The sequence below is a fragment of the Antechinus flavipes genome, chromosome 3, assembly GCF_016432865.1.
Source record: "Antechinus flavipes isolate AdamAnt ecotype Samford, QLD, Australia chromosome 3, AdamAnt_v2, whole genome shotgun sequence".
Taxonomy (NCBI): Eukaryota; Metazoa; Chordata; class Mammalia; order Dasyuromorphia; family Dasyuridae; genus Antechinus; species Antechinus flavipes.
In genome coordinates, this window is record NC_067400.1 from 620,008,812 (window position 1) to 620,151,774 (window position 142,963).

General features: G+C 40.6%; 6 protein-coding genes across 8 annotated transcripts; 1 reads left to right on the plus strand and 5 right to left on the minus strand.

Annotated features, from left to right (window-relative positions):
* Positions 1-7,961: 7,961 nt before the first annotated feature.
* On the minus strand, positions 7,962-20,830 carry LOC127558203 (myeloid cell surface antigen CD33-like). The gene is made up of 6 exons (XM_051991429.1): positions 20,577-20,830; positions 19,660-20,022; positions 13,857-14,141; positions 11,814-13,121; positions 11,017-11,110; positions 7,962-8,299 (listed from the first exon to the last, which is right to left on the minus strand). Exons 1-4 carry the CDS (start codon positions 20,620-20,622, stop codon positions 12,796-12,798), a joined length of 1,020 nt encoding a protein of 339 aa, XP_051847389.1. The 5' UTR covers positions 20,623-20,830; the 3' UTR covers positions 7,962-8,299; positions 11,017-11,110; positions 11,814-12,795.
* Positions 20,831-49,313: 28,483 nt separating this feature from the next.
* Positions 49,314-77,135, minus strand: LOC127556438 (sialic acid-binding Ig-like lectin 5). 2 transcript variants are annotated; one of them, XM_051989593.1, is made up of 10 exons: positions 77,042-77,135; positions 76,593-76,961; positions 63,501-63,785; positions 63,140-63,190; positions 62,617-62,667; positions 61,057-61,305; positions 60,692-60,976; positions 60,490-60,589; positions 52,945-53,008; positions 49,314-52,812 (listed from the first exon to the last, which is right to left on the minus strand). In XM_051989593.1, exons 1-10 carry the CDS (start codon positions 77,079-77,081, stop codon positions 52,612-52,614), a joined length of 1,695 nt encoding a protein of 564 aa, XP_051845553.1. In that variant the 5' UTR covers positions 77,082-77,135; the 3' UTR covers positions 49,314-52,611. The 2 variants fall into 2 exon arrangements, with proteins under 2 accessions (XP_051845553.1, XP_051845554.1); XM_051989594.1 differs by lacking the exons at positions 76,593-76,961; positions 77,042-77,135 and adding exons at positions 64,427-64,795; positions 64,876-64,988.
* On the minus strand, positions 71,626-91,027 carry LOC127556441 (sialic acid-binding Ig-like lectin 14). Of its 2 annotated transcripts, none has more exons than XM_051989597.1 (6): positions 89,179-91,027; positions 88,729-89,097; positions 87,807-88,091; positions 87,445-87,495; positions 72,657-72,771; positions 71,626-72,537 (listed from the first exon to the last, which is right to left on the minus strand). In XM_051989597.1, exons 1-6 carry the CDS (start codon positions 89,216-89,218, stop codon positions 72,528-72,530), a joined length of 870 nt encoding a protein of 289 aa, XP_051845557.1. In that variant the 5' UTR covers positions 89,219-91,027; the 3' UTR covers positions 71,626-72,527. The 2 variants fall into 2 exon arrangements, with proteins under 2 accessions (XP_051845557.1, XP_051845556.1); XM_051989596.1 differs by lacking the exons at positions 71,626-72,537; positions 72,657-72,771 and adding exons at positions 83,776-84,688; positions 84,808-84,922 and having other exon boundaries at positions 89,179-91,020.
* A 5,174-nt stretch (positions 91,028-96,201) lies between these two features.
* Positions 96,202-99,568, minus strand: LOC127556442 (sialic acid-binding Ig-like lectin 9). Its single transcript, XM_051989598.1, has 4 exons — positions 99,447-99,568; positions 98,998-99,366; positions 98,107-98,391; positions 96,202-97,794 (listed from the first exon to the last, which is right to left on the minus strand). Exons 1-4 carry the CDS (start codon positions 99,484-99,486, stop codon positions 97,733-97,735), a joined length of 756 nt encoding a protein of 251 aa, XP_051845558.1. The 5' UTR covers positions 99,487-99,568; the 3' UTR covers positions 96,202-97,732.
* A 4,793-nt stretch (positions 99,569-104,361) lies between these two features.
* Positions 104,362-110,027, minus strand: LOC127556439 (sialic acid-binding Ig-like lectin 14). The gene is made up of 6 exons (XM_051989595.1): positions 109,938-110,027; positions 109,474-109,857; positions 108,360-108,644; positions 108,002-108,052; positions 105,246-105,363; positions 104,362-104,806 (listed from the first exon to the last, which is right to left on the minus strand). Exons 1-6 carry the CDS (start codon positions 110,014-110,016, stop codon positions 104,803-104,805), a joined length of 921 nt encoding a protein of 306 aa, XP_051845555.1. The 5' UTR covers positions 110,017-110,027; the 3' UTR covers positions 104,362-104,802.
* A 12,699-nt stretch (positions 110,028-122,726) lies between these two features.
* LOC127557578 (sialic acid-binding Ig-like lectin 6) lies at positions 122,727-124,424 on the plus strand. Its single transcript, XM_051990888.1, has 3 exons — positions 122,727-122,769; positions 123,099-123,467; positions 124,090-124,424. The coding sequence occupies exons 1-3, from the start codon at positions 122,727-122,729 to the stop codon at positions 124,422-124,424; spliced, it is 747 nt and encodes a 248-aa protein (XP_051846848.1).
* The last annotated feature ends 18,539 nt before the right edge of the window (positions 124,425-142,963 follow it).

Genomic DNA, 142,963 nt, shown 5'->3' on the forward strand with positions numbered 1-142,963 from the left:
GAAAGAGAGGGGAAAAATTTGGAATAAAAAGCTTTGCAAGGTGAATGTTTAAAACTATCTTTGCATGTATTTTGAAAATAAAAAACTATTATTAAAAAAAAAGAAAAGAAACAAATTCCTTGAGGTAAGGATCTTTTTTTTTTTTTTTTTTTGCTTTTGTATTCTCAGCCTTAGCACAATGCCCCAGGTAATAAGGACTGAATAAATGATCTATTCAACCATCCATCTCTTCATTTATTTATTTGCACTTAAAATGTAACAATATTAGATATGTTATTTTTGCAGTTTCTTAGGTTATTCAGATTTCTTCTGTACTTTTCCCTACATAGCCATGTGTGTCACTCTACTCCCATCTTCTATGAAATTATCATCAGTCTGCCAGTCGAAGTTGAGCATCTACTTGGCATTTCAAACTCCTTCATAGGATGGCGGTGTAAGATCAGAAGACCTGTGGGACATGACTTTGGTCATAGTGGGATAGCTGCCTTTAGGGGCAAAGTCTGTTTCTGTATCAGGAGCCATTGATCCACACTGAACCAGTTGGGGAGCTTCTGCTTTTTCCAACTAGAAGAAGGGACTGGCTTTTACCACTTGCATTGTTTGCTCCAGCAGGGTGCCATGAAGTCTTTCATTGTAGGAAGGCATGGTTAAGGGCATTGCTAAAGCAATTGTCAATGAACTATATGAGGTAATTGAGCTACAAATACGGGACTGGGTGACAATTATTAAAACCCCTGCAAGTGTCAGATGGCAAGATCTTTGAGCTCTTCTCCCCTCCTCCAGCCCTTCTCTCCTTTCCCTGTAAAGGTAAGATATATTGACTATAATGATGGACATGAAATTGATGTGCTACTTTGTAATGCTTGTACTCTTTTATGTGACTCAGTGTTCTTAAAATCTGATAGTAATAATGCTAATTATTTTTGACATGTTATGCATGAACTACCATCGTATTAACTGTATTGAGTGTAATCCTTTTCATGTTTCTGTTTTGTTTGATGAAGTAGATATGGATAAAAAGCAATAAACTATTTAACAGAAAGAAATAGGTAGTCTGTTTGTTTCATAAAGTAGGTGAGTGAGATGGTGAAGACTTTGTAACTAAGTTCAAGGATTGGTCTGAGAAGGTAAGTCATTTCTTGACATCATTTCAAGACAGACCCATCTCCCTCTAAAGGACACCAGTTTGGTCCAACAACCAGAAATAGTTCGGCCCCAAATAATCTTGACTACACTAGAGGTTTTGAGCTGCCTAGGTATAAGTATCTTGGTCCTTTTAAAGGCTTGGAGAAAGGGGAGCTATCAATAAGATGGATTCTGAGGTAAGGGAGTATGATCTCAAATGCATTCATCCTTATTTGACCTTTAATGGTACAGATAAACACTGCTAGATAACTTGCAAAGAGACTCCAGTATTGGGGACAATTTGGCCAAAGCTGTCTTTCACACAAAAAAGAAGTTTTTAGCCATATATAATTATATGAAAAAGTGCTTTAAATCACTTTTGATTAAAGAAATGAAAATTAAAACAACTTTGAGGTACCACCTCACACCACTCAGTTGCCTAAAATTACAGGAGAAAATAATGATAAATGTTGGGGGGAAAGTGGGAAAAGTGGGACACAAATAAATTGTGGGTGGAGTTGTGAACTGATCCAACCGGTCTGAAGAGCAATTTGGAACTATGCCCAAAGGGTTTCAAACTGTGCAGCAATGCCACTATTAGGTTTGTATCCCAAGGAAATCATAAAAGAGGGAAAAAGACCCACATATGCAAAAATGTTTGCAGCAACTCTTTTTATGGTAACAAAGAATTGGAAAATGAGTGGTTGCCCATCAATTGGGAAATGGCTGAATAAGTTGTGGTATATGAAGGTAATAGAATGTTATTGTTCTATAAAAAAATATGAACAAGCTGATTTCAGAAAGGCCTGGAAAGATTTACGTGAAATGCTACTGAATGAAACAAATAGAACAAGAAATACATTATGTACAGTAACAGAAAGATTGTGTGAAGATCAACTATGAAAGGCTTGGTTGTTCTCAATGCTTCAGTGATTCAAGGCAATCTCAATAAACTTTGGATAGATAACGCCATCTGCATCCAGAAAGAGAACTATGGAGCATGAATGTAAATCAACACATTTTATGTTCACTTCTTTTTTTCTGTTTTTTTCCCCTTTCCTGTGTTTTTTTCTCTTTTGTTCTGATTTTTCTCTCTCAATATGATTCATAAAGAAATGTGTATTAAAAAAAGTTAATATACATGTATAACCATGAAAAATGTTTTTAAAAGAGGCTTTTAATACTCTTGGGATTTACCAATGACTTCCAGCCAAAACAAAATGGCACTGAAACATTCTTCAACCCTGAATACTCACTTCTGGTGAAGATTACAAAAACTACAGGAGGGAGACTTACTGGGGAAACTAGAATGTCTGGTGGGGCTTCAGGTTGAAGTCAGAGTTGGACCAGATCAAGGAGTCGGTGAGTCCTCAGGAAACTGTTATTGCAGTACGACTTGGAAAGAAGTGGAGTAACAATCAGAAATATACACACATGAGTCCTTCCATTCTATAACAACCATCTCTATAAAGAAATAATGGTTCTAGTGATGCAAACTCAGCCTTCTTTGGCTACAAAACACAATTCCTGTATCTGGAACCTTAGACTATCAGTGCCTCATCAACAACTACTGGAGGCTTCTCCAGAAAGTGATATGTGTCAAAGTCTATCCAGATTAAAGAAGTCATGAAGCAAAATGAGAACTATCATCTCAACAATCCAGGTCTTTCAATTCTCAGACGAAGAAATTGAAACTATTTATAGACATATGAAAATATGCTCCAAATCATTATTAATCAGAGAAATGCAAAGTAAGACAACTCTGAGATACCACTATACACCTGTCAGATTGGCTAGAATGACAGGGAAAGATAATGGGGAATGTTGGAGGGGATGTGGGAAAACAGGGACACTGATACATTGTTAGTGGAATTGTGAACACATCCAGCCATTCTGGAGAGCAATTTGGAACTATGCTCAAAAAGTTATCAAACTGTGCCTACCCTTTGATCCAGCAGTGTTTCTACTGGGCTTATACCCCAAAGAGATACTAAAGAAAGGAAAGGGACCTGTATGTGCCAAAATGTTTGTGGCAGCCCTGTTTGTAGTGGCTAGAAGCTGGAAAATGAAAGGATGTCCATCAATTGGAGAATGGTTGAGTAAATTGTGGTATATGAATGTTATGGAATATTATTGTTCTGTAAGGAATGACCAGCAGGATGAATACAGAGAGGCTTGGAGAGACTTACATGAACTGATGCTGAGTGAAATGAGCAGAACCAGGAGATCATTATATACCTCAACAATGATACTGTTTGAGGATGTATTCTGATGGAAGTGGATCTTTTCGATAAAGAGAGCCTTAATTGATCAAAGATGGACAGAAGCAGCTACACCCAGAGATAGAACACTGGGAAATGAATATAAACTGCTTGCATTTTTGTTTTTCTTCCCGGGTTATTTCTACCTTCTGAATTCAATTCTCCCTGTGCAACAAGAAAACTGTTCGGTTCTGCACACATATATTGTATCTAGGATATACTGCAACCCATTCAACATGTAAAGGACTGCTTGCCATCTGGGGGAAGGGGTGGAGGGAGGGAGGGGAAAAATCGGAACAGAAGTGAATGCAAGGGATAATGCTGTAAAAAATTACCCTGGCATGTGTTCTATCAATAAAAGTTATTTAAAAAAAACAAAAAAAAAAACCAATCCAGGTCTTTGTGGACAAGGACTATCAATTACCCTCTCTCCTAGGCAACCCAAATGGAGGATTGTCTTGCACTGTTCCCAATATCAGAGTTAATGTAGTCCCAAGTATGGGTAGTGCATTGCCCATATGAAGGTGAACAAGTTTGGTCTGCTTTCCATTGCTAGTAATGGTAATAGAATCATAATAGCTTCAAATATGGATTCCCCCCTTGTGCATTTACTTTGCTTCCTTCCAGTGGTTAACCCACCTATCCAATCCCTTAGTGGATTAACTAAGGGTGATGATGGGAAGGTTTGGCAGGAAGAAATGATGAGGAATTTGAATTTGAATAATGCCTGAAATAGAAGTGCCATCCTAAGAAGGGGGAGTGACTGCAGCACACATGACACTTTTGTCATAAGGCATTTGGTATTCTCCAAGTGGAACATACCTACAAGAACATCCTCGGAAACATGAGTCACAATGAAAAGGCCCACAAGCAATTCAAACAAAATACATAGTTAATTGACATCGCTATCACAATATACCGGTTTTCATGACATTACAAATGTTTTGTCAGAACTCTTGTGCCAATAGACCTCACAGTAGGAGTGTAATTGCCATTAGCATTCATACAGAAATCGATTCTCCTATTTAGATCTCATCCTTGCATGTATTACACTACTGGATTCCATCTCTTTGAATTTTCAGATTGAAGCTCCCAGTCTCCATGGTTATCTGTGCTGTCTGGTACTGACTAAGAAAGGAATTAAAAATAGGTGTCTCCAAAATTGATTAAGGGGGTTACTGGGAATTGCAGTGTTCTTCATGAGAATCATAGGTGGGGTCTTAGGCAACCAAAGTCCTCAATATTGGGTTTGGAGTGGAAATGTCCATCCATATCTGGAATCTTAGACCAGATGGGGCCCTGAAGGTAAATGGCTCAGTCCATTCATACATTCCCAGGTTGTGCCCAGGGTAATTGAGGATGACCTTGTCAGGTGCCATCACATTCAATGCCTGGTGAGTGATGATCTGCCCGAGACTGTAGCTCAATGTCGACTGGACCATAATCTCATAGAATTTGGGAGTAATGTGCATGGCTATATAATTGGTATAGCTCTGAGCATTTATGGTTTCTGAGGTTGCTCTTGCAGGCATCAAGGCATGCTAAGTCCTGCTCACTAGTGATTAAGGTGGAAAGGATTGGCAGGAAGAAATGGCAGGAAATTTGAATTGGAATGATGCCAGAAATGGAAATGACACCATAAGGAGGAGGAATGCCCACAGCATGCATGATAGAGATGCCCTTTCCCACTTCCTCACTGAAATCTCCAAGTATCAGAGTTATGATATTAGGGTGGTGGTTGTGATAGAGCCCTATATTTTTCCTATCTTGACATATCCCTCCTTTTAGAATAAATCTCCATTGCAGTGCTGAAGCACTCATGTCTAATCTTTTCTTTTGGCTTTCCTCCATCCCAGTTCTTTGTCAAGGTTAACCCAATACGAGTAGGATCCCCCCATTTTGGGACTCTTGAAGCCAATAAGAAAGCCCCAGACTGGGAAGGAATCTTTCTCCATCAGGGAGAACTTTGAAAACTACAGGTTGAGTTTGTCATAGAAAGGGTGTCCCCAAAGTCTAAGTGGCTAAAATTCACTTGGATCCAATCTTTAAATTAAATTAAATTAAATTAAAGATTTAATCTTTAACAAGGACAGATATGTGGTGCAGTGGATAGAGTGATGACTCTAGAGTCAGGAGCACCTGAGATCAAATTAACCCTCTAATACTTACCAGCTCAGTGACTCTGGGCAAGATGTTTAACTTTATTTGCTTCAGTTTCCTTATCTGCAAAATACGTGTTTCTGACTCCAGGCACTCTACCCACTGCATTAATTGAGTAGTAGAAGCTATAAACAAACTTTTTTTTTAAAACTGATGAAAGTTTATTGTCCAAGTAGTATGAAGAATACTGATCTAGGACACTGGATTTGCCCATGGTCACAGAGGTAGCACATGTCAGGAGTCAGCCAGCCAAGGTGTTTCTCAATATTAAATTGAAAAGATTTAATTGAAATCTGCCTCCTTGAAGATTATATCCACTCCTTCTAGTCCCCTGAAACTTATATTTGTAATGTGACACTTAAAAGAGAGTCATAAAAACTTTAAATCCTATTGGAAAGGCAGAGGAAGAAGTGGGAATGTGGACAGATCATCTGGATCTTGGAAGAGCCTTGTTGTTGTTGTTGTTGTTGTTGTTGTTGTTGTTGTTGTTGTTGTTGTTGCTGAGTTGTGTTTGACCCCATTTGGGGTTTTCTTGGCAAAGATACTGGAGTGGTTGGCCATTTCCTACTCCAGATCATTTTTTACATGAGAAACTGAGGTAGACAGGGTGAATGACTCTTACAGGGTCACATAATTAAAAAGTGTCTGAAAACAGAATTTGAATTCAGGAAGATGAGTTTTCCTGCCTCTAGGCTCTATGTGCTATCCATTGCCAATCAGGCTTTCCTCGAGGGGCCAGATTGCCCAGGTTTCCTAGAGGAAATACCTCCTTCACCCAAACATCACATCCCCTTTTTTCTTCCCTGTGGATTAATATTCTCATGAAACCCAGAACTGCAGCCCTGGCTTTGTCTACTGTAATCTTTGCCAAGGGTGGTTCTGAGACTGTGCTCCAGCTCTGGACCTTCCCATCTCTGCTTTCCTCAACTCAAGGTACAGAAATCTATTTCTGCTCTGGCATTTTATGGTCCTTTGAAGTCAGGCCATTTGCACAGAGGGCCCATCAAGTTACTCTGGTCTGCCAGCCACAGGAAAGCATTACACAACGACAAGTAGCAGAATAATTTTTGGTAAGAGGGGTGGGTTTGGGACACAGTCCAATAACTGTGTGACTTTGTAGAAGTGACTCGGCCTCTCTAGGTCTCAGTTTTCTCATCAATAAAATAGTTGTACTAGATGATCTCTGAGTTTTCTTCAACCAATAAATACGATTCCATTCAAATTAATTTATGAGCATTTATTAGGAACTTTCTTTGTGCCCTCAGGGGAGGGAGATACACAGTTGAAAATGGAACAATTCTTACCCTCAAAAAGTTTATAGTCTAATTGAGGGACAGAATGGATGCACATGTTAAGTAATATATACATACATACATACATATATGATAATGCAAAATAATTTCAAAAGGAACAGATTGCTACTTATTGAGAAGGGCTCAGGAAGTTTCTTATGAAGGAAATAGAAGAAGAAAGAAGGGAGGAATGCAAGGAAGGAAGGAAGAAAGGAAGGAAGGGAAGGAGGGAGGAAGGGAGGAAGAAAGGAAGGAAGGAAGGGAAGGAGAGAGAGAGAGAGAAAGAAAGGAAGGAAGGATGCATCAGAGCTGTGCTTTAAAAGAAGCCTAGAAGTCTATTCAATGAAGCAGGAAAGGATCCCAGACAGTTGAAACCACTCATGTAAAATTAAAATGGTAGGAGAATAGCTAGCAGACCAATCTGGTAAAATACATAAAAGTCATTAAGAACGAGAAAACCCAGTTGCAATAGTTAGCCTTGGAGGGTCTGATTAATATGGCAACAGAGTCAGACTCTCACTTTGGCAGTGATATACAGAAGGGTTGGAGAAGAGGCACAGGAAGGGGAGAGACATGGTAAGAGGCCAAGTAGGAGATAATGAGACAATGTGTGAGTGAAAAGAAGAGAATAAATATGAGTCATGTGGAATAGATGGAATAGAGCAGATTTAGCCCCTTTTAGATTATGTGGTTGTAGTATTGAGGGATGGGTTGTTGACATGTAGAAGGAGAGGGAAGAGTAAATGAAGATGCCAAGATTTGGAACCTAGTTGTTGAAGGTTGGAGCCCTTAAGAGAAATCAGTATGTTTAGGAGAAGGGTGACTATGGAGGGAGCATAATGAACTCTGAGTTGGACATGATGAACTTGAGGGGCCTGTGGAAGGTTCAAGTGGAGATGTTCAAAAAGAAGTTGATGGTGTCTGATTGAAATTCGTGTGTGTGTGTGTGTGTGTGTGTGTGTGTGTGTGTGTGTGTGAAAGAGAGAGAGAGAGAGAGAGAGAGAGAGAGAGAGAGAGAGAGAGATCTTAGAGAACACACAAAATACAAATCAAGGCTGGCTCTGAGTTATGGTTCATGTATATCCTGAATTCTTGTCTCTCTCTCTCTCTCTCTCTCTCTCTCTCTCTCTCTCTCTCTCTCTCATCTCCCCCAGAGTGACTAAGCTCAATATACTCCTTATGGATTCATGCTGACAGCATCTTTTTTTTCCTCAAAGCAGTGCTCCAACTTGACCCTAATCCCAAGTAGTCCCCACTCTTCTTGCTCCAGTCTCTTTATTGGAATTTGAGTTCTGAATACTCAGTGTGAGTGTCTTCTGGGTTGACCATATTTTGGGCCTTCTGGGCTTTGAAAGTAATAGAGGCGTATTGTACCAGGTTGTCTTTCTGTGAGGAGGAATCCAGCACAGGTGAGGGAGGCTTCTCCGAGGGACTGTACTTCTCAGAATTCTCATATTCAACCTATTAGACATTGAAAGAACAACAGGGTCTTTGAAGTGGAGAGTGTTTAAAGAAATTCAGAAGGGAAAATTGATCTGGAGGGGCCCTTCCAATTTTACCAGTCTCTGTTCTCTATAACCTTTCTCCACTGACATACTAGCTTTCAAGGACCTTTGCAGGTCTTTCATTCAACATGTGAACTTATAAGAGGATTTTAATTCCTGATCTTGGATGGTATGTGTTCTAGGATTTCATTCTGCTCTAGAATTAAGTGCTCAGCATTTTCCCTTCCACTTCCCTTTGTTAAGTTTTTATGGTATTCAGTCTGTATTCTATAATCCTTTTGAGTCAGACATTTTGTGTTCTCAGTTTAAGGTCCCCTTCAACTCCACCTTTTTATGCTTTTTCTTCCCTGGAGGTCTTCCAGAGGAGGCTGGATTATCTCTCAGGGAATTCTACTGGAGCCTGGTTGAAATTAGGATTCTTCTAAGGTTTAGAATAACAGAATTTCTGTGAGATTTGACTTTTATACTTTGGTTGAAGAGATGAAGAGGGTTGGGGGCATATAGTATCTATGGCAGACATTATGCTGATCCTCATAACAGTCCTGGGAGGAAGTATTATTATTTTTATTTTTCAGATGAAGAAACTGAGGCAGAAGTGGTTAATGGACCTTCTTAGTATGACACATCAAAGAAGTACCTGAGACTGGATTTTAACTCAAGGCTTCCTGACTTGAGGCCCACTGCACCACCTAACTAAATGTAAAAGTGAAGACTGAGATGAGATGAGAATGCACAATCTGATCCTGATACTGGAATAGAAGCAGAAAGAAGGGAATTTGGTATCAGAAGGCATAAAGTCCTTTTCCAGCTCCTCTTATTCTATGGGATTTTCTGGGCCTCAGTTTCCTCATCCATACATGAAGTTGGATCTTAGATGATCATGTCTTCAGTGTTGATCCTGGCTTTAAACCCCATGATTCTATGACCTTGTGATAAGTTCTTTAATCATGAAAAAAATATTGGATTTGGACTGAGGGACACCAGAATCAAATTCTGGTTCTACTACTTCCTAGCTTGGAGTTCTTAGACAAGTCTCTTTCTCTTTTATTGAAGTTGACTTCAAAAGAAGGGAATTGAGCAAGAGATTCCTAAGGTTCCTTGTAGTTCTCTATCCTTTGACCCTACAGTGTGTGGGATTCCTAGATAAACTTTTTTGTTGGCATTTTAGGGTCTCCAAATCTGTCTCTAAATTCACACTATTCCACTTTTGTTGTATCCCTGACTACTCAGAAGGAGTATGGTAGCTTATCAGATTTGAATCAGAAGAGCTGTGATTGCATGCTGACTTTGTCCCCTGGACAACTGTGTTAGCCAGCCATCATTTGGTAGTCCTGGCAACTCTTTGGGACAGTATCCTCAGTACTTAGTACAGAGCATCTGGTACATAGTATTTCATAAATGGTTTTTATTGTTTGGCCTTCATTCTTGAAGAAGAGAATGACTCAAGAGGGTAAAGTCTTGATTTGCAAGTAAATTGGATTTTTAAGCTGAGATCTTTCTCAGGTCTCATTTTGACTGAGGCAACACCTATTCAATGATTTAAGGCTAGGAAAGAAATCATGCAAAAATGGCCTAGTTTGCTTACTCAAAAAATTTTAAAAATCACGCTGAGAGGGGAAGACCCTCAGGGTTTCTGGTCAGTACAGAAACTCAAAAGTGGTTGTCAATTAACCAATTGATTGTGGGGGCAGAATAGATCAACCCTTTTGCCTTTGATGTCAGTGTATCTTACCAAAGACCAGGAGTTTTGGGTGGGCCATAAGCTCAATTTGAGTCCTTAGGGGTAGGAATAGCTCACAAAGCTGATGCATATTGAGCTGCATTAGGAGGGTCCCATTCATTACAAGTTGGCTTCCAGAAAGGTAGTGATCCTTCTTCCCATGGCCCTAATCAGACTAAATCTCTGCTATTTGACTTAGGACATTGCTAAGCTGGAGGTATGAAGGGAGGAGAATTGAGCTTTGGAAGATGTTCTATGAGGACTGGGTGAAGGAATGGGACATTTGTAGCCTAGAGAAGAGAAGGCTGCTGGTGAGACTGAGACACAATAGTGATATTCAAGGACTGTCACCTGGGGCAGGATTTACCTGGCTTTTTGAGGGACTCCAGAGTTCAGAATCAGGATCAATGACTGGTAATGACATAAGGATCAACGTAGGTTGGGTATTGAGGAGACCTCCCCAACAGAGCTGTTCAATGCTGTGGGGCAATGAGTTGATCCTCCCTACAGTCTTCAAGTAGAAGCTGAAGGACCACTTATCAGTTATGAAAGCTAGGAAAGGTTTAGTGAGTTGAATGGGGTGGGAAAAACTTGTTCTAGACAAGTGGGACCCCATTTCCTGTCTTGACCAGTTATTTTCCCCCATTAATCCTTCCCCATCTTTCACATGGACATCACAGACTATATGTGGCCATCAGCCCCTACCTAGAAAATCTGCAGAGCTGGTTCTTATGTGGCTCATCTCCAACATAATTACAGTATTTACATTTTTACACACCTGAGCAAGAGGTGAGGTATCCTGTCTCATTGACTGAAGGCTAGAGACTTTCTGAGTTCAGGATTTTATGTTCTAAATCATCCTGGACACTCTGTGGTGGGTGGGGGGAAGAAGAGAGTTCTCTTGTCCCAGTGTTTCATTGTGGGGGGGGCGTCCAGATGATTGGCTCACTCACCAGTGTGATATCACTAGATTCTGTCTTGGTGTTGGCGGTAGACCTGGGAGTCTTCAAGTCTTCATTAGACTGTTTCCCCCTAAATATCTTCACTCTAAGACAAGAATTGTGCTTAGTTGAAAATTCTGCTCCTTAATTTTGTATGACCCTTCCAGTCCTGCCATTTTGTGTTCGAAGTTTCTTCTTCCTACATGAAGCCTTTTCTTATCTCCCCGGTGCTGGTGATCACCTTTCCAATGTACTTGATGACTCTCTATCTATTTCTACAAGTTCTGTTTATAATGATTCCGTGTATACATGCAGATTTGTTATCTGACCTGGTAGAGTGTCACCTCAAAAGGAGGAGTCACTCCTAGCTTTTTAGTCCTTCCCAGCTCTGATATTCTTTGTTATAAAGTCCTTCCCAGATCTAACATTCTATGTTCTAAGGTACCTCCCAGCTCTGTCATTCCCTGATATAAGATCTCTTCCAACTATAACATTCTATGTTCTAAGGTACCCTCAGCTCTGACATTCCCTGATCTAAGGTCCCTCCCAGCTCTGACATTTTATGTAATAGAATGCCTCCCAACTGTGATACTTCCTTTTCTAAGGAATCTGACTATCTCTTTCCCAATATTTCTCTAATTTTTAATATTCTCTATTAATTTTTCTTTAAGAGCTGATATTCTGTGTCCTGAGGTTCCCCTTCAACACTGCTGATCCTCACAGACTTTATTCTAAATAGCCTCCCACATCAAACAGTCTATATTCCATATTTAAAGTTGGTTATTCCTGTCCCTAATCTGGAAACTCACAAGCAAACTGCCACGCATGTGAAGAATAGCGCACTTATGATGCTTCCACACAGGGCTCCCTTAATTATCCAATTCAAGTAGTTCCATGGACTGGAGGAGGTATTACCTGAAAAGAGATGCAGTCTCAGAGGAGCTATTTCCTTTGCCATCCTTCCTTCCCCTTCTCCAGCACTGAGGATCCCAGGAATAAGAGGGTTCCCCGAATAGGCAGGTGCTTCCATAAAACCAACCAGTGACCTGGCTAGTCTGACAGCTTCCCAGACATTGAGTAAAACATAAAATTTTAATGGTCTTCAATGCTAATCATTTTGAGCTGAGCCAGGCCTGTAAATAGCATCCTGGGAGAACTTTGTGTTTGTGGTATTGGTCTCTTGTTTGTGGCTTTTTCTTTGGAGATGAATGTCATCTCCAGACCCAGAAGTCATGGCAAATCTGGACACTTGCAGAGAAAGAAGGAAATCAATACTTATTAAATACCTGCTGTGTTCCAGGTATTTTGTTAGGCAACTTACAAATATTATCTCATTTGATTGGGTCAACAACTCTGGGAGGTAGATGCTATTATTATTCACATTTTACAGTTGGGGAAACTAAAACAGATAGAGGTTAAGTGACTTGCTCATTTGAATTCAGATGTTCCTGATTCCAGGCCCAGAATTCTCTCCACTGCATCATCTAGTTGTGTTTATTTTCCTCAATCCTCCCTCTTTTCTCCCTCCCTTCCTCCCTTCTTTTCTCCTCCCCTCCCCCATTCCTTCCTTTCTTCCTCTATTCCTCTCTTCCTCCTTCCATCCCTCTTTCCTCTTTTCCTTCTTTCTTTTCTTCCTTCCTTCCTTTTTTTCTCCTTTAAAGATGGATTTAGTGTTTTGCCTAGCAACTCACAAATACTGAGTGACTGGGTACCAGATCTTATGATTTAAAGATTTTGTTCCCCTCCTCACACCTCTCCTTTCTCCTGTACTTTTCCTGGAACCCAGTCCCCTCAGAATTCTCTTCCCTTCCACCCAGGAACCCCACTTCCTTTACCTGGTATCAGTAGCAGGACACTGACACTTTGGGTCCCATGTAGGTCCCTCCCTTCGCAGCGAATACTAAGACCAGGGTCTGGTTTCAGGGTTAGACTGCTGTTGATCTGATTCTCAGAGGTATTGTACACAACCCGAAGGGTGTCATTAGTGCTGTTTCTATCCACCATGCTCTCTCCCACCCACCAGTGCAAGGAGGAAGTCTGCTTTCCCAGGATGGAGCAAGTGCAGAGTAATCTTTCCTCTGTCCACAAGCAAGAGTGGTTAAGTATTCTTAGGGAGTCTGTGAGAAGGGAAGGAAAATGAATTAGTGGAGAGTGCTCTCTCCCACTTCTGGAGCCCCAAGTATTCTGTCCCTAGCCTATCCCTAGTAATAAATAGTACAGAAGGAGTTTCAGGGAGCTATTTGGAGTGACTAGTGGGCCCTATGTATAGCAGATGGATTCCATTGTGCACTCTCCCCATAGAGAGGGCAATTTTAGGCCCAGGATCTCAGTGCCCAATGGCTGAAAGGAAGTCAGGTCTTGCTCCTCTGTGGCCAAGGGACTATTATTTATACCATAGCCCAAGTAGCAGGACTTACTCTTTAGGAACAGGAGGGATAAAGTTTCCCTTTAATTCTGAGATTGGAGAAAGGACAGAAGACACAACTGATGATCCTGTCTCTTCTTTACTACAGACCACACTTCTATCTATACCTGCTTCCTTCCAACTTATCTGTCCTATCTTTTCTGAGAAAACTTGATGTTCCTATTCTGAAGAAGGTCTACAAAGGGAGGATGTAATTGATTCTAGATTGGAGTCTCAAATTCTGTCCTTAGGGATGGGATGACATTGGGAACTTCGATGCCAGAACTTTCAACAGAAATAGGGAGGAACCAAGAATTCACCTCCATAGATTCTACTTTTCCCTATTGTCTCAGGTCCCAAGGTCATCTCCATGGGCCTAACTTTTCTCCTATACCCCTCCTTCCTCTGCAGCATTGGGGAATCATGTTCACTCCCTCTCAGTACTCACAGGCAATCCTGAGCTGGACAGTTGTCTCGGTGATCACATTGGCCACTGGGAATGTCACCTGACAGGTGAGATTTGTGCCATTGTCCTGTACTTTGGGGGTAAAGAGGAGTTTGGGGGACTGAAAATCTTGGGAGACAAATCCACGTGATGAAAGAGCAGAGCCAGTCCAGAGGAATTTAGGTGATGTTCCCTCTTTACAGTTTCCAGGAGCTATACAGGTTAGGGTCACTTGGCACCCAGACTCTAGAATGTCTGGAATAAGGATCTCTGGCTTCTGTGTCAAATCTGGAGGAGAAAAGTTGAATGTGGGGAACAGAAAGAAAACACTGTTGAGGAGGGACTGAGTGAAGGGAGAGAAAAAATAAAAAGGGGGAGGGAAATAGGATAGATGGAAATACACAGTTACAAATCATAAGTGTGAATGTGAATGGGAAGAACTTTCACATAAAAGGGAAGTGAATAGGAGAGGATTAAAAAACAGAATCCTACAATATGTTTTTAGGAGCAGCACATTTGAGGTAAAATGAGAATAAAGGTAAAAGTTTAGAACAGAACATATTATGCTTCAGCTGAAGTAAAAAAAAAAAAAAAAAAAGCAAGAATAGGAATCCTGATTTCAGACCAAGCAAAGGCAAATATAGACCTAAGTCAAAGACATAAGAAAAGAAACTCCAGCTTATAAATGAGTTGCAGGAAGAAAAAGACAGTAAAACTATATTAGTGGGGGGTTTCAATCTCTCTCTCTCAGTATTAGATAAATCTAGCCAAAATTAGACAAGAAAGAGGCTAATAACATCAATAGGATATTAGAAAAGTTAGATATGATAGACCTCTGGAGAAAACTTGATGGGAATAGAAATGAATTTGCTTTTTTTTAGTGACAATGGCATCTATACAAAAATTGCTCATATATTAGGGCATGAAAGCCTCACATCAAATGCAGAAAGGCAGAAATATTAATTGCATCTTTATGCATGATGCATGATGCAATAAAAATTATCAGTAGTAATAGGCCAAGGAGAAATCAAGCTAAACTAAATTGGAAACTAAATAATACAATCCTAAAGAATGAGTGGATTAACAAAGAAATCATAGAAACAATCAATAATCTAATCCAAGAGAATGACAGTAACGAGACAATATATAGACATTTAGGAGATGCAAAGTAGTTCTTAGGGGGAATTTTATATCTCTAAATGCTCAGATGAATAAAACACAGAAAGAGGAAATCAATGTATTGGGCTAACTGATAAAGCTAGGAAAAGAAAAAATTAAAAACCCCCAATTAAGTTTTAAATTAGAAATTCTGAAATCAAGAAAGATTAATAAAGTTGAAAGTAAGAAAAGTATTAAACTAATAACTAAAACTGAGAGCTGGTTTTATAAAAAAAAAAGACCCAATAAAATAGATAAACCTGTGGTAAATTTGATTTTAAAAAAGAAGAAAACCAAATTACCAGCATCAAAAATGTCCAGAGTCACAAAACTAGGAAGAATTAAGTATCTGAGACTGAATGCCCAATGTCAGGAGGACCTGAGTTCAAATTCAGTCTCAGATACTTAATTCTTCCTAGTTTTGTGACTCTGGACAAGTCACTGAATCCCAATTGCTTCAGAAAAAAAAGAAGCCAATTTACCACCAATTAAAGGAAATTTACAGTAGTAATAATTAGGGACTATTTTGCCCAATGGTATACCAATAAATCTGATAAGCTAAGTGCAATGGATGAATATTTACAAATTTTTTTTTTAAAGAAGAGGAATAAAAATAATTAAATAATCTCATTTTATAAAAAGAAATTGAACAACCCATCAACAAACCTCTAAGTAAGAAAAGTCAATTAATTTCAATACTATGTTAACTATTTGGGAAAATAAGCAAAAAAGGGGTCCTTTTTATGATCTCTACAGACAGACTTAGTGGGGTATTAATGGATCAAATGATATGCATAGTTTTATAGCCCTTTGGGTACAGTTCCCAGTTGCCCTCTAGAATGGTTGCATCCATTCACTACTCCACCAGAAGCATATTAATGAACCATTTTACCCACATCCCCTCTAACATTTATCAAATTTGTATCATGACACTAATATGTTGCTGAATTTTTGTTTTTCTTCCCGGGTTATTTATACCTTCTGAATCCAATTCTCCCCGTGCAACAAGAGAACTGTTCAGTTCTGCACACATATATTGTATCTAGGATATACTGTAACCTATTTAACATGGATAGGACTGCTTGCCCTCTGGGGGTGGGGGTGGAGGGAGGGAGGGGAAAAATCAGAACAGAAGTGTGTGCAAGGGAAAATGTTGTAAAAAATTACCCTGGCATGGGTTCTGTCAATAAAAAGTTATTTAAAAAAAATAATATGTTGCTGATACCTAAACCAGAAAGAGCCAAAATAGAGAAAAAAAATTATTAGCAAAATGATTATAGCAATTTGTCACTAGGTAATACACAATAATTAGCTGGGATTTATATCAGGAATGCAAGGCTGATTTAATATTAGGAAAACTATCAGCATAATTAGCCATATGAATAACATAACTAACAGAAGCCATTTAATTATCTCATTAGATGCAGAAAAAGCTTTTGTCAAAATATAGTACCAATTCTTGTTAAAAAAAAGAATACTAGAGAGCCTAGGAATAAATGGATATTCCTTAAAATGATAAACAACTTCTATCTAAAATCATCAGGAAGCATCATCATATATAAAGGGCATAAGCTAGAAGTTTCTACTAAGTACAGAAGTGAAACAAGGATGTCTGTTATCACCACTATTATTCAATATTGTATTTAAAATGTTATCTTCAGCAGTAAAAGAAGAAAAAGAAATGGAAGGAATTGGAATAAGAAAAGAGAAAAAAATCATCATTCTTTGCAGATGATATGGTGGAAAACTTAGAGAATCCTAGGGAATCAACTAAAAAACTACTTGAAACAAACAAGTTTAGTAAAGTTGTAGAATATGAAATAAACCCACATAAATTATCAGCATTTCTATATGTTGCCAACATAACCCAGCAGCAAGATATAGACAGAGAAATTCCATTTATAATAACTATAGACACAATAAAATATTTGGGACTCTACCTGCCAAGGGAAACTCAAGAATTATATGAAGACAATTACAAAACAGTTTTTACACAAATAAAGTCAGATCTAAACAATTGGAAAGAAATCAATTGCTTTCGGATAGGCAGAGTTAAAATAACAAAAATGATAATTCTACCTAAATTAATCTACTTATTCAGTGCCATACCAATCAAACTACCAACAATTATTTTATAGAACTAGAAAAAAAAAAGCCAAATTCATCTGTTAGAAGAAAAAATCAAGAATATCAAGGGAATTAGTGAAAAAAAAAATCAAAGGAAGTTGGCCTGATCATATCAGATTTAAAACTATATTATAAAGTGGTAATCATCAAAACATTTGTATTGGATAAGAAATAAAGTGATGGATTAGTGGAATAGGTTAAGTATACAAAGCACAGTAGTCATTGACTTTAGTAATTTACTCTTTGATAAACCCAGAGATTCTAGCTTCTGGGATAAGAACTCACTATTTGACAAAAAGTACTGGGAGAACTGGAAACTAATATGGCAGAAACTAATTATTAGCCAGTTTCTCATACCCTGTACCAAAATCAGGTTAAAATGGATACATGATTTAGACAGAAAGGGTGATACTAAATGCAAATTATGAGAGCAAGAAATAGTTTATCTATCAAGATTTTTGGAGAAAAGAGTGATTTATGACCAAGCAAGAAATAGAAAACATTATAAAATGCAAATGGATAATTTTGATTACAGTAAATTAAAAAGGTATTATGAAAAGAAAACGTATGCAAGCAAGATTAGAAGGAAAGCCGAAAATTGGAAACAATTTTTATTGTCAATGTTTCTGATAAAGACCTCATTTCTAAAATATTTAGAGAATTGATTCAAATTTATAAGAATACACATCATTCTCCAATTGATAAATGGTGAAAGGATATGAACAAGTAATTTTCAGATTAAGAAATTAAAACTATGTATAGTCACTTTAAATCACTATTGATTAGAGAAATACAAATAAAGCAACTCTAAGATACTATCTCAAAGCTATCAGATTGGCTTATATGATGAAAAAAGAAAATGATAAATGTTAGAAGGGATGTGAGAAAATTGGGACATTAATGTGCTGCTGGTGGAGTTGTGAATGGATTCAACCATTCTGGAAAGCAATTTGGAACTATGTCCAAAGGAGTATAAAACTATGCATACCTTTTGATCCAGCAATACCACGAGTAGAACTGTCCATAGAGATCCTTTAAAAAGTGAAAAGGATCCACCATGTACAAAAATATTTATAGCAATTCTTTTTATGGTGGCAAAGAATTAGAAATTGAAGAGATGCCCATTATTTGGGAAATGGCTGAACAAATTGTAGTATATAATCATAATGGAATACTATAGTGCTGTAAGAAATGATGAGTAGTCTGATTTCACAAAAAACATGGGAAAACTTACATGAACTGATGCTGAGTAAAATAAGCAGAACCAGGTGAGCACTGTATACAATAACAGTAAGATTGTATGATGATCAACTATGATAGACAGCTCTTCTCAGCAATATAGTGATCAAAGAAACTTCCAAAAGACTTGTGATAGAAAATGCTGTCCACATTTAGAGAAAGAACTATGGGGTCTGAATGCAGATTAAAGCATATAATTTTCACTTTTTTTTTGTTTTTTTCTCTCTTGTAATTTTTCCTTTTTGTTGTGATCTTCTTTCACAATATGACTAACATGGAAATGTTTAACACAATTTTATAGGAATAGTTTGTTTCAGATTGCTTATTGTCTTGGGGAACAGGAAGGAAGAGGGGGAGAAAGAGAAAATTTTGGAACTCAAAATCTTACAAAAAATAAATGTTGAACTACTCTAAAGGACTTGTGATGAAAAAATCCTTCCAGAGAAGGCAATGATCAAGTTTGAATACAGAGTGAAGCATTCTCTATTTCTCTCTCTATCTCTCTTTGTTTTTACTTTATTTTTTTCTTGAGGGTTTTTATTTTCATTAGGGTGGGAGAACTGTTTTCTTTCACCACTTGACTTTTATGGAAATGTTTTACACGATTTCACATGTGGTTTCTTAATTGCGTGGGGGGGGGGGAAGAAAGAGAACCTAGAACTCAAACATCTTAAAAACAAATTAAAAAAATTTGTTTTGAATGTAGCTGGGGAAAAATTAAATAAAAAATGAATGCTGAAAATTATCTTTCATATAATTGGAAAAGAATAAAATATTATTAAGAGGAAAAAAAAGTTGAATGCACCAGGTGGCAAGGAGAATGGTCCCTATAACATGTACTCTCAGGTAATAGCCTTAGGATTTTGCTTTACATGTCCCAACAAGTCTCTTTCTTTGGTGTCCCCTCCCATGCTCTGACTCTCCATCCTTTGGAATCTCCACTATCTCAAAGCCTGATCCTCTCACCTCACCTAGACGTTCTCAAGCGGAGGTCCCCACAATGTGTTCACTCAGCTGAAGGCATCAGGGCCATTCTTCCTACCTAACTAATGTGGCTATTCCTTGATGCCTCCCATGAATACTTCCAGCTCTATGCCTGCTACCTAGCATCTGCTGTTATCACCAGGCCCTGGAGTGCTCCTTTGCCTGAGGACTTGCTTCTTTACAGAAAGGAGTACAGTGTGTCCTCTCTGCCAAGAGCCTTGTGACTCAGGTATCATCAGAATATCCTCTCTTGATTTTCATTCCCCTCCCAAACACTTCTCTGGGACACGCGCCTCACCTTCCACATGGACAAACAGCATTTTAGATGACAAAAGGTCTCCTTTTCTCACATGGAATGAGTAATTTCCATGATCCTTTTTTGTGACTCCAGTAATGCTCAAAGAGCAGTTCTTCCTATGAAGGTCCCCAATGAGCTGGAAGTGGCCCCCAGCCGAGGATTGAACATTTTTTCTGAGGTCATTGGTGGCCATGAGTTTTTCCTCATTTATCTTCTGGAACCAGTATACATAGGTTTGGTTGTTATCAATGTATTGGGTGGAATCATTGAAAGAGCAAGGGATGGAAACACACAGCCCCTCCTGAACAGTCACAAGCTCTTGGACATGAATGTCAAAACATGGATGATCTTGAGAAAAGGACTCTGTAGGGATAAAAAAAAAAAGAAGGGGAAGACAAGGAGAGGAGAGGAGAGAGACAGAAAGAAAGACAGACAGAGAGAACGAGAGAGACAGAAAGACAGAGAGATATACATATACACAGAGATAGAGACAGAGAGAGACAGAGAGAAACAGGGACAGAGACAGAGGCAGAGACAGACCCAGAAAGAGACAGAGACAGCGAGACAGAAAGAAAGAAAAAAAAGACAGAGACAAACAGAAAGAGACAGATAGAAAGACAGAGACACACAGAGAGAGACAAAAAAAAGACAGAGAGGGAGAGACAGCCAGATAGCAGAGACACACAGAGAGAGTCAGAGACAGAGATATACACAGAGAGACACAGAAACAGAAAGATAGAGGCAGAGAGACAGAGATGAAGAGACAGAGACAAAGAAACAGAAACTCAATCCAGGATCTTCCCATGTTTTTACATCCGACCCTCCATCCCTTTTAGAGCCAATTCTCATCCTCCTTTCCCCAACCAAGCCTCCCACCTCCTCCAGACACTCTCAGCTTTATCTCTGACCCCACTTACTGTCCAAGAAAGACAGGAATAAATGCAGCAGAAACAGAAGGTCCATGATGGGATCCAGGGCTGAAGAGAGACCACAGTCCTTTCCAAGATTAGCTCAGATTGGATAACTCAGTCCCCAGGAGGAAAGAGCTTATGAAGTGCAGAAAAGGGGAAGCAAAAAAGATGAGAGGTAAAGGACAGGAGAATTATCAGATCACTGAGGTTAACTCAACATTAGCTCTAACTCTTCCCTTCTCCTGAGCCCTACTGTAAATGCTGAGCCTGATGAAAGAGACATCAGGTATGTGGGGAAAAGGAACATGACCAAGGTAGAGGAGAGGGTGGGATGGGAGTGGGGGAAGAGAGTTGACAGCACTTCCTCCTTCTCTAGATCCTTCTTCTCAGTGACCTATTGACCTAGGTTTTCCTTCTCCAAGGGGAACTGGGGCCTGAGGAACCAAAAACTGTAAAAAGGCCCCTTTCTGACACCATGATCTCTCTGTTTCCTTTTAACTGCCTATTTAACTGCAATGTTTTTTTCCCTAACATTACCCTACTCATGACTCCCTCTTGAGAGCTGGGAATTTAGATGTTGAGGTTAGATGTTGGCGGGGTCAGGACCTCTTTTTCTTGTTGCAAGCTGCTTCCTTCTTGGAGTCTCTTGGATCATACCTCCACTTGCTTCTGTATGTTATGAAACGGGTGTTCTTGACTCCACACGACACTATACTATCAAATGCTATGAGGCTGGACCTCCCAAGAGGACCCTGAAGAGTCTAATCCTGCCTCCTTTAACACATCTTTCTTTAACCACTGACTCTACCTTGACTCAGTATTCAGGAATTAGTTTATTCTCATGCCCTTATTTTCTCCCCATGTCAATGATGCCAAACTCTCAGCTGCTGAAATACAAACTGTGTTGCTCATTCACAGCCATCTGTTCTCTCACTCCCATCACACTCAAGTCTGCTCTTTCCCTCATACAATATCCTGCTCCTTATCTACCTGCTAGTTTTACTGTGCTCTCTGGGATGCCTGCTCCATAACGAACAAATGTGCTTCCATCGTAAAACTTTTCCTTTCTCACTCCTTCTATCTTTTGATACTCACAAAAACATGGCTCCCTTCTGATGATTGTTTCCCTGGCTATCTCTTTTCTGTTGCTTGACTCTGGTTCTCCCATCCTCACTCACAAAGCTTTCCTCCTTTGAGTTTTAGGCTATTCACATTTATTATCCAAGCCACATTTGGATAGTTATTATCTATCAACCCAAGATATTCTCCTTCCTTTTTCAATGAATTCAGTCTTTCCTCCCCAACTTCTGTCCTCATATCTGGGAACATAACATATGTACTGATGCTCTCTCAAATGTCCCAGCATCCTCTTTACTCAGTCTAGCCAATTCCTGTGATTTATTCTTCCATTTCATTTAACATACCCAGAGATGTTCATATTTTTGCTCTCATTGTATCCACAATTGTTCCACTTCCATGTTCATCAATTGCATAATTCTTTTATCAGATCGTAATTTCCTCCCATTATTTATTTCCCTCTCCCTTATGGCCCCTCACTCTATTCCTTTTTTATCATGACTAATATCTCCACTCCTTAGTTCCTTCCAGGCCTAAATTACCCTTGCACTGACTGGATTCTCTTCTCTTCTTTCTTACAATGAATTAATTAGTTCAACTCTATATTCTCTTCTAAGCTTGAGTCCTTAGCACTTCTGCATCCTATTGCTGATCATTCTGTGCAAATCACACAATTGGATTATACTCACCATCTACCATCTTTTCAAGTACAAGTTCTTTTTTCCCCAAGGCCACTGGGGTTAAGTGACTTGCTCAGGGTCACAGAGCTAGGAAGTGTTAAGTACCTAAGGCTGAATTTGAACTAGAGACCTCCTGACTCCAAAACTGGTGCTTTAAACATGGTGCCATCTAGCTGTCCCCCAAGTACAAGTTCTGATCAGAAAAAAAGAAAGCTTCTGACTCGATCAGCAACAAATTTATATTAAAATGTAATCCCAACCAGGCCCTTCTATGGGAAGGGAACACTTTTACATCTCCCTTATGCAACTGATTCACTCTTTCACCCTCCACAAAGATTGTTCCAAAAGTTTTCATCTTTCCTGAAGACTCCTGTGGTATCTGTCCCAGTACTCTTTTAGCTGATAATCTTAATTGAAATCATTCATCAAAAGCTCCCTCTCCTTTTTTTCCTCTTCATCTCCCACCATGCCAGATGTCTTTTCCCACTCTATCCTCCTTCCCTCTGTTCTAGGATGAAAAAGTGGCCATTCTCATTATCAAGGTCAATGCTTTATATTCTCTTTTGTTCATATCCCTTCTTCTCCAGTGGATTTTCCTTATCAAAACCACTTTGACCGTAATTTTCAATAACTCTCTCTCTATTGGCTATTTTCCTATTCCCTAAAAAAATGTATGTGAGGGTGGATTTGAATTCAGGTCTTCCTAACTCCAAGTCCACTACACCACTTAGTTGAATAAAGGAGAAAGCTGAGATGTGATGTGTTTGGAGATAAGAATGCAGAATCTGACTCTACAGAATCAGGCAGTAGTATCATAATTACTCCAGGAAATGGCTTAGACTGAAGGAAACCCTCTAGGCTCTTGGTGGGCCAAATCTGAAACTGGCTAGACCATGGACTTCAGGGTTCATTTTCATGGCAGACTAAGCCTGTGCTTAATCTCTGACTCTTGGTGGTGATCTGGACCTTTGCTGTTTCTTGGGGTGGGGAGTTTTCTTCTCAAAAGTTTTATGGGTATATATTGGACACTTAATAAAAGATAATGTAATAAAGGAGTGAACAAGGGACTTGCTGTCTCAGGCAATGAGGCAGAGAGAAGTGAATTTGGTATCAGAGAGCATGGGGTTATTTTCTAGCTCCTCTGTTAATTTGTGAGTTTGTGGGCTTCAGTTTCCTCATCCATATTTAAGGTTGGGTCTTTGTTGATAATATCTTCAATGTTGCTTCTATGAGGGGCAGCTAGATGGCACAGTAGATAGACCAGCAGCCCTGAAGTCAGGAGGACCTGAGTTCAAATCTGGTTTAGACACTTAACACTTCCTAGCTGTGTGACCCTGGGCAAGTCACTTAACCCCAATTGCCTCAGGGGGAAAAATGTTGCTTCTATGATCTTGTGCTAAGTTCTTTAGCTCTATGAAAAAATATTGGATTTGGACTGAGAGATCCGAGTCAAATCCTGGTTCTGGTACTTCCTAGTTGGGAGATCTTAGACAAGTAACTTTCTTTGTCTTTTACTGAAGTTGCCTACAAAAGGAGAAGACTGAGCAAGAGATTTCCAAGATTCCTTTGTAGTTCTATATCTTCTGATCCTATAGGGTGTGAGATTCTTAAACAAATTTCTTATGCTGGGACTTGAGGGTCTCCAAATCTGTCTCTAAATTACCTTTCCAGCCACACTTCACACTATTCCACTTTCCTTGTGTTTCTGGCTATTCTTGAAGAATTATGGCAGCCTATCAGATGTGAATCAGTTGGACAACTGTGTTAAGCACCTACCATTCAGTAGACCAGGAAGCTCTTTGGGGCAGGAATTCTCTTCTGCCCTTTTTCTGTGCTCTCAGCACTTAATCCAGAGGGCCTGGTCCAGATTGCTACATAAATGGTTTTTTGTTGTTTGGCCTTCATTCTTGAAGAGGACCAATGACATCAAGAGGGTGATGTCTTACTTGCAAGTGAAATGGATCTAAGTGAGGTGGGGCTCCCTCTCTCCTCCATGATCATCCGAGTCCAATGGCAAAACACAAGTTAAGACAATTGAAGATGACCCCAGATACAATGGGAGACCTTGGTTTTTTATGGTAAGGTCTTTCTCAAGTCTCAGTTTGACTGAGGCTACACTCATTCAATGATTTAAGGTAAAAAATGAAACAAAAGATGGCCTAGTTTGCTTACTCAAAAAATAAACAACAAAAAAAAATCAAACTGAGAGGGGAAGACCCTCAGGATTTCTGGTCAGAACAGAAACTCATAAATGTTTATTGACTGGTTGATTGTGGGAACCAGAATAGATCATCTCACCTTCCTTTGATGGCAGTGTGTCTACCAAAGACCAAAAGTCTTGGCTGCGCTGTGAGCTGAACCTGAGTCCCCAAAGATGAGTAGTTGATGTATTTTGAGCTGCATTAAGAGGGTCTCATTTATTAAGAGCTGGTTTCCAGAAATAGGGAGGTACTGATCCTTCTTTACATGGCCCTGGTCAGACCATATCTCTGGTATTATGTCCAGTTCAATTTTACTTAGGCCTTGCTAAGTTGGATGTATGAAGAGAGGAGAGCTGAGCTTTAAAATGAAGTTCTATAGGGGCTGAGTGAAGGAATAAGGAAAGTTTAGCCTAGAAAAGAGAAAGCTGCTGGTGAGACTGAAACTCAATAATGATATTCAAGGATTGTCATGGGAAAGAGTTTAGACTGGCTTTTAGGGGGATTGCAGAGCTCAGGTTAAAAAACTGGACCTAAGGACCAATGTAGGTTGGAGACCTCCCCAATCATCAGAATTGTCCAATGTAGAAAGTACTACCCCAGGAAACAGTGAATTGACCCTCCCTAGGAGTCTTTAAGTAGGACCCAGAGAACCACTTATCAGGGATGTAATGATGCTCAGTAAATGTTTAGTGAATTAAATGGGGTGAAAGAGACTTACCCAAGACAAGAGAAGCCCACGTTCTCATCTTTGACCAGCGATTTCTTCCCCACTAATCCTTTCCCATCTTTCACTTGGATTCCAAAGGCCACAATTGGCCATCGGTCCCTACCTAGAAAATCTCCATTTGTCTTTTAAATTTGCCTTCTAAATAAATTCAAAAGCCCCCTGTAATCTTAGTTCCTATCTTTCCCTAGTGGTTTCTTTTTCACATAAACTGATCTACTTCCTTTTTTAAAAAAGTAACTTTAAAATAAGAATGTAAACATGAACATTTCAGCCTACAAAGAACAGAAAGGATAATTGTATGTGAAAGTGAATTTCTATTATGTAATTTTAAGTTACATATTAAATGTAACACAATAGTAGCAACTATTATGATTGTGTCTCCTTCTGAACTTTGATTCTCTTGAGTGTATTTTTAAAAAAAAATTTGATACTGTTTCTTCATTGCTTTTGTTACTTACCAGGAGAAACTCTTCTTTGTAACTTAAGACTGAAACAAATTAACTATCCTACATTTTATTTAGCTTGATCATCTCTAGTGAAGAACTCTTCTCTCATTGATAGTTATAAAAAGAATCTCTTGTTTACATTTAGATCATAGCCATTTGTAAAGTCTTTAATGGAATGAAAATATGTTTTAAAACTAATGCTACTTGCTTTCCTTTGTGCTTTTACTGTCATTTGTTAGCCATATTCCTTCTGCTGAAAATCTTTCATTAAAGCCAGATTCAAGTGCTTAAAAAAGGGAAAATCTCCAGGGCTGGTTTCTTAAACAGCTCATCTTCAACACAGTCACATTATACACATTCTCACACAGCTGAGCTAGGGTTGAGGTTCTGTTCCATTAACTCATCCTGGGATCTTGGAAGAAAGGAGCAGTGTGTCGTCCAAGCCAAGACCCTTGTGACTATTCTTTAGGTATCTTCAGTCTGCCCTCTCCTGGCTCTCATACTGGCCCTTACCCGGGGCTTTCCATCAATCCTAGATACTTCCTGGGACATTGTCCTACATGGACAAACAGCATTTTATATAGGAATTATATGGGAATTCTCCATCCTAAACCAATAATTCCCATGATTCTGTTTCTGAACCCAGTAATGTTCAAGGAGCTATTGTTCCTTGAGGTGTATTTGGCTCCAGGTCCAGGACTAGATATTCCTTTGGGGGTCATTGGTGGCCATTGCCTTATCCTGGTCTGTACCCTGGAACCAATAGTGATGGGCTATGTTGTTATTCTTTATTGTTGCAAGCATTGGAAAGAGCAGGGAATAGAAGCACACACTGGATCTCAAACACTGGATCATTTTTAAAAGGGGAATGTCAGAGATAGGAAGGGGAGGGTTATGGGCCGTGATTCCACACCCTCTTCATGTTCTTTCATCCTTCAAGTGCCTTTTCATTTTCATCCAGGTATCTCAGCTCTAACTCAGGCTCTGGCTCACTCACCCTCCCAGACCTGGGAGCAACAATAGCAGCAGTACCAACAGCAAGTCCTTGGCAAGATGAAAGGATCATCAGAGTCCAGAGCTTTGTTCTAGAGGCAACCTTGGAATTCATTTGGATGGAAGGAATGCTGGGAAAGTAGAAGAGATGATAAGAAACAAGAGAGATGGAGAGGAGAAGTATGGGGAGAAGATTCTCAAAAGAGCAGTAAATTTAATCCCAGCAGACCTTCCTTCCTAATGGACCAAAAAGCAGGTCTCAGGAGGGGCCCAGCTACATATAAGGAAAGCCAAATATGTGAGAATAGGAAACTATAAGAAGGAGCCTTCTAAGGGAACTTTGGGAGAAGGAGACATGCAATGGGTAAAATTCCTTCTTCCTTGGTCTGGTGATCTGTTGACCTCCTGAGTGAGGAACTCTTCACAGGTGGCATTTTGTACCTCACCTGAGGACAAAAACACCCTTTTCTGCTTCATTGTGGAGTCTCCATGATCCCATCGGTCTCTCTACAATGTCTTAACCAGGCTCTATTTCCTTTCTGATCATTCCCACTGCTTGATTTTTCTCCCTAAGGTTTCTGCAATGATTTCTCTCTGCCTCCCCAATATGTCTCCAATGTTCCATTCCTTTCCATATATGACAATGATAGTTATGATAACAAGGTCCCTTACTACCTATGTAGTAAGTCACTTACTTTTGACTCAGTTTTCTATTTGTAAAATGAAGGTTTTAAACTAGATAGATTTCAGATCTAAATCAGAATGAAGGGAAGAGAAGGAAGAAGAGGAAAAAGAAGGGAAAAAAGGAAAGATAAAAAAAGAGGAGAAGATGATAGTGACAAAAAAGAAGAAAAAGGAATGACAAGAAAAAAAGAAGGTAAGAGAAAAAGAAAGTGATGATAATGAAGAAGGAAGGAAATGAAGGAAGAAGAAGGAAGGAAGGAGAATATGAAGAAAATGATGAAGATGATGATAAAGAAGAAAAGAGAATAAGAAGATGATGATAAAGAAGATAGGAAGGTGAAGAAGAAGAAGAATGAGGAGGAGGAGAAAGAGGAGGAGGAGGAAAAAGAGGAAGAGGAGGAAGACAGTTGTGGCCTAATTAAAAAACCTAATACTTCTAAGGGTTGGCAAGCCAGAAAGGTGTGTTTTTGTTAGGGAAATCACAGGGATTGTAAGTGTTATTAATTATATAGGGACATTGAGTGATATGCGTTTTACAGTAATGGGAATGTAGTCACTCAGCCATTCAGCATCCAAAGAAACACCATGATGGCAACAAGAAATTTGCCCATTGGGAAATTAGCCCAAAATGAGGCTGAAATCACACTTTCCTAAGATAGAGTACAGGAACTAAAAAAAAATAAGACTACAGAAGTAGATGATGAAGATGAAGATGAGATGGTGAAGAAAGACAGCCAGTACTGGGGAGCAGAAGCAGAAAAGGCAGAGAATCTCATGCAGCACACAACCATGGATTAGAGTTTGTAGTATGAACCCAATGGAAATGGAAGAGGACTGAGCTGGGGGGGTAATAGAATCATTTTAATGAATGGGTTTTGGTGGGACAAATTAACTCTTATTTGTGCCATTCTAGGGTAGCATACACCAAACCATCTCAAAATGATCAGTAAAACTTTGAATTTAGCATGTCTATGTCATCTCAGAGTTCTCAGTAATATTTGGTGTTCTGCTGATTTTGCAGCAAATGTTGGGAACTTGTTTGAGGTTTACCAATCTTATCTACCAAAAGGTTCCTAGATGACTTCCTTTGGTTTAGCATTTATTTTCATCTTGTGATTTTTGGTTAACATAATTATAGTTTGTTCATTGTATCCTTTGATCTTTGGAACAGTATGCGACAAAGCTTCCCTTTTGCAATCTTCTTCTTGCCCTTGACCTTTATGCTGGTTACTTATAAATTTACTATATTAACCAGCAAGTGGGGATGCTCGGTCAAGGAGACCAGAACAATATCCAGTTTTTAGTACTCCAACATCTCCATCCCCATTTCTAGCCATCTCCCATTTTTCTTCTTAACACTCTTCAGTTGGAGAACCACTATCTTTCATGTAGCATAGACTAGCTATTTTTCCTAAATAGTATCCTAGAGACTTGATGGGCTCAAGGGGCTGACTAAACATAGTAGAAAGAAACTAGGGGCAGCTAGGTGGTGCAGTGGATAGAGCACCAGCTCTGAAGTCAGAAGGACCTGAGTTAAAATTTGGCCTCAGACACTTAACACTTCCTAGCTGTGTGACCCTGGGCAAGTCACTTAGCCTCAATGGCCTCAGGGATAAAAAGGAAAGGGGGAGGGGAGGAATGTGTGTAGGGGAGGGCGGAAAGAGAGAGACAGAGACAGAGACAGAGAGAGACAGATACTAGTTTCTCCAACACCCTACTTCCTGATGCTCAGATTTATTTCAGTCTTTCTGCAGTTCAGATTTTGTCCAGGAGATGGAACCCAGCTACCTTGAATTTGACTTTTTTTTTTTTTCTTTTTTTTTTTTTGATAGGCAGAAAACCCTTCTGATTGCTCCAGTGACTTTCTTCCTCAGGTGACCTTTTCACTCTTTCTGCATCCTAGAAGGAACCTTTCTTCCATAAACACTTCTCTACTGTTATGCACTCCATGATAGACCCTAAGGACCACTGGGTGCTGTCTCCCCCCCAATTAGAATGTGATCCTGAGAGTAGCATCAATCTTAGCACATGGGAATTGCTTAGTAAATGATTTTTCATCCATCCATCCATCCATCCAACCAGGGGAATCATGGACAAAAAGGTAGGATTAAGTTCAGAGATGGCCTTCCATGGACATAATTGCTTCTGTTTGTGGTCGCTTCATCCAAGTTTGCTGCTAATGGTGCCTTCTATGCTGGACATAGAGGATCCTTTCAGAGCTTGCCTGTCCAACTAGATATAGAAGATTGGCTCAGAACTCCTACCACTGGCCTTCTCTTCTCCCATTATGGGCTTGCTGCCCTGTGTTGGGCTTGCTCCCTTGGAGTCACATGCCACATCATGTCTTCTGTGACATGTGACATTTCTCCTCTGTGAGAAATAGCGCTGGGTTCCTGATGCACCAGGATGGCAGGATTGGGGTATCATTGGATTTTAGATCTAGAACAAGAAAGTGTCATATGCAAGATACTTACGTTATCTTGCCCAACCTCCTGCATTTGACAGAAGAAGAAACTGAAGCTCAGAAAGGGGGATTTATTCAAGATCACATACCTTACAAGTGGCTGAAATGAAATCAGAAACCAGGTCTCCTGACTTGAGGTTGAGAGCCATTTCCCTTAAATACCTCCCCGTGGCCGTACTTCCTCATATTTAGATTTGAGACTTTTCAGGGGATAATCCACTCACATTTAAGTTCCCAGGATCATGGATTTAGAGCTTGAAGGGTCTTAGCAGATCACTTTGTTCAGGCCTGCCTCAATTTACAGATGAAGAAATAAATTTTGAGGATGGAGTGATTTGGCTAAATACAGGCAGGGAATGACAGAGGTTGGATTTGGGGATCAGGTCCTTTGACTTTCCTCCCTGGCTCACACTATCCTGGAAATAAAAATAATTACTAACTTTTATATAGTGTTAGTCAGTCAACTAGCACCTATTAAGTACCTACTATGTACCAGACACAATATTAAGCACACAGTAGAAACCTAAGGAAAGACAAAAAACAGTCCCTTCTCTTGAAGAGCTCACAATCAAATGAGGGAGACAATGTACAAATGCCTATGTCCAAGCAAGATATATACAGGATAAAATTGGGGATGGATTCAGAAGAAAGGCTCTGGGACTAAGTGTATAAAGAGGTTTCCATATGTGATTTCATTTGATTCTCATGACAAATCCATCTAGTGAGATGGATGCTGTTATTACCCCAATTGTACAGATAAGGAAACTCAAAAGTTAAGCGGCTTGCCCTGAGGCACACAGCCATGGAGCATCTGAGGTAGGGTTCAAATGCAACTCTTTCTGACTCCAAATTCAACACCCCATATATACATTCATTATGCCTCACTGTGTCCTCTAGAGAAATGGCTTCCTCACACATGGAATTTTAGGTGACAACCTATTTCAAGGTCAAGAACTCTGACTCCGGAAGGAGATAGCTTCTGTCTGGGTCAGCAAACTCTTAAGTTGGTACCCACTGTAGAAATGTCTCCTGGCTATAGAGGCTAGTGGCCACTAGGGGCACAAATGGGCCTAGGTATAACTTTCTGTGGCCCCTTAAGATATTCAGTGAGTTAGGGGAGAAAGAAATGTGAACATATGCAGACATTCTTTGCCTGCTTCCAGAGGTATATGACTCTTCCAGAAGTGGTAGGGGTAGGGGGAGAAATTGAGTCCCCTATTTGGTCAGTAAGTGTGAAAAAGTCGATGGTAGAGAATGGCTCAGAGATTTAAAATAAAACAAAACAGGAGACTTCCAGTGGCTGGTCAGGTGGAGTGAGGACTCAGCCTACCTTGTTAGAAACAAGGTTCCTAAGGTTGTGTTGGACTGAGAGTCAGGGGAGTTTGGGATTTAAATCCAACATCAGACATGCTAGCTGTGTGACTTTGGGCAAGTCATTTTACCTCTATCTGCCTCAGTACTCTCAAGAGTAAAAGTAGTAGTATCAACTTCAAAGTGTTGTGGTGAAAATCAAATGAAATTTATATATGAATGTATGTATGTATATAAGTATATGTATGTATATCTACATAATATATAGATACATTATATCTATTTAACATATTTATTTATTCAATATATAATTATATATTATATATGTATGTATATAAATATATGTATGCATATCTATATAGTATATAGATATATTATATCTATTTAATATATTATTTACATAATATATAATATCATAATAAATAATACATTATATATCAATTAACAATTATTTATATATTTAATTTTTGATTAAATTGATTAAATTTATCTGTTTAATTTATTATTAATATTAATAGATAGTAGATAAATATTATATATAATATATATCTATATTTGATATATTATATCTATCTATCTTTATAACCCTAAGGTGTTTAGATGGTCTCATTATGCATAAAGCACTGGACTTTGAATTAGGAAGACTCATTTTCATGAGTTCAAGTTCAGTCACAGATACTAGCTGTATGACTTTGGGCAAGCCTCTTATCCCTGTTTGCCTCCATTTCTTCATCTGTAAAGTGATCTGGAGAAAGAAATGGTAAATCACCCAATGTCTTTGCCAAGAAAATCCCAACAAACAACATTAAAATTTTGCCTTAATGAGGCTGTTGCTAATGAAGTATTGAGTTCTGGAGAAGTGGCAGCAGCTAGTGAAGAAGTTGTGGGTGTGATAGCAGTGGGAGCAGTCTGGTGGCAGAGTCACCAGCAGGAAAAAAAAAAAAACTCATCTTGTTGAATGGCCATTGGCAGTGGCCTTTGGGAGACAGCTGATCAGGTCTTTGAGTGGTCAATCACATGAACCAGCCTTAAGCCCTGGTGGAGTTGTACCTCCTACTTGTTCCTTGTATCTAAGAGGCTGTTTCTTATCTTGATCCTTCCCGGTCTGTCTGTGGTTCCTCCCAGCAATGTCTCCATAGATGAGGTCACGAAGGGGCTTTACAATGTTGACCAAACTCTTCATAAATGTTACCAGATCACAGCAATAATTGTTTGGAGGTGAACAGGCTAATGAGCATACTTCTCTCTTCAAGCTTAATCTGTCTACCCTGCCAAGACATGAGGTGGTCCAATAATCTGAAATAAATTTAGCAAAGAGGATATTTGTTAATTAATCATTGTAGTTCACTGGGCTATATCTGCTTCAGTCAGTGATTTCTGAGGTAGTCTAGTGGAAAGATCATTGCTTATAGAATCAAAGATTCTGGGTTTGAATCTCAGCTCTGTCAATTACTCCATTGGACAAGTTTCTTCTCTATCTCAGTTTAATCCTTTGTTAAAAAAAAAAAAAAAAAAAAAAAGAACATAGGCCCCAGAGACCTCCACAGTCTCTTCCAACTTTGCCCTAAGGTTCTTATGTTTTCCATAGGTATTATCGTAAGGAACCAACTTCTCTAAACATCTTCTCTAAGAGTGGCTAAAGAAGTAAGGGTGGAAGTTGGTTAATTAGATCTTCCCATTCCATTTAAAGTAAGCTTCTATTCCAGATGCCTTAATGAGGACATATGTCAGTTGGATCAGTCCATTAAAATGTAGATAGACATATCTGTTCAATCAGTGCATTTCAATTGGTCGTTGTCCTCCATTCTCAAAAAGGGCCAAAATGACATCAGTCTGTTAGAGTTGAGTCAGAATATGGCTGATCAGACCAGCACAAGGTCAGAATGCTCTGTCCCAGGTCAGAAACAAATAGTCCCTGTGGTGAGTCAAACCAGTTCCAATGATCTTGTGATGAAGAAGACCGTCTGTACCCGGCGAGAGGACAGTGGGATCTGAGAGTGGACCACAACATAGTATTTTCACTCTTTTTGCTGTTCGTTGCTTGGTTTTTGTTTTCTTTCTATTTTTTTCATTTTGATCTGATTTTTCTTGTTCAGCATATTTGTGGAAATATGTATAGAGGAATTGCACATGTTTAACATATAGATGATTACTTGCCAACTGGGGTTGGGGGTGGGGAGAAGGAAAGGAAAAAAATAGAATATGGGGTTTTGTAGGGGTGAATGTCAAAAATTATCCATATATATATATAATAAAAAGCTTTAATTAAAAAAAAAAGAAAAAGACCCCTCCTTAGGATCAAAAAGATTCATAAGTGATTTCTACTAAAAAGAAAAATCAATTCCAATATTATATAAACTATTTGGAAAAAAACAAATAGTCCCTATGAACTTTGGGGGATAGCTTTTTTAACTTTGCCCATCTCCTGTTTCTTCTGAGCTAATTCAATCCTGCACAGTACCTTCACTGATGAGGGTATGGCACAATTGTGCCTAATGTGATAAGAAGTCTGCTTAGATGGTCACAGCTTTGGGGGTTTGTACAAAATCAAGGAAGGTAATTTAGAATAAAGAATCCAGCACAAAGATGCTTAGTGGTGAAAACCTATAGTCATGCCTCTGAGTAGAAATATTTTGGTGAGAAGGGGAAGAGAGTAATTCAGCCTGAAGAAAAACTTGTGCATATGAGATGAAGTGGGGAGCTGCCCTTTTCCATTGGTGTCCTAGCATTGATTTATTGGGGCAGTAGCAGCTGGCAGCAGGGTCTGTATAAAAAACCAAGAACAAGAGGGGCTTCTAGGTGGTGCAGTGGATAGAGCACTAGCCCTGAAGAGTTCAAATTTGACCTCAAACACTTAATACTGCCTAGTTGTGTGATCTTGGGCAAGTCACTTTCTCCCAATTGCCTCAGCAAAAAAAGAAAAAAAAAAGAAAAAAAAAAGAAAAATCAAGAACAAAATGGATATGCCAAGAAAAGGTAGATTCAGGAATTTCTTAAGGAGCCCTGAAGAAATGCTATGCTCTGCCAAAGGGGAAGAAGTCAAGGAATTTGGCCAAACAACTTCCAGGAATTTAGTGTTATGATCTTGATCGATATGTTCTCTAAGTTGGAACATAATTTCTCTTACCCTTCTATCGTAATTGTAGAAGATTATGCCTTGGACTTTTTGGGAGAGGAAAAGGGAAGAATTCTGTATCAATTATACAACCATGGTAAATATTCATAAAAAACTAATTAAGTCTAGCTAATTAATTGATAACAACTGATAATCAAAGAAAGAAGTATACTAACAAGTAATAGTATTAGAAAGATACCCCCCCCAATACCTCAGGGGTACTCTGAGGTGGAGATAAACAGCAGAGCTCTGGGGACTCGGCCTTCCAGTTCAAAGTGGAGTTAGAATAGTAAGCCCAGAATCTATGCTACATCTTTCTTGGTGAGGAGAATTCAGGTCAATTGGAGGAATATTCACTGAGTTTTCTTGAAAGAGCTCAAACTAATCTACATAACCTACCATAGCAAAAAAAATTTACCTAATTTTTGACACTAATGTCAATAAATTGTTAAAGCAACAAATTTTCTAAACTCTTCATATATGTATTGACTCCAATAGCTCCAGTGTAGAAAAAATTGATCTGATGGAGAGATGAGTAAATTCTTCCTAAGGACAATTCATCCTTGAAAAACTCCATAGAGAAACTATTTCTAGTCATATGAAAAGGTGCTCCAATCACTATTGATCAGAAAAATACAAATTAAGACAACTCTGAGATACCACTACACACCTGTCAGATTGGCTAAAATGATAGGAAAAGATAGGTACGAATGTTGGAGGGGATGTGGGAAAGCTGGGACACTGGTACATTGTTGGTGGAATTGTGAACAAATCCAACCATTCTGGAGAGCCATTTGGAACTATGCTCAAAAAATGATCAAACTGTGCATTCCCTTTGATCCAGCCATGTTTCTACTGGGCTTATATTCCAATGAGATCTTAAAGGAGGGAAAGGGACCTGTATGTGCCAAAATATTTGTGGCAGCCCTGTTTGTAGTGGCTAGAAGCTGGAAACTGAGTGGATGCTCATCAATTGGAGAATGACTGAATAAATTATGGTATATGAATGTTATGGAATATTACTGTTCTATAAGAAATGGCCAAGAAGATGATTTCAGAAAGGCCTGGAGAGACTTACATGAATTGATGCTAAGGGAAATGAGCAGATAATAATGATCATTATACATGGTAACAAAAAAATTATATGATGATTAATTCTGATGGACGTGGCTCTCTTCAACAATGAGATGATTCAAACTAGTTCCCATTGTTTAATAATGAAGAGAGTCAGCTACACCCAGAGAGAGAACTATGGGAAATGAGTGTGAACCACAACATAGCATTTCCACCCTTTCTGTTAGGGTTTGCTTGCATTTTTGTTTTCCTTCTTGGTTTTTTCTTCTTTCTTTCTAGCTTCGATTTTTCTTGTGCAGCAAGATAACTGTATAATACATATATTGGATTTAAATATATTTTAACATATTTAACATGTATGGGACTACCTGCAATCTAGGGGAGGGGGTGGAGGGAAGGAGGAGAAAATTTGGAACAGAAGGTTTTGCAAGGGTCAATATTGAAAAATTACCCATGCATATATCTTGTAAATAAAAAGATATAATGAAAAAATTTTTAAAAAGAAAAACTCTATAGAGATTCAAATTTTCAGTTGAGTTGTTTTGATTATGTCTGACTCTTTGGAATTTTTTTGACAAAGATAGTAGAGTGGTTGACCATTTCCTTCTCCAAATAATTTTACAGGTGAAGAAGATGAAGCAAACAAAGTGAAATAACTTGCCCAGAGTCACATAGCTAATAAGTGTCTGAGGTTGTGTTTGAATTTTGAAAGAGATTTAAATTAAATTCTCTTAATTCCAGTTAATTGGGTCCATGAGGTTCAGTGGAGAAAGGTCTGTTTCAGTGTCAGCTTGTCTTGGAAATTTATCTGACTTCAAGGCACTATCCTGTCCCAGTAAATAAAACAAGAACCTCATAGTGTTCAATCTATTCAAAATAATATGTGTATCAGGCATAGAAAACATAACAAAATATTGGGTCTTATGGATCTCTTCCTAGGTATAAAAGTGGGTGATATTGCTTGCTGTCTTGGGAAGGGGAGAGGGAGAAAAATTGGGAAACAAGATTTTGCAAAGGTGAATATGGAAAACTAACTTTTCATATATTGGGAAAATAAAATACTATAAAAATAAAATTGGATGATAGTTCACTTGTGACAAAAAATGAGAATAATAACAGTAGTCACTTAACTAAAGAGCTTTAAGGTTTACAAAGAACTTTACTTACATTAACTCATTAGAGAAGCAACCATAAAAGTATTATTAAGCTCATATTACTGCTGAGAAAACTTGTGTTTAGCTAGGCTATGTGTTTTCCTCCAAATCATACAGCTAGTAAGCATTGAAAACTTGTTTTGAGCTTGTGACTTTCTGATTTCAAGTCCAGTGTACTTTCCCCTAAACCATGTTCTTTGGGCAAAGGAGAGAGTTCCTGTTTTTAGCAAATATGTTTCCAGCAGCATCCTGTTTCAGCATCCATCCTTATATTTTCTTCACCTCAGTCACCACACTCAGCTTCTTCTCTCTCAGAAAGATTTAGCAACACACATGGCCCTGTATTTCAGTTAAAGGTCCAAAATTGCTTTTCCTTCATCCCTCATTAAGAACATCCATGTTCTCAACCCTACATCCTCATTGTCAGTGAGTGAGAAGCTAATTACTCTAGACTATAACCAGGCAGCATCAGCAGACAAGATTTTCAGGATCAAAGTTTTAAAAGTGGGCCTTTAATTCCATGTTTTATACGCTGAATCAAAAGTTTGGCTTACAGTGTCTTAATGACTCCAAGTGTTAATACTTTAGTCTTGTACCCAGTTCAAGGGAGGTGACAATGTTACTCTTTTCTGATTTGGTCAGACTACACATGAAATATCACGTTCCTTTCTGGGTGTCAAAATTTAGGAAGTGATACCATGTAGTAGTAGTGATACCATGGATAACTCCAGGAGGAAGGTAACTTAAGGGCTGTGAGAAATGCACTGAAAGTTGTCAATGAGACAAATGAAAATACAAATCATGTCTTTGAGGATTAGTTGAATATCAAATCAACAGGCAAACAATGTCCTATAAATATAAGTTAAAAGTAGGAGTAGCTAACACCCAGTGAAAAAACTCTGGGAGATGACTATGAACCACTACATAGAATTCCCAATTCCTCTATTTTTGTTTGCCTGCATTTTTGATTTCCTTCACAGGCTAATTGTACACTATTTCAAAGTCCAATTCTACTTGTACAGCAAAATAACTGTATGGACATGTATACATATATTGTAGTCAACATATACTTTAACATATTTAACATGTATTGGTCTACCTGCCATCTGGGGGAGGGGGTGGGGAGAAGGAGGGGAAAAGTTAGAACAAAAGATTTTGTAGTTGTCAATACTGAAAAATTACCCATGCATAAATCTTGTAAATAAAAAGCTATAATAAAAAGAAATTACAAAAAAAAAAAAGAAAAGAAAGTAGAAGCAGCTAGATGGTATAGTGGATAGAGCACCAGCCCTGAAGTCAGGAGGACCCGAGTTCAAATCTAGTCTCAGACACTTAACACTTCCTAGTTGTGTGACCCCTGCAAGTCACTTAACCCCAATTGCCCCGCAAAAAAAAAAAAAGATAAATTGAAAATTAAATCATGAAGAAAATTATACCTCAGGAGAATTAATTGAAAGAACAGAACATACTTACCCTGGAAAAGAGGACATTCATGGCAGTGGTAGGGATAAGGAGAGGATGTGATGGATGCTTTCAAGTGTTTGAGCTTGTCATATGAAAGAGGGTCTAAGCTTGTTCTTTCTGACTCCAGAGGGCAGAGCTAAAAGTCATGGGTAGAAATTAAAAAATGCAAATTTAAAAATTTATCCAAGGAAAATTTTTCAGCAATTAGAACTCTCCAAAAATAAAATGGGTTGCCTCAGAATATATAAATCCTTCCTTCCTCCCCTTTCTTTAAGTGAGGATGACCATTTATTAGGTACATAACATGATAGTTTCTTCATCTGGAGCTTTGACAGGAATTGATTGGACTCTGAGGCTTCTTCCATCTTGGTGATTCAAAGTTTTAAGAGATTATTATCACCTTCATTGTCCCTTAATGTAATTGAAGTTGAAATTCATTTAATAGACTTCTCGTTTTTTTTCTCCAATGCACTTCCTAGAAGACTGTATGATTTGTAAGGTATTAAGGAAAATCTTGGAATGAGCAAGAAATGTGGTTAAAGAAGGTGAGGAGCTGGGGAGAAGCAACAAGAAGAAAAATGGCAGCTGTATTTTGAACTCTGACTTGGCTTCCACATTTTTTTCCCCATTTTTCCTTAGTGGACACTTTGTAGAAGTATCAGACAGACCTGGTAATCACCCTGTTAAGTAACTCTTTTAAAAACAACCAGGACCAGGGCCCCAAACCCTAACTCTGAATCAGAAGCAGAAGGGAGAAGAGAAGCAGAAAGAAAGGGGAGGAGTTAGAATCTTCATCACATCTACCTGAATCCAGATTCCCTTCTTTGTGACCTACTTTAAGAACCATCTTAAGAAATTAATGGATGAATTAAAACATTTATTAAGTGCTTATAGTGTTTAAAAGACTGTTCTGAGCCTGGGAATAGAAACACAAAAACTGAACCATTCCCTGCACTTAAGGAACTCACATTCTATTAGAGGAACCAACACAGCTGATCTGTTTAGTTCTTGAATCAGGACAGTCAAACTCATGGAAATGTCTCTTCTTTATTGTCACTTCCATCAATAAAACCATATTTATTTCAAATGATTAATTCTTTGACAGTACCAAGGATTTTGGTTTGAGAGTTTTCTCTTCTGGGTCTGTGGCTACAACACCTGTAGAAACAGTTGCAAGATCACATCTCCATGGGGATTAATGCCTGGGATTATGACTCTGGAGGTCAGGGTAGAATCATGGATGATGGTCTGGGGAAGATGCTGTCCATCTCCCCTCCCCCCCCAAAATTCTTGGATTTACTTTTCCACATTAGCAACTTATTGGCAGCTGATGGTAGTAAGGAAGATGAGATTCTTTCTCACAGTAATTTCTCTCTTAATTATAGCTTCAAAACCTGGATTAGAAGTAATACTGATGATCTAGAATATGCTGCCAAAGATCTTGAATTTACTTGCCAGCAAGAGATCATAACATCATAACATTCCCTACCATATTTCTAAGAGTCTGTTGTGTATGAAATGACAATGCTTCTTCTGTATCAAAGAGAGAATCAGGTTATTAGGGAGCTGAGAGTAGCACTTTCCAAGAAGACACTAGTATGTTTGTGTGTTCATTTTATGCAACATTCTTGACTTACTTTCCTACTCTGATTTCATTAAATATCTTTTGTTAATCATTTAATGTCAGATTATTTTAATTTTTTGAAAGAATTTGCTGGATGGGGTTTTGAGGCAAGTTGGGCCAACCTGCTTGAATCTGTTTACTGAAAATAGTACCCCAAGCCCATGAAGCAGCAAGGGAACCCATAGGTATCTGGGGAATGGAAGCTGAAAGTTTGGCAGCCACAGCATTATCCTTCTGTCTCACACTGAGCTTGTTGATCATTCATACCTCTACATAATTTTCCTCAAGAGCTATTATCTGGACAGGCTTACTCTATGCTATAAATATACAATTTATTTTTTTCAAGGTTTTTAAAATCATGAATTTTTTTATTTTTAAAATTTATTTTTAAAATTATTTTTAAATTTGAAAAATTGTTTTAGATTATTTTATCTGTCTCTCTCATTATTCTCCCTGTGTCTAGTGATCAGATTAGACAGACACACATACACACTGTTTGTATGTGAGAATGTGTGTGTGTGTGTGTGTGTGTGTGTGTGTGTGTGTGTGTATGTCTCTCTTTCTCTTTGAAAAATAAAGCTTTTAAAACATAGTTGTATACTTTGGAAAGGCAAATTCTCTCATTGGTAATGCTTGAGAATGTATGTCCCTTTCAGCATTTTAAGTTCATCACTTTTCTGTCAGGAGACATTCATCTCTATTCTTTTGGTCTTGTGGTTTGTTATTGTGCTGACCAGTATTATAAAGTTTTAAAAAATTATTTTCCTTTATAATGTGGTTGTCATTGCATCAATTATTCTAGTGCTATTATCATGGAGGAGTCCCATATTTCCTCTGAAATTGTCCAGTTCATCCTTTCTAATTGTACAATAATATCCCATTTTGCATTCATCAGCCACAAATTATTTAGCCATTTAACAACATGATGACATCTTCTCGGTTTCCAGTTCTTGATTACTATGCAAAGAAATGGTACAAATATCTTTGAATGTGTTGATCCTTTCTTCTTTCTTTAACTTCTTTGGATATAGGTCTACTAGGGGCCCAGCTGGGTCAAAGGGCATGCAATATACCTTTTTGGAAATAGTTCCAATAAATTGCTCTTCAGAATGGTTGGACCAGTTTGCAGTTCTACTCACGGTGCACCAACTTCTTTTGGACCCCATTTATCATTCTTTAAATTTTCTCCAACATGTCTCTGGTTTTCACCCTCCCCCACATGTTTTCAGTTTCTTGGTACCTGATGCCTTACCTCTTCAGAATGTAAGTTCACTGAAGACAGGGATTGCTTTCCTTTCTGCCTATATTTGTGTTCTCATTGCTAAGAAGAGTATTTGGATTATAGGATGTGATTAATAAACTTTTTTGACTTGAGTTGTCAACTAACGCATCTATTTCCCTGTAGCCCCTCTGAAATTTGTTACTTTCTTCTTTTGCTCTCTTTGCTAATCTGATAAATGTGGAGAGGAACCTCAGAGTTGTTTTCATTTACATTTCTCTAATGACTTAGCACATTTTTTCTTATGTCTAAAGTTTGAAGTTTGAAGTTCTTTCTTTGAAAGCTTCCATTTCACATCCTTGATCATTAATCCATTTTTGATTGGCTTTTAAGTTCATACATTTCAATCAGTTTCTCACATATCTTGGACATGAAATCTTTATCAGAGAAAATTCATAAATGTATTTTCCCTAATTAGTTATTTCTCTTCTAATTTTTACTATATTTGATTGTGTAAAAACTTTTAAATTTTCTAGAAATCAAAATAAGTTATTTTACTTTGTATGACTCTCCCTAGCACTTATTTAGTCTTGAATGCTTCCTCTTTCTCTGGGTCTAAAAGCTAATGTCTTCCTTGCTTCTTTAATCTGTTGATGATCTGACCTACTTATATGTAGGTCATATCTTCTTATTTTAAATATATAAAGAATATTAAGGAGCTTATCTAGATGTATCAAAAAGGTATTAGCTTAAAGCTAATTTCTATCTAATGTCTAATTTCCCCATTTTTTTTGTTACATGAGTCATTTTCCCAGCAACTGAGATCTTTGCTTTTCTCACACACTATACAGCTAAGGGGTACCATAGTTCATAGAGTACTTGGGCTTGGAGTCAGGAAGATTCATCTTCCTGAATTCAAATCTGCTTCAGACACTTACTAGCTGTGTGACCCTGGGCAAGTCAGTTCACCCTGTTTGCCTCAATTTTCTCATCTGTAAAATGAGCCGGTGCAGGAAATGGCAAACAGCTCCAGTACATCTGCCCAGAAAATCCCCAATGGGATCATGGAGAGTCAAACACGACTGGAAAAAAAATTGGCTTAACAGCAGCAACAATGCTTCTGTATGTTGTTCACCTAAGTTGTTTCATGAATATGTTTTTTTAAATTAGCATTTTATTATGAACTTAAGAAAAATCAAAGCCAAAGAACAAGCAAACTGTTTGCACTTAAAGGTCAATTTATATGTACAAAATGTCCATAAATTTGGCCGGTTATTGCTTTTGTATTTGTTTCTATTACCTGTTTCTGTATTTGCAAATATATTGTTTCTCACAGTTTAGCGAGACACAGTTAGTTCCTCTTTCCCCTTTACTATTACTTCATAGGAGCGTTTCCAAATTTCTTCACATTTCTCCTGTTTACTAACCAATGTCATAAAAACAATTCATTATGCTGATAGTTGCTCAGTCATTTACCAACTATTGAACTATTGAACTACAATCCCCCCCTTCCGCCTCACCTGGTGCTTTTAAAAGGTTCCATTCTGACTCAAAGGGCTCTGATGGATACTAGGAACCTCATCCTTCTCTGGTTCATTGCTCCTCCACAGGCAGAGAATCTGGGAGCTTTAGTAGCTGTCCCTCTCCAAGGTGGGCCTTATACCTCCCACCTTACGAGCACCTTTTTACAAATGGAGATTCTAGGAAACAGGTGAAGGTGTACATTCCAGCAGAAGAGAGAGTGAGGGCAAAGACACAGAGGTGGGCAATAAAGAATTGTATATGGCAGGTCCACAAGGTTAGACAAATTGTCTTTTGAGGAAAAAAGTATGTTTACATATATATATATACACATACACATATATCTTTTGTGAGTCTATGTGATATATATGTGTGTGTATATATATACATGTGAGGAGATATCTAACTATATTTCTCTAGTTGTCTATGTCTACCTTCTCTGCATCTGTCAACTGTCTATAGCTATCTATATCTGTCAGCTTCTATTGTCTACCTATCTTTCATATTCTCTCTCTCTGTCTCTCTCTCTCTCTCTCTCTCTCTCTCTCTCTCTCTCTCTCTGTCTCTCTCTCTCTCTCTCTCTCCTGTCTGCGGTCTTTATGTGAGAATTGGGAGAACCACACTGATTCTATCTTGTGACTTAATTCTGGACCTAGTTCAATTTTTTTTTCATTTGTAGATCTAGTCCAATTTCTTTCTTGGAAAAAAAAATTATTCAATTATGGGAATTGTGAGAAATTATATTACATTCTTTGAAGATATCACTGTATGGCTGAGAAGCTGGACCACCCTACCTGCTGCTTAGAGACTCTTAATTAAAGACCTGGGTTATGCTGATCAGAAACCTGGTCAGATCCAGAGATTGATGCAAGGAATTTTCAAATAACTGTATATCTCAAACAATCCATACCTTATCTGCAAACTGGCCCCATACTAGTCAGTCAGTTACTATGTTCTTGTTCTTTTGATTGTTCATAAGCACTTGGGGGTAGTTTCTGGTTTCAAGGAATTGCATCAGTTTCTTCTCCCCCTTCTAACTCAGACAGTCCCTAAGTTTCCTTTCAATTAGAAATTAGACTATCTAATTATACATCATGTTTTGTGTCCTGATTTTGTTAACTTTTAGTGCATAAAAATCTGTCTCCCCTTGGATTCAGGGTCCAGTGCCAAGCTGAAGAGTTCTGGCTTCAATTTGGTATGCATTTGGTATGCATTACTTAATAAATTGATATGCTATCCTTTGACCTAGAAATGCTATTACTGAGTTTAAGTAAATCAAAGAGATGAAAAAACCAGAAGACTCTCTATATTAAAAATATTTATAGCAGCTCTTTTTGTGGTGACAAAGAACTGGAAACTGAGTGTCTGTCCATCAATTGAGGAATGGCTGAACAACTTATATGTGATCATGGTGTAATACTTCTTTGCTATAATAAATGATGAGAAATCTATTTATTTAGTGCCAAACAAATCAGACTCCCAAGAAACTATTTTAATGACCTAGAAAAATAACAACAAAATTCATCTGGAAGAACAAAAGGTTGAGAATTTCAAGGAAACAATGAAAAAAAAATCAAATGAAGGTGGCCTAGTTGTACCTGATCTAAAACTATATTATAAAGCAGTGGTTACCAAAACCATTTGGTATTGGCTAAGGTATAGATTAATTGATCAGTGGAATAGGTTAGATTCACAGGACAAAATACTCAATAACTATAGCAATCTAGTGTTTGACAAACCCAAAGACCCCAACTCTTGGGATAAGAATTCACTATTTGACAAAAACTGCTGGGAAAATTGGAAACTAGTATGGCAAAAACTAGGCATTGACCCACACTTCACACCATATACCAAGATAAGATCAAAATGGGTCCATGATTTAGACACAAAGAATGAGATTATAAATAAATTAGAAGAACATAGGATAGTTTACCTCTCAGACTGATGAAGGAGGAAGGAATTTGTTACCAAAGAAGAATTAGAGATCATTATTAATTACAAAATAGAAATTTTCGATTATATTCAGTTAAAAAGCTTTGTTCAAACAAAACTAATGTGGACAGGATTAGAAGGGAAGCAATAAGCTGGGAAAACATTTTTACAGCTAAACATTCTGATAAAGGTCTCATCTCCAAAATATGTAAAGAATTGACTCTAATTCATAAGAAATCAAGACATTCTCCAACTGATAAATGGCCAAAGGATATGAACAGACAATTTTCAGGTGATGGAATTGAAACTATTTCTACCTATGAAAAGGTGTTCCAAATCATTATTGGTCAGAGAAATGCAAATTAAGACAACTCTGAAATACCACTACACACTTGTCAGATGACAGGAAAAGATAATGACGAATGTTGGAGGGGGTATGGGAAAACCGGGACACTGATGCATTGCTGGTGGAACTGTGAATAGATCCAATCATTCTGGAGAGCAATTAGGAACTATGCTCAAAAAGTTATCAAACTGTGCATACCCCTTGATCCAGCAGTGTTACTGATGGGCTTATATCCCAAAGAGATATTGAAAAAGGGAAAGGAACCTGTATGTGCAAAAATGTTTGTGGCAGCCCTTTTTATAGTGGCTAGAAACTGGAAATTGAGTGAATGCCCATCAATTGGAGAATGGTTGAATAAATTGTGATATATGAATCTTATAGAATATTATTGTTCTGTAAGAAATAACCAGCAGGATGGATACAAAGAGGCTTGGAGAGACTTACATGAATTGATGCTAAGTGAAATGAGCAGAATCAGGAGATCATTATACACTTCAACAACTATACTATATATGAGGGTCAATTCTGATGAAAGTGGCTGTCTTCAACAATGAGAGGATTCAGATCAGTTCCAATTGATCAGTGATGAACAGAACCAGCTACACCCAATGAAAGAACACTAAGAAAAAGAAACATAGCATTTACTATATTATAAAGCATTCTTTCTGCTATTGTTTGCTTGCATTTTTGTTTTTTCTTCTCAGGTTATTTTTACTTTCTTTCTAAATCTGATTTTTCTTGTGCAGCAAGACAATTGTGTGTGTGTGTGTGTGTGTGTGTGTGTGTATATATATACATATAGTATTTAACATATACTTTAACATATTTAACATGTATGGGCCTACCTGCCATCTAGGAGAGGAGGTGGAGGGAAGGAGGGGGAAAAGTTGAAACAAGTTTTTTCAAGGGTCAATGTTGAAAAATTATCCATGTTTATGTTTTGAATATAAAAAGCTATAATAAAAAAAAATGTAAAAAAAATGGTGAGCAAAATGCTTTCAGAACTTAGGAAGACTTAAATGAACTGATGCAAAGTGATAAGAGCCAAACCAGGAGAACATTCTAAGAATAACAGCAATTTTGTATGGTGAATGACTTAGCTATTTTCAGAAATATAATAATGCAAGACTTTCCCAAAGAATTCATGGTAAAAAATTAAGAGAAAGAATTGATGGAATCTGAGTCCAGATAGAAACATACTTTTATAACTTTTTAAATTATTCTTTTTTGTTTATTTTGTGGTCTGCATTTTCTTTTGCAACATGGCTAATATGAAAGTATTTTTCACAATTGCACATGTATACTCTATATGCAATTGCTTGCCTCCTCAAGGAGGAGAAAGGAAAAAAATGGAACTCAAAATATTTTTAAAAATAAGCATTAAAATTTTTGTTTATATGTAATTGAGAATAGATAAAAATAAATATAAAAACAAGTAAACCCAAATGTTTAGAAGCTTTAACATTTGTTTCCTCAGTTATTTCAGAACTTTATATTTATCTGTTTATCTTTCCACTTATCTTTCTACCTACTATCTGTTCTTCATTTCAAACCATTCTCACGTTGATTAATCTTGTATATGTTTGAAAAGGCACAGCAACAGACAGAAAGAGACCCTGCTTTGCAGTCGGGGAAATGGATTTTGAAACTGGGCTCTGTCATTTCCCAGCCATGTTACTTCAGGGAAATTGCATTTCCTCTCTGCTCTTCCGTTTGGCCATTTGTTAAGCAAGAAAATAATTTAATTGTCACTAGAACCTGAGAGATAAGTGTTACAGGTGTTATTATCCCAGAAAGAAAAAGGAGTCACATGAAGTCACACAAAAAGTCACTTTCAGAGCAGACATTTTGGTCTTCTCTGTCCTGAGACCTCTCCACATTCTCTATCACCCCATTCAGCCTGTCTGCCCACAGCCTGCTGAAGTTGATGCAAAAGCACAATACATTGTAAGCACGTGATTTCCAAAGAGGAGAATCTGTTAAACCTCTAGACTTGGCTTGGTATAGGAGTGTTAGGTGTGAGTTAATGCCACACTAATTTTTCTGCCTTACTAGTTTCCAATTTTCACAGCAATTTGTGTCAAATAGTGAGTACTTATCTCAGAAGATGGAATCTTTGGGTTTGTTAAACACAAGATTACTATACACAATGACTATTGTGTCTTGTGAACCTAACCTATTTCACTGTTCAGCTACTCTATTTCTTAGCCAGTACCAAATGGTTTTGATTTTTGCTGCTTTATAATATAGTTTTAGGCCTGGTATAGCTAGTCCACCTTTGTTCACATTCTTTTTCATTAATTTCCTTGAAATTACCAAGAAAGAAGTTGAGGAGGTAAATACAATTTTAGAAAACTTAGTTATGATAGGCCTTTGGAAAAAAGTGAATGAGGACAGAAAAGAACATACTTTTCCCTCAGTGGTACATGGAATGTACACAAAAATTGACCATGTATTAGAGCACAAAAATCTCAAAATCAAAATCAAATGCAGAAAGATTTCTGATTGAGGGAGTAGATAAGGTGAAAAACCTTAGCCCCAATACAATTATTAGTCTATTAAATACAAGGGAGACATACGAATATCTCACAGTATAAAAGATGTTTTCCAATTCAAAATTCTTGGATTATCTCTAATCATCCCCATATCCTTAGGATGTTTCTTAGCCAGTATCAATTTTTTTTAATCATAGCTTTTTATTGACAAAATCATATGCGTGGGTAATTTTTCAACATTGACCCTTGCAAATACTTCTGTTCCAACTTTTCCCCTCCTTCCCTCTACCTCCTCCCTTAGATGGCAAGTAGTCCCCTACATGTTAAATATGTTAAAGTATATGTTAAATACAATATATGCATGCATATTTATCTTGCTACACAAGAAAAATTGGATTTAGAAAGAAGTTAAAAATTATCTGGAAAGAAAAACAAAAATGCTAGCAAACAATAACAGAAAGAGTGTAAATACTATGTTGTGGTCCACTCATTTCCCGGTGTTCCTTTGTAAATATCCTTTGTAAGCTTACAAAGATTCTTGAACCATCTAATCATAAATTCTTATCAATCTTGTGAAGAGTTTTCTGTGTTGTGGAATTCCTGCTGAGTAAATAGGATTCATTGGCTCCATAGCATTCCTTGATTATACCTAGAGTCAGAATAATATCAATTATAGTCCCATAAGGTCTTAAATAGCAAGTTCCAGTAATTAGTTTTAGGTAGCTTCAGCTCACAAGTATCATATATCCCAGATAACAAGTATTGACTACAATTTCTCACTGGTAACAGTAAAAGATTCATCATAGATATCACAATTTATCTTGATATAACTAGCACTCATGGTAAATAGAATGCTTTTTCATCATAAAGTTTAATATTACACAAATGATTTTGCTTTAAGATGCTTAATAGCAAACAACAAAAAACTTGGGATGGGATATATAAGTATTATAATTCTAAATTGTATACAGAGACTAGAGCATATGAAATATTGTCCATGGTGAAACATGTTCAGTTATTAACTATGTTCAAATGGACATAAACATAGACCACTGCTCTTAGAATTCCTTTAAACAATGGAAACATCTTTAAGATGATTCTTAAGTAGTTTACATGCAATTCTATATGTATTCTAATCTCAGATTAAATATTAAGCATAACAGACAAGATAAGAAGGGAAGCAATAAACTGGGAAAACATTTTTATATCCAAAGGATCTAATAAAGGCCACATTTCTAAAATATATAGAGAACTGACTCGAATTTATAATAGTTCAAAGCCATTCTCCAATTGACAAATGGTCAAAAGATATGAACAGACAGTTTTCAGATGAAGAAATTGAAACTATTTGTAACCCCATGAAAAGGTGCTCCAAATCACTATTGATCAGAGAAATGCAAATTAAGACAACTTTGAGATATCATTACCCATCTGTCAGATTGACTAAGATGACAGGAAAAGGTAATGACGAAGGTGGAGGGGATGTGAAAAAACTGGGACACTGATACATTGTTGGTGGAACTGCGAATGGATTCAACCTTCTGGAGAGCAATTTGGAACTATGCTCAAAAAGTTATCAAACTGTGCATACCCTTTGATCCAGTAGTGTATCCTATATCTTAAAGAGATCTTAAGGGAGGGAAAGGGACCCACATGTGCAAAAATGTTTGTGATAGACCTCTTTGTAGTGGCAAGAAACTGAAAACTGAGTGGATGCCCATCAATTGGAGAATGGTTGAATAAATTATAGTATATGAATTCTATGGAATACTATTATTCTGTAAGAAACAACCAGCAGGATGACTTCAGAGAGGCCTGGAGAGACCTACATAAACTGATGCTAAGTGAAATGAGCTGAACCAGAAGATCATTATACACAGCAACAACAGGAGGAAGAGAGCCATCTACACCCAGAGAGAGAACCGTGGGAACAAAATGTGGAACACTACATAGCATTCTCCCTCTCTGTGTTGTTATTTGCTTGTTTTATGTTTTCTTTCTCAGGTTTTCTTTTTTTTCCTTCTTGATCTGATTTTTCTTGTGCAACAAGATAACTGTGTAAATATGTATACATATGTTGGATCTAACATGTATTTCAACATATTTAACATGTATGGACTATCTGCCAGCTAGGAGGGGGTGGGGGGAAGGAGGGGAAAATTTGAAACAAAAGATTATGCAAGGATCAATGTTGGAAAAATTACCCATGCATATGCTTTGTAAATAAAAAGCTTTAATAAAAAAATTAAAAATAAATTTATTTTTAAATAAGTATTTAAAAGCATACTTTTAAGTATGCATAAGTAAAGCATAAGTAAAATCAGATTTCCTGTTTAGGTAATACAACTTATAGATTACTGCTCTTCATTAAGATGACTGACTGTACTAAAATCCTGTTCCTTGAAACAAAAACAAAAGAGGTTCAATGATGCTCATAACTCATGGAAAAAAATGGGAGAATGGCTGTCAGCATAAGCTGAGGTAAGATTTTTCTGATTATATTTCTCCTTTTCCCTTGAATAGAAAATATCTTACTTAGTTGATTTTAAGCCTTGCTCAATGCAATTGGCTACCTGCATAACTTTTGACTAGAATTGACATGAAGTTAGGGAAGCATTATTCCTTATGTTCTTGATTCTTCTTTTATTCAAATTTCTATAATCATGTTATGAGATCAGTATGAACACAATATTAGATATTTATCTTTTAGTTTAATGCTGAACTCTATCTGAGTTACTATAGTGAAATGCTGATACAAGATCTGAGTCATTTGGTCTAGAATTTTTAGTACTTTCTACATTCCAAACAACTAGCGATTAAGTATTTAACCTTACCATTTGCCCATTACTAGTTATATATTCAGGTTCAAAAAAAATTCTCTTAATGATATGGGGATAATTAGGCAAATGATGTAAAGACTTGTGAAACTAGGATATAATTCTGTTACTTAATGATGTTAATATCATAATTCTCTCAATGTTAATGAAAAGAATACCAGCACAATTAGTTATTCCAAGAAAAGAAAAGATGTCATTCATCTTATAAATATTTTAAAGAAAGAACCACTTTTATTAGGGATTATTCATTTGAATATGACTAGAAGTTGGAAATGTTTTCATTATGAAAACATTTGTTTGGTGTTCTCATGCCCTCCTTGACTTCTCAGGAAGGGTGAAAACACCAAAGGGAGGGGGTCATGTCCTCCCTGACTTCTCAGGAAGGATGAGAACCCTTAGGGGAGATGAAGAACCAAACCAGACATTGTCAGCAGGTTCCCTATGGGCTAAAGGGTCTTATACCTTACCCAGAGTTCCCCCACCATCTACGGCCCTCTACAAGAAGTAACAAAGGTGAGTTTTGAAACCACATCCTGTAACTTTAGAGTCAGTACTATATACTGCCTCTTGCCTCAACTAGTTTTGTGCTTCTGAGAATGACATTAACCTCTTAGCACAAGGTCATTCAGGTCACTCTTTAAGGCTAAAAGTAAAAGGCTAAAACTCCATTGGTGGATGGAGTTCCCTATGCCAATTAAATCATAGTAGAGATAGCCAAACAGACACAGAGAGGCAAAAAAATAAAGACAGACTCAGTGAGAATAAGGGAAGGGAAGGGAAGAAAAAATAAAGACGAAGAGAAAAGAGAAGAAGAAAGGAAGGGAGGAAGGAAGAAGAAGAAAGAAAGAGAAAAAAGGAAGGAAGGAGGGAGGGAAGGAGACGGAAGAGAGGAAGGAAAGAAAAAGGGACAAAAAGACAAAGGGAGGGAGGAAGAAGGGAGGGAAAAATGGAGGGAGAGATGGAGGAAAGGAGGAAGGAAGAAAAGAAGGGAAGGAGGGAGAGAAAGAAGAAGAAAGGGAGAGAGAGAGGGAAAAAGAAAGGGAGGGAGGGAGGGAGAGAGGGAAGAAGAAAGAGAGGGAGGAAGGAGAGGGAGGAAGAGAGGGACTGAAAAAGGGAAGGAGGGAAAAAGAAAGAGGAGAAAGGGAGGGAGAAAGGACACTAGTAAATGGGAGCTTGAATTCTAGACTTATCACTTCCTGGTTGTGTTATTTTGTTCAGTGTTATATAGAGAGACTCAGAGTCAGAAAAATCTGGGTTTGATATCTGCTCAGATATTCATTGAGCAAATTATTTAATCACTCTTGACTTCAGTTTCCTTATTCATAAAATGAGGGGGTTGGACTTAGTAAACTTGAAATGTCTCTTATGTGTCTAAATCTATGATGCTGTTTTTTTATCTGAGCTACAGTTTTCTCATGAGAGAAATATTGAAATATATTGAAAATATTTAAGTACCAAGCAAAAAACACTTAATAGTAAGTATTTAGTAAATATCAAGTTAAAATCTTTGATAAATTACTTTGCTACTGGGAGTTATTGGGTACTTTGTTCTGTTTCTTTCTAATGCTCTTATATATTATGATATTAGCATTCCTTGTGTTTGTGTCCTATTTCCTTGCTAGACTGGAAGCTGCATGAAGACAGGGAATTTGACTCCAAATCTTGTGTTTTCCCCAATGTTTAATCTGAAATGGAAAATTCTGAAGACTATAGCTCTAATCAGGGAGCTAACTTAAATTAGCCAAAGAACAGTAAAGTTCAGCCAACTGGAAAGATTTACACGAACTTACACAAACTGAGTGAAACAAGTAGCACCAGGAATATAGTATACATGGTAACTGCAAGATTGTGTGATGATCATTTATGAAAGACTTGGTTCTTCTCAGTGATTCAGTGATCCAAGACAATCCCAACAAACTTTGGGAAGAAAATGCTATCTGTATCCAGAGAGAAAACTATGGAGAATGAATGTAAATCAACACATGCTATGTTCACTTTTTTCTTTTTCTTTTTTCTCTCTCTCATGTTTTTTCCTTTTGTTCTGATTTTTTCTCCCAATGTATTTTTTTAAAATTAAATATACATGTAACAAAAAAAAATTAAAAAATAACAACAAATAATAATAATAATAATAATAAAGCTCAGCCAAGTAAGTCCAATGGACTGATCCACCCAGCTGATATTCTATAACCTGTGAAGAGCTAACAGATTTCAATAATAGAGTGATCCAGCCTAGTAGTGGATTGGACTAGCATAGCAACAGGGTCCCCCATATAGCACAGATAACATGCTCAGCAGTGAACTTTGCAAGGACATTTCAGAAAAGACAAATATCATTGATGCCCTGCATTTCAGCACTTTAAGTTGCTTTGGCCACATATGTTCCCTCTACTTGTATCTCATTATCATTTACTAAAAGTTTGCACTCACTCTCCACCACCCCCCCCAAAAGATACATACATATGTACATACAACATACTGTGTGATTTGATGAAAAATTGGGTCCCAAGTTTTGGAGAGGGATATTTTGAAATTATTGTTCTTATTATGCCATTTGAATATTCTTGGGAAGTACGCTCATGGGGGCTTAGGAGAAATAGGCTTAGAGATATAGTGGTCCATAAAATTTATCCCTAGGGTCCAAGTGTAGAACCAAGGCTGTATCCTCAATAGTTGCTCATTGGATCTTAATCTCTGAGTACTCAGTGAGAGGGTCAGTAGATCCATGATCTTCTCTAGCTTTCACTGCTTGGAAGTTGAGATAGGCATAATGTAACTCCTCTGGTCCATCATCTGGAGCTGCTGGGTTTGGGGCTGGGTCTACAGCTGGTGAAATGGGATCGAGGGACTGGCCTGCCCAGGATGACCTCTTGGGATCCTGGAGTAAGGGCAAAGAGAAGTTCAATCAAATCAGGTCCTCTATGAAAGTAGGAGTATAAGGTAGGAGGAAGTGACCTGGGGACAGAGAGGGAGCTGGGGACTGAGACAGGTTGGGGTTGGTATACTCTACCTCTGCTTCCCCCCTGGATGCTGCTGGTGTTGCTGTCATTGACTTCTTCCTGAACATCTTTATTCTGAGGAGGTAGAAAAGCAGAGTTGACACACAGGAGAGAATCTTAGTCTTTGATTCATAGAACTAGAGCTTGGTCATTTACTCTCTGCCCAACCCTGATATATCATCTTTCCTCAATGGCCTTTTCTTTATTCACTTGTAAAACAAGGCAACCGGTCTCCAGTGTCCCTTCTGGCCATGACAATAGAACAGTAGTTCTATTGTTAAGGACCATTTTTTTCCATTAGACTATAAACCAAAGGAGTGTATAAGAAAGATCATGGGACCTAGAATCAAAAGAATGCATTTGCCACTATTTTCCTCTGCTGTCTTCTTACTCTAAGTCTCAGTTTCTTCATTTTTAAAATTAAAGATTTGGAGGAAATTTTCTCTTCCAGTTCTAAATCCTATAATCCCATGAGGTATAATACTGTTTCCAATCATCAGGGCCTGAAGTATTTTTCCACTATGCTTCCCAAATGGGTCTTCATTAGAGCAAGAGAATCCTTCCACTCTTTCTTAATCAATTCTCTATACCACTAACCACAGCATCAATTCCAAGCCTTCTCATCTCTCCTCAAACTTCTCATGGCATCTCATCCCTTACCCTCTCAGCTGAGGGCTGTGCTTCAGACCCTGCTTCCTCTCCTCACTTCACTGTGATGTCTTCCATACATCCTCCTTTACTCTGACCTTGGATAAAGAAAAGGCTTTCTTTTTTTGTCAAGACTAAAATCTCTACCTGATTTCTTATTTCCTATAGCAGATATTTTCACTAGATCACCCACCCTCTAGTGTCTTAAAGCTCTGACTATTTACCAACTCTTTCCCCACTATCAATAAACATCTTTATGTCACTCTCCTTTTTAAGAAATAAAAACCATCAATCACCTCCTAAAAGATATCTCCAAATGAAAACTCCCAGGAATATTATAGCCAAATTACAGAACTCTTAGGTCAATGAGAAAATATTACAAGCAATCAGAAAGAAACAATTAGAATACTATGGAACCATAGTCAAGATCACATGAGATTTAGCATCAACTATTACAAAGGATAGCTGGTTGTTGTCTTTCATTCTTGAAGAGAACCAAAATGACATCACTATATTAGAATCGAGTTACAGTATGTCTGACTATGGCTGATCAGATCAATACAAGCTCAGAATGCTTTGCCACATGTCAGACACAAATAGTACCTATGAACATTTGGGATAGAATCTCCCACTTTGTACATTTCATTTCTTCTGAGCTAATTCAATTATGTGTTGCTCATAAAGCACAGCAGCATCTCTGATGAAGGTATGCCATGTTGGGCAGTCTTGTGCCAATGTCTCCCATGTCATACAATCAATTCTAAAGTTCTTAAAAGAGATATTGAGACTATCCTTGTATCAACTTTTCTGACTACCCTGTGAGCATTTGCCCTGTGCAAGTCCTCCATAAAATGATCTTTTTGATAAGCCTGAATTTGGCAAACAATGTGGCCAACTCACAATAAAACTTCATAGATGCATCCTTTAAGTAAACATTGGCACCTAATAGACTATGTGATTGTAAGGAGGAGACACAGACAGGATGTGAAAGTGATAACAATATGTGGTACAGAGTGCTGCACCGATTAAAGATTTATCCTTTCTAAGCTGAATATTTGCATTCAATAGAAATGCTGGTCCCAAGATAAGAATTAATATTGACAAAGTAAAATGCTTCTCTGAGAAGAAACAGTTCCTAGCCAACTTAGAGGGTAAGCAGAGCCAACACAAAGTTGGCAACAGCGAAGTAGAAAAGGAGTGGGTGGCTTTCAGAGATTTGGTGTACAGCACTGCATTTGCTTATCTGGGTCAGAACAAGCACAGATATTAAGACTAATTTTCTGAAAATGATGGGAAAATTCAGAAACTATTAAATGAAAAAATGACAACTCCACAGAGAGTACCAGCAGGATAGTTCTTCCATTGCTAAGAAGATAACATTCAATTTCACCAAAAATAAAGTACAATTGAAACTTACCAATACAGGATTCTTAGCTCAGTAAGAAAGTAGGTGAAATCCAGTTTTATGCTGATAATAACAATCCAAAATATTTTTATGATGCACCGAAGGCTATTTATGGGCCAAAGTTGTGCATCTCATCTATTCAGTGCTGATGGGATCACATTGATTAGTGATAAGGACATATTCCTAGAGAGATGAACGCTTATATGAACATTTCCATAGTGTTCCCAAAAGACTATCATCAATGATCAATGCTGAAGCTATTGACCTCAAATTGAAATTCATCACTCTCTAGTTGAAGTTCCAACTGAGGAAGATTAGGTTACTTTCATGTGGTAAAGCACCAGATACTGCTTCTATTCCAGCTAAGATTTACAAGGTGGGGGGTTGTTCATACCAAAGATGATTGAAACTTTTCAGCTTACATGACAAGAGAAGGTTATGTCCTAGGATGCCTCATTGTTATGGGCCAGACCTCTGAGTTTGAAACAAAGGATTTTTACAAGGTATTAAGTCAGTGGAATTGATAGAAACAATAGTAATCTAATTTAGCATGGTTCAGTATGATTGATTTAATCCTACAAGGAGATGTTATGGCCAGAACTTGAAACAAGGTACTAAGTAGAATTGCAGAGACAATGGTTAAATCTAGTTTAGCACTGATTTAATCCTACAACAAATAATGGTTTCCTAGTGATATAATGATTGGCGTGTTCTCAGTGTGGGGCATATAAGCAAGAAGCTCTCAGGGCCAGAAGGACAAGTGCACTAGAAGCTCACAGAGCCTCAGCTAGGATTCAGTCAGAGAGATTCAGAAGCCAGAGAAGGCAGGCGGGAGCTCAAGCTCTTGGAACTAAAGCCAGACTGAAAGGCTCTCCAGAAAGCTGCCCAGCCCCAGGAAGGAGATAATAAAGGATCTGGACTATAAGAAAGCTTACCAGGCCACAAGAAAGGAGACAGACTTGGAAAGAGAAAATAAAGGATTTGGACTTTAATCCCTGGCTTCACTTGTGATTACTGAACTGAAAGGAAGACTGCCCCCAGAGACTCCAAGAAAACCTCAAGAGAACATTACATTTTAGAGAAGAATATTACACCTCATAGATTGTCCGGTGACAATCATGGGGGAGGGGGTGTCACTGCTGAAAATATTTCTGCCAGAGTACTCCTTAATAGGCTGATCCTACACCTGGAAAAGGGGCAACTAGGTAAGATATTGAAAGACATCTAGGCCTGGAGCTGAAGACTTCTCTTTCTGGGTTCAAATCCAAACTCAGACACTTTCTAGTTGTGTGACCCTGAGCAAGTCATTTCACTCTGTCTCAGTTTCTTCACCTGTGAAGGGAGCTGGAGAAGAAAATAGCAAACCATTCTAGTATCTTTCACAAAAAAATCCCAAATGGGATCATAATGAGTCAAACACAACTGAAATGACTCAACAACAAGGGAATGGAGAGACTGGAATATGATGTGCCAAAAGGCAAAAGATTTCAAACAAAAATAACCTAGGTAGCAGTAAACTGGCAAAAAAGCTGGTAAAGCTGATTATAATTTTACAGGGCAAAAATGTAAGCTTAAAGAGGCAAAAAAGTTTTGAGCATTCCTGATGAAAAGACTAGGGCTGAATAGAAAATTGAACCTTCAAATACATGACTCAAGAGAAGTGTTAAAAAAAGATAAACAAGAAAGAGAAAGCATAAGGGATTCCAGAAGATTAAACTGTTCATATTCCTATATATATGCAACCCCTAAGAACTTTAACATAATTAGGACAATTAGAAGCTATGTTCATAGATATAAATTTATTAAGTTGGAATGGTGTAAAAAAAAGAATGAAAGAGTAAGAAAGAGAAATTTAGTAGGAGAAGGGGAAAGGAAAAAAAGAATAGGGAAATTATCTCAATAAAAGAGGCATGCAAGAAAGAGATTCTACAATGGAGGGGAAATGCAGGAGGCCAGGAGTATCACTTGAACCTCACTTCTATCTGAACTGACTCAAAGATGGAACAACAGAGAGAGACAGAGAGAGAGAGAAAGGAAGAGAGAGAGAGAGAGAGAGAGAGAGAGAGAGAGAGAGAGAAAGAAAGAGAGAGAGAGTTTAGAAATTCATTTTATGAGGCAGCTAGGTGGGCAGTGCATAGAGCACCAGCCATGGTGTCATGACACACTTAACACTTACTAGCTGTGTGACTGAGCAAATTACTTAATCCTGATTGCCTCACAAAAATAAATAAATAAAAGAAATTCATCTTACTCAACAGAGAAATAGGAGGGGAAAGTAGCTTAGTAGATCCAGAATTCCACTACAAAGCAGCAATCATCAAAACAATCTCATATTAGAAAAGAAATAGAATTTTTCATTAATGTATCAGGCACAAAATATTTCAAATGATTCCAGCACCTAATGTGACCAACTAACAGATCCAATCTATTAGAATAGGAGCTCTCTATTAAACATACACCCCTGGGAAAATTGGAAAGCAGTCTGGTGGAAATGAGGTATAGACCAAATCTCATTGCAAATAACAAGATAAGCTCAAAACAGAGACATGATTTAGATGCAAAAGATGATATCATAGTCATATTAGCGGAACATGGAAAAGATGACTTGTCAAATCTATAAATAAGGGAAGCATCTATGGAAGAGATAGAGAGGATGACATGAGGCAAAATGGATATTTTTGATTATATGAAATGAAAAAAGCTTTCCACAAACAAAACCAATGAAGACAACATTGAAGGGAAAGAAACAGAAAAAAAATACATTATATTTTTCTCATTTCCCAAATATATAGGTCACTGAGCCAAATTTATAAAAATGAGACATTTTTCAGTCAATAAATGATCAGAGGATATGAACAGGCAGTTTTCAGAAGAAGAAATCAAAGCTTTTAATAGTCATATGAAAGAATTTTTTTTCACTAACAATTAGAGAAATACACATTAAAACAACTCTGATATACTAACTCGTACTCATTATATTGGCTAATATGAGAGAAAAGAAAAAAAGGCAAAAGTTGAAGAGGATGTGGAAAAATAGGGAGCTATGAAGTGGTCTAGGCATTCTGGAGAACAATTTGAAACAATGCCCAGAAGGCTATAAAACTGTATACTCTTTGATTCAGCTAGTTACCAGTTCTATATCCCAAAGAGATCAAAAAAAAAAAAAAAAAAAAAAAAAAGGAAAAAGTCCTATAAATATAAAACTATTTGTAGCAATTCTTTTAGTGGGGGCAAAAATGTTAGAAATTGAGGGAATACCCATCAGTTAGGGAATGGCTGAACAAATTGTGGTATATGATTATGATGGAATACTATTGTGAAATAAGAAATGAAAAAGTGAGAGTTCAGAAAAGCCTGGAAAGACTGACATGAATTAATGCAAAGCAAAGTGAGCAGAACAAGGAGAACTTTGTACACAGTAACAACATATAGTAAGCATGATGAATCATGAAAGATTTAGCTACCCTGATCAAAACAAGGATCCAAGAATATTCCAAAGGTCTCATGACGAAAAAATATCCATTTTCAGAGAAAAACTGATGAATTCTGAGTGTGGTTTGAAGCGTTTTGTTCACTTTATTTTTTTCTTTTTTGATTTTTTTTTGGAAATATATTTTGCATGACATCATATGCATAATGGTTATTATATCTCTTTCCTTCTAAATGAATAAGGGAATTGAAAGAATTCAGGATCAAAAATAAAAATTTTAATTAAAAAATGAAAAAGAAAAGTAAAATAAAAAGAATGATGCAAATGCAGAAGAAGCTCACCAATCAACTTAACTTTTTAAAAAAGACAGGCAACAAGAGAATTGGATGAATGCTAGTATACTAACATTATGGGAAGATGTGATCAGGAATGTACAAACTTGGAAGGAACTAAAAGCGGGGAGGGAATCTAAGGATGATAAAAAGGATTTTTGAACAATAATGCCAGGGGAGAGAGAAGAGGCAGGAAAAGATACAGGGCCGTTGCTTGGAGAAAATGGGGGAAAAGATAATGTGCTGCAAAGAGAAGGCAGATTCTCATCTATTTTCTCTGTCAAGGGGAATGAATACTGGAGAGAAAAGAATGTAGTGAAAGTGACAAAGGGACTAAGCATCTCAGAATTTCAATTTGGGGGTTTAATTGGGGTTTTGCTGGACTAGATATATTCCTTAAAAAGATTTAGGGTTTTTTTTTCTCATTGGGAGGGAGACAAAATAAATACTAAAATAAAATAAAAGATTTTAGAACAGAGAACAGGCTCCATAAAATGGAGGGGTACTAATTTTTTAAAAGTAGAATTTTTAGCCTGTTATCCTGGAAATCTCTCCTTCTCCTAAATGCCTGTTTTAAGGAATAATCAGACCCATTCACCAGATCATCTCCTTTTCATCTTATTTCTTTGAAGAAAGGGCACTGTACGATGTGGGGTCAAATCCAACTCTGCCACACTATCTATGACATTTGACTCATCATGCAGCTTAAGCAATGAAAAAGAAGGGAGGGATAAGGGAAAGAAATAAGAACTTACTAAGTACTTACTATGTTCAAGGCACTCTGCCAAGGACTTCACAGATATGATCCCATTTAATAATAATAATTAGTATTTACACAGTATTTATTACTTGCTATTGGCATAATACTAAGCATTTTACAGCTATGACCCTATTTAATAATAATAATAGCAATAATAGTTAACCTTAAATATCACTTACTATATACTAGGCACAGTACTAAACACTTTACAGATATATAGAATCCCATTTAATAATAATAATAACAATATCAAGAATAGCTGATGTTTATATATCAGTACAGTGTTAAACACTTTACAGCTATGACACCATTCAATTATAATAATAACAGATAATCTTAAACATCATTTACTATATGCTAGGCACTGTGCTAAGTACTTTACAGATAGTTCCCCATTTAATAACAATGATGATGATAGTTAACATTTATACATCACTTATTATGTGCTTGACATCGAACCAAGAACTTTACAGATATGATTCCACTTAATTATAACAACAAATAGCCTTTAGATAGTGCCCTGTAAGTTAGGTGCTATTGTTATTCTCATTTTACAAGTGAAGAAACTGAGGCAAAAAGTTTCAGTGTTTTGCTTCTTAAATTTAAGGCAGGATTTGAACTTCATGGTTCCAGACCCAGCTCTCTATCCTCTGTGCCACTAGCTTCCCCCCTTTGATCCTGAAAATTCTATTGAGTCTAGAATCAGGGACCTGGTTTCTTTTAATCCATGAGTTGACACAAATCAGGTCATCAATATAATCTTGAGTAAGTCAGGTTGGCTCTATGAATGTTTGTTTGTTTGTTTGCTTAATCCATAAAAGGCAGGCTACTGGAAATTCCCTTCCAATTCTATACCTTGATCATGTGAAATCTGAGCCTGAACTTAGTGACATGAACATCTGAGGATTTCTGAGATATCACAACATACTATAATTTCCCCCCAAATGAAATCCCCCTCCTTGTCCCAACCCCAAGACTCACAGGAGAAGGAGGCAGAGGATAAGTAGCGTCGAGATACCAGCTCCACAGAGGACACCTATGATGATACCCCTTCGGAAAACATGAGACAGATCGGTCCTATCTGGACAAAAGGGAAATTTGGGATGAATATGGGTGGTGGTCATATTGGACCCACTCTCCTCAGGATCCTATGCCCCAACTTCCTCATTCCCTAGCCTCTCACCTGGCACTAGCTGGAAGAGCAGAGTTTGGTTTCCTTGTGTGTTCATCCCCTCACAGCTAATAGTGATACTGGGGACTCTGTCCATTTTCATTATCAAGCTGCTGTTGATCCATGGTCCGGACTTGATAGACAGCACCCAGAAGTTGTCACTGTTATTGTTGTGATCAATATACTCTCCTCCTATCCACCAGCGCACTGAAGGAGCTGGCTCTGCTTGGACAGAACAGGTACAATTCAATCTCTCCTCAGCCCAGAAGCACGAAGGGCCGAACATCCTTGGGGCATCTGTGGGAAGATAAAGGAGACACTTTCCATTCCCCATCAAAGGCCAAATACCCCATGAAACTCAGCCCTCGCACACTCACATTGCACAGAGAGGGTCAGGGAGACCTCTTTGGAGCCCAGAGGATGCTGAGCAAGGCAAGTATATTCCCCCGCATCTGCTGGTCCCATGTGGGGCAGCTCCAGGTGCAGGACTCCATTATCTGAGAGCTGAGAAGAGGCCAGGGTTTGGTTCCTCAGTATCCAAGTCAGGGTAGCTGAGGGATTGCTGTTGGCAGCACAGAGCAGGTGTTGGGATTCTCCCTCCTTTACCACAAGAAGTGAGCTGTTTCCTGTGGGGAAAAAAAGCTGAAAAAGATCAGGATGTCCCATGAGTGAGAACTTGGAGGGCCTCAGAGATCACCTTGTTCCAACTTCACTGTACCCAACAGGGAATTGGGAGCTAGAAAGCTAAGGTGACTCCTCCAAGATCACACAAGAAAGGGACTAATTGGAAGAAGACAGGACCAAGCTCAGCCCAGTGAGGACTGCCAGGCTCTTCTCCCTCCACTCCATGGTACTCGGCTAGGTCACCAGAGGCAGAAAGTACAGTCCTTAGCTCTTTCTAGTACCAGCACACACTGAGATCATGTTCCCTGCCTATCCCTCAAATCCATTTTTTCTTTATCTTCTCTTTCCTCCCTCCCTTTCTTTTTTCCTTCCTTCCTTCCTTCCTTCCTTCCTTCCTTCCTTCCTTCCTTCCTTCCTTCCTTCCTTCCTTCCTTCCTTCCTCCTTTCCTTTTTCCTTCCTCCCCTCCGTTATTCCTACCTTCTGTCCTTCCTTCTGTCTGTCCTTCTTATATAATCTGCCTTTTTGGTTCATTGTACCATTAATGGAAAGATAATATGAGGAAGAGAGAGCGGGGAGGAGTGTATGGGGACTGAAAAGTCCACACCACGAGCCTAGGAATCTTACTTTATATGAGCCTAATGTAATCCTCAATTTCCAAAAGCCCTGATGTCTCAAATACTAAAAGTCCTGTACTTGCCATGACTAAATGCTAAGGATTAGTGTGGATGGCTAAAATCCAATTCTCAATTGGCCATGACTCAGAGACCCATTCCCTGTAGCCTCCTCCTATATAAACCCTTAAAAGTACCAGATCAGCCCTAAAACCAATGGATGTACCATGTTAGCAAAACATCCCCATGTTTAGTGGACAGAGCATTGCCCTGAGAACTGAAAGGCCAGGATGTGACTTGTACCACACAGACCAAGCCTGGAGAGGTCACTGCATTTAGACCTTGCATTTAAAGCTGACATCTCTCTGGTGCTGGTACTTGGGTGAACTAGGACAGGTCCTCCTCACAGCTTTCAGCCTCAGCTTTCTCATCTGGGGAATGGGGAGGAGAATGGTCCCATTCCTTACCTCATGGGACTGTTGGGGGGAAATAATTTCTAGCTCTTAAGGTCATGAGGACATGGGAGCTGTTCTCATTTCAAGAAAAGGAGCAGTCCTGGACAAGCAGAACTTAGACCTGCAGAATAAGAATTCCCGCATCTTCTGTATCCCTCGTCTACCCCACATCCACACTCTCAGAGTAAAAGCTGAAGCAGCTGGGGACCCTTTCTGCCATTATCCTGAGACTTTGTTAATTAATACCTGTTATACTGTTGTCCTGGGCGATGGAGATGGTCGCATTCTGCACAGGATCTACAAGAGAAGGGCCAAGCTGGCTGGGGGCTGGAGTTCTCTGCCCAGCTCAGCATTAGACTGAGAATATCAGAGTACAAGGGAGCTCAGAAGCCAGGTAGGGGAATCCCTCCTTGACTGACATTGGCACATGAAACCACGGACACTTAGAGAGAGAAAAGATGGGAAACCCCAGACATGGCTCTGCTGGCTGCAGCTTTCCCTGCTCTGGTCCAGGACAAAGGCATCCGGTTTGTCAGAGCTGCACAAAGGGCCTGGTATGTGAATGCAGGGCTGCTTCCTGCCCCTTCCTCTCCTCCCCCAGCACTCACAAGACACACTGAATGTCTGAGAAGCAGAACCTGAACCTACAGAGTGTGAATCCCTGCATCTCCTGTCTCCCTCATCTGCTCCACAACAACGCCCTCAGTGTAAAAGCTGAAGCAGCTGGGGACCCCTTCTGCCATTATCCTGAAAGTTTGTTAATTAATACCTGCTGTGCTGTTGTCCTGGGTGATGGAGATGGTCACACTCTGCACAGGATCTACAAGAGAAGGGCCAGGCTGGCTGGGGCTGGAGTTCTCTGCCCAGCTCAGCATCAGGCCCAGAACATCAGAGTACAAGGAAGCTCAGAAGCCAGGTAGGGGAATCCCTACCTTACTGACATTGGTACATGAAACCACGGACACTTAGAGAGAGAAAAGATGGGAAACCGCAGACATGGCTCTGCTGGCTGCAGCTTTCACTGCTCTGGTCCAGGACAAAGGCATCTGGTTTGTCAGAGCTGCACTAAGGGCCAGGTATGTGGATTCAGGGCTGTTTCCTGCCCCTCCCTTCCCTCCCCCAGCACTCACAGGACACATTGAGTTGGATGGTTCTCTCTGTGCTCAATTGGTGTCTAGTAAAGGTCAGCTGACAGGTGAGGTTGGTGCCATGATGCTGGTACCCAGGAATGAAGGAGAGCTCTGAGTAGGGGGAAGAACTGAGCACTTTTTGCTGGGAGGGGAGGGCAGCCCCCATCCAGGAGAATCTGAAGGTCTTATTTTCCTCACAGACCCAAGGAAATGAACAATTCAGAGTCACTGCTTTCCCCGACTCTAGATTCTCTGGAACGTAGATGTCTGGTTTCTGGGTCAAGCCTGGAGAGGAGAGTGACAGTGAGCCATGGCCCGGGGTGGGGGAGGGAGGGAGGAGGGTTAGATCTCAAGTGCCCTTCAGGTATTGCCCCTCCACCATCCCTTTGTGCCTAATGTGTTCCCTCATAGAATGACCCCCTTGATAACTCTGCTCTTTGTCAGACTTCTGGGCATCCCATCATCCTCAATACCTGAATCAATCATAGATTCTGGATCAAGAGGAAATAGTTTTAAAGGCAATAGGGAAGAACCCCTTCATTTCACAGAAGGGGAAACTGAATCCTAGAGAGAAATGGAAAAATTATAAAGTGCCCCAAAGACAGTCAGTCTGAAATCTGGGATTTAAAATTAGTTCTATTGAGAAGAGATTTGGAGTGCTTTCCAGCACAAGCCAAGGCCCCTCTCAGCCTTGCCCACAGTCCTAGTTCCTCCCAAAGAAAATCCCACTAAGTTCCCTCCCATTGCAGCTTTGGAGTTTTAGGACTGGTCTTCACACCCTTAGTTTTACTTGCTTCTCTTCCTAAGTGGGCTCCTCACTTGTTCCACCTGTTCTCTGACCCCTCCCACAGGGTCTCCAAGGCCAGCCCATTCCCCAGACCTCCCTCTTCATATAGTGAGAACCTCCCATGAGAGGAGCATCCTACCTGTCACATTCACATAAAGGGGATTCATTATAAAACTGAACTTGAGGCCTCCTCTTTCCAAACGGAAGACATATTCCCCAGTGTCTGAGAGCTTGGGGTCCATGATGCTCAGAGAGCAATTGAGCAGCCTGGGGTCCCCAAGAAGATAAAATCTGTCCCGGTCTTCCTCCTGCACCCAACGGAATGGGTCATTTGTGGCCACAGGATCACCATCTCTAACAGGAACCCCTTTTCTGAACCAGTAGCCATAAACAGGGCTGGGTGAATGGTATCGGAGTTCAGAGGCCCGAAAGGTGCAGGGAATGTGGACACACATCGCCTCCTGTACGGTCACCGAACGCTGCATCCGCAGTGTCTGGGACAGGGACCCTGAGGGCAGACAGAGGCCTGGTCAGCATCTCAAACTCTTCTCACCTCCCTCAGCCCCTCCCCCTTGAGACCCCACTCACCCTCCCAGAGCAGGGACAGCAGCAGCAGCAGCGACAGCATCCAGGAGACAGGAGAGAGCCGGGCTCTGTGGGGCACTGTGTCACTCTGCCAACACCATGGCTCCCTCTGCCCGTCTGTGTCAGGTTCAGGGCAAAGAGGAAGCTCCTACAGGAAGCCCCAGGGTGGGGACAGGGGGAGGACTATCTTCAAAAGGGGAAGCCCCGGCCCCTTCCCCAAATGGGCTCCTGTCCTCCTAGCTGAACTCAGTGGGAGGGGCTGCCTGCCTTGCTTGGGCCAGCTTCAGGGACATTCAGGACCAGGAGCTGAGGGAGAACAGATCTGGGCCCAGGCTGGGCCAGCATGTTGCATGGAATAGTGGGAATATATGGCTGATATGGGTGCAGGCACCAGCCGCCCCATACCTCTGCAACCTGGACTCATGAAGAGCTGAGCCAAAATCCAGCCTCAGACATTTGCTGCAAGTCCTGCTTGAACCTCAGTTTTCCCATCTGTCAAAGGGGGATAAGTAGAGCATCTTCCTCCCAGACTTGTTGGGAGATTCAAAGGCAGATTGCAAATTTGTGTCAATCATTGTTACAGTTTTACTCCCCTCTAAGAACTCCGATGCAGCTACACTAACAAGCTGCCTGGTCTTTAAACATGGCACTTCATTTCCCATCTGTACACATTTTCCTGGCTGTGAGAGCTTAACGATTCCTGCCTAGGCTGCCAGTTCTTCTTAAATGGAGTCCCGAATTTTGGGTTCTCCTTCTTTTCCTGGATTCCCCTTTCCCAACTTCCTCTGTTCAGACCAATCTCCACAAGTTTCTCTGCAGTCTACAATCCCACTTAGATTTTGAGACCATCACCTTTGGGTATTTTCATCCTCCATCCTTTAGTCAGACTCTCGGCCACCTTGGGATACAGCCTTACCTTTTGGTGCCGTTGGCAGCCTTTTAGCCACCACAAATATGGCTGTGAATATTCCACAAGTTAGAGGATCTTTCCATTTTCTTCATGAAGTTTGTAAAAAATAAACTTTAAGCAAGTAAAAAATCAAAAAAAGAACAGCATTGAGCATGCTCATATGAGGAAAGCTGGGAATTAATTGGGGAAAAGAATGGAATGGAATATTTGGAGGAAGAGCCAAAGAGATGAGTGTTTCTTTCCCGTTATACCTAGGAATCAAAGGCAAAAGAGATGAAGACACTTTTACTTTTTTTATTATAGCTTTATATGCATAGGTAATTTTACAGCACTGACAATTGCCAAAACTTTTGTTCCAATTTTTCCCCTCTTTCCCCTCATCCCCTTTCCCCGATGGCAGGTTAACCCATACATGTTAAATATGTTAAAGCGTATATGTCCCAACAGTGATTTTGCTGTACAAAAAGAATGAGACTGAAATAGTGTACAATTAGCCTGTGGAGGAAATCAAAAATTCAGGCGGACAAAAATAGAGAGATTGGGAATTCTATGTAATGGTTCTTAGTCATCTCCCGAAGTTCTTTCACTGGGTGTAGCTGGTTCAATTCATTACTGCTCTATTGGAAGTGATTTGCATCATCTCACTGCTGAAGAGCCACGTCTATCAAAATTGATCATTATATAGTATTGTTGAAGTATGTAATGATCTCCTGGTTCTGCTCGTTTCACTCAGCATCAGTTCCTGTAAGTCTCTCCAGGCCTTTCTGAAATCCTCCTGTTGGTCATTTCTTACAGAGCAATAATATTCCATAACATTCATATACCACAATTTATTCAGCCATTCTCCAATGGATGGGCATCCCTTCAATTTCCAGTTTCTGGCCACTACAAAAAGGGCTGCCACAAACGTTCATGCACATACAGGGAAGACACTTTTACTTGAATCACAAGCCTGATGGAGAAGCAGAGGCAGGAAAGGGCAGTGTTGGGGGATTTCACTTTTATAAATTTGCTGAGTCTCTCTGTTACAGGAGCCACTTGTTAGTGGCTGCTGGGTGTTACGGGAGCCACCTGCTGGTGGCTGCTGGGATCTACTTCTGACCAGCAGAATAGATCCCTTCCTGTGAGGATGATGGGGATACAAGGAGACTAAGAAGCAGTTGTATTCTCTGACCTCTCTCCTCTTCCCTCTTGCCTCCACTTTATTTCATTCCCCATTCACCAGCAATATCTGCGGCAGGAAAGGCTGCATTGCATTTCCCTCAGGGGTGCTATGATTCACAGCTGTGGGGGGCTCTTGGAGAATTGATCCGCCCCTTCACTCTTGGCATGGACCTTAATATCTCTGTCTCTGTCTCTCACTCTCTCTCTCTCCTCTCTCTTCTTTTTCTCCTTTCCTTTCTCTTTCCTTATCTCTATTTCTGTCACTTTCTCCTCTCACTCATTTCCCTTTTAAACACACACACACACACACACACACACACATGCACACACCTGTACACAGGCACACACATACATGCCCACTCACATTAACAGCAGCTGAGGATGGATTAAATTACTGATTTACACCAGTGCAGGTTTCTTCTTTTAAAGGGGGGAAGAAACTATCCCATTCTGCAGTTGATTGTACAAAAAGGACCTATTTGCTGGGGTGAACATGATCCTTAGCTTAGAGGGAAGGGGCCTCTTGAGGTTTTGAGAGAGAAGCAAAGTTCATCAGGGCATGATCTGGCAAAGACTCCCAATATTGGTGGAGATTTCAAAGAATTCAGAGCAAAGACAGGATTCCATCAAAAAAAAAAAACCTGTCATGACTCAAAGGCTGTTAGTACAGGAAGGAAGAAGGACATTGAGGAATAAAATCCTGAGGACATGAAGGGAGGAAAAGTGGGATTCATAGGAAAAGGCAACTGTCCATGCAAATGGAATTTTAAAATTCAGTGATAGAGATGTCCGGGAGACAACAGCGGCAAAGAGAACAGAGGAGTGTGCCCCATAGAATAAAAATAGTACTTGGATTGCTGACACTCAGAGTGAGGAGAGTGGGGAGGGGTCTCCTATGTGTGACAGTCCGTGATCTCAACATCCTTCCAGCCCTGATGCTTGAGGAAGACCCAGAAACTGAGTGTGACGATGAGGATGAGATCAGAACATGTCCCTCCGCTGTGACCATGAGTTTATGGAAAGTTTCTATTCCTTTGTAGGTCTGTGTGTTTGTGGGATGAAATGAAGGCTGTCCTATGGCAAGGAGGCTGTGTCACCTTTGGGGCTTGCACAAAAGCCGTTGTTGAACTTTTACTCTCAGCTTCAGTGACCTGGAAATGAGACAATTATTGGCTTTCCAGCAAAAACGTCATTTGTTTGAGGCAGAGGTGAATAGGAAGTGCGCAGAAACCCAGGGACCCTCATTCCTTGGGGAGGTGGAGGACAAAGAAATTTTGACATCCAAATTTCTGATTTCAGATGATGAAACGGAGGCCCACGATCTTGTCCAAAGTCAACCCAGGAGAAAATAGCTCCCAGCAGGATCCTGCCAGCTCTTATAGCTCTGTGGACTCTGGGGACAGCTGAGGGACTCTGCTCTAGGGTGGCCGGGGAATTGTTTGTGTGCAGGGTAGTAGGTCCCTTGCTAGACTTCCTCCCTCCATCATTTCCCCTTCAGGACTGCCCTCTCCTTCCCCCAGGGAGCAGGGATGGGAACAGGGTCATCTAAAGGAGCTGGCAGAATCAGTCCTATGAGTGTGCCTCATAGTCCCCAAAGCTGATCTGACCCCTGGAACCTGGCTAATGGGCCAAGGCCCCAGAGTTTCCAGGGGAGCCCACCCTGTTTTCAGAAGTGATAGAGCCATTCTCTCCCTGCCCTGGTCAGCCTCCGGGAAGTCTTCCTGGAGGAGGTGGCTTGGCTTAAGTCTATCTCATGGCAACTGAGATTTTTATAATTCGACCCAGAAAGTGGGAATAAGACATTATCCCAGTGAAGCTTCACAAAAACTATGACAGGGAGGAGTTACTGGGCTTCTCTTTCAGTCTTATACATGAAGAAAAGGAGACTCAGAGGGATGAACATTATATTTGTCTCTTGTCACATAGGCAGAGATCCCCACTCGGCCAGTGAAGCCGGGTTTTCCTGGCTCAGGGACAAAGCCTCCCTCTCCAACCACAGATCAAAGCATAGGCCAGCAGCTCAGCAGGCCTGGGGATGACCTTTGTGATGGCGAGTGCCCCAGGACCAAAGGGCCTGAGCCAAGGTGAGAGGATAGAGAAGGAACAGTCTATCCTGGCTGGGACTGCTTGGGAAGACTCCAAGCTCAGGAAGAATAAGCTGAGCTATGGGGCAGCCCCAAGGATTACCTTAGTCCCAAGCAGCTGGAAATGAGGCCCTGGTCCAGGAAGGAAGGAGAGGGGTGGTCCAGTGGGCCTGGCTGGGATGAGCCACATCTGGAGAGCTGGGCATGCTTCTGGGCACCAGCATTCAAGGAAGGGTCATCTGGGGATCATTGAGAGGATTTGCCAGCCTGGACTGGCAAAGGCTTTGAGATCATGTCATAGGGAGGGCCTGGGGTGTTCAGAGAAAGAAGAAAGACCATGGGAAGGATTCTGCAAATATGGTGGGCTAGTTTTTTAAATATCAAATGCTCCAGATTTCCCTCACAAATAGAACAAATCTGCACCTTGGAGCAAACAAATATTGGGAAAAAATCGGGAAAACAGGGGTGCTCCAGGTTCGATCCAAGAATATCTGAAGAAAGACCTAGGGCCAGAGATTATCCATTTGGAGTGCAAACACCTCTGGGCTTACTCTGCAGAAGTACTAAGTGGGGACTCCTGGAGCAGCTGGTTGTGGCTGGAGCCTCAGCAGGAGCCACAGGGACTTTCATCTCTCACACTGTTGGTGGAATTGGGGGTCTGAGTCCTCGGAAGATTGAGTCAACCTCAGTTGATTGGGAATGCAGGCCTAGTTATGCTGCAGAGACCCAGGGGGGAGAAGGAACCAGCACACTGGAAGTGCAGAAGCAGGGGGCATGGAGGGACACTGCTGGTTTGGGGCACTTGCTGGAGGATGAAGCTCTTGATTTGGAGTTCCTCTTTAGAGAGGAAAGATGAAGTGGAGTTACAGGCACAATGATTAGACATGCTTACACTAATACCTCTTATTTTAAAAAGTGAACCACCAAAGAAGAAACAATCCCTCTCAGAAACTTGCTATGGGACCAGGAAAGGCTAGAATCAACTTCAAAAGTGGATACTGAAGTAAAATAAACTTCTACCCCAAAGAGTAAAGTGAAATGGCTCCTTGTCCAGAGAGAATGTATACAAGAACTCAAAAAAGAATTTGAAAATCAAAAAAAGACATTGAATGAAAACTAAAAACTAAATAAATAAATGAAAACCATCCAAGAAAAACAAGAAGATTATGGGAAAAAAGTTACCTCAGTAGAAAAGAAGATATAGAGTTACAAAGAGGAAAATAGGTCTTTCAAAATTAGAATTAGGGGGCAGTGAGGTAGAGCATCAGCCCTGAAGTCAGGAGTATCTGAATTCAAATCTGGCCTCAGACACTTAACACTTCCTAGCTGTGTGACCCTGAGCAAGTCAATTGAGCCCAATTGCCTCAGCAAAAACAAACAAACAAACAAACAAATAAAGGAGTGAGTAAATAAATAAATGGATGAATGAATGAATGAATAAATGGATAAATAAGCAAATAAATAAATAACTGAATAAATAAGTAAATAAATAAATGAAGGGATGGATGAATGAATGAATGAATAAATAAATAAATAAAGCCAGAAAATTAGAATTGGGCTAGGGGAAGCCAGTGAAGCTCTAAGAAAATGAGAAACAACAAAACACATTACAAAGACTGAAAAAAATAGAACAGAATGTAGAAACAGTTTATTTTAAAAAAAACAAATCTGTGGAAAACAAAATATAGTAATAATTGGACTACCTGAAATTTGTGACCAAAAAAAAGAACCTTGGCATAATAATGCGAGAAATAGTCCAAGAAAATTGTCCTGAATTGTTAGAATATGATTGTAATGTTCTTGGTTCAGTTTTCCTGGAGGTCTTTGGGCCAGCCTTCCTTTCAGTAAAGTAATCACCACAAGAATAGCCAGGTATTAAAATCCAAAATTCTTTATTGTCTCCTTTGCCTGGTGCTCTCCTTGCTTTCTCTGGCCCTGACTTTTGCTTCAGCCTCCAGACACAACAAAGGTGGATTATAGAATGAATCTGTCTCTGCCTCCTTGGGCTGAGTTTGTCTCAGTTTATATGTTCCAGACACATTATAAACCAATCATTATATCACTTGGTTGTAAGATTAAATCAATCATACTGAACTTAGAGAACTATTAAGCACCATGCTAAACTAGATAACCATTGTCTCATCAATTGCACTGACTTAACATCTTGTGTAAGAATTTTTGTTTTAGAGTTCTGGCCCATAACACATGGTGGGAAAGCCGGAATGGAAAAAAAAATCCATTGATCACCACCTCAAAGAAATTCTTTGTAGAAAACCCCTAGGAATGTTACTGTTAAGTTATGAAACTCCAGATTAAATGAAAATTTTGCAAGAAACATAAAAACAATTATAAAATGCTGGAGCTACACTTATAATTGTACAGGACTTAGCAGCAGTCACATTAAAGAAAGGAGGTCCTGAATCATATCTACCAAGAATCAAAAGAAATACGCCTATGACCAAAAATATCATACCCAGCAATAGGATCCATAATATTGAGTGAGAACTAATGGACATTCAATGAACTTACAGATTTTTAGGACTTTGTAGCAACCAAACACAAACACAATGAAAATTTAACATATAAGAGCCAATATCAAAGAATTTCATATGACATATTTATTTTTTTACATGGGAAATGTATACCACATGTTTAAGAGTGACATCAGCAAGAGGGTACCTCCCAAGAAATATTGGGGCAGAGTTAAGGTAAAAATAATAACCATGTTATACAAATGAGATGCAGAGGAAGAATAGAGACAGAGGCTTGCAGAGGGAGGAGAGCTCTTATTCACATTGGGAATGGGTTAAGTTGGCAACAATACATACATACCGTTAAGGATATTGCACCCTACAAAATCTATGAAGAAAGAGAAGGGGGATGGGTGTGTGGGCGAAACCAAAAAAGATGAAGGAGGGATCCAGGGTGGAGGGAGGTTAAATTATAGCAAGACAAGTTAAGGAGCAGAATAAAAGTAGAGTCAGCAGGCCTAGAACAGATGTGTATGTGTGTGTGTCAGGGTGTGGGGGGCGTTTGTGTGTATGTGTCTATCTGTATTACATTAAGATATCCTCTCTTAACTATAGGTTGCTGGGTGGAGGGGGGAGGGTTGAAAAGGGAATGAAAAGAATAAAAGAGCAGAGAGCAAAAGAACAATTTACCAGGAAGTAAAGAAAAGATGGACCCTCAAGAATATCATTTCTTCCACTAATGTTTTTTGTACTGGCAATTCATTGTTATATATTTTGAATCCATTTTTGTTAATAAATAATATATATTTTTAAATTCTTAAAGGAAAAGAACAGGGGAGGCCTGAGGACTGTCTCCCAGTCCTGGGGTTGGTCCTGTAGCTGGAGAGTCAGACTTGACTTGCTTGGTCCTGAGGGCAGAACTCAGGCCTCAGAGTGGAAGGAGGCAGGTCTGGACTGGGTTCAAGGCCAGGAGCACTGTCACATGGAGGACTGGGCTGCTTCAGGGGCCAGTGGGTGCTCCTTCCATCAAGGTCTCCTGCGGGACAAGCAGGCCCAGTGTTGGAGCATAGCTGGAAGCCCCTGGGATTTAAGGCCAGTGGGGGTGTGGGTGAGGGGCAGGGGCCACCATGGGGTGGTGGGTGCAGACACACTCACCGGGTGTAATAGAGCCAGGTGAGGCCATAGGTGAGGGCAAAGCCGGCCCCCATGAGGGCTCCCCGGAGCAGCATGAACATCAGTGGCCAAGAGCTGTTTTCCTGGGCTGAGAACACTGTGGGAGAGAAAGGGCTAAAGACACTTAGAGGGGGCTTACCCTGCCCTCAGCCTGAGATGTTCCCTCCTGCCCCTCTCTGTCTCAGTACCCCAGGAGCTTCCTTGAACTCCAAAGTCCAGAGCTTCCAGGCCCTTGTCTAGAGCTGGGAGACAGAACCCAGCCGGCACAGGGCAGGTGCAGAAATGACTGCCTTGGCACCTTTCCCCCTCTGCTGCTCACAGAATTCAGAGGAGGAGACAGAAGAAAAGCCCACAAGCATCTGCCCTCAAAGATTCCAGTCCCAACCCTGACAAATGCCATCTTGGATGCCCAGGACCTGAAGCCCACTTGTGCTCTGCATGAACCTCAGCTCTCTTTCCTCACCACCAGCCATGAGCTCTATCCAATGCTGGGCTAAAATGGACTCCATTTGGTCTCCAGCATGGCTCTCACTGCCTGATCACTTCAGGATCAAACCAGCAGCTAAGCTTGGTTCGTCGTGACCCCTCTTGCTGAGCTATAATGGGAATCAGGGTCCCTTTCTCACTGCTCACTGACCAACCCTTTATTATCCCAGCCTCAGCCTTCCCAGACATTGAGGTCAGGCTCACTGGCCTAGGGCTTGTGTGCTCTGCTCCTTCTTTGGGAGAAAGACCAGCTAAGCCAAACAGCGGGGATCCTTGTTCCTCTGCAGTGCTCCTGTTCCTTTCCCATGGTTCATGATCTCAGATATGTTGTGGAGAGAAGCTCAGCAGTCTGCACCGTTCTTTCCTGACTAGTCTCTCTGGTCGGGTATTTATTCACAGGTAGAAATACCACCTCCCCACACCAAGGCTTGGATTTTAAATCCCCTAAACTAGGTTCAGGGAGTAGGGCAACAGTGAAGGCAAAGCCTCCTGGGACTTCAGCCCGCCTTGTAGGAAGCACCAGCTCGCTGTCTCCTTGGGCAAAAGAAGGGGAGGCTCTCTTCCCTCACTCTGAGACGTCCTGATCAAACTCCTGTACTTGGTTCTTCCCAGCGCATCTGGCTGGCCTCTCAGCAGCCTCTGTTTTCCTTCAGGGTCTTCCACTTGCCACCTCACTCAGCCTCCTCCAAGCTGTTGCTGCCTCCAGATGCCCCAGCCCTCTAACTTGGCAACAACCAGACACTGAGGCTCAGGGTACCTGGGGATTGCTGTTGGCAGCACAGAGCAGGTGAGGGGACTCTCCCTCCTGCGCACAAGGAGTGAGCTGTTTGCTGGGAAGACAACTGACAAAGATCACGCTGACCCACCAGTGAGGACCTGGAGGGATTCAGAGAGCCCCTCGTCCCCATCTTCATTGCACAGTAGGGGACTGGGAGCTAAAAAGTTGGGGGGACTGCCCTTAGGTGACAAAGGATGGGGGCAACCGGAAGAGAACATGACCAGAAGCCCAACCCAACCAGGACTTCCACGCCCATCTTTCTCCACTCCATGGTACCCAGCAGGGCCTCAGAGCCATAAAAGTGCCGTCCTCACCTCTTTTGTTCTACCAGAGCCTAGATCATTGAGTGCAAGCTATGTTCCCTGCCTCCCTTGGATCCAGTATCTCTTTACCCTCTCCTCCTTCCTTCTTTTCATTCTTCCACCCACCCACCCATCCTTCCTTTTTCTTTCTTCTTTGCTCTCTTCCTTTGTTCTTTTTTTCCTTCTGTCTTTATTTCTCATTCCTTTCTGATATTATCTACCTCTTTTTTCATTGTACCTATTAATGGAAAGATAATATGGGAGAGAGAGGGGAGATAGAGATAGAGACACACACACACACAGAGAGAGAAAGAGAGAGAGAGAGAGAGAGAGAGAGAAGGAGGGAGGGAGGAGGAGGAGAAGGAAGAAGAAGGGAAGAAGAAGGAAGAAGGAGGAAGGAAGGGAAGGGGAGAGGGAGGGAGCAGGATGGAGGGAGAGAGAAGGATGGAGGGAGAGGCAGGTAGGGAGGGAAAGAAAGTAGGAGGGAGAGAGAGACACACACAGACACAGAGACACAGAGAAAAGGAGGGAGGGAAGAAGGAAATGAAATGAGGAGAGAGAGAAAAAGAGAGACACAGAGAAATCTACAGGACCTACAAGAGAAGGACCAGGCTGTCTGGGGGCTGGAGTTCTCTGCCCAGCTCAGCACCAGGCCCAGATCATCAGAGTACAAGAGATCTCAAGGGCCAGGTAGGGGAATCCCTCCTTGACTGACAATGGTACATGAAACCATGGACACTTAAAGAGAGAAAAGATGGGAAACCACAGACATGGCTCTGCTCGCTGCAGCTTTCCCTGCTCTGTCCAGGACAATGGCATCCAGTTTCTCAGAGCTGTATAAAGGGCCAGGTATGTGAATGCAGGGCTGCTTCCTGCCCCTCCCTCTCCTCCCCCAGCACTCACAGGACACACTGAGTATCTGAGAAGGAGAACCTGAACCTACAGAATGAGAATCCCTGCATCTCCTGTCTCCCTCATCTGCTCCACAACAACGCCCTCAGAGTAAAAGCTGAAGCAGCTGAGGACCCCTTCTGCCATTATCCTGAAAGTTTGTTAATTAATACCTGCTGTGCTGTTGTCCTGGGCGATGGAGATGGTCACACTCTGCACAGGATCTACAAGAGAAGGGCCAGGCTGGCTGGGGGCTGGAGTTCTCTGCCCAGCTCAGCATCAGGCCCAGAACATCAGAGTACAAGGAAGCTCAGAAGCCAGGTAGGGGAATCCCTACCTTACTGACATTGGTACATGAAACCATGGACACTTAGAGAGAGAAAAGATGGGAAACCGCAGACATGGCTCTGCTGGCTGCAACTTTAGCTGCTCTGGTCCAGGACAAAGGCATCTGGTTTGTCAGAGCTGCACTAAGGGCCAGGTATGTGGATGCAGGGCAGCTTCCCGCTCCTCCCTTCCCTCCCCCAGCACTCACAGGACACACTGAGTTGGATGGTTCTCTCTGTGCTCATTTGGCGTCCAGGAAAGGTCAGCTGACAGGTGAGGTTGGAGCCATGATGCTGGTGCTCAGGAATGAAGGAGAGCTCTGAGTAGGGGGAAGAACTGAGCACTTTTTGCTGGGAGGGGAGGGCAGCCCCCATCCAGGAGAATCTGAAGGTCTTATTTTCCTCACAGAACCAAGGAAATGAACAATTCAGAGTCACTGCTTTCCCCGACTCTAGCTTCTCTGGAACATAGATGTCTGGCTTCTGGGTCAAGCCTGGAGAGGAGAGTGACAGTGAGCCATGGCCCGGGGTGGGGGAGGGAAGGAGAGGGGTTAGATCTCAAGTGCCCTTCAGATATTGCCCCTCCACCATCCCTGTGTCCCTAATGTGTTCCCTCATAGAATGACCCCCTTGATAACTCTGCTCTTTGTCAGACTTCTGGTCATCCCATCATCCTCAATACCTGAATCAATCATAGATTCTGGATCAAGAGGAAATAGTTTTAAAGGCAATAGGGAAGAACCCCTTCATTTCACAGAAGGGGAAACTGAATCCTAGAGAGAAATGGAAAAATTATAAAGTGCCCCAAAGACAGTCAGTCTGAAATCTGGGATTTAAAATTAGTTCTATTGAGAAGAGATTTGGAGTGCTTTCCAGCACAAGCCAAGGCCCCTCTCAGCCTTGCCCACAGTCCTAGTTCCTCCCAAAGAAAATCCCACTAAGTTCCCTCCCATTGCAGCTTTGGAGTTTTAGGACTGGTCTTCACACCCTTAGTTTTACTTGCTTCTCTTCCTAAGTGGGCTCCTCACTTGTTCCACCTGTTCTCTGACCCCTCCCACAGGGTCTCCAAGGCCAGCCCATTCCCCAGACCTCCCTCTTCATATAGTGAGAACCTCCCATGAGAGGAGCATCCTACCTGTCACATTCACATAAAGGGGATTCATTATAAAACTGAACTTGAGGCCTCCTCTTTCCAAACGGAAGACATATTCCCCAGTGTCTGAGAGCTTGGGGTCCATGATGCTCAGAGAGCAATTGAGCAGCCTGGGGTCCCCAAGAAGATAAAATCTGTCCCGGTCTTCCTCCTGCACCCAACGGAATGGGTCATTTGTGGCCACAGGATCACCATCTCTAACAGGAACCCCTTTTCTGAACCAGTAGCCATAAACAGGGCTGGGTGAATGGTATCGGAGTTCAGAGGCCCGAAAGGTGCAGGGAATGTGGACACACATCGCCTCCTGTACGGTCACCGAACGCTGCATCCGCAGTGTCTGGGACAGGGACCCTGAGGGCAGACAGAGGCCTGGTCAGCATCTCAAACTCTTCTCACCTCCCTCAGCCCCTCCCCCTTGAGACCCCACTCACCCTCCCAGAGCAGGGACAGCAGCAGCAGCAGCGACAGCATCCAGGAGACAGGAGAGAGCCGGGCTCTGTGGGGCACTGTGTCACTCTGCCAACACCATGGCTCCCTCTGTGTCAGGTTCAGGGCAAAGAGGAAGCTCCTACAGGAAGCCCCAGGGTGGGGACAGGGGGAGGACTATCTTCAAAAGGGGAAGCCCCGGCCCCTTCCCCAAATGGGCTCCTGTCCTCCTAGCTGAACTCAGTGGGAGGGGCTGCCTGCCTTGCTTGGGCCAGCTTCAGGGACATTCAGGACCAGGAGCTGAGGGAGAACAGATCTGGGCCCAGGCTGGGCCAGCATGTTGCATGGAATAGTGGGAATATATGGCTGATATGGGTGCAGGCACCAGCCGCCCCATACCTCTGCAACCTGGACTCATGAAGAGCTGAGCCAAAATCCAGCCTCAGACATTTGCTGCAAGTCCTGCTTGAACCTCAGTTTTCCCATCTGTCAAAGGGGGATAAGTAGAGCATCTTCCTCCCAGACTTGTTGGGAGATTCAAAGGCAGATTGCAAATTTGTGTCAATCATTGTTACAGTTTTACTCCCCTCTAAGAACTCCGATGCAGCTACACTAACAAGCTGCCTGGTCTTTAAACATGGCACTTCATTTCCCATCTGTACACATTTTCCTGGCTGTGAGAGCTTAACGATTCCTGCCTAGGCTGCCAGTTCTTCTTAAATGGAGTCCCGAATTTTGGGTTCTCCTTCTTTTCCTGGATTCCCCTTTCCCAACTTCCTCTGTTCAGACCAATCTCCACAAGTTTCTCTGCAGTCTACAATCCCACTTAGATTTTGAGACCATCACCTTTGGGTATTTTCATCCTCCATCCTTTAGTCAGACTCTCGGCCACCTTGGGATACAGCCTTACCTTTTGGTGCCGTTGGCAGCCTTTTAGCCACCACAAATATGGCTGTGAATATTCCACAAGTTAGAGGATCTTTCCATTTTCTTCATGAAGTTTGTAAAAAATAAACTTTAAGCAAGTAAAAAATCAAAAAAAGAACAGCATTGAGCATGCTCATATGAGGAAAGCTGGGAATTAATTGGGGAAAAGAATGGAATGGAATATTTGGAGGAAGAGCCAAAGAGATGAGTGTTTCTTTCCCGTTATACCTAGGAATCAAAGGCAAAAGAGATGAAGACACTTTTACTTTTTTTATTATAGCTTTATATGCATAGGTAATTTTACAGCACTGACAATTGCCAAAACTTTTGTTCCAATTTTTCCCCTCTTTCCCCTCATCCCCTTTCCCCGATGGCAGGTTAACCCATACATGTTAAATATGTTAAAGCGTATATGTCCCAACAGTGATTTTGCTGTACAAAAAGAATGAGACTGAAATAGTGTACAATTAGCCTGTGGAGGAAATCAAAAATTCAGGCGGACAAAAATAGAGAGATTGGGAATTCTATGTAATGGTTCTTAGTCATCTCCCGAAGTTCTTTCACTGGGTGTAGCTGGTTCAATTCATTACTGCTCTATTGGAAGTGATTTGCATCATCTCACTGCTGAAGAGCCACGTCTATCAAAATTGATCATTATATAGTATTGTTGAAGTATGTAATGATCTCCTGGTTCTGCTCGTTTCACTCAGCATCAGTTCCTGTAAGTCTCTCCAGGCCTTTCTGAAATCCTCCTGTTGGTCATTTCTTACACAGCAATAATATTCCATAACATTCATATACCACAATTTATTCAGCCATTCTCCAATTGATGGGCATCCCTTCAATTTCCAGTTTCTGGCCACTACAAAAAGGGCTGCCACAAACGTTCATGCACATACAGGGAAGACACTTTTACTTGAATCATAAGCCTGATGGAGAAGCAGAGGCAGGAAAGGGCAGTGTTGCCGGATTTCACTTTTATAAATTTGCTGAGTCTCTCTGTTACAGGAGCCACTTGTTAGTGGCTGCTGGGTGTTACGGGAGCCACCTGCTGGTGGCTGCTGGGATCTACTTCTGACCAGCAGAATAGATCCCTTCCTGTGAGGATGATGGGAATACAAGGAGACTGAGAAGCAGTTGTATTCTCTGACCTCTCTCCTCTTCCCTCTTGCCTCCACTTTATTTCATTCCCCATTCACCAGCAATATCTGCGGCAGGAAAGGCTGCATTGCATTTCCCTCAGGGGTGCTATGATTCACAGCTGTGGGGGGCTCTTGGAGAATTGATCCGCCCCTTCACGCTTGGCATGGACCTTAATATCTCTGTCTCTGTCTCTCACTCTCTCTCTCTCCTCTCTCTTCTTTTTCTCCTTTCCTTTCTCTTTCCTTATCTCTATTTCTGTCACTTTCTCCTCTCACTCATTTCCCTTTTAAACACACACACACACACACACACGCACATGCACACACCTGTACACAGGCACACACATACATGCCCACTCACATTAACAGCAGCTGAGGATGGATTAGATTACTGATTTACACCAGTGCAGGTTTCTCCTTTTAAAGGGGGGAAGAAACTATCCCATTCTGCAGATGATTGTACAAAAAGGACCTATTTGCTGGGGTGAACATGATCCTTAGCTTAGAGGGAAGGGGCCTCTTGAGGTTTTGAGAGAGAAGCAAAGTCATCAGGGCACGATCTGGCAAAGACTCCCAATATTGGTGGAGATTTCAAAGAATTCAGAGCAAAGACAGGATTCCATCAAAAAAAAAAAACCTGTCATGACTCAAAGGCTGTTAGTACAGGAAGGAAGAAGGACATTGAGGAATAAAATCCTGAGGACATGAAGGGAGGAAAAGTGGGATTCATAGGAAAAGGCAACTGTCCATGCAAATGGAATTTTAAAATTCAGTGATAGAGATGTCCGGGAGACAACAGCGGGAAAGAGAACAGAGGAGTGTGCCCCATAGAATAAAAATAGTACTTGGATTGCTGACACTCAGAGTGAGGACAGTGGGGAGGGGTCTCCTATGTGTGACAGTCCGTGATCTCAACATCCTTCCAGCCCTGATGCTTGAGGAAGACCCAGAAACTGAGTGTGACAATGAGGATGAGATCAGAACATGTCCCTCCGCTGTGACCATGAGTTTATGGAAAGTTTCTATTCCTTTGTAGGTCTGTGTGTTTGTGGGATGAAATGAAGGCTGTCCTATGGCAAGGAGGCTGTGTCACCTTTGGGGCTTGCACAAAAGCCGTTGTTGAACTTTTACTCTCAGCTTCAGTGACCTGGAAATGAGACAATTATTGGCTTTCCAGCAAAAACGTCATTTGTTTGAGGCAGAGGTGAATAGGAAGTGCGCAGAAACCCAGGGACCCTCATTCCTTGGGGAGGTGGAGGACAAAGAAATTTTGACATCCAAATTTCTGATTTCAGATGATGAAACGGAGGCCCACGATCTTGTCCAAAGTCAACCCAGGAGAAAATAGCTCCCAGCAGGATCCTGCCAGCTCTTATAGCTCTGTGGACTCTGGGGACAGCTGAGGGACTCTGCCCTAGGGTGGCCGGGGAATTGTTTGTGTGCAGGGTAGTAGGTCCCTTGCTAGACTTCCTCCCTCCATCATTTCCCCTTCAGGACTGCCCTCTCCTTCCCCCAGGGAGCAGGGATGGGAACAGGGTCATCTAAAGGAGCTGGCAGAATCAGTCCTATGAGTGTGCCTCATAGTCCCCAAAGCTAATCTGACCCCTGGAACCTGGCTAATGGGCCAAGGCCCCAGAGTTTCCAGGGGAGCCCACCCTGTTTTCAGAAGTGATAGAGCCATTCTCTCCCTGCCCTGGTCAGCCTCCGGGAAGTCTTCCTGGAGGAGGTGGCTTGGCTTAAGTCTATCTCATGGCAACTGAGATTTTTATAATTCGACCCAGAAAGTGGGAATAAGACATTATCCCAGTGAAGCTTCACAAAAACTATGACAGGGAGGAGTTACTGGGCTTCTCTTTCAGTCTTATACATGAAGAAAAGGAGACTCAGAGGGATGAACATTATATTTGTCTCTTGTCACATAGGCAGAGATCCCCACTCAGCCAGTGAAGCCGGGTTTTCCTGGCTCAGGGACAAAGCCTCCCTCTCCAACCACAGATCAAAGCATAGGCCAGCAGCTCAGCAGGCCTGGGGATGACCTTTGTGATGGCGAGTGCCCCAGGACCAAAGGGCCTGAGCCAAGGTGAGAGGATAGAGAAGGAACAGTCTATCCTGGCTGGGACTGCTTGGGAAGACTCCAAGCTCAGGAAGAATAAGCTGAGCTATGGGGCAGCCCCAAGGATTACCTTAGTCCCAAGCAGCTGGAAATGAGGCCCTGGTCCAGGAAGGAAGGAGAGGGGTGGTCCAGTGGGCCTGGCTGGGATGAGCCACATCTGGAGAGCTGGGCATGCTTCTGGCCACCAGCATTCAAGGAAGGGTCATCTGGGGATCATTGAGAGGATTTGCCAGCCTGGACTGGCAAAGGCTTTGAGATCATGTCATAGGGAGGGCCTGGGGTGTTCAGAGAAAGAAGAAAGACCACGGGAAGGATTCTGCAAATATGGTGGGCTAGTTTTTTAAATATCAAATGCTCCAGATTTCCCTCACAAATAGAACAAATCTGCACCTTGGAACAAACAAATATTGGGAAAAAATCGGGAAAACAGGGGTGCTCCAGGTTCCATCCAAGAATATCTGAAGAAAGACCTAGGGCCAGAGATTATCCATTTGGAGTGCAAACACCTCTGGGCTTACTCTGCAGAAGTACTAAGTGGGGACTCCTGGAGCAGCTGGTTGTGGCTGGAACCTCAGCAGGAGCCACAGGGACTTTCATCTCTCACACTGTTGGTGGAATTGGGGGTCTGAGTCCTCGGAAGATTGAGTCAACCTCAGTTGATTGGGAATGCAGGCCTAGTTATGCTGCAGAGACCCAGGGGGGAGAAGGAACCAGCACACTGGAAGTGCAGAAGCAGGGGGCATGGAGGGACACTGCTGGTTTGGGGCACTTGCTGGAGGATGAAGCTCTTGATTTGGAGTTCCTCTTTAGAGAGGAAAGATGAAGTGGAGTTACAGGCACAATGATTAGACATGCTTACACTAATACCTCTTATTTTAAAAAGTGAACCACCAAAGAAGAAACGATCCCTCTCAGAAACTTGCTATGGGACCAGGAAAGGCTAGAATCAACTTCAAAAGTGGATACTGAAGTAAAATAAACTTCTACCCCAAAGAGTAAAGTGAAATGGCTCCTTGTCCAGAGAGAATGTATACAAGAACTCAAAAAAGAATTTGAAAATCAAAAAAAGACATTGAATGAAAACTAAAAACTAAATAAATAAATGAAAACCATCCAAGAAAAACAAGAAGATTATGGGAAAAAAGTTACCTCAGTAGAAAAGAAGATATAGAGTTACAAAGAGGAAAATAGGTCTTTCAAAATTAGAATTAGGGGGCAGTGAGGTAGAGCATCAGCCCTGAAGTCAGGAGTATCTGAATTCAAATCTGGCCTCAGACACTTAACACTTCCTAGCTGTGTGACCCTGGGCAAGTCAATTGAGCCCAATTGCCTCAGCAAAAACAAACAAACAAACAAACAAATAAAGAAGTGAGTAAATAAATAAATGGATGAATGAATGAATGAATAAATGGATAAATAAGCAAATAAATAAATAACTGAATAAATAAGTAAATAAATAAATGAAGGGATGGATGAATGAATGAATAAATAAATAAATAAAGCCAGAAAATTAGAATTGGGCTAGGGGAAGCCAGTGAAGCTCTAAGAAAATGAGAAACAACAAAACAAATTACAAAGACTGAAAAAAATAGAACAGAATGTAGAAACAGTTTATTTAAAAAAAAACAAATCTGTGGAAAACAAAATATAGTAATAATTGGACTACCTGAAATTTGTGACCAAAAAAAAAGAATCTTGGCATAATAATGCGAGAAATAGTCCAAGAAAATTGTCCTGAATTGTTAGAATATGATTGTAATGTTCTTGGTTCAGTTTTCCCAGAGGTCTTTGGGCCAGCCTTCCTTTCAGTAAAGTAATCACCACAAGAATAGCCAGGTATTAAAATCCAAAATTCTTTATTGTCTCCTTTGCCTGGTGCTCTCCTTGCTTTCTCTGGCCCTGACTTTTGCTTCAGCCTCCAGACACAACAAAGGTGGATTATACAATGAATCTGTCTCTGCCTCCTTGGGCGGAGTTTGTCTCAGTTTATATGTTCCAGACACATTATAAACCAGTCATTATATCACTTGGTTGTAAGATTCAATCAATCATACTGAACTTAGAGAACTATTAAGCACCATGCTAAACTAGATAATCAGTGTCTCATCAATTGCACTGACTTAACATCTTGTGTAAGAATTTTTGTTTTAGAGTTCTGGCCCATAACACATGGTGGGAAAGCCGGAATGGAAAAAAATCCATTGATCACCACCTCAAAGAGATTCTTTGTAGAAAACCCCTAGGAATGTTACTGTTAAGTTATGAAACTCCAGATTAAATGAAAATTTTGCAAGAAACATAAAAACAATTATAAAATGCTGGAGCTACACTTATAATTGTACAGGACTTAGCAGCAGTCACATTAAAGAAAGGAGGTCCTGAATCATATCTACCAAGAATCAAAAGAAATACGCCTATGACCAAAAATATCATACCCAGCAATAGAATCCATAATATTGAGTGAGAACCAATGGACATTCAATGAACTTACTGATTTTTAGGACTTTGTAGCAACCAAACACAAACACAATGAAAATTTAACATATAAGAGCCAATATCAAAGAATTTCATATGACATATTTATTTTTTTACATGGGAAATGTATACCACATGTTTAAGAGTGACATCAGCAAGAGGGTACCTCCCAAGAAATATTGGGGCAGAGTTAAGGTAAAAATAATAACCATGTTATACAAATGAGATGCAGAGGAAGAATAGAGACAGAGGCTTGCAGAGGGAGGAGAGCTCTTATTCACATTGGGAATGGGTTAAGTTGGCAACAATACATACATACCGTTAAGGATATTGCACCCTATAAAATCTATGAAGAAAGAGAAGGGGGATGGGTGTGTGGGCGAAACCAAAAAAGATGAAGGAGGGATCCAGGGTGGAGGGAGGTTAAATTATAGCAAGACAAGTTAAGGAGCAGAATAAAAGTAGAGTCAGCAGGCCTAGAACAGATGTGTATGTGTGTGTGTCAGGGTGTGGGGGGCGTTTGTGTGTATGTGTCTATCTGTATTACATTAAGATATCCTCTCTTAACTATAGGTTGCTGGGTGGAGGGGGGGAGGTATGAAAAGGGAATGAAAAGAATAAAAGAGCAGAGAGCAAAAGAACAATTTACCAGGAAGTAAAGAAAAGATGGACCCTCAAGAATATCATTTCTTCCACTAATGTTTTTTGTACTGGCAATTCATTGTTATATATTTTGAATCCATTTTTGTTAATAAATAATATATATTTTTAAATTCTTAAAGGAAAAGAACAGGGGAGGCCTGAGGACTGTCTCCCAGTCCTGGGGTTGGTCCTGTAGCTGGAGAGTCAGACTTGACTTGCTTGGTCCTGAGGGCAGAACTCAGGCCTCAGAGTGGAAGGAGGCAGGTCTGGGCTGGGTCCAAGGCCAGGAGCACTGTCACATGGAGGACTGGGCTGCTTCAGGGGCCAGTGGGTGCTCCTTCCATCAAGGTCTCCTGCGGGATAAGCAGGCCCAGTGTTGGAGCATAGCTGGAAGCCCCTGGGATTTAAGGCCAGTGGGGGTGTGGGTGAGGGGCAGGGGCCACCATGGGGTGGTGGGTGCAGATACACTCACCGTGTATAATAGAGCCAGGTGAGGCCATAGGTGAGGGCAAAGCCGGCCCCCATGAGGGCTCCCCGGAGCAGCATGAACATCAGTGGCCAAGAGCTGTTTTCCTGGGCTGAGAACACTGTGGGAGAGAAAGGGCTAAAGACATGTGGAGGGGGCTTACCCTGCCCTCAGCCTGAGATGTTCCCTCCTGCCCCTCTCCCTCTCAGTACCCCAGGAGCCTCCTTGAACTCCAAAGTCCAGAGCTTCCAGGCCCTTGTCTAGAGCTGGGAGACAGAACCCAGCCGGCACAGGGCAGGTGCAGAAATACCTGGCCTGGCACCTTTCCCCCTCTGCTGCTCACAGAATTCAGAGGAGGAGACAGAAGAAAAGCCCACAAGCATCTGCCCTCAAAGATTCCAGTCCCAGCCCTGACAAATGCCATCTTGGATTCCCAGGACCTGAAGCCCACTTGTGCTCTGCATGAACCTTAGCTCTCTTTCCTCACCACAATGCCATGAGCTCTATCCAATGCTGGGCTAAAATGGACTCCATTTGGTCTCCAGCATGGCTCTCACTGCCTGATCACTTCAGGATCAAACCAGCAGCTAAGCTTGGTTCGTTGTGACTCCTCTTGCTGAGCTATAATGGGAATCAGGGTCCTTTTCTCACTGCTCACTGACCAACCCTTTATTATCCCAGCCTCAGCCTTCCCAGACATTGAGGTCAGGCTCACTGGCCTAGGGCTTGTGTGCTCTGCTCCTTCTTTGGGAGAAAGACCAGCTAAGCCAAACAGCGGGGATCCTTGTTCCTCTGCAGTGCTCCTGTTCCTTTCCCATGGTTCATGATCTCAGATATGTTATGGAGAGAAGCTCAGCAGTCTGCACCGTTCTTTCCTGACTAGTCTCTCTGGTCGGGTATTTATTCACAGGTAGAAATACCACCCCCCACACCGAGGCTTGGGTTTTAAATCCCCTAAACTAGGTTCAGGGAGTAGGGCAACAGTGAAGGCAAAGCCTCCTGGGACTTCAGCCCGCCTTGTAGGAAGCACCAGCTCGATGTCTCCTTGGGCAAAAGAAGGGGAGGCTCTCTTCCCTCACTCTGAGACGTCCTGATCAAACTCCTGTACTTGGTTCTTCCCAGCACATCTGGCTGGCCTCTCAGCAGCCTCTGTTTTCCTTCAGGGTCTTCCACTTGCCACCTCACTCAGCCTCCTCCAAGCTGTTGCTGCCTCCAGATGCCCCAGCCCTCTAACTTGGCAACAACCAGACACTGAGGCTCAGGGTACCTGGGGATTGCTGTTGGCAGCACAGAGCAGGTGAGGGGACTCTCCCTCCTGCACACAAGGAGTGAGCTGTTTGCTGGGAAGACAACTGACAAAGATCACGCTGACCCACCAGTGAGGACCTGGAGGGATTCAGAGAGCCCCTCGTCCCCATCTTCATTGCACAGTAGGGGACTGGGAGCTAAAAAGTTGGGAGGACTGCCCTTAGGTGACAAAGGATGGGGGCAACTGGAAGACAACAGGACCAGAGGCCCAGCCCAACCAGGACTTCCACACCCATGTTCCTTCACTCCATGGTACCCAGCAGGGCCTCAGAGCCATAAAAGTGCAGTCCTCACCTCTTTTGTTCTACCACAGCCTAGATCATTGAGTGTAGGCTATGTTCCCTGCCTCCCTTGGACCCAGTCTTTCTTTACCCTCTCCTCCTTCCTTCTTTTCATTCTTCCACCCACCCATCCTTCCTTTTTCTTTCTTCTTTCCTTTCTTCCTTTGTTCTTTTTTCCTTCTGTCTTTATTTCTCATTCCTTTCTGATATTATTTACCTCTTTTTTCATTGTACCTATTAATGGAAAGATAATATGGGAGAGAGAGGGGAAATGGAGATAGAGAGAGAGACACACAGAGAGAGAGAGAGACAGAGAGAGAGAGAGAGAAGGAGGGAGGGAGGAGGAGTGGAATGAAGAAGAAGGGAAGAAGAAGGAAGAGGGAGGAAGGAAGGGAAGGGGAGAGGGAGGGAGCAGGATGGAGGGAGAGAGAAGGATGGAGGGAGAGGCAGGTAGGGAGGGAAAGAAAGTAGGAGGGAGAGAGAGACACACACAGACACAGAGACACAGAGAAAAGGAGGGAGGGAAGAAGGAAATGAAATGAGGAGAGAGAGAAAAAGAGAGACACAGAGAAATCTACAGGACCTACAAGAGAAGGACCAGGCTGTCTGGGGGCTGGAGTTCCCTGCCCAGCTCAGCACCAGGCCCAGATCATCAGAGTACAAGAGATCTCAAGGGCCAGGTAGGGGAATCCCTCCTTGACTGACATTGGTACATGAAACCATGGACACTTAAAGAGAGAAAAGATGGGAAACCACAGACATGGCTCTGCTCGCTGCAGCTTTCCCTGCTCTGTCCAGGACAATGGCATCCAGTTTCTCAGAGCTGCATAAAGGGCCAGGTATGTGAATGCAGGGCTGCTTCCTGCCCCTTCCTCTCCTCCCCCAGCACTCACAGGACACACTGAGTATCTGAGAAGCAGAACCTGAACCTACAGAGTGTGAATCCCTGCATCTCCTGTCTCCCTCATCTGCTCCACTACAACGCCCTCAGAGTAAAAGCTGAAGCAGCTGAGGACCCCTTCTGCCATTATCCTGAAAGTTTGTTAATTAATACCTGCTGTGCTGTTGTCCTGGGCGATGGAGATGGTCACACTCTGCACAGGATCTACAAGAGAAGGGCCAGGCTGGCTGGGGGCTGGAGTTCTCTGCCCAGCTCAGCATCAGGCCCAGAACATCAGAGTACAAGGAAGCTCAGAAGCCAGGTAGGGGAATCCCTACCTTACTGACATTGGTACATGAAACCATGGACACTTAGAGAGAGAAAAGATGGGAAACCGCAGACATGGCTCTGCTGGCTGCAGCTTTCACTGCTCTGGTCCAGGACAAAGGCATCTGGTTTGTCAGAGCTGCACTAAGGGCCAGGTATGTGGATGCAGGGCAGCTTCCCGCTCCTCCCTTCCCTCCCCCAGCACTCACAGGACACACTGAGTTGGATGGTTCTCTCTGTGCTCAATTGGTGTCCAGGAAAGGTCAGCTGACAGGTGAGGTTGGAGCCATGATGCTGGTGCTCAGGAATGAAGGAGAGCTCTGAGTAGGGGGAAGAACTGAGCACTTTTTGCTGGGAGGGGAGGGCAGCCCCCATCCAGGAGAATCTGAAGATCTTATTTTCCTCACAGACCCAAGGAAATGAACAATTCAGAGTCACTGCTTTCCCTGACTCTAGCTTCTCTGGAACGTAGATGTCTGGTTTCTGGATCAAGCCTGGAGAGGAGAGTAACAGTGAGCCATGGCCCAGGGTGGGGGAGAGAGGGAGGGGGGTTAAATCTCAAGTGCCCTTCAGATATTACCCCTCCACTATCCCTTTGTCCCTAATGTGTTCCCTCATAGAATGACCCCATTGATAACTCTGCTTTGTCAGACTTCTGGTCATCCCATCATCCTCAATACCTGAATCAATCATAGATTCCAGGTCAAGAGGAAGTAGTTTTAAAGGCAATGGGGAAGAACCCCTTCATTTCAAAGAAGGGGAAACTGAGTCCTAGAGAGAATTGGAAAAATTATAAAGTGCCCCAAAGACAGTCAGTCTGAAATCTGGGATTTAAAATTAGTTCTATTGAGAAGAGATTTGGAGTGCTTTCCAGCATAAACCATGGCCGCTCTCAGCCTTGCCCAGAGTCCTAGCTCCTCCCAAAGAAGACCACTAAGTTCCTTTCCATTGCAGCTCTGGACTTTTCAGGCTGGTCTTCACACCCTTAGCTTTACTTGTCCCTCTTCCTAAGTGGGCTCCTCACTTGTTCCACCTGTTCTCTGACCCCTCCCACAGGGTCTCCAAGGCCAGCCCATTCCCCAGACCTCCCTCTTCATACAGTGAGAACCTCCCATGAGAGGAGCATCCTACCTATCACATTCACATAAAGGGGATACATTGTGAAACTGAACTTGAAGTCTCCTCTTTCAAAATGGAAGAAGTATTCCCCAGTGTCTGAGAGCTTGGAGTCCATGATGCTCAGAGAGCAATTGAGCAGCCTGGGGTCCCCAAGAAGATAAAATCTGCCCCAGTCTTCCTTCTGCACCAAACGGTATGGATTATTTGTGGCCACAGGATCACCATCTCTAACATGAACCCCTTTTCTGAACCAGGAGCCATAAGCAGAGTTGGGTGCATAGTATGGGCGTTCAGAGGTCTGAAAAGTGCAGGGAACTTGGACACACATCGCCTCCTGTACGGTCACTGAGCGCTGCATCTGCAGTGTCTGGGACAGGGACCCTGAGGGCAGACAGAGGCCTGGTCAGCATCTCAAACTCTTCTTACCTCCCTCAGTCCCTTCCCCTTGAGCCCCCCACTCACCCTCCCAGAGCAGGGGCAGCATCAGGAGAAGTGACAGCATCCAGGAGACAGGAGAGAGCCGGGCTCTGTGGGGCACTATATCACTCTGCCAACACCATGGCTCCCTCTGCCCATCTGTGTCAGGTTCAGGGCAAAGAGGAAGCTCCTACAGGAAGCCCCAGGGTGGGGACAGGGGGAGGACTATCTTGAAAAGGGGAAGCCCTGGCCCCTTCCCCAGATGGGCTCCTGCCCTCCTAGCTGAACTCAGCGGGAAGGGCTGCCTGCCTTGGACCAGCTGCAGGGACATTCAGGACCAGGAGCTGAGGAAGGACAGATCTGTGCCCAGGCTGGGCCAGCATGTTGCATGGAATAGTAGGAATATGTGGTTGATATGGGTGCAGGCACCAGTGACTGGACCAGCATAAATGCTGACCATCAAATGCGGCTGCCCCATCCCTCTGCAACCTGGACTCATGAAGAGCTGAGCCAAAATCCAGCCTCAGACATTTGCTGCGAGTCTTGCTTGAGCCTCAGTTTTCCCATCTGTCAAAGGGGGATAAGTAGAGCATCATCCTCCCAGACTTGTGAGATTCAAATGTGGTCACTGCAAAGTTGTGTCAATTATTGTTAAAGTTTTGCTCTCCTCTAAGAATTCTGATACAGCTACACTAACAAATTGCCTGGTCTTTAAACATGGCACTTCATAGAACGAGAGTAACATTGTACATAAGATTATGTGGTGATCAGCTGTGAAGAACTTGACTTTTTTTTAAGAATGAGGTGATTCAGCCCAATTTCAATAGACTTATGCTACAGAGAACCACCTGTATCCAGAAACTGTGGGGATGACAACATAGTATTTTCACCTTTTTTTTTGTTTGCTTGCTTTTTTTCTTTCTCATTTTTTTGTTTTGATCTGATTTTTTTTTGTGCAGCATGATAAATATGGAAATATATTTAGAAGAATTGCACATGTTTAACCTATATTGGATTACTTATTATCTAGAGGAGGGGGGGGAAGAGAGGAAGAACATTTGGAACATAAGATTTTGCAAGGATGAATGTTGAAAATTGTCTTTGCAAATAAAAGGCTGTTAAAAAAAATAAAATAAACATGGCACTTCATTTCCCATCTGTACACATTTGTCCTGGCTGTGTTCCATGCTTGCAAGACTTTCACCCCTCATTTCCTTCTTCCTGACTACCACCAAACTCAGTGTTGCCATGCCATGTCCTGCTTTCCCTTTCCCTTTGTCCACTTGTGCGATCCTCCTCTGTTCTTGGTACCTGGTTGTTGGCAAAATCTTTTTCCATAAGAATGAATGATTCTGGTGGATGGCAGCTGGTTTTGCCTTTCTTGGTATCTTTTGCATATCCCAATGCCTGGCACAAAATAAGGACTTATCCTGAGCTTAACGATTTCTGCCTGGGCTGGAGTTCAAATGTTGGAGTTCTTGTTCTTCTCAAAACACAGCCGGTTTAGCTTAGAGCCCTCCAAATATCTCCAAATCCAAAAGTTCTGTCCTTTAGCCTCTGCCTCTGCTTTCTTCAGCCTCCAACCAGCACAGAGATGGAATGAATCTCTTGTCTCCTTCACTTGGGGCTCGGCTAGCTTTCTGGTGACTCTTTCAGACCAGCTTGGTCTCAGTGGGGGAAGTGCAGGAGCCCAGCCACCAACTACAGTGGTGTGAGATGAAGATGAATCTGGTTGTCCACTGAACTCTCCACTCGTAGCTTTATCCTCTGAAAACTCTTCTTTTGCCACCAGCCAGCCAAGTGGAAAATATTCTCCCTTGCCTCGGAGAGAGGACTTCTGCAGTAATTCCGCTGAAATCTCCCAAAGTGCTCTGTGTCTGCACCAGAGTGCTCCTCTGCAATGCAGCTGAGCTCTCTTCTGCGACCAGCCAGCCAAGTGGGTTCCCGAGTTTTGGGTTCTCTTTCTTTCCCTGGATTCCCTTTTCCCATACTTCCTCTGTTCAGACCAATCGCCATAAGTTTCTCTGCAGTCTACAATCCCACTTAGATTTTGAGACCATCACCTTCGGGTATTTTCACCCGAATTTCAGACTCTCTGCCATTTTGGGATACTGCCTTACCTTTTGGTGCTGTTGCTAGCCTTTTTTAGCCACCACAAATATTGCTGTGAATATTCCACAAGTTAGAAGATCTTTTCATTTTCTTCACGAAGTTTGTAAAAAAAAAAAAAAAACTAAGCAAGTAAAAAAAGCAATCAAGAAAGTACAGCATTGAGCATGCGTATATGAGGAAAGCTGGGAATTATTTGGGGAAAAGAATGCAATGGAATATTTGGAGGAAGAGCCAAAGAGACGAGTGTTTCTTTCCCATTATACCTAGGAATCAAAGACAAAAGAGTTGAAGACACTTTTACTTGAATCACAAGCCTGATGGAGAAGCAGAGGCAGGTAAGGGCAGTGTTGGGGAATTTCACTTTTATAAATTTGCTGCATCTCTCTGTTACAGGAGCAAACTGCTAGTGGCAGCTGAGTGTTATGGGAGCCACCTGCTGGTGGCTGCTGGGATCTACTTCTGACCAGCAGAATAGATCCCTTCCTGTGAGGATGATAGGGATACAAGGAGACTAAGAAGCAGTTGTATTCTCTGACTCTCTCCTCTTCCCTCTTGCCTCCACTTTATTTCATTCCCCATTCACCAGTAATATCTGCGGCAGGAAAGGCTGCTTTGCATTTCCCTCAGGGGTGCTATGATTCACAGTTGTGGGGGGGCTCTTAGAGAATTGATCTGCCCCTTCACACTTGGCATAGTCCTTAATATCTCTGTCTCTGTCTCTCACTCTCGCTCTCTCTTCTCTTTTCTTTTTCTCTTCTTTCATTTTCTCTCTTCTTTTTCTCCTTTCCTTTCTCTTTCCTTATTTCTATTTCTGTCACTTTCTCCTCTCACTCATTTCCCTTTTTAACATAGGCACACACACACACACACACACACACACACACACACACACACACACGCACGCACACACCTGTACACAGGCACACACATACATGCCCTTTCACATTAACAGCAGCTGAGGATGTATTAAATTACTGATTTACACTAGTATGGGGTTCCTCTTTTATTTTTTATTTATTTTTTGATGGGAACTTCTGTACAATCTTTATTTGTTTTTAATAACGTTTTATTGATAGAACCCATGCCAGAGTAATTTTTTACAACATTATCCCTTGCACTCACTTCTGTTCCGATTTTTCCCCTCCCTCCCTCCACCTCCTTCCCCAGATGGCAAGCAGTCCTATACATGTTAAACAGTATATCCTAGATACAATATATGTGTGCAGAACCAAACAGTTCTCTTGTTGCATAGGGAGAATTGGATTCAGAAGGTATAAATAACCTAGGAAGAAAAACAAAAATGCAAACAGTTTTCATTCATTTCCTGGTGTTCTTTCTTTAGGTGTAGCTCCTTCTGTCCATCATTGATCAATTGGGGTTTCCTCTTTTAAAGGGAGAAAGAAACTATTCTGTTCTGCAAATGATTGTACAAAAAGAACCTATTTGCTGGGGTGAACATGATGCTTATCTTAGGAGGAAGGGGTTTTGAGAGAGTAGCAAAGTCATCAGGGCATGATCTGGCAAATACTCCCAATATTGGTGAAGATTTCGAAGAATTCAGAGCAAAGACAGGATTCCATCAAAAAACTTCCATGGCTCAAAGGTGTTAGTACAGGAAGGAAGGAAGACATTGAGGAATAAAATCCTGAGGACATGAAGCCAGTGAAGATGTGAGAAAATGAGAAACAACAAAACAAATTACAAAGAATGAAAAAAAATAGAATAGAATGTGAAACAGCTTATAAAAAATAACAGATCTGTAGAGGAGAAAATATAATAATAATTGGACTGCCTGAAAATTGTGACCAAGAAAAGGAACCTTGGCACAATAAGGCAAGAAATAATCCAAGAAAATTGTCCTGGAATGTTAGAACATGATGGGAAAGACGGAATAGAAAAAATCCACTGATCACCACCTCAAAGAAATTCTTTGTAGAAAACCCCTAGGAATGTTATTGTTAAATTATGAAACCCCAGATTAAATGAAAATTTTGCAAGAAATACTATAAAAATAATTTTTAAATGCTGGAGCTACAATTATAATTGTACAGGACTTAGCAGCAGTCACAATAAAGAAAGCAGGTCCCAGAATCATGTCTACCAATCAAAAGAACTAGGCCTGTGACCAAAAATATCATATCCATATGGATTCATAATATTGAGTGAGAACTAATGGATATTAATGAACTTACAGATTTTTAGGACTTTTAAACAACCAAATGCAAACTCAAAAGAAAATTTAACATATGAGAGCAAATATCAAAGATCAGTGTCAAAGAACGTGACACATTTATTTTTTTACATGGGAAATGTATACCACGTTTGAGATTGACATCAGCAAGAGGGTACCTCCAAAGAAATATTGGGGCAGAGTTAAAGTAAAAATAATTATCATGTGATACAAATGAGATGCAGAGGAAGAATAGAGACAGAGGCTTGCAGAGGGAGGAGAGCTCTTATTCACATTGGGAATGGGTTAAGTTGGCAACATTACATACATACCGTTAAGGATATTGCACCCTACAAAATATATGAAGAAAGAGAGGGGGGATGGGTGGTGGGAGAAACCAAAAAAGATGAAGGAGGGATCCAGGGTGGAGGGAGGTTAAATTATAGCAGGACAAGTTAAGGAGCAGAATAAAAATAGAGTCAGCAGGCTTAGAACAGATGTGTACGTGTGTGTGTCAGGGTGTGGGGGGTGTTTGTGTGTATGTGTCTATTTGTATTACATTAAGATAGACTCTCTTGATTATAGACTGCTGGGAGGTGGTGGGAGGGATGAAAAGGGAATGAAAAGAATAAAAGAGCAGAGAGCAAAAGAACAATTTACCAGGAAGTAAAGAAAAGATGGACCCTCAAGAATATCATTTCTTCCAGTAATATTTTTTTGTACTGGCAATTCATTGTTATATATTTGAAATCCATTTTTGTTAATAAATAATATATATTTTTAAATTCTTAAAGGAAAAGAACAGAGGAGGCCTGAGGACTGTCTCCCAGTCCTGGGGTTGGTCCTGTAGTTGGAGGGTCAGACTTGACTTGCTTGGTCCTGAAGGCAGAACTCAGGCCACTGAGTGGAAGGAGGCAGGTCTGGGCTGGGTCCAAGGCCAGGAGCACTGTCACATGGAGGACTGGGCTCCTTCAGGGGCCAGTGGGTGCTCCTTCCATCAAGGTCTCCTGTGGGATAAGTAGGCCCAGTGTTGAAGGCACAGCTGGAAGCCCCTGGGGTTTAAGGCCAGTGGGGGTATGGGGTGAGGGGCAGGGGCCACCATGGGATGGTGGGTGCAGACACACTCACCGGGTGTAATAGAGCCAGGTGAGGCCATAAGTGAGGGCAAAGCCGGCCCCCATGAGGGCTCCCCGGAGCAGTGTGAACATCAGTGGCCAAGAGCTGTTTTCCTGAGCTGAGAACACTGTGGGAGAGAAAGGGCTAAGGACATGTGGAGGGAGCTCACCCTACCCTCAGCCTGAGATCTTCCCTCCTGCCCCTCTCCCTTGAACTCCAAAGTCCAGAGCTTCCAGGCCTTTGTCTAGAGCTGGGAGACAGAGCCCAGCCCATTGGGCACAGAGCAGGCACAGAAATACCTGCCCTGGCACCTTAGTACCCACAGTCCTCTCTCTGGGTGTAGATGGTGCTCACCACCACAAAATCATTGGAACTGGGTAGAATCATCTCAATCCATCAGGATTGATCATCATATATTATTGTTGTTACCATGTACACTGATCTCCTGGTTCTGCTCATTTCACTCAGCATCAGTTGCTGTAAGTCTCTCCAGGCCTCTCTGAAATCATCCTGTTGGTCGTTTCTTACAGAGCAATAATATTCTATAACTTTCATATACCATCACTTATTCAGCCATTCTCCAACTGATGGGCATGCGCTCAGATTCCAGGTTCTTGCCACTACAAAAAGAGCTGCTGCAGACATTTTGCCCTGCACAAGTTTCCCCTTTATCCTCCAGTACAGAGTGGGGTCTGGTTCTGCCTGAACAGAGTAGCACACAAAAAACCCTCCCCAGCTCAGGAGCAAGAAGGGGTGAACATCCTTGCAGCAATTGTGGGAATATACAGGAGATCACTAATTCTGCATTCCCCCTCTGGACCCAAGCACTCCAGGACACCCAGCCTTCTGACACTCAAACTACACAGAGGGGTTCAGAGAGACCTCCCCAAAGGATGCTGAGCAATGCAGAGATATTGACTTCTCTCTGCTGGTCCCATGTGGGGCAGCCCTAGGTGCTGAGAGTACATTATTTGAGGGCTGAGAAGAGGCCATGGTTTAGTGAACTGTTTCCTGGGACAACAACTGACAAGATTACGCTGTCCACAAGTGAGGATCTGGAGGGACTCAGAGAGCCCTCATCCCCATCTTCATTGTATAGCAGGGGACTAGGAGCTGGAAAGCTGGGGTGGCTCCCCTTAGATGTATGGGGACAACTGGAAGAGAACAGGACCCGAAGCTCAGCCCAAGCAGAACTTTCAAGCCTTTCTTCCTCCACTCCATGGTACCCAGGAAAAGTACATGAGCCAGAAAGTGCAGTGCTTAGTTCTTTCTTTCTGCTACCATTCTAGGTCACTCAGTCTAGATTATATTCCTTGCTTTCCCTACAGATACAGTTTTTCTTTATCCTCTCCTCCTTCCTTATTGTTCTTCTGTTCTTCCTCTTTTCTTTACTTTCTTCCTTTGTTCTATTTTTCTTCTGTCCTTCTTTTATATTCCTTTCTTAAATTATCTACCTCTTTTTTTATTGTACCCATTAATGGAAAGATAATATGGGAGAGACACAGAGACGAGATAGAGGGAGAGACAGACAGACATACACACACACACACACATACACAGAGAGAGAAGAGACAGAGAAAATGAAAGAGAAAGAGAGAGAGAGAGAGAGAGAGGGAGAGAGAGAGAGAGAGAGAGAGAGAGAGAGAGAGAGAGAGAGATCTCAGGGGACTGAAAAGGCCATACCATGAGCCTGGGATCTTACTTTATATGAGTTCAAATTACCAGTTTCAAACACCCAGCCACCCTGATGTCTCAAAGTAACCTAACTAAATGTTAAAGGGTCAGCCTGGTCAGCCTCCGGCTCCAAATGACCATGGCTCATGGACCCATTCCCTGTAATCTCTTCCTCTATAAACCCTTCAAAGCCCCCATATCAGCCTTGAAAACAGAATGGAAGCAGCAAGTTAGCAAAGCCCCTTTATTTGGTTGGATTGCAGAATCCCTTGGCATCACATCCAATAGGGAAACATCATTAAGGGCCATGGACAAAGCTCCACCCTGGGAACTGAAAGTCTGAGGTGGGACTGGCTCTTGGCGTAATGGACTGGGCACTGTTTTTAGACCCTGCATTCAGAGCTCACATCTCTCTGGTGCTGGATATATGTGAACTGAATCAGATCCTCCTCACAGCTCTCAGTCTCAGCTTTCTCATCTGGGGAATAGGGATGGGAATGTTCCCATTCCTTACCTCATGGAACTGTTGGGAGGAAATGGTTTCTTGTAATACCTCCCATGTTGATGGATTTATGTATACCTACTTCAAGTGGGACCCTTCAGAAACCCGCTAATCTGGTTTGACTCCTCATTTCCCTTTGGTGTTCTCATTTTCCTTCCTGAGACGTCAGGGAGGGTGTGATCACCTCCTTTTATGGTGTTTTTGCTCCCTTTTCTGAGAAGTCAGGAGGGGTGTGACCCCCTCTTTTTGGAGGTTTTCAACTCCATGAGAAGTCAGGGAGAGTGTGACCACTTATGTTCTAAAACAAACAAACAAAAAAGCAGGAGATGTAATGGGCCAGAACTCTGGAGAAATGTTGTTAAGTCAGTGGAATTGATTAGACATTAGTTATCTAGTTTAGCATGATGATTAATAGTTCTCTAGTTCAGTATGATTGAATTAGTCTTACAACAAATAATGGTTCCCTAGTGATATAATGTTTGGCTTATACTCAATATACTGCATATAAACCCTGGGACAAGCTCAGCCAGAGAGGGGCTCGGAGACAGACTCAGAGAAGACAGAGGACTAGAGGCAGGAGCACAAGCTCCCAGACTCAGGGAGACTTCAAAACAGAGGCTGTTGTGGTGGACCTCCTAACTCCCCCACAGAAACCAAGACACATCCTGGAGGATCTCCAGAAAGCTAGCTCTAGCCCCAGGCAAGGAGACAAGACTGTGAAGGAGACAATAAAGACTTTTGGACTTTATCTCTGGCTATTCTCATGGTGATTACTCTGTTGAAATGAAAGCTGACCCAGAGACCTCCAGAAAACCAATCAGAATATTAGAGTTTCTAGCCCTTAAGGGCATGAGAACATGTGAGCTGTTATTATCCCAACAGGAGGAGTCCAGGACAAGCAGAACTTAGACCTGCAAAATGAAAAATCCTGCATCTCCTGTCTCCCTCATCTGCTCCATATTTGTGCCCTCAGAGTAAAAGCTGAAGAAGCTGAGGATCCCTTCTGCCATTATCCTGAAAGTTTGTTAATTAATCCCCGTTGTACTGTTGTCCTGGACGATGGAGATGGTCACATTCTGCACAAGATCTGCAAGAGAAGGACCAGGCTGGCTGGGGGCTGGAGTTCTTTGCCCAGCTCAGCATCAGGCCCAGAACATCAGAGTACAAGGGATCTCAAGGGCCAAGTAAGGGAATCCCTCCTTGACTGGCATTGGTACATGAAACCATGGACATTTAGAGAGAGAAAAGATGGGCAACCCCAGCCCATGTCTCTGTTGGGATGTAGCTTTCCCTGCTCTGGTCCAGGAAAAGACATTTTTTTTTTCAGGGCTGCATCAAGAGCCTGGTATGTGGATGCAGGGCAGCTTCCCACCCCTCCCTTCCCTCCCCCAGCACTCACAGGACACACTGAGTTGGATGGTTCTCTCTGTGCTCAATTGGCGTCCAGGAAAGGTCAATTGACAGGTGAGGTTGGAGCCATGATGCTGGTGCCCAGGAATGAAGAAGACCTCTGAGTAGGGGGAAGAACTGAGCACTTTTTGCTGGGAGGGGAGGGCAGCCCCCATCCAGGAGAATCTGAAGGTCTTGTTTTCCTCACAGACCCAAGGAAATGAACAATTCAGAATCACTGCTTTCCCCGACTCTAGCTTCTCTGGAACGTAGATATCTGGTTTCTGGGTCAAGTCTGGAGAGGAGAGTGACAGTGAGCCATGGCCCGGGAGGGGAGGGGGAGATTGGACCTCAAGTGTCCTTCAAATACTGGCCCCTCCACCATCCCTTGGATCCCCAATGTGTTCCCTCATAGAATGACCCCATTGATGCCTCTGCTCCTTGTCAGATTTCTGGGCATCCCATTGTTCTCAATACCTGTATCTCATAGGTCAAGGAAGTAACATTAAAGGAATAGAAGAAAAATCCTTAACTTTATAAAAGGGGAAACTGAGTTCTAGAGAGGAGAGCAGAAATTATAGAGCAAAGTGTCTCCATGAGAATCAGTCTGCAATCAGGGATGTAAATCCAGTTCATTTCTCCCACAAACCATGGCCGCTCTTAGCCTTGCCCAGAATCCTAGTTCCTCCCAAAGACGATCCCACCAAGTTCCTTTCCATTACAGCTCCTGAGTTTTAGGGTTGGTCTTCACACCCTTAGCTTTACTTGCCTCTCTTCCTAAGTGGGCTCCTCACTTGTTCCACTTGTTCTCTGACCCCTCCCACAGGGTCTCCAAGGCCAGCCCATTCCCCAGACCTCCCTCTTCATACAATGAGAACCTCCCATGAGAAGAGCATCCTACCTGTCACATTCACATAAAGGGGATACATTATAAAACTGAACTTGAGGCCTCCTCTTTCCAAACGGAAGACATATTCCCCAGTGTCTGAGAGCTTGGGGTCCATGATGCTCAGAGAGCAATTGAGCAGCCTGGGGTCCCCAAGAAGATAAAATCTGCCCCGGTCTTCCTCCTGCACCCAACGGGATGGGTCATTTGTGGCCACAGGATCACCATCTCTAACAGGAACCCCTTTTCTGAACCAGTAGCCATAAACAGGGCTGGGTGAATAGTTTCGGAGTTCAGAGGCCCGAAAGGTGCAGGGAACTTGAACACACATCGCCTCCTGTACGGTCACCGAGCGCTGCATCCGCAGTGTCTGGGACAGGGACCCTGAGGGCAGACAGAGGCCTGGTTAGCATCTCAAACTTTTCTCACCTCCCTCAGCCCCTCCCCCTCGTGCCCCCACTCACCCTCCCAGAGCAGGGGAAGCAGCAGCAGCAATGACAGCATCCAGGAGACAGGAGAGAGCCGGGCTCTATGGGGCACTGTGTCACTCTGCCAACACCATGGCTCCCTCTGCCCGTCTGTGTCAGGTTCAGGGCAAAGAGGAAGCTCTTACAGGAAGCCCCAGGGTGGGGACAGGGAGAAGACTATCTTGAAAAGGGGAAGCCCTGGCCCCTTCCCCAGATGGGCTCCTGCCCTTCTAGCTGAACTCAGTGGGAGGGGCTGCCTGCCTTGGGCCAGCTGCAGGAACATTCAGGACCAGGAGCTGAGGGAGGACAGATCTGTGCCCAGGCTGGGCCAGCATGTTGCATGGAATAGTGGGAATATGTGGCTGATATGGGTGCAGGCACCAGTGACTGGACCAGCATAGATGCTGACCATCAAATGCGGCCGCCCCATCCCTCTGCAACCTGGACTCTTGAAGAGCTGAGCCAAAATCCAGCCTCAGACATTTGCTGCAAGTCCTGCTTGAGCCTCAGTTTTCCCATCTGTCAAAAGGGGAGAAGTAGAGCATCTTCCTCCCAGACTTGTGAGATTCACATGTGGTCACTGCAAAGTTGTGTCAATTATTGTTACAGTTTTACTCCCCTCTAAGAACTCTGATGTAGCTACACTAACAAACTGCCTTGTCTTTAAACATGGAGCCTCCCTCTCAAGGGAAGTATAAAGAATGCTAGATTAGGTTAATAAAAGAGCAAGGTTTGCTGATAACTCAGAAGCAGATCACTGAGTTCTTAGATATTGTGCAGCGCCCATCTTCATGGCTCCCTAAGGAGAGGATGATGGAACCAGAGAAGTGGAAGATAGTGGGAGAACAACTAACTGAATACTGCCATACTATGGGTCCTGGCTCAATCCCTGAGCACATATTCCTTATGTATAATGTAATAAAGTTGACACTGAGAGATCCCATATGTTATCAAGAAAAGAGCTTTTAGCATAGCCTGCCAAACAAAGGAGGATGAGGAAAACAAACAAAAAGATGGTGCCGACAACTCTAAAGGATGCAGCACTTTGAACAAAAACAAAGACAAAGATGGCACTGGGAGGTTTGGGGTGTGTGGCACTTCCCCACATCTCAGCCTGCCTCCACTTCCCCTGTGCCTTTACCCCTGGTATATTCCCCACTCCCTGACCCACTATTTTGTCATCTTCCTCTTTCAACTCTGCCTTCATGGGTGGGAGACAGAAAAATAGGAAGGGCGGTGGTATTACTGACACCACCAGCATCACCATCTTGTCCTCCTCCTATGTTCTGATTACAGGAGGCACTGGTTTAAGCAAAGGAAAAAGAATGGGATACATTTGAATTGAGAATGGAAGCAAACCCTGTAATTTGGAGAACTGGCCCCTAATGGGGCCCTAAGTCAAATTAGGAGAAGATATACTCCTTTTTATCTAGAAGTTATCAAAGATCTGAAAAGATCATGCACCCTCCATGGGTCTAAATCACCCTATGTTAGAATGCTGTTAGAAAATTTGGCTTATGAAATTCTAACCCCTAATGATTGGAAATCCATAGTACAATCAGACCAAAGCCTTATTCTTTACCCAGTGCTTGTGCTCGGAATCTTGTTAAAAGCCATTAAATGAATAATACAATTATCTGGGATAGGACCTAACAAGATATACAATTTTTATACCAATGCACAAATTAATGTATGATGTGAAATCATCCCAGAGTGGCAAATTTTACTGGCTATGGCTCCAAATTTTGTGCACGGGTCCCCCTCAGAGACAGTCCAGTTATTATATAATTGGCCATGGGTTTTTGAAAAAAAGGTTTCCAAGATCCCTCTTAAAGGATGATCATCTTTACAGATGTGACCAAACATAACATTAGTGTTGTATATTCTCCTGACTTACCCATAAAGAGTAGTCAGAACTTCCTTTCAGTCCATGCAGCAGAATGAGTTGTATGCAATTATGTTAGCCCTTACTTTTATTACCCAGGAGATGGAAACTTAATATCTAATTCAGCTTATTCAATAGGTTTGATACAAAGAATTGTCACAGCCCAGAAAAATTGTAACCTCTAACATATTTCAGCTTTTTAAAGAACTTCAGGAGCAAGTGTGAAACTGCCCAGGTAAGTATTACCTCTTGCATGTTCTCTCTCAAACTGATCTTCTAGGACCTAAATTTTATGGAAACTCAAAGGCAGATAGCCTTCTAACCATGTTGGCCAATACGCCTTTATTTCAGGCAGCCCAAGAATCTCATTCTTGGCTCGAGCTGCTTGAGCTTTATGTTGACAATTTGGAATAACAAGTGAGGAAGCTAGGAGCATAGTAAAAGCCTGTGCAGGTTTCCTCCCTTTCCATACTCCTATGCTCCTTTCAGGGAAGAATCCTCATGGTTGAGGCCCAAGGGAATTTGACAGATAGATGTGACCCATTATAAATCCTTTGGCTATCTCTCTTTTATCTACATTATCATGGACACTTTCTCAAGATTTACTTTGCAGTACCACTGGCAAAGAGACAGTCCAGGTGGTCACTGAATGTCTTACACAGATCTTTGCAGTTACTGGCATACCACAGGCAATAAAAACAGATAATGGACCTGCATATACTTCTAAACATTTCGCACACTTTTGTACATAGTATCAGATCTCACACATCACTGTCATACCCTTCAATCCTCAAGGATAGGCAATAGTAGAGAAGAGAAGCTGAAATAGCAAGATGTTCCTCCAAAAACAAAAGGGGGGGCACAGATAACCTTAGAGAACCTTTAAACTTAGCCCTTTATACCATTATTTTTTTAAATTTTTGATGAGGATGCACTGGCTCTGGCAGACAAGTTTCATAACTGGCCAGAAGGGCAGTGTCCAGTGCGGGCAACTCCAGTATCTTTAGATAATCACCAGGTGATGGGGGGAGATCTGAAGAATGGTGAATGAAAAGGACCAGATAGGTTAACAACTTGAGATAGAGGGTTTGCTTGTGTCTCTGCAGATGGAAAAGGAATTAGATGGATACGGATGCGCTGTATCCACCTTGTCCATCAAAGAGAGATAGAAAAAGACCCTAGAAACGAAGGAGAAGACCCAGGAAACATCAGGTGGTTCCCACTCTGATTACACTGAATCACTGTGTAATTCCTTATTCCACTTCTGAATAGCACTGAAAGAGCATGGCTGTTTTCCCTATGTGTAATTGCTAATGACACTGCTGCAGGACTTCAAAACCTGAAGGAATCATTGGATTCCCTGGTACATGAAGTGATGGCTAATAGATTGGCTTTGGACTATCTTTTGGCTGCTGAAGGAAGTGTATGTGTGGTTGTGAATTCCTCTTGTATGTATATCAATAACTCACAACAGGTGACCACAAACATACACCACCTACATGAGGTGGCTCAATGGATGAGAGATGTAAGACAACAGTAACTTTCTATTCCTTTCTTCTTAGACTCTTGGAAGTCTTTTATAGCATCTTGTTTACTCATCTTACTTGTTATATTAGTACTTGTTTGTGTGATTCTCCCCATGCTGAAACCTGTTGTTCACTGTTTTATGGATTTAACCACTGATGTATACTTGCTTCAATTCAAACAAAAGAAAGGGAGAGATGTTGAGGGCCATAGATAGTGGTGAACCCTGGGCAAGGTATAAAACCTTTAGTCCAGTAAGGAATCCTGCTGATATGTATGGTTTGGCTCCCCATTCCCCTTAAGGGCATCTCAGCCTTCCTGAAAAATCAGGGGACGTGACAACCTGTGTTGTACTTGATGCAGTTATGCTGACATGGCAAGGAAACACCTGTATACAATAGCAAGTTGTTTATGTGATCACGTGTGAGCAGTGTCCTATAGTTATATAAATGCATTACATAAGCATAGAGTATATAAGATTGAGGGTTTCTTTGAGTAAATGGATTTCTGCTTGACCATTCTCCTGAGTTCCAGCTCTTCACTTCTCACCCAAGATCAGGGATTGGGCTGGTGCCAAAGTCCTCCTGTGAGCAGATCTAGGCAGAATGTTTCTGTTCCTTTGCAGTTTTTGCATTTTCTGTGAGATGGAATAAAGGCTGTCTTATATCAAGAATGCTTTGTTACTTTTGGGGCTTGTACAAGACCTGATTTTGAACTTTTACTCTCAGCTTCATTAACCTAAAAATGAGATAATTCTTGGCTCTTGAGCAAAAATTTCATTTTTCTAAGGCAGAAGGGAATTGAGGAGACAGTGCTCAGAAACCTGGGACCATCATTCCTTGGGCAGCTGAAGGGAAAAGAGTGATTTCTACATCCAAATTTTTCATTTCAGATAAGGAAACAGAGGCCTAGGACCTTGTGCAAAGTCAGCACAGGAGAAAATAACTTCCAAGAAACATCCTGCCAGCTTATATAGCCCTGTAGCCTCTGGAGACAGCTGAGGATATTTGCCAGGCACATGTCTAGAGTTTCTGGGGCTTGTTTGTATCCTGGATAGTAGGTCCATTAATAGACTTCTTCCCTCCATCATTTCCCTTTCATAACTGTCTTCTCTTTCTCCCAGGGATGGGGAATGGGAGCATGGTCACCTTAAAAGAGCTGGCAGAGTCTGTTCTGTGAGTATGCTTCATACCCCCTGACATCCCTTGAGCTGACCTGATCCTAAAACCTGACTAATTGCCCAAGGCCTTAGAGTTTCCAGGGGAGCCCACCCTGTTTTCAGACATGACAGTCATTCTCTCATTTGCCTGGTCAGCCTCCAGGAGGTCTGCCTGGAGGAGGTGGCTTTACTTAAGCCTATCTCATGGCAACTGACATTTCTATAGCTCAGACCCAGAAAGCAGGAATAAGACATTATCCCAGTAAAGTTTCACAGAAACCATTACAGAGAGGGGCTTAGTGGCCTTCTCTTTCAGTCTTAAAAATGAAAAAAAAAAATGAGACTCAGAAGGATGAAACAATTTATTTGTCTCTTGTCACATAGGTGGACGTCCCCACATGACCTATGAAACCCGGTCTTCCTGGCTCAGGGACTAACCCCATCTCTTCAACAATAGCACAAGGCACAGGTCAGCATGTCAGCAGGCCTGGGGATAACCTTTCTGATGGCAAACATCCCAATACCAAAGGGCCTGAGCTGGGAGAGAATTGGTGAGAGGGCCGAGAAGGAGGAATCCATCCTGGTTGGGGCTGCTTGGGAAGGCTTTGAGTCCAAGAAGAATCATCTGAGCTATGTGGATGCCCCTTAAACTACTGCAGTCCCAGGCAGCTAGAAAAGAGGCCCTGGTCCAGGAATGAAGGAGGGAATGGTCCAGTGGGCCTGGCTGGGATGCACCACATCTGGAGAGCGGGGTATGTTTCTGGGCACCAGCATTCAAGGAAGGATCATCTGAGGATCATTGAGAGGAAGAATCCAGCTTAGTAAGGGCCTTGAGATCATGCGATAGGTCAATCAGGGGAGGGGCCTGAAGTATTCAAAGAGAGAAGTAAAGAATGAAGGGAAGGGGAAAGGATTCTGGGAATATGGACTGATTTTTAGTTCTGGGGATTGGTCCTATAGCTGGAGGATCAGACTTGACTTGCTTGGTCCTGAAGGCAGAAATCAGGCCATTTGAGTGGAAGGAGGAGAGTCTAGGTTGGGTTCAAGGTCAGGAGCACTATCACATGGAAGACTGGGTTGCTTCAGGGGCTGGTGAGTGCTCCCTCCCTTGAGGTCTCTAGGCTCAATGTTGGAGACAACAACTCAAAGTGCCTAAGGCTTAAGGCTAGTGGGGTTGTGGGGTGAGGGGCAAGGTTCACCATGAGGTGGTAGGTGCAGACATACTCACCGGGTGTAATAGAGCCAGGTGAGGCCATAGGTAAGGGCAAAGCCGGCCCCCATGAGGACTCCCCGGAGCAGCATGAACATCAGTGGCCAATAGTTGTTTTCCTGGGCCAAGGAGGACACTGTGGGAGAGAAAGAGCCAGGGATACTCAGAGGGGGCTTACCTTCCACTCAGCCTCAGATCGTCTCTTCCCTCTCCCTCTCAGTACCCCAGGAGCCTCCGTGAACTCCAAAGTCCAGAGCTTCCAAGCCCTTGTCTAGAACTAGGAGACAGAGCTCAGCCCAGTGGGCACAGGGCAGGTATCCAGCCTCTGACAACTGCCTTTCCATATGTTAGTGGCTGCTGTATGCTTAGATGGGCAACCAAACAAGGCAATGTAACAGTGACCATCTCCACTGTAATCACCACAGCCATGACCTGGTGTTGCTAAACCATATTGTCTCTTTGGTATCAGTTCCCCTTTCTCACTGCTCACTAACCACCCCTTTAATATTTCACTCTCAGACTTTCCAAAAATTGAAGTCAAGGTCATTGGTTAATAGTTTTCTCTGTTCCTTCCTCTTAAATAAAAAAGTTAATTTGTCTAGTTCCAATCCTATAGTTCCTTTTCCATAGTATGTTATTTTGGATATTTTATGGAAAGAGGCTCAATAATACCAAGCTCCTCTAGGTCCCAAATACTCCTAGACTAGGAGCCTTCTGGGATTTCTTCTTTTTCTTTCTTTCTTTTTGATATTTAATATTTTTATTTTCATCATTTACATGTAAAATAATTTTTATATTTGTTTTTAAATTTTTGAGTTCCAGATTCTCCCTCTCCCCTTATTAAGAAGGCGCATGTAAATTTAGGCAAAACAGTTCCATAAAAGTCATGTTGTGAGGAGGAAAAACATAGATCTCCACTCCCTCAAAAAAAAAAAAAAGCCTTCCAGAAAAATAAAGTAAAAAAACAATAACAAAAAAAAAGAAAAAGAATACTTCAATATGTATGCAGACACATTCAGTTCTTTCTCTGGGTGTGGATAGCATTTTTCATCATAAGTCCTTCAGAGTGGTCTTGGATGATTGTACTACTGAGAATAGCAGCTGATCATCCCACAACAAGGCTATTACTTTGTACACAACGTATTTCCCTTTGAGTTCATGGAGGACTTTCAAGGTTTTTCTGAGAGCATCCACCTCATTATTTCCCATACAATTATAATATTCCATCGCAATGACATTTTTTCATTCAAATAAATGACTATTCAGCTGTTCCTCAGTTGATAGTTATCCCCTCAATTTTGCTCTGAGAAGAGAGTTGCTATAAATATTTTTGCATTTATAGATTCTTTCCCTCTTTTAAAAAAATCCTTTTTTGGATTCATGCCTAATAGTGGTATTATTAGGTCAAAGAACATGCATGATTTTATTGCCCTTTGGCCATAGTTCATATCTTTTGATCATTAATCAATTGAGGAATGACGCTTTAAAAAAATAAATTTGACTCATTACCTATACATTTGAGAAAAGAGCCTTTCATTAGAGAAACTTTCTTCAAACTTCTTTTCATATTTACTATTGCTAACTGTATTTCCCCCATTTATCCTATTCTCTGCTTTCACCTTGACTATGTCCTCTTTTATCATCCACTACCTTCTCTTATCCCCTTCTCTTCCTACTTTCTTGCAGTGTAAGATGGATTTCTGTACCCATATTGAAGATTTATGTTATTTTCTCTTTGAGCCAATTCTGATGAAAATAAAGTTCACTCACTCCCCATCCTCTCCCTCACTTCCCCTCCACTATAAACTTTTTCTTGCGTCTTTTATGGCATATGATTTACACCATTCCATATCTCTCTTTTCCATTCTCTCTTAATACATTCCTCTCTTACTTCTTAATTTTATTTTTAAATATATTGTCTTTTTATTTTCAATTCACACCTGTGTATTCTGTCTACCTATACTCCTTCTTACTGCCATAAAAAAATGAGACAGTACTTATTAATTATAAGCTCCTCCCATGTAGGAATATAAAAATATAAACCTTATTAAGTCCCTTATGATATTGCTTTCATGATTAACTTTTAATGCTTTTTTCCTGAGTCCTGTATTTGAAAATAAAATTTTCTATTCAACTCTGATCTTTTCATCATCAATCCTTTAGAGTTCTCCATTTCATTGAATAACCACTTTTTCCCCTGAGGGATTATATTGTTTTTTGCTGGATAGGTGATTCTTGGTTGCGATTAGTTCCATTGCTTTCAGGAATATAATATTCAAAACCCTCTGAGTCTTTAATGTAGAAGCTGCTAAATCTTGTGTTATTTTGACTGTGATTTCTCTCTACTTAAATTGTTTCTTTCTGGATGCTTGCAATATTTTCTCCTTGGCCTTGGAATTCTGAAATTTGACTATAATATTCCTGGGAGTTTTCATTTTGGAATTTATTTCAGAAGGTGATTGGTGGGATTTTTACAACTACACCTCTAAGAATCAGCTTTTTCATACAGATAATGGGAATGAGAATGCTCCCACTCTAAGGAGTGGTACTGTTGAAGGAAAATGGTTTCTAGCTCTTAAAGTTATGAGAACATGGAAGCCACTGTCATTCCAAGAGGAGGGACAGTCCAGGATAAGCAGAACCTGAATTCTACAGAGTGTGAATCCCTGTTTCTCCTGTCTCCCTCATCTGCCCCACATCCATACCCTTAGAGTAAAAGCTGAAGCAGCTGGGGATCCCTTCTGCCATTATACTGAGATTTTGTTAATTAATACCTGCTGTCCTGTTGTCCTGGGCGACGGAGATGGTCACATTCTGCACAGGATCTACAAGAGAAGGACCAGGCTGGCTGGGGACTGGAGTTCTTTGCTCAGCTCAGCATCAGGCCCAGAACATCAGAATACAAGGGAGCTCAGTAGCCAGTAGGGGAATCCCTACCTCACTGACATTGGTACATGAAACCACAGACACTTAGAAAAAGAAAAGATGGGAAACCCCAGACATGGCTCTGCTGGCTGCAGCTTTCGCTGCTCTGGTCCAGGAAAAGACTTTTTTTTTCAGGGCTGCATCAAGCTCCTGGTATGTTTATGCAGGCCTCCTTCCAGCCCCTCCCTTCCCTCCCCCAGCACTCACAGGACACACTAAGTTGGATGGTTCTCTCTGTGCTCAATTGGCGTCCAGTAAAGGTCAGCTGACAGGTGATGTTGGTGCCATGATGCTGGTACCCAGGAATGAAGGAGACTTCTGAGTAGGGGGAAGAACTGAACACTTTTTGCTGGGAGGGGAGGGCAGCCCCCATCCAGGAGAATCTGAAGATCTTATTTTCCTCACAGACCCAAGGAAATGTGCAATTCAGAGTCACTCGTTTCCCCGGCTCTAGCTTCTCTGGAACGTAGATGTCTGGTTTCTGGGTCAAGTCTGAAAAGGAGAGCCACAGTTTGCCATGGCCTGTGGAGGGGGATTAGGCCTCCATGTTTTTCAGATATTAGCCCAGCTACCATCCCTCAGTTCCTATGTGTTTTCCCTCGATCGTATTACCCCATCAACTCCAGCTCTTTACTAATCTTGGAGTATCCTCTCTACCCATCCTCCCAGACCTGACTTCTTTATGCAGCATGAAAAAACACATTAGAAATAACATAGTCTAGGAAGCTAGGTGGAGCAGTGGATAAAGCACCAGCCCTGAAGTCAGGAGGACTTGAGTTCAAATCTGGCCTCGGACACTTAACACTTCCTAGCTGTGTGACCCTGGGCAATTATTTAACCCCAATTGTCTCAGCAAAAAGAAAAAGAAAAGAAAAAGAAAAAAGAAAAAGAAATAACATAGTCCAATCTTTAGATCTTACAGATGGAGAAACTGAGGCCCAGAGAGGTGCAGTGCTGGGTTAATTGTTTGACAGGCCCTCAGTAGTCAATCAGGAGTTTGAATTTGGTTTCTCTGGGGGCTGTAAATCTATCCCTATTTCAAGTCCATCTCCCATACCTTGTCAGCCCCGGCTGGGGGCCTACTTCATCACAGAGAGGAACCTACCATCTTCCCTCACAAATCTATAATATATAGATATAACTTCCACATCCTTTGCTGATGTTCACCATTTTCCCTGAGTTCATTCCCCCACACTTTCCCTCTCCCTATGTTGTTTTTTTTTGCATGGGAATTTGAATCTGAGGTATCTCCCAGGCCAGTCTCTACCAAAGCTCCCCTACCTCCTGCCCTGGAGCCCTCCCCTTGGAGGCATTTCCTAACCTGTCACGTTCACATAAACTAAAAGTTTCATGTAAATCTGGTTCATTTGTTCCCCTCTCTCCATCCAGAAGTAATATTGCCCACTGTCAGCTTTCTGGGTCTCTGTGATGCTCAGGAAGCAGTTGTCCATCCCGGGATTCCCTAGGAAGTGGAACCGTTCCTGGTCTTCTGTTTCCACCTCCCGATCTGGGTCATTTGTGGCCACAAGCTTGTCATATTTTTCATAAGTCCTTTTCTTAAACCAATAACCATACTTTGGGGAGACCTTGAAGCTATATTCCAGAGGAGAAGAGATGTTGCAGGGGACCCGGGCACACATCCCCTCCAGAACAGTCACCATAGGCTGCCTCTTGGTCTCATATCTTGAGATCTGGCATAGAGACTCTGGGGACAGAAGGAATTTGGATCAATACCCTCAATCTCTTCTCCTCACCTGGCCTCCTCTGTGTTACAGCCCCACTTACCTTCCCAGAGTAAGCCTAGCAGGAGTAGTACCCTTGTGACAGGAGACAACCAGATCTCAGAAGGACCCATGCCTCCCATGGCTTCTTCTGTCCAACTGTCTCAGTTGTTAGAGCAAAGGGGAAGTTGAAATAGGAAATCATTTTGGGGAAATAATGAGACTGCTATTGTCATAAAAGGAATAGTCTATTTGTTCCAACCCAGACTCTCCCGGGTTCAGTGAGGAGAGGTCTCCTGTCTTGGACCAGCTCAGGAGACATTCAAAATTTATCTACTGGGGGGAAAACAGATGTCCTACAAAGATTGGGGTTGTGAGTGGCCAGGACTTGGACCAGAGCTGATGCTGTACTTCTCAGATGCAAACCCTGATGCCAAAGGGAGCTCTGGAGTAAATACCTATTGTTGGCTTTCAAAGAACATTTCCCAGAGACTCTCCTCTTTGTAAATAGGATCACTTATCCCTCATTGGGTCTTGGATTAGATGAAGGTTATTCAATTGGATTATGCCCTCAATCAAAATAGGAAAACTCCATGCCCCAGGCTCATCTTCAATATGTTTCCCAATCATTCAATTTTTCATCAACAAAGATTTAATCGAAGTAATAAAAATATACTAAAACCAAGAAATCATGGAAAGTCAGCACCAGTTCTCCTTCAGCTGTTCACATGAGCAAAATCCTTTCATTTCCCAGCTTAAAACTGACTCCTTTTTTATTGATCGATTTATTGGTTTGTTGTTTGATTGCTTGATCCTCTCCAAGTAAGGACAGGGAGATATGTTATCTTGATATTGTTGGGTGATCCACTGGTTCCTCATCAAAAAAGACACAGTATCTAGGCTTTCTGGGGGAATTCTCTATGTTGTCAAAAGACCCTTGGTCCCATTGGTGTCTGATCTATTTTTGCACTTGATGCCCCTCAATCCTTTTGATTTCTGCCAGGGCTCCGGAGAAATGGGAAACTCTCAAGAATGAAATTCTGAAGACACAAAGAGAAATAATTCCCATGAGGAGGGAAGAGAGAGAGGATGTCTTATCTAAAGAAATTCACTGGCCAGCGTGGGTTTGAAAGAAACATGCATGGAAAATGAATGCAAAGGGTTCTCTCTGTCTCTATTGTTCTCTCTCTCTCTCTCTCTCTCTCTCTCTCTCTCTCTCTCTCTCTTTTTTTCTTTTTTCTCTCTCTTTCTCTATCTCCATCCTTCTCTTTTTCTTTCCCCTTTCTCCTATTTCCTTTTTATTCTTTCCCATCCTACACCCTTTCTCTCTCCTTTTTTTCTTCCCTCTCTCTTTCCTTCTTCTTTTCCATCCTTTTCTCTTCCTTCCTTCCCAGAGTAAACAATACCACAATAAAGACAGTCAAAGAGGCCACGGAACCTACCGAGGTGGACATCACAGGCCTGTGGCAGGATCTGTCATCCTGCTAGATGAGTTGATATTCCCAGCAAAGGCTACACACTTCTGCATGTGTTGCATAAATTAACTAGCCTGAAGTATCTTGAAATGAACAAATGTCAGTAAATATTAGCAGAGAACTGGAATTTAGCCCATTAGCTTCAGTAGGACTACGTTACTTAATGCTCCTGAGTAAGCTGCCTACAAATTGGATGCATATTAGAAGAAATTAGAAAATTGAGGAAAGAATCAATTCTTTAGCACAAAGACTTCCTTCACCTACAAGAATGTTTCATGAGATCTGAAATATGTCAGATAAAACTTATCAAGCATCTTTGCTTCAATTTCATAAAAAGGAGTGAAGCAGCTGGCCCAAGGAGGATCCCAGCCCCAAGCTATGATTGGGGCTGTCCTTGGATGATTTTTCCTCCAAGTTTCACAGAAATTCCTTGGTTTTTGCATGTTGAATTGGGACCAAGTTGGGGAGATTAGAGTATGGTTTTTATGGAAAGAAGGAAGGAAGGAAGAAAATAAAAAATCAAAAAGCATTTATTAAATGTGTGCCAGGGCAGGTAAGTAGTACAGTGGATAGAGCAATGGGCTTGGAATAAGGACAGCTCATCTTCATGAGGTCAAATTTGTCTTCATATACTTCCTAGCTGGATGATCCTGGACAAGTTGTTTACCCCTGTTTGCCTTATTTTCTCATCTGTAAAATGAGCTGGAGAAAGAAATGACAAATCACTTCAATATCTTTTCCAAGAAAACCTCAAAATGGGGCCACAAAGAATTGGACACAACTGAACAAAAATGATGTGTCAAACATTGTGCAAAGCAATATTAAGTCATTCTGTCCTCACAAAAAAACTCTGGGAAGTAATTACTGTTGTTACCTCAATTTTAGGGATAAGCAAACTTAAGCAAGCAGTGGTGAAATATCTTGCCCAGGGTCTCACAAATAGGAAGTATCTAACAGTGGATTTGAACTTAGGTCTTCCTGACTCCATTCACTCACCTATGTATCTCTTTATAAGCTGTGATCACAAGATCCACATGGATTAATTTGCCTTTTATTAAAAGAACTAGTGGATATACTGGTTGAAATCCTCCTCTACCTATAATAGGACTTTCTGAATCTGTGCCCTCAGATCCAGGGAAAGCTCATCAACTCAGTTTTAAACTTCCCACTCTGGGGCTATCTTGATTAGGGAGCAAGGGAAGGTTTATCTAGCCACTTGCTGGATCATGACCAAAGCTCATCCAACATCTACCATAGCTAGGGCCATTTTGCCATCTTCTCTCTCACTGCATGTGTAAGTTTTTACCCCTTTTCTTCATCCTGCTTTGGATATCAAATAAATAGTGCAGCTACTTCTGCAAAGAGGCTGATGGCTCCACTTGCTATTCCTTGTGACTCCTCAGATGCAAGCCACAACACTATGTGTTGCCCATTTTACTAGAGCATAAGTTCCTTGAAGACAAAAGCTGTATTACTTCTATATTCCTAGATACAGTGCTTGATACCATGCATGACTCGTGGTAAGTGCTTGGTAAATATCTTTTCTCTTCTTCATTAATCATGATGAATGGGAGTGTGACATTGAAGAAAAGCTAATATCCTTTTACAAACTAAAAAAAAAGGAAGATCTGGACTTTGTAAGTATGTTGATCAACTAAAACTCAAGTTCATCTTCTGGCAATATTCTAGAATATGAGGTTAAAGAAGTTGTATTTGTGTGAACTGTTTGTACTTTTGTTTTTCTTCCCAGGTTATTTTTACATTCTGAATCCAATTCTTCCTGTGCAACAAGAGAACTGTTTGATTCTGCACACATGTATTGTATCTAGGATATACTGTGATATATTTAACGTGTATAAGACTGCTTGACATTTAGAGAAGGGGGCGGAGGGAGGGAGGGGAAAAGTCGGAACAGAAGTGAGTGCAAGAGATAATGCTGTAAAAAAATTACCCAGGCATATGTTCTGTCAATGAAAATTGCCAATGAGATCATGAAGAATTAGACATTCATGGTTGAAACAACTGTACAACAATAAAATAAAATCCGGCTTTCTACCAAAAAAAAGTTGTATTTGGAGATCTGGATTATATGCCCAGATTCTGTCAATTTGCTCAACTGCTGCAGGCTCTACATGAGGGAGATCTAGTCAGATAGCTTCCAGGAGAATTGTGATGACAAATGGTTCAATATGCTTTGGGGCAGATTGAGAAGCATTTGTGGACATTTAGTAATTAGTTTTAGTCAGTGTCTTTTTTGATTGGCTACTGAGTGGGATTGTTGGGGTCTCTTGAAAAGACCCAATGCAACTTTAGCCACCCCTTTGGTTCATTCACATCTTAGGGAACTGATGGCAACTGGTGAATGACCATGTGGTAGGCAGTGAGCAAAACTAAGGGAGCTTTGTGCATAGTAACATATATGTTGTAATGATGATCAACTAAGAACAGTCAGATATCTCTGATTCACCAGAACTTCAAAGGACTCATAATCAAAAATGCTATTCACATCCAGATGGAGAGCTAGAGAATCCAGATGGATTAATCTGGGTATAGAATAAGACATATTTTTTCCTCTTAATTTTCTTGCTTTTTAAAAAAATCTGCCTAATGTGGCACTTTGCATGACTTCATATTATGATGAGTGTCATAATTGTGATATTCTCAATAGAATTGAGCAAGAGAAAGAGAGAGAGAAAGAAAGAGAAAGAGAGAGAATGAGAGAGAGAGAGAGAGAGAGAGAGAGAGAGAGAGAGAGAGAGAGAGAGGGAGAGAGAGGAGTGGAGTGGGGAAAGTTACATATGTAGGGGAAGATTATGCATTTGATGGAACTAGAAAACTAGGAAGAGGAAGGAGAAAGGGGGAAATCTGGAGAATCAGGAGTGGTGCCAGGAGAAAAGTGTGTCTGGATGGGATGAGAATCTCATGAAATAGTAGTCCAAAATGGGACTTATAAATCAAAAGATGCTAGGAAGGAGGTAAAAATAATAATTAAAAAAAACTCAAGAAAGTTGAAAGAGTTGTTGCCCTAGGACATGGTATAGTTTCTTTAGTGGGTTCTTTGTAAAGCCCTGACTTTAATCTCTGCGAGTGTAGCCATCAGCTGATTTGGGGCATTAGAACATTGATGACAAGTTAGGAAGCCTTCCTTTGGCCAACTGAGGAACTGGAAGAAAAGACCTGCTGTCCTCTCAAAATTAAAAAAAAAATGGGAAAAAATGACAAAAACAGTTCCCTCTTTGGCAATCTCCAAAAAGACAAGCAAAGTCTCTTTCTTAAATATGACATTGTAGTGATTTGGAGAGTATAGTTCCAAATCGTTTTCTGGAGTGGCTGGACAAATAAAGCCAGGTCTAAACAATTGGAAAAATAGCAATTGCCAATGGGTGAGCTGAGCTAATATAACAAAAATGACAAATCTACCTGAACTAATTTACTTATTTAGTGCCATACCAATGAAAATACCAAAAATTATTTTATAAAGCTAGAAAGAATAATAACAGAAGTCATCAGGTTTTTCCTGATGGAAAAAAAGGTCAAAAATATCAAGGGAATTAATGGGGGAGAGGGGAAATCAATGAATCTAAAGACTAGCTCTAAAGACATCTAAAACTCTATTTTAAATAAACAGCTATCAAAAATCATTTGGTACTGGCTAAGAAATAGTATAGTGGATCAATGGGATAGATTAAATACACAAGACAGAGTAGTAAATGATTGTAGTAATTTGGCAAACTCAAAAACTCCAATTTATGGGGAAAGAACTCACTATTTGACAAAAACTGCTGGGAAAACTGAAAAATTGTATGACAGAAACTAGGCATAGACCCTATACCAAGATAGGATTGAAATGGATACATGATTTAAACGTAAAAGATGATACTATAAGCAAACTAGGAGAACAAAAAATGGTTTATCTGTTAGATCGTTGGAGAAGGGATGAATTTATGAATAAAGAAAAATAACAGAATATTATGAAATGCAAAATGGATAATTTTGATCATATTACATTAAATTAAATTTGATTGCATTAAATTTAAAAAAGTTTTATGTAAAATTATATAAAATGTAAAAAGATTATATTAAATTACATTGAATAAAATTAAATTTCTTTGCACAAATAAAACTAAAGCAACTAAAAGGAAAGTAGAAATCTGGGAAACAATTTTTATGACCAATGTTTCTCAGAAAGGCTTCATTTCTAAAATATATAGAGAACTGAGTCAAATTTATAAGACTACACGTCATTCCCCAATTGATAAATGATTCAAGGATATAAACAGAATGGCTAGACTAATTCACAGCTTATCAAAAGAGCATTTTTGTGCTTGTTTTCTTACAGTCTCACTAGCATTTGTCCTTTTTCTTATTGTGTCCTTTTCCAATATGAGTATGAGATAGAACATCAAAATTACTTTGATGTGTATTTTTCTTACTATTAGTGATTTAAAATATTTTACATCATTGTTGATAGTTTTGATGTCTTTTTTTTTTGAAAATTGCCTGTTTATAGCCTTTAATATCAGTAAATAGTTCTTGTAATAATTCGAATAAGTTCCTCACATAAATTAGATACAAGACTTTGATAAGAGAAATTTGTAAAAAAAAAAATTCTTAGTTAACTATTTCCCTTTTAATTTTAATTGTATTTATTTTGTTTGTATGAAAACTTTAAAAATTATATATAATCAGAATTGTTCACTTAATCTCATATGATCCTCTGATACTTTGGTTACAAAATATCCCCTGTGTTCATACAATGAAAAAAGTCATTTTATCCTTGGTCCTCAAATCTGTTCATCATGTCATCATTTATGTCTAGATTATATATGTATTTGGAGTTTGTCCTAGTATGTGATATTGGTCTTTACCTAAATTCTGCCTTTTGCCTTCTATGTTTACCAGTAGTTTTGGTCAAATAGCAAATCCTTCACCCAGTAACTGGGATCTTTGGGCTTATTAAATACCATACTGTTGAATTCATCTGTCTTTTAAAATACTGTGTAGCTAAGTTTTTCCACTGATCTTTATTTTTTCACCAGTAACTGTAATGTTTTCACCAGTAAATATAAATGTAATGAAGCTCTTGAAGCTCTTTGCACTAAGGTCCCTCTTAATGCTTAAGGCTCATTACCAATTGGACAATACTATTAATATATGCTTGGGAAAAGAATGGCCCCACCCACTCTTAGTGCAAGTTGGATGTGTTGTACAGGAGATTGCGTAGATGACTTGCTGGGTGAAGTGTGAGAGGCAGAAGCACTGCTGGCCGGGTTGTTGTGACTGCTCTCACTTCATATTGCCATTTCCCCTTCACCTCTTCAAAGAATAAAGATCAAGGATTTGCCCTTAACCTGAATTCCTGACTCCAGCTGATTTTAAAATGCATGGTCATCACAAGTAACAAATCATTTTGATGACTGTTGCATTGTAACATAGTATGAGATTTTGTCCTCTTAAATCCTCTTTCCCCCTATGTTTTTATAATTTTTAAAAATTTTATAAATTTTCTATAAAATATAATAATGTAATTTTAATTTATATGTTTTTTGTTCATTCTTTCATTATTATTTTGTCTAACAATATAAATATGGTTTTGGTAGTTTGATTGAAATGGAGCTAAATAAGTAAATTAATTTAGGTCATACAATCATTTTATCACTCATAGTTTGACCTATTCATAAGCAATTAAAATTTCTCTCACACTTTAGATTTGATTTTATTTTTGTAAAGATTGTCTTGTAGTTTTATTCACACAATTGCTGAGTGTATCTTGGTGGGTATTTTGCACATTTCATATTTATTTCTAATAGAATTATTTTTTGTTGACATTATGTAGAAATGTTGACGAGTCATATGGATTCATTTTATATTCTGCAACTTTGTTGAATTTATTGATTCAATTAAATTTTGTTGACTCTTAAGGGTTTTCTAGGCCAGAGCTTCTTAAATTTTTTCTACTTGTGACCCCTTTTTACCTGAGAAAAATTTGCATGACCTGAAATATGGAAGTATATAAATCAAACATTTACTGATAATCATAATTTTGTGACTTTCACATTTATTTTTGTGATCCCATATGAGGTTATGACCCATAGTTTAAGAAGTTTTATTATAGATAAATCACCACATCATCAATCTTTTTGTTTTCTCTTTGCCTCTCATGGATTTGTGTTTTTTACCTTTTTGTAATAGCTAACATTCTCAGCACTATGCTAAATAATGGTAGTGATAAAAAGCAACCTTGCTTTGCTCATGATTCTATTGGAAAGATTTCTAACTCTTAGACATTATATGTACTGTTTGCTCTTGGTTTTAGAGAGATACTATTTATTGTATTAAAGAAAGGTCCACTGATTCCTATGTTTTTTATTGTTTTGTTTATTTTTTGAAAATAGAAATAGTTGTTAGATGTGAAGACAATTATGATAAACTGATAAACCATATTAACAGCATAATTAATAAACACATGATAACAGTAACTGAAACTGACTTAATAGCAAGTTATCTAAATGGAAAATACAATTAGACTTAAAATACTAGTTCTATACTGAATCTTTCCATGATTTCTACAAAGATACTCAACTTCCATTTCTCCTAAAATAAGGAGAAATGTCAATAAGACATTTAATAGATACTATTAGCTAGGGCAACCATTTTCAAAATGTGGTCCAGGGAGCCTTTATCTTTTCTTCCTTTACACTTTATTTTAAACCAAATCCAGTCCTCATCTTCTCCATTATTGATGATCAACTAGTAATGTAGACTGGAGGTAGATCAGGGAGGAAATGAAACCCCTTATTAAGTTTAGAAAGTTCATGGGCTTGTATGAAAGGGAAGGGACTGGAGTGGATAGTATAGGATTGCCCAACAGGAAGTCAAGACTAAGAGTGAAGTGGACCTGAAAGAGAAAGGGCATCTAGCCACTTTTTAATGAGTTCAAGTCAATAGACCTGGACAAACCAGACATTGAGCATGGAAAGAACTGACAGATGAAATTAACAACAGCCAATCCATGTTGCTGAAGGACAACAGAGAATGGGAAGGTCTTCTTATAGAAATAAATCTAAACAGCTTCCAAAAGGGGAAAGATTGGAGTTTCTAAACTGTAAGACAATGAGTGTGACTTTTTTTGCAAAAACTCAAGAGGCCATCAATGAAATTTGTTTCTGTGCACATTACTGGGATATTTTCCAGCAGCTTTTTTCAAGACTGTTCATTAGTAGCCTTTCACCTTCATCTTCACAGCAACATCTCATGTTTTCTGAGTTGAGCCCAGTCAGCACCATCTTGCTTTCCGGCAGTCTTTCTCTCTCTGTAGATAACTTTTCCCCCTCTCCTACCAGCACTTTGGATGAAAACTATCTTGTTGCTCAAGTAGCCAGCAATGGGAAGATACCATCTGCCTTTTAATGTCTCATAAGGTCTCGTATCAAATCAAAGAAGACACAAATGGGAGCTTGCTCTCCACAGAGGAAGGGAGAAGTGGCCAGAGGTATTTGGTGTCCTTCAGGTGCAGCTCAAGCTCAGCCATCAATTAAGAGTCAGCATGGCCAGCAGAAAACACTCAGAGCTCTGAAGTTGGGTCAGGAAAGAAGGGGAAGGGGAGACAATGAGTCTTTTATCATACATCTACAAGGAGTAGAGTTGGAACTCTACTTGAGGGTAGAATACCTGGAATTCTCTCTTCTGGTTTGGGAAATATGAGTAGTATGAGAAGTTAGGTTTCTGCAGATATTGTCAAAACAGGATGAAGGAAGAGGTGATATATCTTATTAAGATATCTCTAACCAATCATTGTGAGTCAAAGAACTGGCTAAACACAAAGGGAACTCAGGCCCAACCCTGTCCAAACTGTCCAGGATTAATGACAGGGCACAAGCATTTTGACATGGAATGAGCAAATAAAGAGGATTGTAAATCCAACCAATTGTAACTAACTCAGATTGTAAATCTGACCAATCCAAACCTCGAGGAAGGAGGTAAGGAATCACACTAACAGTATAAAGTTTTTTTTTTAATTTTTATTTAATGATTACTTTATATTGACAACATTATCCCTTGCACTCGTTTCTTTTCCGATTTTTTTTCCCTCCCTCCCTCCACCCCCTCCCCTAGATGGCAAGCAGTCCTTTATATGTTGAATATGTTACAGTATATCCTAGATACAATATATGTTTGCAGAACCGAACAGTTCTCTTGTTGCATAGGGAGAATTGGATTCAGAAGGTATAAATAACCCAGGAAGAAAAACAAAAATGCAGATAGTTCACATTCGTTTCCCAGTGTTCGTTCTTTTTTTTTTTTAATTTTTATTTAATAATTACTTTATATTGACACTCGTTTCTGTTCCGATTTTTTTTCCCTCCCTCCCTCCACCCCCTCCCCTAGATGGCAAGCAGTCCTTTATATGTTGGATATGTTGCAGTATATCCTAGATACAATATATGTTTTCAGAACCGAACAGTTCTCTTGTTGCATAGGGAGAATTGGATTCAGAAGGTATAAATAACCCGGGAAGAAAAACAAAAATGCAGATAGTTCACATTCGTTTCCCAGTGTTCTTTCTTTGGGTGTAGCTGCTTTTGTCCGTCATTTATCAATTGAAACTCAGGTCTCTTTGTCAAAGAAATCCACTTCCATCAAAATATGTCCTCATACAATATCATTGTCGAAGTGTATAATGATCTCCTGGTTCTGCTCATTTCACTTAGCATCAGTTCATATAGGTCTCGCCAGTTCTCTCTGTATTCATCCTGCTGGTCATTTCTTACAGAACAATAATATTCCATAACATTCATATACCACAATTTACCCAGCCATTCTCCAATTGATGGGCATCCATTCATTTTCCAGTTTCTAGCCACTACAAACAGGGCTGCTACAAACATTTTGGCACATACAGGTCCCTTTCCCTTCTTTAGTATTTCTTTGGGATATAAGCCCAATAGAAACACTGCTGGATCAAAGGGTATGCACAATTTGATAATTTTTTGGGCATAATTCCAGATTGCTCTCCAGAATGGTTGGATTCATTCACAACTCCACCAACAATGCATCAGTGTCCCAGTTTTCCCGCATCCCCTCCAACATTCATCATTATTTTTTCCCTGTCATCTTAGCCAATCTGACAGGTGTGTAGTGGTATCTCAGAGTTGTCTTAATTTGCATTTCTCTGATCAATAGTGATTTGGAACACTCTTTCATATGAGTGGTAATAGTTTCAATTTCATCCTCTGAGAATTGTCTGTTCATATCCTTTGGCCATTTATCAATTGGAGAATGGCTTGATTTCTTATAAATTTGAGTCAGTTCTCTATATATTTTAGAAATGAGACCTTTATCAGAACCTTTAACTATGAAGATGTTTTCCCAGTTTGTTTCTTCCCTTCTAATCTTGTTTGCATTAGTTTTGTTTGTACAAAGGCTTTTTAATTTGATGTAATCAAAATTTTCTATTTTGTGATCAATAATGGTCTCTAGTTCATCTTTGGTCACAAATTTCTTTCTCCTCCACAAGTCTGAGAGATAAACTATTCTATGTTCCTCTAATTTATTTATAATCTTGTTCTTTATGCCTAGGTCATGGACCCATTTTGATCTTATCTTGGTATATGGTGTTAGGTGTGGGTCCATGCCTAATTTCTGCCATTCAGTATAAAGTTTGTTCCAGCTTCAGTATTCAGTATGTCTTGCCCATGACCATACTTGCTTCTTATGAGAATCACTGTTTAAAGGATCCTTCTCTCTAAAGGAGCATTGATTATAACCTGCTACTGAACCAGCTTGAAACTGGGAAAACAGTGGGTGGCAGCAGGCAGCTCATCCTGATTTATCCTCTAAACCTGCTGAGTTCCACGAGGTCTTTGTCCCACTGATGAATTATAATTAATATATCCTACAGCCCCTAGATGTTTATAGTACAACACCAGATGTTTTTCAGACCAGTTACAACCTAGCCATAATTCTCCCACTATATGTTTCTGAGAGTGATTTTTCTGCCTGAGAATAAGAATTAATATTGATTCCTTTAAATTTTCATCTTAGTAGATTTGTCTTATTTTTCTAGCCTGCCAATATTTTTTTAGATTGTGTTTCCATCACCCAACATATTAGCTGCCTCTTCTAGCTTTGTCTCATCTGCAAATCTGATTATCCCCTATCATTGATAAAGATATTTAACAGCACAGTACGGATTCTTGGGGTTCCCCACTAAAGACCTCTCTTCAACTGAAAAATGCCTCTGTCTTGTCTACCAGGCTATCATGAAAGATGTTAGCAAATTTTGTTAAAATCTGGGTAATTTGGGGCAAAGTTTCTAACTGTAACCCTAATGAAACAAAAGACAGCAATAAAACTTTGAAGAAAAAGCAAGTTAAATCCAGGAAACACTCTGAGGGATTCTCCTGATCTAGTAACCTTATCAAAAGACAAAGAAGTCTTATGGGATCTACCCATTCTTAGTGGCTCGTAATTGCTTCCTCTTCTAGATAGTCACTAGCTATTCTTGATAATGCTTCAATATTTCAGCAGATCCACAGTCTCATCAGCATTGGGATTTCCCGCTTGGAAATCCTTAGACTTCCTGCTTGGACTTAGATTACAAGTCATTCGTATCTCTGTTCTGGAATGACTCTTAGCTGTGTTTTTTGGTAGAATGCACCAAATGTCCTGGCAGCCTTCCTTAAATTTAAAATGGAAGGGGGTCCTGTGGTGTCAGTGTTCCTATCATATGCCTACCCCTCTTTATTTTCCAAGCTTATATTTCCTTGATTATATAGTGTGTTTGTTTTTAATCATTATTTTTTAAACAGGCAGGTCCCTATTGGTAATATGGCTGACTCAAATAAGCAATAATAAGGGAGTATATGTCATGGGGAGCATAAAAAGACTGTGGCATAAGTTTGCTTCTTTGGGGGGGGGTGTTGTTGGTTCTTTGATCCACAGCCATGTAGTTTTCTTGAAAGCTTTCTCCAAATCATCCTGCACACAATTGCAAAATTCTGGAGTCCAGGAAAGTGGGTTAGCTGATCCCAGAACCTCTGCAGAAACTCTCAAGATGGGGAACCTGTTTTCTTGGGTTTTCCCCTATTTGAGGGGAGATAATTCGGATTAAGTGACTTGTCGAGAGTCACACTTCTAGTTGAGTATCTAAAGTAGAATGAACTAGGGTCTTCCTGACCCTGGAGCCAGTGTTCTATTCACTAGGAAACTCAGCTGTCTTTTCTTGTACCTTTTTCTATCTTTCCACTTTGGCTTTCTCTTTTACTTCCCTTTTGAACTGAACTAAGATAAGGGTGTGTGGGAAGAACTACAAAAGTCTTACCCAGAAGAAGCCCTGGGACTGAGGTTGGAACAGGGTTTCTGGTAGAGGCTCGGAGATGAGAACTCGGTTTCTACTGCTGATGATCCTGCTTTGGAGGAGTGAGTGGGGTGGGGGCTAAGGGTAGGGGTGGGGTTGGAAGAAAGGGGGACAGGAGGAGTGAGTGGAGCAGGGGTTGGAGGAAGAGGAGGACAGGTAGGAGTTGGGGAGAAGGGTCTAAGATGCCTAGTCTCTTTTTTTAATATAAAGCTTTTTATTTTCAAAACACAAGCATAGATATTTTTCAACATTCACCCTTATGTTGCAATTTTCCCTTCCCTTCTCTTCACCATTTCCCCTAGAAGGCAAGTAATCCAATATATGTTTAATATGTGCAATTCTTCTATACACATTTCCACAATTATAAGATGTTTAGTCTCTTTGCTCACAGGTGTCCTGTCCCAGATACCTCCCGAACTAGAGGTGTCCAGCCCGGTGACAGTGAGAGAGGGAATGTGTGTCACAATTCCTTGCAAGATTCGCCTTTTCCCCTTTTTTTGGCTCCTCACTGCTAGCTGGTTCCGGGAAGGAGCAGACACTGCCCAAGATAAGCCTGTGGCCACAAACGACCAGAATCAGGATATACAGGAGGACACCCAGGGACAATTCACCTTCCATTGGCATCCAATAACACAGAACTGTTCCCTGAGCATCACTGATGCCCGGAAAGCAGACAGTGGGAAATATTTCTTGGAGGTGACCATTGGAGAGTCACAGAAATACACTTTTACAGATTTAAAAGTTTATGTGAATGTGACAGGTAGGGAACTCTTCCAGGGAAGGGAGCCCTGGGTGAAAGCTGTCATGTACTGCCTCTGGGAGGCAACCATGACTGAAGGGTGTGTGGGAAAGTTCCCAGAAAAAAGCTTCTTTGGAAGTGTTGTCCTGGGATTCAGGGTGGTGGTGGGGGGCACATTCTAGAGACCTGTCTGGGAGCAAGAATCTAAGGCAGAGATGATAGGGGAAGCTGGGAAGCATGACACATGACTCTAAAGTAAGAGGTCCTTGGGTTGAATGTTTCTTCACTTACCTACCACAACTTCATAAACATTTCTTTGTTGATTTAAAAAATATATATATTATTTTTATGAAGTGAAAAAAAAGTTTTTAGGAAAGTGTTAAATCAGCATTTCCATGGGATTGGAGAATGGGCTAGATGGATAATAAGGGAGATAGTCCTATAACCCTAGGAGTGAGTAGCTTAGGGCACAGCAAGGCAGAGGATGACCCTAGAAGGAGGAGGAGTGTTGGAGTTAAGAGTGGATTATGCTGGGAGAGAGAATGCTAGTTACTTCCAATGGATGTAGGGCAGCACTGGGACTTGCATGGGGCATGTTACTTGACCTGGAGCCTAACTCATTATTTTTCTTCACTTCCCTCAGCTCTGACCTTGAAGCCAGACATTGATGTTCCCCAAATCCTGAAGTTTGGACATCCCGTAACTCTGAAGTGCACATTTCCCGAGGTGTGTCAGATGGGGACACCACCCATCTTCTCCTGGAGAGGAGCAGCCCTTTCCTCCCAGAATTCCGACCAGGAGGTAACCTCTTTCTCAGAGATCTCTCTGACTCCAATGCCCCGAGACCATGGCTCCAACCTCACTTGTCGAGCAACCTTCCCTAAAGTCAATGTGAGCACAGAGAGGACCATCCAACTTAACCTGTCCTGTGAGTACTGGAGGCAGGGAACCCAGGACAAAGTGAACAGGAGGGGGTGATGCTCCAGGACTCGAGACACAAGTTGTCATTGGATGGCCAAGCCATCTGGAGCCTTAAGGGGAGACAAAAGGGGGAGACACCCTGGGGAATTCTTCATTTCCTGTTTCTGGAGCTAAATGTCCCTGTGTCATTCCAATGCTGAGGAAAAAGTCACCTTCACTTTTCCATTTCAGATACACCGAAGAACTTGAACATCCATGTTGAATGGGGAAAGAAGACAGGTATTATCAGGGATCTGTGGGGAGGGCACCTTCTGCTTTTTAGTGATCCATGGAACTAGAGGACAGAGGAGAAAGGGTTCCTCTTTCCAAGAGATGCCCCTCATTTTAGAATAGCAGTAACCACAACAATAATAATATCATTGCCGTCATCCTCATCTCATTTATTTAGCACTTCAAGGTTTCCATGTTTCTCTCCTCACCCCAGTCCTGTAAATGACTGAGCACAAGAATTATTCATCCTATTTTACAGATCAGAAAACTGAGGTTCAGAGCCTAGAGGCTTGTCCAAGGTTTCATGCAAATTGAGTGTCGGAGTCTCAATTCTAATCCTAGTCTTCTAAACCCTATTTCTCTTGTCCTTTCGTACTGAGAGAAATGAATTTACAGCTAGAAACCGACCTCGATTTCTCCGGTCTGAACTCAGATCATGTAGGACTTTAATCATTGAACAAATGAACCTTTAATAGCGGTTGCACCATTTGGATGTCCTGATCCAACATCCAGGTCGTAAACCCTAATTTTCGATATGGGCTCTCAAATGGGATTGCGCTGTTATCCCTGGGGTAACTTGTTCCATTGATCAAGAGATGGGTCAATTACTGGTATTAATACACTTGGACTGGTAAGTCTAGTCCAGGATCAAAAATTTTAGAATCTTTCCTATGTTTCGAGCTCTGGGTGTCACTTCTTTCTACAGGAAACCTTCCTTTATTTCCTTTTATCATGCTCTTCTCTCAGAGGAGCTAATTTACTTCACTGCATATACGCATATGCAGAGAGTGAGGAGTAAGGCAGGGGGATGTGAGAAATGCCCATTAACTTGAAATTCCACAATAGCAGGAAAAGATAAGATGTCAGCTAGATATTAGGGATGAGATTCAAACTGGGTACTCTAGAAATCAAGGGCAATGTTCTAATGGTTCACGTTGCCACCATGTATTCTTAAACTGAGGTCCATGGACTTCAGAGAGTCTATGAATTGGATGGGGAAAAATTACATTCTTATTTTTACTAATCACTAACTGGGATTTAGCATTTCTTTCAATTATTTAAAACATGATTCTGAGAATCAATTTCACTATCAAACTATCAAAAGGTCTGTGATCTAAAAGAATGGTTAATCCTGCTCAAGGTTTTCCCTGTTAGAGAAGCTGATCACTTGGAGAATTTCCCTGTTAGAGAATATTCATCTATTTGAATCCATCTGCATATTTGGTAGCAACAAAGCTGGTTTGTCCAGGAAGCTGGGTCAGGACTATAACTACAGCCATCTTGAGACAAAGCCTCTGGACTCTGGCTGGTTCTGGAGAATTCTGAGTCCTGGCATCTAGATATATCTCTTACCATCTTTCCCTTGGTTTATTTAATTTCCCTTTATTTAATGTATATAATTTATTTAATTATGTTAGATTATATTATATTTATTTATTTAATTCATATAATTTATTTAATTATATAATAATTATATATTATATAATAACAATAAGTTGTATAGTAATAAATAATAATTTAGATAATTTAATTTACATAATTAATTTCCCTTAATTCCTAAGGAAGGTTTTTGTCTTGTCAGTGTCTGTATATAAAGTGGATGACATCTGCTAGGACTGGGTTGACCATGGATTATTGGCACAGGAAGAGAAGGAGACAAAAGGCATTATCTCATATCTCACTAGCTCTGGGTATCAGGGGAATCGAAATCAGAGAAAAAGGGAAATCTAGGTTGGACTGGATTCTTGCAAATTCTTTTGCAAGTCTTGTTGCCTTATTTTAACTTTTTCTACATGACCTTGAATAAGTCTTTTCCATCCAGACCTTAGCTTCTCAGTTCTAAAGTCAGTGACCTTTTCAGTATTGATCCCAGAAACTGGCTCTTACCTGCTTCTCCCAGAAGGAGAGACCCTCCTTCTAGTATGCACTGTAGACAGCAACCTGTCTGCCATGTTCAACTGGACTTGGGGAGGTCGAACTCTGAACAGCTCTCTAGCCTCACACTTCCAGGCTCTGCCCTTGAAGCTGCCCAGTCTGAGGGTAACAGACAGTGGGGAATACTCCTGCCAAGTCTGGCATCCATTTGGGACACAACGTGCCTCCCTGAACCTCTATGTACAGAGTGAGTAGAAGGGGTGGATGGGAAGACATCTGCATCCAGGGAGGGTGAAATTGGAGAAATGGAACTGATAATTGTTAACCAGAAATATACTTTGTCCTTCTCTGTCTTCAGCCTCAATGCATAAAAATAGCTCTTGGCCTTTAATCATTACTGTGCTCCGGGGAGTCCTCATGGGAATTGGTTTTCTCCTCACTTATGCCTTCACCTGGCTCTATTACACTCGGTGAGTATATTTATCTTTCTATCAAGGGACCAGGACTCTGGCCTCCAGTGCCTTGACCCTTTCCAATTTATTGATGTTTCTTATTTTAATTTTTATTTACTGGAGCAGGGGATACAATAACTGACATTTTCACCCTCTGAGAATGGATCTCTATTTCCATTAAGAGATTGGGGGTGAGGGTGGGGAGCAAGAGGAATCACCTGGGAAGAGGTCTGTCCTGAACCACCCTTTCCTTTAGGCCTTGCACACTGGGCAGAAGGGGACAGAAAAGGTAGAGCCGACCTGCATTAGAGATGATGGAGATGGATAAGGAAGATTCAAATGACTTCTCCCAGTTGCAGACAAGGGCCATTTACTAAACAGAGAAGCTGCAACTTTACCTTGGAAATGGGGACAAGGGAACACAAGATGTGAGTTACCCACTTCCTGATGAATATAGCTGCATTATTTCTTCTTCATTGATTCCTTCCCCCTCATACTTCAATCGTGTATAAGGCAACTGGCTTATTGCATGAGCACAACCATGAATTTTCAAACCAATTGGTTGATTATACATTTTATCAATATCCAGGAGAGATGGAAACAGGGAAAATTGCACTGGTTTAGCCCTTTTTCTCTGAGCAGCACATATATTCCATTTGGTTTTTTTTTGCTATGACTCATCTGCAGAGTGCTTTTAATGGTGTATCCCACATAGAGATGCTGGGGAAGCTATTCCTAGGAATAACATGAAAATGTTTGAAAGAAATGGTTTAGAAAGACATCAGAACAGGCAGAGACATCTGTAATTGATTCTGGTGACCTAACCACTTGGTAGAGTGGACCCTCTGGTGGTCTACAAAGAAGCTGGCAAAATTCAATCATTAGATATAATTGGGAAATATTAAAAAAATACAGTCACCATATAAGATATTTATCTATAGGTTTTCTAAGTTAATATATGGCCCTCGGAGATCTGTTTCTATTTGAGTTTGATAACACTGCTCTATAGAGGCATTTAAAAAGATCTCTCAGAGGATTCTGGGAAGATGACAGAGTAGTTAGTAAAATTCAAGCTTTCCTGATTTCCCCCACAAATAGAACAAATTTGCACCTCAGGGTGAACATAGACTTGTGAAAAATCAACAATACTTGGGGTAGAACAGGAGTCCTTTTGATACAAACTGAGAAGAGCTGAAGAATCCTGGATTAACCCATATGAAGTACAAACATCTCCAGGTTAGCTCCACAGAAACACCAAGTCGGGAGTTCTGGGGTGAGCTGGATATGGCTGGAGCTTCAGCAGAACCTCAAAGACTTTAACCTCTCAGACTGTTTATCAAGTTGGGGTTTGAGTCCAAGAAGATTGGGTGAACCTCGATTGATGGGGAGTGCCAGGGCCAGCTGAGCTGCAGCCCTGGATGAGAAGGAGCCAGCACCAATGAATGCAGATGCAGAGGGGCAGGGGAGCTGCTGGCTAAGGGCATTTGAAGGAGAAGGGGGCTTTTGGTTTGGGGTTCCTGGTCAGAAGAGAGAGCTGTGAGAAGCTGAAAAGACAGAGACATCATACCTCCAACCCCACGATTAGAGATGCTTACACTAATATCTCTTATTTAAAAAATATGAGTAGGCAAAGAAGAAAGAAACCCACCATAGAAACTTACTCAGGGAATAGGGAAGATCAAAGTTATCTTCAGAGGAGGACACTGAAGGAAAAAAAAAGCTTCCACCCCAAAGAGCAATGTTCAGAGATAATTTATCAAAGAATTTTGATAAAAAGAATTTAGAAATCAAATGAGACATTGGGGAAAACTAAAAAAAAAAATAAAAATAAAAACTTAACATCCAAGAAAAACAAGCAGATTATGAAAAAAGAATTAACCAAATAGAAAAGAAGATAAATATGAAAATAACTCTTTGAAAATTAGAAGGGTGGCAGCTAGGTGGCACTGTGGTTAGAGCACCAGCCCTGAAGTCAGGAGGATCTGAGTTCAAATTTGATCTCAGACTCTTAACACTTCCTGGCTGTGTAACATTGGGCAAGTCACTTAATCCCAATTGCCTCAGCAAAAAAAATGGAAAAAAATTAGAATTGGTCAGGGGAAAGCCCAATTCATTTTGTCATCAATCTATCTATAGGTATATATATATATATATATATATATATATATATATATATATATATATACCTATAGATAAATATCTTATATGGTGACTGTATTTTTTTTAATATTTCCCAATTATATCTAATGATTGAATTTTGCCAGCTTCTTTGTAGACCACCAAAGGGTCCACTCTACCAAGTGGTTAGGTCACCAGAATCAATTACAGATGTCTCTGCCTGTTCTGATGTCTTTCTAAACCATTTCTTTCAAGATTGACATTCATGAACATAATTTCTTCTACTAATATATATACTTTGTTGTTATTTTTTTTATTTGTTTTTATATATTTTGAATATGTTTTTTTAACATGGAAAATTTAGAGCAAATGTTTAAGATTAAAATCAGTAATACAACAATTGAAAAGAAAGATTGGGACAGAGTTAAGATAAAAGTAGTAATTATGTCATACAAATGAAGTGCAGAAGAAGAATAGACACAGAGGCATTAGAGGAGGGACGAGGGTTCATAGTTCTGAAAACCTACTCACACCAGGAATGGATTAAATGGGCAATACTACATATATACCATTAGTAGTATAGCAGTCTCCAACATCTATAAAGAAATAAGGGGAGAGGGATGGGTTGACAGGGAATCAAGGAATGAGGGAAGAAGACACGAGGAGGGATCCATAGATGGGGGGAGGGTAAGTAATAAGAAAGTAAGTTAAGAGTAGAATTAAAGCAAAGAGTCAGCAGGGATAGGAAAAATATGTGTATGTATTTATCTACATATATATATACACACATATATATACATATCATATACACACATATATATACATATATATGTATATATATATATATATATACATATATATGTATATATATATATATATCCTTTCTTAACTATAGCCTGCTTGGGGGTGGAGGAGGAGAAAGAGGAGAAAAAGAATAAAGTAAAAAAGGTGCATAGCAGAGAACAAAAGAATAATTCACAAGGAAGTAAAGATTGACATTCATGAACATAATTTCTTCTACTAATATATATACTTTGTTGTTATATTTTTTATTTGTTTTTATATATTTTGAATCCTCCCTGATGTTCTTCTGGGCACAAGACAATGTCCTTTTTTGTTTTATATTCCTTTTGTATTTATTTTTTTCTTTTTTCTTGTTTTTTTTTTCTTTAAATAAAATAAATTTGGAAGAAAAAACTTAAAAATATATATATATCTCAGTTTTGAGCCAGTTCCATCATTTAATCCATTCTTGGCTGGATTCTACTCATGTTGTACCCTCTAAAGCCATGTCATCCTGTGTGATGGACCTTTGTCCTTGACCTATGTAAGTGATATGTTCCATTCCAATCAAAGGAATTGTTGCTTCCAATGTCGTAAGTTTTGAAAAGTCAGGGGAATGTCCCACTCCTGGGATTCCAGAAGTCTGATTTTTTAAATTAGCATAGCATCAGTGTCTCAAGGAGCAAAGTATAATTTTCAGAAACTGATTTTCTTGGATCCTGCCCAAGGGAAGCTGAAATCACAACTTATGCACCATATCTAGACATGAATTTGGTGGAATCGATGTTATGTAGGAACCAAACTAAAAATGATCCTATCCTGCAGAAAACATGGGGTGATATAGAGAAGAGTGTGTTTCAGAAGTATTTGAGGAGATATTGTACTTTGATCTTGATATATCTTCCCAGTATTGTCTTTTAACAAAGCCCAATTCATTTTGTCATTAAATAGAACTGAAGTCCTAGTCACTGACACCTAACAGTGGTGGAAACATCATCAAGCCAATGACCATAGAGAGAAAACTAACTAATCCCTCAAAGTATCTTAAGATTTTTGAAAGGACAGATATTGACTGAATAGTTCTGGGAAACTGAGCCAGAGTAACCTCAATACATAGCTGATTTGTGGTGGTGGAAACTAGAATAGGAGGATGAAAGATATAGGTATAAGCATAAGATTCTGTAGGTGTCAGCCCTCAGTTTCCCTCCATGTTCATGGGGTACAATGAATTATTATTCACCCCTGTTTGCAGCTGCTGCATAACCTTGGGAACAAATATAATTTAAACAACACCGTCCTGGGTGGATTCTGGCCAAATCACCAAGGGCGTATTATCTATGTACTGGAACTAGCCACTCCAGGAATAAAGCTTTACTCTTGAAAGACTCTGGCAAGACTGGCCCCCTTCTGGATCCTTTCAAGAAAGTGAAGTCAGTATTGCTGGCATTTAGCCACCTTTGTTCCCTGGGCTATTTAAGTCATGATAGATCAATACCCAAATTGGAATCTCGCCCATGGAAAGCATGCTCTGCCTGGAACCCTCCTGGTCGGGACTTGCAGGGCTGTAATCCGGGATTCCCCAGCCTGAGGTCTGCAAAGTTGGTGCTTTCCCGAATTGGTGATATATTCTTTCTTTTCTTCCTCCTTTAGTCTATGTATCTCTTTGTATTGTACTAGTTATATTAATCTTAGGATGCATTAAGTGCTTTTGTTGGAAGAACTGCACTGTCAACTCTTGTTTTCCTCTTTCATAATTCATTGTTATTAAACGTTTTCATACAACCTGATATCTTAGATCTTGCTGTGGGAGTGAGCCAATCTGTAAGAGCAAATCATAAATCTTATCCTAACAGAGGATCATTTGAAATTGTTTTGATAATTTGTTCTTTGACTCATCAATTGTGTAGAATTATGTCATGTAGTTTCTAATTGCTTTTAAAATTATTTAAGACTAGTCCAAAAGAAAGAGTAGAACTAAGTATGATGTGATTCTAAAAAGCAAAACCATATAGGAAAACATTAGGAATGAGATATGGATCTTCCTAATGGAGGACTGATACAGAGGAATTAGATGAGGGAAGAGGGCTGGTAGTTCTGAAATCCTATTCACATATGAAATGGGATAAAGAAGGAACAATACATACAAATATACATACATTCATACACACATACATATCTAGAAGGGAATAATGCCTTCCAAAATCTATAAAAAATAGGAAGGGGAAGGAATAGGATAAGGTGAGATATAGAAGAGTATGAAGATTAATGGGAATGGGATTAAGAAGGAGGGAATGGGGGGAGAGGATAAGGAAAGGATCTTGGGGCAGGGTGAGGTTAAGTAATAGCAAGGCAAGCTAGCAGGTAGAAGTAAAGTAGAAGAGTTAGCAAGGATACAAAATGAGAGAAATACCCAAACACAATCATGATCAGGAGTTTTGTTAGGGGAAAAACGCTGGGGTAGTGATCCAATGATCAGACAAAGTCTAAGTTAAAAAACTCAGTCATGAGAGAAATCTACATTATAAATGAGCCATATTAATATTGTTTGAGATATATTTGCATGTTTGTATATATGTATGTGTATATGCATGAATGTATGGATGTAGGTATGTATATAATATATGTGTGTATAAATATGTCTGCATAATCAAATCCATGTTTAACTCCCCCTGCTTGGGGGAGGTGGGAAAAGAGGAAAGAGGAAAAAAAAAGAATAAAGTAAAAAGTGCACAGCAGAGAACAAAAGAAAACCTACAAGGAAGCAAAGATGGACAGTTCTTAATAAAATGTCTTCTATGATTATATATGCTTTCTTGAAATGGAAAATTATTGTTACATATTTTGAATCCTTTCTTATGTTGTACTATGCACATGATAATTTTTTTTCTTTTTCTTTTTTCCTTTTCTATTTTGTATTTGTCTTGAATAAATAAATAAGTGTATTTAAAAACAAAACTTAATAGAATCCTTCATTATATTTATTATACTTTTATTGCATCATGATCAAATGGGCCTAACATGTATTTTTTTTTACATTTTTGTGAAACTTTATGCCTCAATATCTGACCAACTTTTGTAAAGATGCAATGTACCTAAGTAAATTATTTTCTGTTCTCATTCAATAATCACCAAGTATTTATTATCTTTATTTTTTCTAAAGTTCCCTTCAAATAATTAACTTCTTATTTAGCTTTTTGTTAAATTTGCCTAAGTCTCAAAGGGACAGATAAAGGTTCTCCCACTATAATAGTTTTCCTATCTATATCTCTCTTCAAGTTGTTTTCTTTATATATTTAAATGCTATGCTATTAGGTACATATGTAAAATGTTATTGCTCAATAACAATTATTTTGTTATTATTTATAATTATGTTGACTTTCATAATGCCTTTAAATATAATGTATTTCCATAATATATTATCTCTTTGTATTTTTTTCTATGCTGACTTTAACATATCTGAAAGTATGATTGCTATTCCTGCCTTTTTTTTTTTTTTTTTTTTTTCTTTTTGGAGGCAATTAGTTAAGTGCCTTGCCCAGGATCACACTGCTGATAAATGTACTTGAGGCTGTATTTGGACTCAGATTTTCCTAACTCCAGAGCCAGTACTCTATCCACTGCCCTGTTTAGCTGATCCCTCCTCCTGCTTTTATGAGTTCAACTGAAGCGTAATTGCTTCTATCTTCTTATTTCATCTCTACCACAATCTTGTGCTTCAGATGTATTTCTTATGGACAGGATATTGGCAGATTCTGCTTAAAAAACAAACAAAAAACCTTTGTTTTCTTCTTTTTATGGGTGATTTCATCACATTAACATTCTCAACTATAATCATTAATCATTTATTACCTCTAATATGTGCTTATATTTCTTTTCTTTCTTTTTTTTTTTTTTTTTTTTGCTGCCTTCTCTCTTTACAAATAAGATGACTATAAAAGGAAGGAAATTTGTGTGACACTTGTATTTTATAAACAAATCAGATAGTTCCTCTGTTTCAGCTCTTTTTTCATCCTTACTCTGCCTCTGGTTTTTAATTTTTATTTACTTTTCCTTTCTTTTTAGTCTTCCCTTCATGTTACTCTCTCCAACATCCAAGATTGCTTTTGACTATTCCCTTACATATTCTGCCCTCCTTCTTACATGTCATCTTTATCTCTCCTTTGCTCTTGTCCCCCTTTATTTTCCTTTTGAGTTTTTTTCCATAAATTAAAATCTCTGGGTAATTGTGTTCAGTCTTTCTTTATTCAATACGTTTAAATTGAGGTTCATAGAATGTTTTTTTCTTCCCCCTTCCTTCTTTCATGATTATGCAGTTTCATCTTATAATCCTCTATTATGAAATAATTATTTCCTTCCCCTTTTCCTTCCCTTTCCCCCTAGACTCTTCCATCCCTCTCATTTGTGTCTTCTCCTAAGACTATTGAAACAGAATAAATATATTTATCCCCTATCATTTTAACCTTTCTCTATAATTCTTAATGATAATGGAAATTTTGAGAATCTATTTATTCTTATCCTTCTATTAACACATAGACAGTTCTTCAGTCTGGAATGATAGCTGTTTTTGTTCATTCATTTCAGTCATGTTCAACTCTTTATGACTTTGAGATTTTCTTGGCAAAGTTATAGGAATAGTTTTCCATGGCATGGTTGTGTCTACCTGTCATACTTCTTTATGGGGAAGGCTGAATACCTGGAGCTAAGGAGTTATGAGTTGCAATGTATTAAACTTATGGGAAAGGAGTGTTCAAAGTGTCCAACTACATCTAGAACCAATAGAGCAAACCTCGATAGTGAAATAGGAGAACCAAACTGCTAAAGAGAAATATAACTGATACTAGTCATAAACTCATTAGCTTCCTCCCAGTGCTACCTTCTTCCAAACTTTCCTGTCATTGCCAAGTACTATCATGCACAGTAGCAGTGGATTGAGTGCCATGCCTAGAATCAAGAAAACTCCTCTTCCTGAGTTCAAGTGTAGGCTCAGATACTTACTAGCTTTAGGACCCTGGGCAAATCTGGGCAAAACCCATTTGCTTCAGTTCCGCATCTGTCAAATCAGGAGAAGGAAATGGCAAACTTCTCCAGTATCTTTGTCAAGAAAACCCCAAATGGGTCATGAAAAGACAACTGGAAAATGTTTAAGCAACAAAAAATTTTGTCTCACATGCTTGTAATCTCAGCTCATCAGAAAGCTAAAGCTTATGAATCTTTTGAATTGGAGAATTCTAAACTGTGATGGGCTGTCCAGAGAGGTATCCATCATAGAATCATCAAAATGAGAGTAGGTGCCACTGGATAGTCTATGGAGAGGAAAACTGGACCAAGTCAAAAAAGGAACAGGTCAAAGCTCCCATGTTAACCAGTACGGGACCATGAGTAGCCTCTGTATTTGCAGCCGGAACGAGATGGGAAGACTTAGTCTTTAAAATAACAAAACCTTTTTTTTTGACACCTTGAATGCTCAAGGGACCACCTTCTCCCAGTCAAAGCAGGCTCTCAACTTTAGTATTATCTTCAACCCTACTCCCACATGCACTCCACATTTCTGATTAAGTTGCTAAATATTGATATTTTATAACAATATTATAAGAAGAATAGCATTTTAAGATTTGTACTGTGCTTTAAGAATAGAAAAATAGGAATAGGAATAGGAAAAGTCTCATTTGGTCCTTACAACAACCCTAGGGAGTAAATATTTTTACCATCCATATTTTATAGATGAATTAAATGGTTATTTAATGAATTAAATGAAATAAATGATTAAAAGATTTGTCCAAGATCTTACAACTAATAAGCACTTGAGATAGGATTTGAACTCAGACCTTCCCAATGCTCAAAACAGGACAATCTCCATTGTACTACGTACCTATCTTCTCAATGCCTGTTCCACAGATCTCTTGTCTACTTCCACAGCCACCATCTTGGTGCCGGCTCTCATCTCTACTCACCTACTCACCTTGGCTACTTTAAGTCTTCTAATGGCTCTCATTACTTCGAGTATCCCCCTCCAATCCATGCTCTCCCCAATTTTCAAAGGCATTTTCCTTTTTTTTTTTCTCAAAGGCATTTTCCTAAAGCAAAATCTGACCATGTCATCCCCCGACTCATTCAGTGACTCTATATTAGCTTCAAGATCAAATATAAAATATTATTTTTAGAATAAAGCCTTCCCCCGCCTGACCTCTTCCTTTCCAGCATTCTCCCCTTCTACTCTATGATCTAGCCACGATAGATATCTTGCTCTTTCTTGTATATGATACTCTTCCCTCTATTGGCCATCTCTAATTTATCTTGCATTTAGCATGTTTGTGCATATTTGTTTGTTATTTGTTGCAGCCCCCATTCTAAGTTCCTTGTGTTTAATTTCTGGATACCCTCAGTTCACTGAGCCATTATGAGACATCTTGACTTTTGTCTTGCCACTGAATTCTGATAGCTCTAGAGGAAAGAGTGAGGCTGATAATTTTGTGTAGTTTTACCTCACTTAAATCCAATTCATGTGCAAGACCAGATGATTGGTCCTTTCCAAGAATGAAGGAAGAACAATAGCATTTCCCAGGCCTTAGCACAGTGCCTGACACATAGTAGGTGTTTAATAAATGTTATTCAAGAAATATTTGGATTGGTTGAGAAAACTTGGTTGTGGCATTTGGATCTTGAATAAAGCCAGAGTTTGTGGGAATTCATTCAAAATGAGGGAGAATTGACCAAAGAGAGAGAAGAGAGTGTTTCCATTCAACCCATAAGAAGCAATCTAGGGGCAGCTAGGTGGTACTGTGGTTAGAGCCCCAGGCCTGAAGTCATGAGTCCCTGAGTTCAAATCCTGCCTCACACAGTTATTGCTTGTGTGATTCTAAATCAATTAATCTCTCTAAGACTCTCTTTCCTCATCTATGAAAAGGAGATAATACCACTAGCGCTTAACTCAAGAGAAAGTGAATTGCTTCTACTTGGAGTTAGGGTATAGTGTGGATTCTTCCTTAGTTTACAGATTGGAGCAGAGGAAGAAATCCCTGCTGGTTCTAAATTGTGTCCTTCTATCCTTGCCATGGGTTTGGGGGTGAAGGATATGGGGAATTCAGAGAAATGTGGAAAAACTTCTATGACTCCGTGAATTTAAGAAAATGAAGGAAGCAGAACCCAGGGGAACAATCCATACAATGGTCATAGAAAAAGGAAGCAACAGGCATCCTATCAAATGTCTTGATCAATTTTGGCTACCAAAGATCACAGAGGAACACAAATTGTCTTCTTTCTGCACAGAAGTGATGGCCAGTCCTGAAATAAATGTACAGCATGCACTGTCAGGCAAAGGCTCCCAGGAATTATTATTTAGTTATTTAGCTGAGGCAATTGGGGTTAAGTGACTTGCTTGGGGAAATATTAAATATCTGAAGATTTGAATTGAAGTCCTCCTGACTTTAGGGCCGGTTCTCTCTCCACTGTCATCTATGTGTCTCTCAGTGACTTGTTCTTAACCTTCTTGGAAGGGAGGCTTCTTTAAGGAGAGAGCAGCCAGTCAGAGTGGAAGGACCTTAGGACAAACTGTCTCATTTAAAAGTGGCCTCCCCAGCACCTACAACGGTACCAGCCACACAGCAGATGCACAATAAATGCACTAGGGTGATTGTGGGATAAAAAATAAAAGGCATGAAACAATTTAAATGCTGACCCAGAGACATAATGAAATAATGGGATGTGGTGGGAGAGGAGGTCAATACAGCCTTGATTTATCCAAGCATCTGCAAGTCCCTAATACATTCTCCCTCTTCTCCCTTTCTCTCTCTCCCTCTCTCTCTCTCTCTGTCTCTGCCCTCTTCCTCCTCCTCCTCCTCCTCTGCTTACTCTTCCTCCTCCTCTTCCTCTTCTTCCTCTTCCTCCTCCTCCTCCTCTTTCTTCTTCTTCTTCTTCTTCTTCTTCTTCTTCTTCTTCTTCTTCTTCTTCTTCTTCTTCTTCACCTTCTTTTCTTCTACATCTTCTTCTCCTCTCTCTCTCTCTGTCTGTCTTTGTCTCTGTCTCTCTCTGTTTCTCTCTCTCTCCTGCCTCTCTCTCTCATTCTTTCTTTCTTTCTCTATATATTTGTCTCTCTGTTTCTCTCTTCCTCTTCTTTCTCTCTAAAAGGAAAAGCTAATAATGATTTCTTCCTTCTATAGCATCCCATGTGTGTCATTTCCCTGACTTGTCCTGTATTTAATATTTGAGCCCTCAGGGGAAAGAAACTACTGTAGGGATAACCCTAGGAGTCAGCTGCTCCTAACTACAACCTTGCATCAGTGTGCTTCCATTTGAAAATCAGTCAGAAAACTTTGATTCATGTTCGGCTGATATAGTAGGGATGGTATTTACCAAAAAACACTTTCTCCAACCACTCCCTGTGAAATACTTTCCCATAAATACAGATTTTTTCCATGAGGGGGATCGACAGAAACATAAAGTAATATAATATTAAGATAATATATAAAAGAACATGTGTGCCCAAATGGGACAGTTAGGGGGCACCACAGTGCACAGAGCATTAGCCTTGGAGTTAAGAAGACTCACCTTCATGAGTTCAAATCTGACTTCAGACATTTTCTAGCTGTGTGATCTTGAACAAGTTACTTTACCCTGATTGCCTCAGTTTCCTCATCCATAAAATGAGGCAGAGAAGGAAATGGCCAACCACTCCAGTAGCTTTACTAAGGAAACTCTGTGAAGAATTAAACACCACCATTAGTCATAAACATATGACCAAACAACTCACCCACATCTACAAGCATTTTCTTTCTTTGTAGAGTTCTCATGCATCTCTAATTGGGTGCGGGTCTTTGCTGGGTGGGTTACTGAGCAGTGAAGAAAGAGAAGCAGACTAAGTGCCACCCTCCTCCAAAGTTTTCAGAAACACAGACTCCTTGATCATATATAGTCCCAAAGGGGCTTCACTGATTCAGCCAACCACAAGGTTCTTCCCCTACAGTGGCTTTCCCTCAACTTCTGACCAGGTCCTAGAATTCTCTTGTGAGGGGGAGGGAGAATAAAAGAGAGAGACAGAAGAAACAGAGACATAAACAAAGAGAGACAGAGTCAGAGAGAGACAACGATAGGGGGAAGGGGGAAGAAGAGAGAGAGAGAGAGACAGAGAGACAGAGAGACAGAGACAGAGAGAGAAAGAGAGAAAGACAGAGACAGAGAGAGACAGAGAGAGAGAGAGAGAGAGAGAGAAGGAGGGAGAGACAGAGAGACGGAGACAGAGAGAGACAGAGAGAGAGAGAGAGAGAGAAAGAGAGAGAGAGAGAGAAAGAGAGAGACAGGGAGGGAGGAAGAAAAGGAGGAAAAGAGAGAGACAGAAGAAACAGAGACATAAACAAAGAGAGACAGAGCCAGAGAGAGACAAAGATGGGGGGAGGGGGGAGAAGAGAGAGAGAGAAGAGAGAGAGACAGAGACAGAGAGACAGAGAGACAGAGACAGAGACAGAGAGACAGAGAGAGACAGAAACAGAGAGACAGAGAAAGAGAGAGACAGAGACAGAGACAGAGAGAAAGAGAGAGGGAGGGAGGGAGGAAGAAAAGGAGGAAGAGAGAGAGGGAGAAAGAAGCAGAGAGTTACAAAAAGACAAAGAGAAATCTATTCATACATCATTGTAGTGTTGTAGAAAAATCTTTAGACATTTTGTTAGGATATTCTTATCCATTTATTAATTGATTCTGAGACTATATCAACTAAGGTAGAGAGGAAAACTCTCACCTTTAAGCTGATTACATTTTGGGCCTTCTAAAATGACATTAATAGAAGTGAGAAGTGGAATGATCTTTCTTACCTCTCAAAAGGGACAGGAACCAGCAGGGGAATAGCTGTCTAAACATGATTTTCCTCAACAAAAGAGGAACTAATCATGGAAATAGAAATAATAGGAATTGTGAGACAAAGTGAGGCAAATTAATGAGTCCAACTCAGAGTCTGTGAGAGGGAAGGAAAGGCTAGGCCCCGGCTGACATATGCCATCTATTTAGGGAGAATGGATTTCCAAAGGTTCAATGAAAAGAGTCCATGGCCCAAAAGCCTCCCAGAGAAGATAGCCCAGAAAGAGCGAGAAGCCTTCTGAAACCAGAAAGAGGAACGATTCTGAAGAGGAAGGAGAACAAAGGGGAAGTTGTTAAAATAGAACTGTGGGGTTGCTAAGGGAATTTTCAATTAAAACCTTGTAAGTCTGTGACTATTTCATAGTCATTTTTGGATATACTCCTCTTACTTCTTCATTCTGCTCCCCACCCTTGCAGACAGCTCAGGAGAGGGTTAAACTTAGAGTCAGAAAGATCTAAATTCACACCTTGATTCAGACCCTTACTATCTGTGCTTCTGGACAAATGACTAAATCTGTGTCGGACTCAGTTTCTTCACCTGTAAAATGGGAATAATAATATCTACCTTCCAGGATTGTTTGAGGATTACATGAGGTATTATTTGTGAAGAACTTTACAAATCTTAAGGCCTTCTATATATGCTAGCTATTATTATCATTACCAAAAACAATCAGACAAAAAACAAACTCCACTGACTTTGACAGTACATTTAACATTCTGAACACATAGATCTCTACCTTTCTACCAAAAGAAGGAGGTACGACCAACTTTGATATATATATATCCATAAGAAGGCCAAAAAAAAAAAAGAATAATATGAAAATAGTCCTGCAAGAATAGTGTTGCATCCTGAAGTTCAGGCTACATGGAGGTAAAAAAAACTAAAGAAAATAGATGGGGAGGAGGGAAAGAAGAGCAAAGAAAAGGATGGCCTTCCCTTCAAGGTGAATGGGATTGTAATGATGATAATGGATAGAACAAGCCATAACTTTGGCTTCTGTTTCCCTGCAATGAATAATTATCAAAGATCTGAATTCAAATCTTGCTTTAGTTAACTAACTGTGTGATCCTAGCAAATCACCTAATTTCAATTTCTTCATCTGTTTAAAAAAAAAAAAGGAGGAATTATAATGGCACCTAATTCACAGGGTTTTTGTGGGAAATAAATGAAATAATGAATGTACAGTATTCTGAAATGGTTGAAGTGTTATATATATGCTAGTTACTGTTATTATTATTATTATTATCTTCCCTTGCTGAGCTCTAGTCTACAAGTCTTAGATGAATTATAACGTGGACTATTGAAATTACTGGGAGATGTGATTGGATCAACACCATTGGTCTTACTATATAGTCAGTTTGTTGTATCTGATTTTTCATGGCTTCATTTGGGGTTTTCTTGTCAAAGGGAGTGGTTTGTCATTTCCTCCTTCAGCTCATGAGGAAACTGAGGCTTAAGGATTAAATGACTTTCCTGGGGTCACGTAGCTAGCAAATATTATAGATCAAATTTAAAGTCAGGTCTTCCTGACACCAGGGCTGTTCCTCTGTCCACTGTTCCATTTAGTTACTTATTAGGCTTCCATCAGTGATCTTTAAAAAAGACTATGGAGAATGGGAAAGGCATATGAAAACTGAGAAAGGTAAATGTCCCAATTTTCACAAAAATTGTTTTTTATTTCACAAACTATAACTCCAAGAGTTTGGCTTTAATTTCTGTGGAAATTTTCCATCATACTATTAATAGGATTATCAGTGAATATTTAGAAAGAGTAACAGTGAAGACAGAGTCTCCCTTCTTTTCTTGCAAGGAACAATGTTAGCCTGAAGAGGAAATATGAAGAAGCACTTCTTTTCTGCTACTTTCTGCTAGTCTATCTCTCACAGACATATACTACTTTAAAAACTATACTTTTGACCATTCTGTTATCAAGATTACGTCTCTGTTTTTTTGTATGCTGTCTAGATTTGCCATAATTTTTCTTCCAAGGAGCAAGAACCTTTTAATTTCATGGCTGCAGCCACTACCTGCAAGGATATTGAGCCTCAAAATATAAAATCTGACATTGCCTCCTTGCTTTTCCCCCCTATTTTCCAGTTGCCAATAACTTAGTTGTTTTTTTTGTGTGTGTGTGTGTGTGCTAAGCTTCAAGTCAGCTTTCACACTTTCTTCTTTCACCCTCATCAAAAGACTTCTTAATTCATCTTCTGCCATCAGAGTAGTATTATCCACATCTCTGAAATTGTTCATCTTTCTCTCGACAAGCTTAATTTTACCTTTTGTTCCATCCAGATTGCCATTTCACATGAAGTTCTCTGCATTTAAGTTAAATAATTAAGGTGAAAATATATAGTCTTCTCAGATTTTTTAACTTAACCAGTTGTTCCATTTTTGATTGCTTCTTTACTATTTTCTATTTTCTTCTTTTTTCCATTTTCTATTGCTTCTTTGCCCATATATAGATTCCTCAGGAGATAAGTAAAATAATCTGGTCATCACATCTCTTTGAGGACTCCTTTGAGGAGAAGGACTTATTTTTTGTGATCCACAGTCAGAGGTTTCATTGCAGTCAATGAGGCAGAAGTAGATGTTTTTCTGGACCCCCTTGCTTTCTCCAGCATCCAGTGACTGTTGGCAATTTGGTTTCTGATTCTCTGCGTGTTCAGAAATCAACTCACTCTTCCCATAATTCTCATTTCAGAAATTACTGAAGCCTAGCTTGCAGAATCTTAAATGTAACCTGGGTAACATGTGAAATGAGTCCAATTGTTCAGTAATTTGAACCTTCCTTGGAATTGCCATTCTTTAGGATTGGCCCATAAATTGGTCCATTCCAATCCAGTGAGGACTGTTATGTTTTCCAAATTTGCGGGCATATGGAGTGCGGTATCTTAAGAACATGATTTTTTTAGAGTTTTAAATAGTTCAAATGGGATTCCATGACCTCCACCAGCTTTATTGTCAGCAATGCTTCCTAAGACCCATTTGAATTCATTCTCCAGGATGCCTGGCTCTGGATCAGAAAGCACACCTTCATGGTTACTGGGGATATTAAGATCTTGCTTGTATAGTTCTGTATATTTTTGCCCCCTCTTCTCAACTCTTCCGTTTTCATTAAATCCCTTCCATTTTTATCTTTTCCTTGCTTATTTTCACATGAAATTTTCTGTTGATATTTCTTTTTCTTAAAGAAATCTCTTGTTTTTCCCATTCCTATCCTCAGATACACTTGGCTTTTGTTCATTGTAATAAAC

Coding starts and splice junctions, on each gene's coding strand:
- LOC127558203 (XM_051991429.1), bottom strand. CDS start 20,622: ATGGACCTTCTGTTTCTGCTGCATTTATTCCTGTCTTTCTTGGACA. Junction 20,023..20,576: donor ATTCCTGTCTTTCTTGGACA/GTAAGTGGGGTC, acceptor TTATCCCTACAG/AGTCCTTTTCTCAAGATCAT. Junction 14,142..19,659: donor GCTGTTTGTCCATGTGGAAG/GTGAGGCGCGTG, acceptor TTTCTCCTCCAG/ATTTGACACAGAAGCCAGAG.
- LOC127556438 (XM_051989593.1), bottom strand. CDS start 77,081: ATGCTGTCGCTGCTGCTGCTGCTGTCCCTGCTCTGGGAGG. Junction 63,786..76,592: donor CCTTTATGTGAATGTGACAG/GTAGGATGCTCC, acceptor TCTCCTCTCCAG/GCTTGACCCAGAAACCAGAC. Junction 60,977..61,056: donor CCTGACCCTCTCTGTGCAAT/GTGAGTGTGCGA, acceptor ATCTTCCCACAG/ATGCCCCAAGGATGTTCGGC.
- LOC127556441 (XM_051989597.1), bottom strand. CDS start 89,218: ATGCTGTCACTTCTCCTGATGCTGCCCCTGCTCTGGGAGG. Junction 87,496..87,806: donor CATCCAACTCAGTGTGTCCT/GTGAGTGCTGGG, acceptor CTTCTCTTGTAG/ATCCTGTGCAGAGTGTGACC. Junction 72,772..87,444: donor CCAGGACAACAGCACAGCAG/GTATTAATTAAC, acceptor TCTCTCCCACAG/TGTTCTCAGCCCAGGAAAAC.
- LOC127556442 (XM_051989598.1), bottom strand. CDS start 99,486: ATGCTGTCATTGCTGCTGCTGCTTCCCCTGCTCTGGGAGG. Junction 99,367..99,446: donor GCTTCCCCTGCTCTGGGAGG/GTGAGTGGGGGC, acceptor GTCTGCCCTCAG/GGTCCCTGTCCCAGACACTG. Junction 97,795..98,106: donor CATCCAACTCAGTGTGTCCT/GTGAGTGCTGGG, acceptor CTTCTCTTGCAG/ATCTTGTGCAGAATGTGACC.
- LOC127556439 (XM_051989595.1), bottom strand. CDS start 110,016: ATGGGAGGCATGGGTCCTTCTGAGATCTGGTTGTCTCCTGTCACAAGG. Junction 108,645..109,473: donor AGTTTATGTGAACGTGACAG/GTTAGGAAATGC, acceptor TCTCCTTTTCAG/ACTTGACCCAGAAACCAGAC. Junction 105,364..108,001: donor CCAGGACAACAGGACAGCAG/GTATTAATTAAC, acceptor TCTCTCCCACAG/TGTCCTCCTTGGCCCAGGAA.
- LOC127557578 (XM_051990888.1), top strand. CDS start 122,727: ATGAGAACTCGGTTTCTACTGCTGATGATCCTGCTTTGGAGGA. Junction 122,770..123,098: donor GATGATCCTGCTTTGGAGGA/GTGAGTGGGGTG, acceptor CTTTGCTCACAG/GTGTCCTGTCCCAGATACCT. Junction 123,468..124,089: donor AGTTTATGTGAATGTGACAG/GTAGGGAACTCT, acceptor CACTTCCCTCAG/CTCTGACCTTGAAGCCAGAC.